The sequence below is a fragment of the Heterodontus francisci genome, chromosome 6 (assembly GCF_036365525.1).
Source record: "Heterodontus francisci isolate sHetFra1 chromosome 6, sHetFra1.hap1, whole genome shotgun sequence".
Taxonomy (NCBI): Eukaryota; Metazoa; Chordata; class Chondrichthyes; order Heterodontiformes; family Heterodontidae; genus Heterodontus; species Heterodontus francisci.
Genome location: NC_090376.1, coordinates 88,395,873 through 88,540,051, shown reverse-complemented (window position 1 = coordinate 88,540,051; position 144,179 = coordinate 88,395,873). Strand labels below are relative to the sequence as shown.

The 144,179-nt window shown below is 44.7% G+C and overlaps 1 protein-coding gene across 1 annotated transcript; it reads right to left on the bottom strand.

Moving 5' to 3' along the window:
• Positions 1-66,787: 66,787 nt before the first annotated feature.
• On the bottom strand, positions 66,788-137,328 carry panx1a (pannexin 1a). The gene is made up of 5 exons (XM_068034010.1): positions 136,893-137,328; positions 112,448-112,584; positions 93,285-93,502; positions 87,862-88,538; positions 66,788-81,203 (listed from the first exon to the last, which is right to left on the bottom strand). The coding sequence occupies exons 1-5, from the start codon at positions 137,071-137,073 to the stop codon at positions 81,085-81,087; spliced, it is 1,332 nt and encodes a 443-aa protein (XP_067890111.1). The 5' UTR covers positions 137,074-137,328; the 3' UTR covers positions 66,788-81,084.
• Positions 137,329-144,179: the final 6,851 nt, after the last annotated feature.

The window sequence follows — 144,179 nt, the reverse complement described above, 5'->3', positions numbered from 1 at the left end:
GCATATCAACATAGAGTCTGATGTCACCATTTGATTTAGACACTACCACAACAGGGCTTACCCATGGTGTTGGTCCTTCAAATGGTTCTTTGATGTCTTGGTCAATCACTTCCTTGATCTTTGCCTCAACTTTCCCTCTCAGACCAAAAGGTGTTCTGTGTACATGCTGAGCTACAGGCTTCACATTCTTGTCAATGGTTAATCTCACATCGTGGTTGTGCAATTTCCCAATTCCTTGAAACTCAGCATAGGATTTTGTAGAATTCACTTTCAATCCAGGTGTAACACCCCCAAGGTTTGGATAGTTTCTCAACTCAGAAAAGGCTCACTATCCTCTTCAATCACTAAGAATTCTGCCTCTACATCCCGATCCCCAGCACTCACACTCGCAATGAAGCATTCAACATTTTGAAGTGGGGTTTTAGATGTGTAAGATTAAAGCTTTTTGACACATTTTTGAGATGTGCAATTGATTCTTTGTCTTCAGTTCTGTCCACAGTGTTCAGCTGATGACATTCCAGTCACTGCCTGAATCTACAATAATGTTCACTTCAACACTCCCCCAGCAATTACTGGAACTTTCTCATGAGTGCTCCTGTTAACAGAAAACATGTATCCATGATTGCTATTCGTGTCCTCACTCTCTGCATCTTCTTCAACTCATCTCACAGTTGAACTACTTTCATCTCTTTCCTTTACCTGGTTCACTAGTCTTCCCACTCTATTCAGCTTTGCTTCTGCACTTCTTGGCAAAGTGGTCTTTGCACCCACATTTTCTGCATATCTTTCCCTTTGGCAATGCAGCAATCATCTCTTCCACAATGCCCCAAGTTGCCACATCTGAACCACTCTCTCTCAGACCTTTGCTGTTTACATTTACATGTACCTGGATTCCGTTGTGCCACTTGGTTAACCACAGATTTTGTTTTGCCGATGGTGGAAATGGAACCAAGTTTCTTGCTGTGACCTTATTCATCTGCTGCTTCCAATTCAGCTGCAATTTTCAAAGTATCATCCAACGTTAGAGCACCTCCTCTTTCCAGCAGCCTGCACCCCAACTTATCTGACTTACAATGTTGGACCACCTGATCCATTACCTGGTTATTTAGATCTGTCACAACATAATTACATCGATCTGATGCCTGCCTCAAATGAATCACAAATTGGGCTACTGTTTCTCCCTCTGTTGGATCCCATTAGTTACACAAAGAGAGATGAAGTCCGACTGTAGCTTTAAGAAACTTTATTGCAGTACTTCTTGGTTACATCATCAGCAAAGCAAACAACAACAACACCTGGGCTCGGCTCGGCTCGGCTCGGCTCGGCTCGGCTCGGCTCGGCTCTCCTCTCCTCTCCTCTCCTCTCCTCTCCTCCCCTCTCCTGCCTGAGCAGGGAAATCAAGCCTTTCTTATAGTTCTTCATACACATCAGTGACATGCCCTTTATGTTCCCAATTGGTTTACAAACTCTGCAGTTTCTTGGTGTCATGGCTTGATTGGGGTACTGCCTTGTCACCTTCCCCTCTAGCAGTTTCTCATCCCCCCTATCTCCTTGGACGGTTCGGCTGATTGCTATACAATGGGCTACAATTAGGCAGCTTGCAGCTGTCCTGTTAGTTTTTGCTTGTTAGCACTTCTGATAGGCTGTCTGTGCATCACTTGTAATTGATTAATTATTTCACCTTAAATGTCCCCATATTATTCTGTCCCCACAGTCCCCCCTTTGATTCTTCAAACACTTTTAAGAATCATTCCCTTGATCCCACCTCGGTGCCTTTAATGGTCTCTACTTGTCTAGAAACAGCCTTCAACACCCGGACGGGTCACACTCAATACGTTGCCTGCTTGTGCCACAAGAGGGGCCCGCGGGAGCTCTGTAAAAGCATAAGAACAAACAAAGAACAAAGAACAGTATAGCACAGGAACAGGCCATTCGGCCCTCCAAGCCTGCGCCGATCTTGATGCCTGCCTAAACTAACATCTGAAGCAGGGGCTTCAGTTACTTGTTTACAACAGCACTTAATAAGCAAAAACATCAAATACAGAATTACAACTATAACTAGAAATAAGACCAAACCCTATGCCACTGAAGTCCCTATCGAGCCCAGCCAACTGGTCGCCCAACCCCATAAGGTGGAAGCTGGGGGTTGTTTTAGCTTTTCCACCTCCTTTCGGATGTGTGCTGCCAGATCAGAAATTTCTTCGGAGCTATCTGGAATGTAAGTACAGCACTCGGGTCCTATCAGGGCACATGTCCCCCCTTTTCTGCTAGGACAAAATCTAAGGCTATTCGGTTCTGGAGTGCTACGGTGTGGATAGCTACCATTTCTGCATTTATTTTATCAAGGGGTTCGGCAGTGTCATTGGCCACTTTTTCTAGGACCGAAGCCATATTGATGGATTCCCTAGCTATTTTACCTGTCCCGTACCACGGGAACATGTTCGAGAAAAATCTCTCAGTCTCAGAGATAGCTCGTCTCCTTCTTCGTCCCTGAGGTGGCTTATACAGGGAGGTCAAATGATGGATATAAGGTGTAACATAACCTAAGCAAAATGATCCTGTCCAGAATTTCGGTAACCAGGGATAGGCTTTGTTGCCGCAAATAAAGTAAGTACCGTTGTAGGCAATGGGGTTTCTAGCTGTTTCAGGGTCCACCCGCCAAGTGCCGTCCCGATCCTTTAGTTCCTCAAGGTCCCGCAGGAGAATAGCTTTAGCGTCTGGAGTCACATATCTTCATCCCGGCTTCTATCCAGGTCCATTTTTCCTCTTTGGAACATTCACTCTGCATCACTTGTAGGTCTTGTGTCAGATGGGACGCATTCAGTTTACATATTTGTGTCCGTGCGTCCGGGGGATCACCTTGTGAGGCGGCTTCCTTGGCTGCCTTGTCGGCTAGGGCATTCCCCTTTGCCTCCATGGTGTTGTCTTTCGTATGGGCGTTACATTTCAAGATAGATACCTTTTGTGGCAATTGCATCGCCTCCAGTAAGTCTCGGACTTCTTTCCCATTTCGAATAGGTGTACCAGCCGCGGTGAGAAATCCTGTTTTGCGCCACAACTGACCAAAGTCGTGAGCGACTCCAAAAGCATACCGTGAATTTATGTAAACATTAGCTGTCTTCCCCTCTGCTACTCGACATGCTTCCGACAGGGCTCGCAGTTCGGTTTGTTGGGCCGATGTCCCTAAAGGCAGGCTTCCCGCTTCCACAACTTCATGTAGGGTTGTAACTGCCCATCCTGCTTTCCGTATACCGTTGTCAACAAAGGATGATCCGTCTGTGAATAGGATTAAATCTGGGTTGAGCAATGCTTCCTCTGCCGCTAGGGTTACCTCCTCTGTTTCTTCCATAAACTCCACACAATCATGTTCTTCTTCCTCCATCTCTCCAGGCCACGGGAGCATAGTCGCCGGATTTACCGGGCTGGCCCGGACGATATGGAGTTTGGGAGCCTCTAGGACTGTTGTCCATCTGGCTGCTGTCACTTGGGATACTCTGTTCATAGATAGCAATGTGTGGACTATGTGCGGACACTTAGCAGTTAATTTTTGATCTAACACCAGACCTGCAGTAGCCATTACTGCTTGGCATGTAGCTTCCATGGCTCTCAAACAACTGCCCCATCCTAGGGCGACGGTGTCCAGTCTTTTCGAACAGTATCCAATAGGTCTCTGTTTGTCCCCATGCTCCTGTATCAGTATGGCAGTCATATATCCCTCTTTTTCATGCACAAACAGGGTAAACGGTTTCCCGTTGTCGGGATTCCCAGGGCTGGCGCTGAGCACAAAGCCCTCTTTAAGTTTTCGAAAGCTTCGTGTTGTTCTTTGGTTAGGGTAACTGATTCTTTAGAGGCTCACTTTCCCTTCAAGAGATCAGTTGATGGTTGAGCCAGCTGTGTGTAGGAGTTGATCCAGTTTCTGTTGAAGTTACACAAACCCAAAAAGGACCTAAGCTCCTGGATAGTGGTGGGCAATTTGGCAGCTCGAATGGTGTCGGTCCTGTCCTAGGTGAGTTCCCTTTTTCCTTTCGAAATCTTTTGTCCCAGGTACACGACCTCTCATTCTGCTATCTGTGCTTTGTCGATACTGGCTTTGTGTCCTCTCTGATGAAGGTGGTCTAGCAGGGTACGCAGATCTTGTTCGTGCTGTTCTTCTGTCTCAGAGGCTAACAGGATGTCGTCCACGTACTGGATGACCGTGGAGTACATGGAAGGTAACTCCCTCAAATGGTTTTGTCGGGCCATATGAAATACTGTGGGGCTGTTGTGGAAACCCTGTGGCAGGCGAGTCCAGGTGTACTGTTGTTGTTGTACAGTAAAGGCGAACCACGGTTGGACTTCGGGTGCCAGTGGCACCGACCAAAATCCGTGGTCATATTGATAACAGAGAACCATTCGTGTTCCGGCTTCAGGGCATTAAATACTGTAGAGGGGTCAGCTACCAGAGGGGCCTTTTGATCAATACACTGGTTAGACTTTCTATCGTCGACAGTAAGCCGCCAGGTCCCGTTTGGCTTCCATACTGGCCACACAGGGCTGTTTGAGGTACTGTGTGTTTTAACCAGCACGTCTCGCTCCTCTAGCTGCCTAATTACGGGTAGGATTCCTGCAATAGATGTTTGACTGATGGGGTATTGCTTAGTACAGGGCGGAGCGGATCCCGTAAACGTTGCCGATTCCATTTGAATTCGCCCACAATCGTTCTTATCCTGGGCCCATATTGGGTGCTCCCTCAGCTGCTCTTTCTTCACACTTCTGATAGACCAAGTTACCTGGCCTCCTTCGAAATGCAGCGAGGAGTTCAGCTGAGTGAGAACGTCCACACCGAGAAGTGGTTGGTCCACCGGACCTACCCAGACCAGTGTTATCAATTCGTGCGGACCAAGACTGATGCGTACGGGCTGGGTCCTCTTAATTACCAACCCATTGCCCCCAGCTGCGTAAGCTCTTTTAGTCTTACCGTCCATCGGTAGGGAGTTTCCTTATTGTTGAGGTAGACACGTTAATTCGGCTCCGGTATCCAATAAGAAGTCTTGATCGCCCACCCTCACAGTTACATACAATCCATCTTTTCTATTTTCTACTAGCGCTAGGAAAGGCGCCGAAAAGGCGAGGGAGGACTCCTCTAGTTTTTTGTCGCATCGAGTAAGGAGGACATCTCCTTCTGTTGCTGGGGCGTCAACCGTTTGAACTTCTCAAAGAGGTCGTTGGCATCAGTGGAGGAAGCTGGTTTGGGTGCCGGGTTGCGTCCTTGGTGTCCTCTGCCTCGTCCTCTTGCTCTACACGCCTTAGCCCAATGACCTTCCTTCCCGCTGTAGTAACAGGGGCCGGGTCGCCCAACTTGCTCTTTGTCAGGCTCTTTCGGTACTGGATCCGTCTGCACGGCTCGAAGCTTGACTCCCATATGCCTGTCCAGCTGAGCGGATCTGTCAATTAACTCTGAGTATTTTACTCTTACCGCGTCCCACTCTGGTAGAGGAGCCTTCAGTATTTTAGACAGTTCTGGCTTTAGTCCATCAACAAAAGCGGATTTTAAGGGTCCAAAACTGGTGTCGTCCAGATCCCCTGGAGTAGGGTCTACTATCCCTGAGTATTCCACCCAGGTGGACCTAAACCTCTCTTCATACTCCCGCACATCCTCGGAGTTCTTCTGCTGACAGGCTGCAATTTTGCCCCAGTCCGTTTTTGCAGAACAAAACTCTCGCAACCACGTGTTAATTGCAATCCATCCGGCGTCTAGTAGCTGACCATCTTCACCCAAAGCAATTTGGCCCTCTCTCCTTAGCTTTCGGCTCGCTCGTCCGGGCACCATTACGGCTAGAATCTGTACCCCGTCCCATGGATGGAGATGGTAAATTCCCTTCAATCGTTCCAGCTGCTCCCACGTTTTCAGACCCCCTTTCTTCAGGTCGGGCAATCCTGTGGACCACTTGTCGATTTTCTCAGGGGAAGCCGGGACGTGTGCCCAGTATGCGTTGTGCTCGGCCGTGGTGACCTCGCTACCGTTTTCTTTTTGTCTTCTTTTCTGTCTTGACCTTAACGCGTTTCTATTTAAGGGGAGCTAGTCGCGGAAACGGTAACCCATCATCATTGTCACTTTCTTCACTGGAAGACTCGGCTAGACCTGCTTCACGCAGTTGCATCTTCCGTCGTTCCGTTTTTAATGACTTCAAACTCGGATACAAGTTAGTTGGAGGTGGTTGGCGGGGTTCGCAGAGCTGTCCCGGTTCCTTCGGTTGGGTCGTCTGCTGGTCTTGTAGTTGTTTTTTAAGCTCTTTAATTTCAATCTGTAGCCTTTCCTTTTCAGATTGTTTTTCAGCCTCTAACTGTTCCGATTTAAGTTTTTCCTTTTTCAGTTGTTCGCAGACCGCCTTCAGTTGATCCTTTGCACTCGTTAGGTCGCGATCACATTGGGCTTGTCGCATAATCTCATTGCGCTGCTGAATCTGGCCCATTACGGCTAGGGACCATTGGGTCCGTTCTTTATCCTTTAAACGGGTTGTTTATCCCCAGACTCTCTCTATATCTTCCAGGGACCACTGTCCTGTGGAGGTGCCATATTTTTGCCCAATTTCGGTGTACGTTTTAGCCAGATTAAACTGTTGCTCTATATATTCTTTCAACTGCCGAAGTATTTCATCTTTGGGAATGTCAGGTGGGGCCCGCCCACCTTTGACGGTAGTTGGTAACTGTCGGTTGCCTTCGTCTGTCATTTTATCCATTCAGGTAGGGAAGTAGGTCTCGAGCCGTCAGGCTTTTCGCCAAATAGGTATTTCGTCAAATACCGCCAAGTTAGACGTCTAGAAAGGGGGTCTTGAGCCTCACAAGAAAGGGTATTTCCGTCAAATGCCGCCAAGTTCGGGATCGCGTGGCAGGGAACCGAAATTTAGACAACGACCAAGGACTTTTAACATAAAGAGGAGTCCTTACCTCTGGGGGCGCCGATATTTGTCCGATGTCTGTGGCTTTGGTCTTAGTCCTCCAGCGATCCTGCCGACTACGCCACGTTGTTGGATCCGATTAGTTACACAAAGAGAGACGAAGTCCGACTGTAGCTTTAAGAAACTTTATTGCAGTACTTCTTGGTTACATCATCAGCAAAACAAACAACAACAACACCTGGGCTCTTCTCTCCTCTCCTCTCCTCCCCTCTCCTGCCTGAGCAGGGAAATCAAGCCTTTCTTATAGTTCTTCATACACATCAGTGACACCCCCTTTATGTTCCCAATTGGTTTACAAACTCTGCAGTTTCTTGGTGTCGTGGCCTGATTGGGGTACTGCCTTGTCACCTTCCCCTCTCGCAGTTTCTCATCCCCCCTATCTCCTTGGACCGTTCGGCTGATTGCTATACAATGGGCTACAATTAGGCAGCTTGCAGCTGTCCTGTTAGTTTTTGCTTGTTAGTAATTCTACTACTGATAAGCTGTCTGTGCAGCCCTGAAACTATGAAGTCAATTCTGATAAGCTGTCTCTGCAGCTCCGAGGTTAGTTTGTTAGTAATACATGATTGATTATTTCACCTTAAATGTCCCCATATTATTCTGTCCCCACACCCTCTTTCTGTCTCATCTGATGGAAACCATGCCTTTGGAATGTGGCATTTGGCATCACCACATAATGGTCCTTCAAAGCTTTCACTGCACATTCATAATCTGCCTTTTTTCCTGTGTCAGGAAACATCTTGAAAGTCTCCCTCACTGCATTGAACAGCAACAAGGCCCATCGCTGTATTTTCTTCACCTCCATCGCCCCGTCCAAACATAAACCACGACTGTCAGCATATGCTTCGAACTTCTCCAACCACGCTTTCCATTTCATGTTGATGGTATTGGCAACATCCATTGGATCAATTGGCTCAATTCCCTGGACTACAGACGTATCAGCTCCAGAAAATGCCCCGACACAATCACAAATATCTCCGAATATACCTCTGTATTTTTTAAAATTTCTTTATCTTCGTCACCAATGTCACATCGCAGGCTGAAAGAATCACACTTGAAGTCACAGATTTAACTTTAACAGAGAATGAACAAGCTTTTAATGAAGACTCCTTTTACTGCTGCGACATGTGCTGGCTGACCTTACAGGTCATCCCCATAGCTCCTTTCAGTTTCTCTTCCAAGTACAGTATAGTATTTAATACTCAACCCACACACACAAAATCAGCCATGATGACAGATGCCCTCTGGGGGGTGGCCCCCTTATCTGCCACTTCGACTGCCTCAACCCTTTCCTGGCACCCTTAGGTGCTGGATGAGGCCACCGACTCGGAATCAGCTGGCATCCACTCTAAGCATCTCAGCGTCATCAGCGACACTGAGCGGTCGATGCGACACAGAGTCTCACTCTTTCTGTGCATATCAGTGCCCTGCTCATATACCCACTCAGAGTGGTGCTGCATATGGCTCTTCATTCAATAAGTTCATGGCTGAACTGATTTCTCCACATTACCACCTACTCCCAATAATCGTTCACCCCTTGCTTATTAAGAATCTATCTACCTCTGCCTTAAACATATTCAAAGACTCTGCTTCCACTGCCTTTTGAGGAAGAGAGTTCCAAAGATTCATGACCCTCTGAGAGAAAAAAATTCTTCTCATCTCTGTCTTAAATGGGCGACCCCTTATTTTTAAACAGTGACCCCTGGTTCTAGATCCTCCCACAAGGGGAAACATACTTTCCACATCCACCCTGTCAAGACCCCTCAGGATCTTATATGTTTCAATCAAGTCGCCTCTTACTCTTCTAAATTCCATCGGATACAAGCCTGGCCTGTCCAATCTTTCCTCATAAGATAGCCCGCCCCATTCCAGGTATCAGTCCAGTAAACCTTCTTTGAACTGCTTCCAATGCATTTACATCCTTCCTTAAATAAGGACATCAATGCTGTACACAGTACTCCAGATGGCATCAGGTGGCAGGACCGTACTACCAACACAGAAGTCCTCGAGGCGGCCAACATCCCCAGCATATACACCCTACTAAGCCAGCGGTGCCTGAGATGGCTTGGCCATATGAGCCGCATGGAAGATGGCAGGATCCCCAAGGACACATTGTACAGCGAGCTCGTCACTGGTACCAGACCCACCGGCCGTCCATGGCTCCGCTTTAAAGACGTCTGCAAACGCGACATGAAGTCCTGTGACATTGATCACAAGTCGTGGAAGTCAGTTGCCAGCAATCGCCAGAGCTGGCAGGCAACCATAAAGGCGGGACTAAGGCGTGGCGAGTCGAAGAGACTTAGCAGTTGGCAGGAAAAGTTGGCAAGGAGAGAACCAACTGTGTAACAGCCCCGACAACCAATTTTATCTGCAGCACCTGTGGAAGAGTCTGTCACTCTAGAATTGGCCTTTATAGCCACTCCAGGCGCTGCTGCACAAACCACTGACCACCTCCAGGCGCTTACCCATTGTCTCTCGAGACAAGGAGGCCAAAGAAGAAGAAGAACTCCAGATGTGGTCTCACCAATACCCTGTATAGCTGAAGCATAACCTCCCCACTTTTTTATTCAGTTCCCCTCACGATAAACAATAACATTCGATTAGTTTTCCGAATTACATGCTGTACCTACATACTAACCTTTAGCGATTCATGCACTAGGACACCCAGATCCTTCTGCATCTCAGAGCTGTACAATCTCTCACTGTTTAGATAATATGCTTCTTTGTTATACTTCCTGCCAAAGTGGACAACTTTGCATTTTCCCATATTATACTCCATCAGCCAGATTTTTGCCCACTCCCTTAACCTATCTATATCCCTTTGTAGTCTCCTGATGTCCTCTTCACAACCTACTTTCCTACCTATCTTTGTGTCATCAGCAAATTTAGCAACCATACCTTTGGTCCCTTCATCTAAGTCATTTATATAAATTGTAAAAAGTTGAGACCCCAGCACAGATCCCTATGGCACACCACTCGTTACATCTTGCCAACCAGAAAATGACCCATTTATGCCTACTCTCTGTTTCCTATTAGCTAGCCAATCTTCTATCCATGCCAATATGTTATCTCCTATACCATGAGCTTTTATTTTCTGCAATAACCTGTGATGTGGCACCTTATCAAATGCCTTCTGGAAATCTAAGTACAATACATCCACCGGTTCCCCTCCATCCACAGCACATGTAACTCCCTCAAAGAACTCCAATAAATTGGTTAAACATGATTTCCCTTTCACAAAATCATGTTGACTGCCTAATTACCTTCAATTTTTTTTAAGTGCCTTACTATAACATCTTTAATAATAGCTTCTAACATTTTCCCTAAGACAGATGTTAAGCTAACTGGCCTGTAGTTTCCTGTTTTCTGTCTCCCTCCCTTTTTGAATAAGCAGTTACATTTGCTATTTTCCAGTCTAGCAAAACCTTCCCTGAATCTAGGGAATTTTGGAAAATTAAAACTAACGCATCAACTATCTCACTAGCCACTTCTTTTAAGACCCTAGGATGAAATCCATCAGGACCCGGGGACTTGTCAGCCCGCAGCTCCAACAATTTGTTCAGTACCATTTCTTTGGTGATTATAATTTTCTTGAGTTCCTCCTTCCCTTCGATTTCCTGACTTACAGCTAATTCGGGGATGTTATTTGTATCCTCTATAGTGAAGATCGATGCAAAATATCTGTTCAATTCATGTGACATCTCCTTATTATCCATCATTAATACCCCACACTCACTCTCTATAGGACCAATGTTCACTTTGTTGTTCTTCAGGAGGTTGCCCAATCTCTCGATGGAGGAGCTCATGCGATCAAATCCCTGAGTCATGACAGAGCACATGCACTGCATGGACTCCTCCCATGGCTCCTCAAGGCCTTAGGGAACTCTGAAAAATGGAAACTTAACAGCTTCTGGTTCTCAAGGAAGACCCTCCTTGTCTGCGACACCTGAGGTCCAGTATCTTTACCCAACAGAGCATCGCTGTGTCTGTCCTCCGTCCTTCAAGGGGCACTGCCCACAGCTGACTCCCCTCGCCCTCCCCCTCCTGCTCATGCGTGATGCGATGTTCACTCAGTAATCCCCGTTCTATACTACTCTGTGTCTGCGTTGGAGGAAGGTACCGAAGTATGATGTGATGGTTCTGGCTCTGTTAAGTCTCCCCCCAACCCCAAGGAGGGCGGTCGCAATTGTGCTTATGCACTTAGCTCCCCCTCTGCAACTGGCCCTGTGAAAAACACAAGAAAATGGAACTGAGAACTCATCCTACTCAACAAGTGCCCCAGCACAACCATCTCTTTTGATGACAGCGGTCAAAGATCCAAAGCATGTACTGGGCAGGAGTCTCCTCCATGCCCTTCACCTCAAGATAGAGCTATAAAATAACCCTGCTGTTTACATCTTCTCGTCTTATTATCACCCACAGACTGACTCGTTGGCGCCCTGATGATTTCCCGCGCCACCTCCTCCATCGGGTTCAGAGTCGGGAGGTTGGCCACACAACCACCCATTTGAGTCATTTTCCATGCGTTATGGACTCTCTTTTTCTGCAGGATGAGGAGAGAATGATTCATGAGTAGGCTGCCCTCCCTCACCTCTTCCAGCATGACATTCACATGAACTGCCATGCCCCTCAGTAATGTCCCCTACTGAATAGTGCCCATATATGAGGGTGGCTGGGACTGGATACTTAATCTAACAATGTTAGGGAGAACTATGGACATTCTGTGAGGTCAGCCCATCTGCATACCTTTCTTCCGGGTGCTGCTTGTCGCTCACCTTACCAGAACTTAGTTATCCGGTCATTGAATCGCTCTCTGCACTGGACCCATATCCTTTGTGTCACTGCTCGGCTGCTGAACTCTGTCACCACCTCTATTCAGGTCCTCTTTGTTTCTCTTAGTGGAATGCTTTTCCAGACTCTGGGAACAAAACATCTCTCCTGTCAGACATTGCATCCAATAAAGCCTCAAGGGAGGCATCTGAAAATCGTGGTGCCGCCTGGGGACACATGCCCATTCCAGCACTGGCCCTCTGAGGTACCTCCTGCTCCATTGCTTCAGATACTGGGTCCTGTCTCCAGGCCACTCCCAGTGTTGCTAATTGGGCACCAAGTTCGTCCCCAGGCCACTTCGGCCCTTTGCATTTGAAAATAGCGTCAGGCCGCAGATAACAGAACACAGACAAAAGAGAAATGTAGAAATTTTGACTTTTGTTTGGCTCAGTGTCAAATTAAGCAATACATTTGCCCACTGAGTTCCTGGCAGAGATAAAAAGCCTGGTCTATTAATCAAGTAATTTCCATTTTGCATATTAATTTTTTAAATGAAAACTTGACATGTATTCTTTAAGGCATTTTGGGAATTGACGGTGAGGAATTTTGAGGAGCTTCTTTTGGATTAATATTTTAATGTTTTTTTTCAAATCTGATGTGTCACGGTAATCAATAATATTACATTTGTTTATCCATTTTATCTCAGTTTTTCTTCATGTTACAAAGTAGGGTCAATATTCTGAGTCTGGTAGTTTATTCACTAGTATACAGTTGCAATATTTACCCATGTCTGGAGAAGATGTATAACAAGATAAATATTTCCTATTCATTAAATAGAAACACTGAATGATGGTCAGTCAGCATCTGAAGGCAAAAGAAAGGAAATCTTTTCATGAAACCCTTCATATGTTCAGATGAAAGAACCATCTAAATGTTGTTATTTATCTAGGATTTGCAGTTTGGATTGAGTTCTTATTTTTGTGCATTCCTTTATCACAGTTCATTGGCTGAATTTTAATGTCCTAGAGCACATAGGTTTGGGAAGGGATGGGGAGTTAAATCTGGGAAAATTAGCGGCACATCAGGAAGCTGGCTCCAACGTGCCAATGTGTGCATTTAACTGCAATGAGTTAGGTTGCGTGCGAGCAACCCCCTTGTGAGAGGCATGAGTCAGTTTCAATGTGTTAATCGCTTAATTATAGAGATACTGAAATCACTTTTGCAATTTAACTGTGGGTGTAAGGGTTTCTCAGGCATCCTGGAACTCACCAGTGAAAACAAGGCAAGAACATATCAACAACTGTGGGAACTGAATAAATGACAGGGAAATATACCAGTAGATAATTAAACCTCAGAGTTGCTTTCTTGCCTGTTTGTGTGAAAGATTTTGTTTGTGGTCCTTGTGCTGAGATGTTATTTTGATATATTTGGAGGTTTGTACTTCTGATCTTCACTTTGGAGCTCTGACCTAACAGATCAGCATGTTCCCGCTTATGCTGTTTTGCTTTGGACCTCAGTGGAGGACTAAAGTGACCAACAGCAGCACATTCCATACAGACATGCAGCTGTACACGAGAGAGAGGATGAACAGAGAGGTGCAACTCGCAGGAAGCCATACCCACAACATAGAGCAAACAGGCCAGGATTGACTTCCTTGACATGTTGGAACAATGGTGTCTCAGGAGGCTCAGAGACACATGTCAGGTGGTGACAGACATTTGCAGCCTGTTGGAACAAGACCTGCTGCAAAGTGGACGTGGTGGCCATGATTTACCAGTGGCTGTCAAAGTCATCACCATCCTCACCTTCATTGCCTATGGCACCTTCCAGAGACACTTGTAAGATCTCACAGTCAGCAGCCCATGAATGCACATAACAGGTGACTTTTTTTTTGTTCATGGGATATGGGTGTCACTGGCTAGGCCAGCATTTATTGCCCATCCCTAATTTCCCTTGAGCTGAGTGGCTTGTTAGGTCATTTCAGAGGGCATTTAAGAGTCAACTACATTGCTGTGGGCCTGCAGTCACATGTAGGCCAGACCAGGGAAGCAGAGCAGATTTCATTCCCTAAAGGAGATTAGTCCTTTCCTACCCTGTACTAATGTAGTGAACCAGATGAGTTTTTATAACAATTGACAAGAGGCAATATTAGACTAGCCTTTCTAATTCCAGATTTATTAATTGAATTCAAATTTCACCATCTGCCATGGTGGGATTCGAATCCATCTACCCAGAGCTTTAGCCTGGGCCTCTGAATTACTAGTACAGTGACATTACCACTACGCCACCACCTCCCCTTGTTTGCTAGAGGAGGCAATTATGTGAGCATTGCCACTGTTGATGCCAGTCAGAGTGAGCAAGCGCTTGTATTTGTGGCTCCAGCTAGCTCCCCACATGTGCAGGGAATTATGGACTGTATGCAAGTGGCAATTAAGGCAACCTCAGATCATCCAGGCAAAGGCTTCCACTCCATTAATCTACAAGTGGTGTCTAACCACAAAAAGATGTTTATGCAGGCTGCAAATAGCACTGAAGACCTGTGCTCCAGAACTTGCCGCATCCCTCGCCAAGCTGTTCTAGTACAGCTACAACACTGGAATCTACCCAGAAATGTGGAAAGCTGCCCAGGTATGTCCTCTACACAAAAAGTAGGACAAATCCTACACGGCCAATTACCACCCCATCAGTCTACTCTCAATCATCAGCAAAGTGACGGAAGGGGTCATCGACAGTGCTATCAAGCAGCACTTGCTCAGCAATAACCTGCTCACTGACTCTCAGTTTGGGTTCCACCAGAGCCACTCAGCTCCTAACTTCATTACAGCATTGGTCCAAACATGGACAAAAGAGTAGAACTCCAGAGGGTGAGGTGAGAACGATTGCCCTTGATATCGAGGCACATTTGACTGAGTATGGCATCAAGGAGCCCTAGCAAAACTGGAGTCAATGGAAATCAGAGGGAAAACTCTCCACTGGTTGGAGTCAGGCCTCGTACAAAGGAAGATGCTTGTGGTTGTTGGAGGTCAATCATCTCAGCTCCAGGACATCACTGCAGGAGTTCCTGAGGGTAGTGTCCTAGGCCTCACCATCTTCAGCTACTTCATCAATGACCTTCCTTCAATCATAAGGTTAGAAATGGGGATGTTCGCTGATGATTGCACAATGTTCAGCACCATTCGCGACTCCTCAAATACGGACGTGGCCAATGTCCATATGCAACAAGATCTGGACAACATCTAGGCTTGGGCTGATAAGAGGCAAGTAATAGTCACGCCACACAAGTGCCAAACAAGAGAGAATCTAACCATCTCCCCTTGACATTCAATGGCATTACCATGGCTGAATCCCCCACTATCAACATCCTGGTGGTCTCCATTGACCAGAAACTGAACTGGACCAGCCACATAAATATCGTGGCTACAAGAACAGGTTAGAGGCTGGGAATTCTGCGGCGAGTAACTCACCTTCTGACTCCTCAAAGCCTGTCCACCATCTACAAGGCATAAGTCAGGAGTGTGATAGAATACTCTCCACTTGCCTGGATGAGTACAGCTCCAACAACACTCAAGAAGTTCAACATCAACCAGGACAAAACGTCCCTTCCACCACCTTCAACATTCACTCCCTCCACCACCGACACACAGTGGCAGCACTGTGTACCATATACAAGATGCACTGCAGCAACTCACCAAAGCTCCTTCAGCACCAACTTGCAAACCCGCAACCTCTACCACCTAGAAGGACAAGGGCAGCAGGGAACACCACCACCTGCAAGTTCCCCTCCAAGTCACACATCATCCTGACTTGGAACTATATCGCCGTTCCCTCACTGTCGCTGGGTCAAAATCCTGGAACTCCCTTTCTAACAGCACTGTTAGTTTACCTACACCCCAAGGAGTGCAACAGTTCAAGAAGGCAGCTCACCACCACCTTCTCAAGGGCAATTAGGGATGGGCAATAGATGCTGGCCTAGCCAGTGACATCCACATTCCCTAACATATATAAAAAAATGTGTCAGCAAGATTCCTGGGCAGTTGCAATTATGCTTTCTTCCTTTTTTTTTTCCACTTGTAGCCATTTATTGTTCCATTTTGTCAAAAAATAGTTGTGTAATTGTCTGCAACCAGTTATTTAGATAGAGGCTTCAGTTAGCATCAGTTTTGTAGATCTGTTATCATAATCGTCTTGCTTCACGCTCAGACTCCAAAAGTGTGAGCACATCTCCCTCACGGACTGGTCCTTTCATGTTTCGAATGATGGAACGGTTGCTGTCATCCATGAACTCTACACAGACCTGAGTACACTGTCCCTGGGAACCAGTCCTTCCAAGAACTTTGGTAACCCTTCCCTAATCTCTTCACACCCTGAAGCAAGCTTACCTGTTGGCAGATGACACCCATCAGAACTAGTGAGGCCCAGAATGATATAATGAAAGCCATATAACAAGTAGATGTGTCATTGAGCAAGTCATCAGCACGCTGAAGATGCACTTCAATAAATCTGGTGGTGCCCTTCGTTACGCAGAGAATGTAGTGGACTCACCTCAGCTACCTTCAAATGCCCAATTGGTAGTGTTAGCAAAGACTGCAGCTCTCCAGGGAGGCTGTCACTGACTTATGTGTCATGCTGTTGGACGTGTTGTGGCCAATGGGCTTTGATTGACACCCAATGTCTGTGGCCCTGAAGATCACCCTAGCACTCAACCTTTATGCATCCAGCTCTTTCCAGGGATCCACCGAAGACATGCTTGGGATCTCACAGGCAGCAGTCCACTGCTGCATCAAGGAGGTGACTAATGCCCTGTTCAAGAGGACCAACGACTATGTGTGCTACCAGACCAACCCTGACAGTCAGGTGGAGAAGGCGATCGACTTCAGGGCCATCGCTGGATTCCCCCAGGTGCAAGGTGTGATAGATTGTATATGCCTTCATCACCAGGAAAGGGCTTCCATTCAATCAACATTCAACTGCTCTGTGACCACCAAAAGCATTTCCTGTAGGTGTGTGCTCGCTTCCCGGGAAGCAGGCACAATGCCTACATAGACAGTCCTAGGTGCCACAGCTTTTCAGGCCTCCCACTCGCCTTCAGGGATGGATTCTCAGGGACAATAGATACCCATTGAAGACATGACTACTGATGCCTGTGAGGAACCCTCGCACTGCAGCAGAGGACAGGTACGACACCTGCCACAACTCCACCGTAGTGCCATCGAGCAGGCAGCTGCTGAAGATGAGATTTCAGTGCCTCGATTGATCCAGTGGAGCCCTGCAGTCTGGCCCAGCACTGCAGAGGGAAGAGGCCTTACATGAAGAGGACATAATTGATCGCCAGTCCTCAACCGATGAGGAGGACATGGAGGAGGCTAATGAGCAGGCAGCACTGAATCCTGAACCCCTTGCACCAGAGACCAGGTACATTGATCGACAGGCAAGAGACAATCTCATACTTACCAACTTCCTGCCACCATGATGTCCTTTCAAAGTGAACTTAATAAAGACTCACCTCACTGTATTCCGCCTGTCGGCGCCTTTCTATCTTGATTCCGTGCCTAGCGCCCAGCTTTACCATGCACCCTGGAACATCTGAGATACTTACCAAAGGCGGCCTGTGCCAACAGTGGCAGCCCAATGAGGGAGCAAGGGTGAAGACAGCATCTCACAACTCAGGCATGAAAGAATGAGAATTTTACAACAATGGATGTGAACTGTAATAAAAACAAATCTTTATAAAACAACATAAATGTCAAACGTAAAACACCGTGAAACCCCAAGTGTGTATACGTGCTTTTCTTAATACGTTTCCGAGTGCTTCTATGCAGTGTGACCCCTGTTCTAGCAGCTGGACTGGAGTCAGGCTGTTGATCAGGCTACCCGTTGGCCTGGGATGACTTTGATGGCTGTCCTCTGGCTGCCTGAGGCTGGAGGGTCCCGGCTGGCTGAGGGTTTCCTGCACAGGTACAGTACTCTCCTCAGGCATTGTGGCTACTGGAGCTGGGCTCACTGACGGAGGGGCTGAGAAGCCACTGTCCACACTCAGGGCACTTCTTCTCTCTTTCAAGGCTGACTTGAACCTCCCTGATGACCAGAGAAGAACAAAGACCTGGAGAGGACATGCAGGTGTGCAGGTCTGCACACGTCTGTGGGATCTAGCTCTCTATGAGGGTCACCAACCTCTCGATGGAGGAAGCCATGTGCTCATACACCTGAAATATGGCAGTACTGATGGCATGAATAGACCTCTCCATCATCCGCTCATGGCTGCGCATTACCACTGGCAGCTCCGCTAGATGTTGCCTTACCTCCCTCCGGAACTCCAGCATACCCTGTGCTGTCAACACCAATGGGTCGTCATGAGCCTGATGCTCAGTATGGGCCAGGCCAACTACCGTCTTTTGACAGTCAGTGGCCTCGACTGTCACAGCCTCCATCAGCTGCTTGTGGTGCTCTCACCATTTTGTGACCCTGAATCTAAGGCTGAACACATATCCATCGAGGTGAATGTATCTGCGCTGGTGGAAGGCGCAGGAGAGTCATGTGATGGTCATCCTCTGACTGCTGCTCCTCATCAGAGGTTGACAGCTGTTTCCCCTTCAGCTGGAGCCTTTTGCAGATGACAACCTGCATGAGAGAAGACAAACAGCTGTGGTTTAGGCTGTACAGATCTTGTTAAGCCAGCCATGCGTGATGTGGATCTCCAGGACTGTGGTGGATGTCGAATGAAGACAATCCTCAGGCCAGCCTGGGTTCCAGCTAGCTCCAGCGCCTCCTCCTCAGCTGTGGAGAGGCCGGATATCTGCGATACCTCCGCCAGTCCACGACGTTTCCCTGGTGTTATGGGCCCGGACATCCTGCAAGTGGAAGTGCAAGTAAAACTTTGCAGGAAGAAAAAGAGAACAGTTCTGCTAGTGACAGCCCCTTGTCCCCTGCTGGGGTTTCCAACATGGATCCTCCCCACGTCAACTCTGAGAGGTGCTCATGGAGCTGAGCTGTGAAAGAAGGTGGCCTGTCACCGAGATGCAGCCATTGCACCTGACAGGATGTGACGATGCCTAACCCTCTTGCCATCGCTTTTCTGGTCATTCCCTCCCCATGTTGCGCTGCCTCCCGCATAGCCACATACAGGCCCAAAGAGGAGAGAGGTGTACAGCACTCACGGCAGAACGAAGGAGGTCGTTGACTCTCTTCCTGCACTGGATCCAGTTCCTTTGGGTGACCCCATGGCTGCTGACCACCTCAGCAATCTCCATCCAGGCTTGCTTGGTCAGGCAGGAGGACATCTTTTTGCCATCCCTTGGAAAGAGAATTTTCTGCCTTTCCCTTGCAGCCTGGAGGAGAATCTCCAGGGAGGCACTGTTAAACTGTGAGGCACCTGGTGTCTTGCATCGGACATGGTCCCAATTCAATCAGGTTCTGTTCTGACGATCGGCACTCCTGGTGCAGGAGGATCCAGGATTTGCAGTTCCACAAAATAGCAGCGACAGTAGTGTTGCAGTGGGCTCCTGTAGTCTCAGGAAACAGCAGCTACAATGATGTTGCAGGCAGGGCTGGTAGTTCAAAGTACCATCAAAGAGCTCCAGCAGAACTCCAGTTCACTGCCTCGCTGAAAGGCAGCAATACAAACAGGACTGGCAGCGCATTAAAAATGGTGCCAGCACCTGCGTTAGTGTCATCTGACACCACTACCACTGTCTCAGAGCCCACCCCCATCATGTAATGAGACAGGCCCCATGCCTCCGTTATGTATAGTAGCTGCCTGCCACGTAACCGTGGTCGGCTGGCCGCATGCATCACAGGTGGTGACAGCACCTGCTTCCTGGTCTACCGCCAGGATCTGTGACAGGATGACTAAATGCAGCCCGTAGTGTGCACACCATTGGTGCGAGTCTGCATACACTCGGTTGTTTGCTGTGTTTGTTGCTTCATGCACGTGGCCAGTCTTTCCAAGGACAAAGCTATCATTGCAAAGGCCAAGGACATCATGGCACTCATACTTGAGATGGACTCGCCCAATCTTCCTGCAAGCAAGCATGGAGTAGCTTGAATGCCTGCCGGTACATTGCACATTCTCTGCTGCTACTCCAGAAGTATCCTTCGCATCGACAGACTCTGAGGTTCAGCATCTGCATCCAGTTGAGCAAAGCTTGGTGCATCCTGCTGTCTCCAGTGTTGACTCTCCACTGCTATCCCTGTCTCCAACATCTGCTCTTGCTCACCTGTGATCATGTGTAGGTCACCAGGTGAAAACTAATTATCTGCCTTATGCAGAGCCTGCTCTGGTGTATTTAAATAAGATTGAGTGGGCATGGACAATGTTGCTGTTCTGTTTCCCCAATTTCTGCCTCACACCCAATTCTAATTACAGTACAGCGGTATTCCTGAGACAGACACTGCATCAACAAGGTCATTTTGTTTGCTGGAGCTTAAGGATTGTGTTACTTTGCCTGCACATCGATTCAGCTGTTTGATGCTGTCAACACATGTTGCCACATTTAGTTAGCTTTGCAGAAGGTATTGTTTTTCATGGGGGACACGGAATTCCTAATGGGAATCCCTCTATTCCTAACTTTTGAAGAGGAAGATAAAGCTATGGAAGATACTAGAATGGAAGCATTTATAATGTGGCATCACAGAAGACAATTGTTTTCAATTTAGATTTCTCCAGGTCTCATTACTTCAGGAGGCTGCCCTCTCCTCCCTGCCCCCATCCTCAGACGCTAAAGAGAAACTTCTGGCTGAAAACCTCCAGTCCATTTCCAGCAGGAGAACAGCATATTCTGTATCAGTCAAGATCAGCATTTTCTTAAATTTCTTTGTAACTGGATTCTTCCAGACAGCATCTCATGAACATTGTTACATTAGTCAGGTTACAGCTCACAATCAAGTAAAGATCAGCGATGCTCTCATCAGGCCAACCACACAATTCATATCCTTCTCAATGGAACCAGCTAAACAAAGAGAGCAAGCTATCCATGTTTTTTATTTGTTCAACTGCTTTCTTGTTCTAATTCATTTCATTACTTTAAACATGACAGCACACAGACATCAGTTGTAACAATCACAGAGTCAAATGCTTAGTGAGCTTATGTTACATGATCCAAAGTAAATACTCAGGCAAATCATACCCATGATTCCAGTATGATTATATGATTCTTTATTATTGCGTTCACGGTTCAATATAAAAACTCAGATGCCACACTTCACAATTGCAGTGTGACTACATTAAACAAAAACAAAATTTGGCAGATGCTGGAAATCTGAAATAAAAACAGAAAATGCTGGAAATACTCAGCAGGTTTGGCAGCATCTGTGGAGTGAGAAACAGAGTTAACGTTTCAGGTCTATGACCTTTCATCAGAACTACAGTATACAAAGTACAGTGTACAATGCTTGACTCAAAACACTGATACCAATTCTACCTTAGATCACATTTCATGCAGACTACCACTAAATCACAGTGCAACAAAAGACACACAATGCAGACATCAAATATACATGGTGCAAAGAAGATACACTTACATCCTCAATATCTCTCAATAATTCTGTTTTTTAAAAATTCATTCATGGGATGTGGGCATCGCTGGTTAGGCCAGCATTTATTGCCCATCCCTAATTGCCCTTGAGAAGGTGGTGGTGAGCTGCCTTCTTGAACAGCTGCAGTCCGTGTGAGGTAGGTACACCCACAGTGCTGTTAGGGAGTTCCAGGATTTTGACCCAGCGACAGTGAAGGAACGGTGATATTGTTCCAAGTCAGAATGGTGTGTGACTTGGAGGGGAACTTGCAGGTGGTGGTGTCCCCATGCATTTGCTGCCCTTGTCCTTCTATTTGGTAGAGGTTGCGGGTTTGAAAAATGCTGTCCAAGGAGACCTAGTGTGTTGCTGCAGTGCATCTTGTAGATGGTACACACTGCTGCCACTGTGCGTCGGTGGTAAAGGGAGTGAATGTTTATGAATGGGGTGCCAATCAAGCGGGCTGCTTTGTTCTGGATGGTGTCGAGCTTCTTGAATGTTGCTGGAGCTGCATCCATCCAGGCAAGTGGAGAGTGTTCCATCACACTCCTGACTTGTGCCTTGTAGATGGTGGATAGGCTTTGGGGAGTCAGGAGATGAGTTACTTGCCACAGGATTCCTAGCCTCTGACCTGCTCTTGTAGCCATGGTATTTAAATGGCTACTCCAGTTCAGTTTCTGGTCAATAGTAATCCCAGGATGTTGAGAGTGGGGGATTTAGCTATCGTAATGCCATTGAATGTTAAGGGGAGATGGTTAGATTCTCTCTTGTTGGAGATGCTCATTACCTGGCACCTGTGTGGCGCAAATGTTACTTGCCACTTATTAGCCCAAGCCTGGATATTGTCCAGGTCTTGCTGCATTTCTACATGGTCACATGGTCCACTTAGACTCTTCAATCACTTTATTACTATCACCAGTGACCAAACAACATGCCAGATCCTCAAGACATGAATGAATGACTTTCTTTCAACTGAATGACTTTCATTCAGCAAGCTGGCTTACCTTCTGGCAACAGTCCAGGCGCGCCGGAGTTTTGAAAAAAAAAGTCAACAGTGACATCATAGGAAAGCTGCAAGGTGATTGGTTGGTGAGTAACAGCTGTAAGTAACTAAAGTAAAGCGAAAGGTCTACAGTTCTTTTTAATTTAGTAGGTAGTGTTTTTTTAGGGGGGAACCAAGGTACCTAATGTAAATCTAATTTTTGGGTAATTTATGGGAGTAAAAACAGAGTGAAAAAAAACAAAGAGTGACATCACAGGAAAACCGTAAGTTCATTGGTTGGTAAGTAACTGCTAATTTGAATTATTCTAAATTGATTTCAGATTAAATGTGAATAGGAGGAATATTTTACAGATTAAAAACTAAAGACCAGTCAGAAATTTAAAAAAACAAATTAAAATCTAATTAAATAAAATAGAGATGCAGGGCCAGGCGTTGTGTTGTACCTGCATGATGTGGGAGCTAGTGGACCCCATTGTGGTTCCTGTTTAGAGATACAGCACTGAAACAGGCCCTTTGGCCCACCGAGTCTGTGCCGACCATCAACCACCCATTTTTTATACTAATCCTACGCTAATCCCAGATTCCTACTACATCCCCACCTGTCCCTCTATTTCCCTACCACCTACCTATACAAGGGGCAATTTTATAATGGCCAATTAACCTATCAACCTGCAAGTCTTTGGCATGTGGGAGGAAACCGGAGCACCCGGAGGAAACCCACGCAGACACAGGGAGAACTTGCAAACTCCACACAGGCAATACCCAGAATCGAACCCGGGTCCCTGGAGCTGTGAGGCTGCGGTGCTAACCACTGCGCCACTGTGCCGTCCTAGTGACCACATCTGTAGCAAGTGTTGGCTGCTCGAGGAAATCCAGCTCAGAGTTGATGAGCTGGAGTCTGAGCTTCGGACACTGCGATACATCAGGGAGGGGGAGAGTTACCTGGATGTTGTGTTTCAGGAGGCAGTCACATCCCTTAGATTAACTACCGTGAATTCGGCCAGTGGTCAGGGACAGGAGGGCATGACTATGAGTGAGGCAGGTAGAGGGATCCAGGAGGTTGTGCTGCAGGAGCCTCAGCCATTTTCCTTGTCCAACAGGTTCGAGATACTTGCTCCCTGTGTGGACGAGAGCAGAGACTGTATGGAGGATGAGCAAACTGACCACAGCACCATGGTACAGGGAGCCATTCAAGTGGGGGGAGAAAAGAGAAATGTAGTCGTAATGGGGGATAGTATAGCTAGGGGCATAGATACTGTTCTCTGTGGCCAAGATCGAGAGTACCGAAGGCTCTGTTGCCTACCTGGTGCCAGGGTTCGGGATATCTCATCTGGGCTGCAGAGGAACTTGGACTGGGAGGGGAAAGATCCAGTTGTCGTGGTTCACGTAGGTACCAACGAAATAGGTAGAACGAGGATAGAGGTTCTGCTGAGGTAATATGAGCAGCTAGTACTGGGGAAGGAGGGAACTGTTCCGATGGGACGGGCTCCACCTGAATCATGCTGGGACCAGAGTCCTGGCGAATCGCATAACTAGGGCTGTAGATAGGGCTTTAAACTAAATAGTGGGGGGGAGGGTTCAGTTGCATGGAAAAACAGGAAGTTAAAGGAGAAGGTAGGAGTGCAGGTTAGTGGTGAGGCTGATTGTTACCAAACTGCAAGAAGTATACTGGTTAAACCAGAAGAGAGAAATAATAAACAGGCGAATAAAGCATCAGAGCTGAGGGACAGGTTAGGGGGTATAGCCCAAATAAGAGTTCTATATATAAATGCACAGAGTGTAAGGAATAAACTAGATGAGCTGCAGGCGCAAATTCAAATGGAAGATTATGATGTGGCCATTGCGGAGACGTGGCTGCAGGATGGTCGGCACTAGGAACTAAATATACCTGGTTATAAATTTAACGGAAGGGACAGGGAAAATGGCAGAGGGGGTGGAGTAGCCTTACTGATTAGAAATAATATCACCTCATTGGTGAGGGAGGATATAATGAGGGGAAAGCATCCAGTGGAGACCTTATGGGTGGAATTGAGGAATAGAAAAGGATCTAAAACTGGAATAGGTGTTGTGTATAGAACCCCTGGTAGCAGTTCTGAGGTGTTAGATTGTATAAATGTACAAATTAGGCAAGTGTGTAACAAAGGCAGAGTAGTATTACTGGGGGATTTTAACTTACATATAGATTGGGAGAGGCAGACTAGCACCTGTCAAAAGGTAGTGAATTTCTGGAATAGATAGTCCGGGATAGTTTCCTACAGCAATATGTCCTAGATGTAACAAGGGGACAGGCAATATTAGATTTAGTTATGAGTAATGAGCCAAATTTAATTAGTAGCCTAACTGTGCGTGAACATTTATCAAATAGTGATCACAACATGATCGAATTCAAGGTAGCGTTTGAAAGTGAAAAGCATGGATCAGCTACTAGACTTTTAGACTTGGGTAAAGCTGACTTTACCGGGATGAGACAGAGACTGTCCACAGTAAACTGGGTAGATCTGTTCATGGGTCAAATGACTGAAGAACAGTGGAGAATATTTAAAGGAACATTTAATGAAATACAGAGCGAGTATATACCCCTGAGAGGAAAAAGCACCACTTCATAGAAAAAACAGCCATGGACAACTAAAGAGATTAGGGATAGCATAAAACAAAAAGAAATGGCTTACAAAAATGCAAAACGCAGCACAGATCCGGCTGAATGGGATCGATACAAAGACCAGCAAAGGGTCACAAAGCAGCTGATTAGGGCTACTAAAAGAGATTATGAAAGGAAACTTGCAAGGGACATCAAAATCAATAAGAAGAAATTTTATAGTTACATAAAGGGAAAATGGGTGGTCAAGAGCAACGTAGACCCACTAAAAGCTGAAACTGGAGATATTGTCATTGATAATGGGGAAATGGCAGACATGTTGAACAATTACTTTGCCTCAGTATTTACAGTTGAAAAGGAGGATAACTTGCCGGAAGTCCCGAAAAAATTAATAGCCGATAGGGGACAGGGACTTAATGCAATTAACGTAAGTAAATCATCAGTAACAAGAAAATTAATGTAACTAAAGAGTGAGAAATCCCCAGGACCTGACGGTTTCCATCCGAGGGTGTTAAAGGAAGTAGGGGAGCACATTGTAGATGCCCTAACTATAGTCTTTCAGAGTTCTCTAGATTCAGGAGTGGTCCCTCTGGATTGGAAAGTTGCACGTTACTCCACTTTTTAAGAAGGGTGAAAGGGGGAACCAAGGAAATTACAGACCAGTTAGCCTGACATCTATGGTCGGCAAGTTGCTGGAGTCTATAATCAAGGATAGGGTGACTGAACACCTAGAAAAATTTCAGTTAATCAGGGACAGCCAGCATGGATTCATGACAGGAAGGTCATGCCTGACAAATCTCATTGAATTTTTTGAAGAGGTGACTAAGGGAGTGGACAGGGGAGTGTCTATTGATGTTATTTATATGGACTTCCAGAAGGCATTTGATAAAGTCCCACATAAGAGACTGTTAACTAAGGTGGAAGCCCATGGAGTTGAGGGCAAATTATTGACATGGTTAGAAAGTTGGTTGAGTGGTAGGCGACAGAGAGTGGGGATAATGGGTAAGTGCTCCAATTGGCAGGATGTAACTAGTGGTGTCCTGCAGGGATCTGTGTTGGGGCCTCAATTATTCACATTATTCATTAACGACTTGGATGATGGCATAGTAAGTCATATATCCAAATTTTCTGATGATACAAAGTTAGGTGGCATTGTAGACAGTCTAGATGATAGCATAAAATTGCAAAGAGATATTGACAGACTAGGTGAGTGGGCAAAACTGTGGCAGATGGATTTCAATGCTGGCAAGAGTGAGGTTATCCATTTTGGACCAATAAAGGATAGAGCAGGGTACTTTCTAAATGGGAAGAGGTTAAGTACAGTGGATGTCCGAAGAGACTTGGGGTTCAGGTGCATAGATCTTTAAAATGCCACGATCAGGTGCAGAAAATAATCAAAAAGGCTAACGGATGCTAGCCTTTATATCTAGAGGATTGGAGTAAAAAGACACTGAGGTTATGCTGCAGCTGTACAAAATCCTGGTTAGACCCCACTTGGAGTACTGTGAGCAATTCTGGGCACCACACCTTAGGAAGGATATATTGGCCTTGGAGGGAGTGCAACGTAGGTTTACAAGAATGATACCTGGACTACAGGGGTTAAGTTACAAGGAGAGATTACACAAATTAGGCCTGTTTTCGCTAGAATTTAGAAGGTTAAGGGGTGATCTGATCGAAGTCTTCAAGATATTAACCGGAAAAGACAGGTTAGATAAAGATAAACTATTTCCACTGGTTGGAGATTCTAAAACTAGGGGGCATAGTCTAAAGATTAGGACCAGACCGTTCAGGTGAGATGTTAGGAAGCACTTCTTCACGCAAAGGGTGGTAGAGGTTTGGAACTCGCTCCCACAAATAGCAGTTGAAGCTAGAACAGTTTTTAATTTTAAATCTGAGATAGATTTTTGTTATCAAAGATATTAAGGGATATGGGCCAAAGGCAGGTATATGGAGTTAGGCCGCGGATGAGCCATGATCTTATTGAATGGCGGGACAGGCTCGAGGGGCTGAATGGCCTACACCTGTTCCTATGTTCCTATAACTAGGCCTGCTTCACAAAGCATCTCTGTTCAGCAAAACTGAAAATGTTTTTAACACAGCTGATCCTACAGCATTCTGCCATTCGCACTCTCTCTGGACAAATGTTTTGTCATTCACCACAACCATTAACACTCTCTTTGCTTTTGTCCCATGACATCTTTGTTATTTAATCTCTCCTGCCCTCTGCCCTATTACACACTTTTGTTCTCTTCCCCACCACCCACCCCACCCCCAGCCCCACCTTCACTCACTTAAAACCTATTACTTCTCTAAACTTCTGATCTGATACTAGAAAGCACAAAAAGCTTACAGCTGCTCGTAGAATTAACTTCTCTGCATTTCAAAAGAAGACAAACTGAGACATCATCAATCAACGTCGGCTTGTGTCAGCTTCTTACAGCTTTCAAGTAAACTTAAAGCTTTAAACTCTCTGTGAAACAATTCTGTCTAACAATTCAACTATGTGATTCCTTCAGATGATTATCATGCACACAGCAGCACATCCTCCTCCTCTTCTTTTCTCTGGTCATACATTCCAGGACCATCATGATAATTAAACAACCAGAGTCACCTCAAATCACTGACTCCTTCAAATTGATCAGAATTCAAAAATACCATTTATTTATTTGGGAGTAGAGATGCTCATATAATTCACAATAACCAGAATTTCAACATGGCCACAATGAAAGTCGTGCTTTCACAATTTAGTAAATTAATCAACCTCAATAATTCCAATTCAATTCGGACCAATATTTTAAACCAAACACAATACATCTTGAAAAAGCGGAAGCCACAGCCAGTGACACAGAAACATTCACACATGTTTTGCAAAAACAGCAAATTACTTCATCTTTTTTCTTTCCTTTGTTCAGGTGGCATTCCAAACTACTGCAAAAAAAAACTGAATAAAACTGAACAAAAGGTTAGCTTTCACAGCAAAATAAAAACTTCAACATTCCAACACAAAAAGGGTTAAAGAGGACACAGCTTCCCACAACTCATGGTCTCTAAAACATCCACACCAGCTTCTTTAACTTAAAATGAAATCCAATACTTTTTTTATCCCACTTCTGGGTGCACAATCTGAAATTGAAATGAGCACATTCAACAATCATATACAAAGCCTCATACTTCCATGCAACTTAGAAATATTGATCCCTGTAATGGGCTGTGAACTCAAATTGCCAAACTTTGTGCTATATTTCCAGGTCTCAAGTCTAAGAAAGACAGTTTTGACTAGTTCAAAACCAAAAACCTGATTCAAGTTCCAATTTTCTCAGAAACAACTCAAACAGCTCATGCAAGTAACTACAATCGGTTAAACAAAACATTGAGTGATGCTTACACTGAAAACAAACTGTATTTGTGATTATGAGAGTTTTTTCCCCCAAAGATTCAAAAACTGTGTTCAAACTGAAGTGTAACGTAAGTCACAGACTTTTTTAAGACCATCTTTCATTCGTAGGTCAGGAAGCTTCACCACACTCACATACACTCAGAAACGAAAAACAAATCCAGTTGCCTTTTCCTTAAAAACAGAAAATGCTCCTTATTCTCACAAGATTTAACATTTTTGTAGGTCTTTTTAAATTTTTTCTTTTCCTCCTAACCATTTTCCCTCACTCAGGGCTTTTGTTTATGTAATTATTTTATAACATTTGAATACTGTAACTCCACATTCTCCAGCACAATCTCTTTTCTTCCTCTCATGACCTGTAACTTCAGTCCTCGCGCATACCAGGAGCCCCCAAAACCAGTAAAGGTAGTGTTACTTTCACAACCTCTGTAGGGAATGCAAGATTCACCGTCAGACCCTCGCCTTGTCTGCCCGAATGTGCTTCTCCCTAAAGCCTGGCTCGGGTATAAAATTAAATCCGACCGGGGCCAACCCGGCAACAGCCAATCCGAACCCGACTCAAGCCTGAGCCCTTTAATTTTTTAAATGCCCGACCCGACCTGAACCGAACCCGACTCATGTATTTGGGTTTGATCGGGTAGCCAGGCTTTAATCAGAGGTGAGAAGAGTGGGGGGGAGGTGGGGGGGAAGGAGGGGAAAGAAACAGCTACAAGTTTCAACATAAAATTAGCCCAACCCCTTACACTCTGAAATCTATCAAGTCTGGGAGAAACTGACAAGCCCGGGGAAGATACCAGTAACTGCAGTAAGTACGGATACATCAACTGAGCTCTTGCTTTAATCTATACTTGGCCCAAGGATTTAAAATTATCTGGAAATAGGGAGATTAAACTTCCCAACCTGAGTTCTCCGCAGAGATTTTGTTTGTTAATGACATCGGAACTTGATATAGTTCAGAAGCTTGTTTGTTGCATTGCATGATTTCCTGAAGTGGATACTTTTTTTTCCCACAAGTGCTCAGGGTCGCGCGCCTTCGCCTGTTTGAAATAAGTAATGAACACGAGTACATCAACAACTGGCACCTGTATTTGATCACTGGTCAGTATAAAAACTCAGGTACTACACTTCACAATTCCGCATGACTATAGTGTACAGTGGTTTACTCAAAACGATTATACCAATTCTACCTTTGATCTCCATGTTCCATTCATACCACTGCTAAACCATAATACATCAAAAGACACACAAAGTGGCATCGAGAATAATAACATTGAGCCAGTAAGTTGCACTTATGCCCTCAATTTCTCCCAATGTTACCAGGGTTGTATGGTCCGTATAAGCTCTTACATCACATTATTACTATAAACAGTGCCCAAACAACTGGTCCCAAACCATCAAGTCATGAATGAATGACCTTCCTACAACTAGTATGGTGGCACAAAGCTATCTCTTGGTGATCAGGGCTATCTCCTGTAGTCATGACTTCCACACATAGTAGGGATCAGGCGATCAACTATAATGATTACAAGGGACAGAATTTTAACTGCCAAAGGGGGTGGGGGGGCGTGGTTCGGTTCAGGTTTGGATGCGGGTAGATGACAAAAGCTCAGGAAACGGTCATGGTCCTGTCCACTTCCAGGTTTCACCGGGCCACGTTTGGAGGTGAGTGGGAGACTCCCATGAAGCTGTTGGATAAGTAATTTAAATATTTAAATTGTCAATTATTTATGGATTAAACCAGGATTCTGGCTTTAACAGTCAGCAAATGGAGTTCCTGAACTGTGCGAAACTCATCAGGATCAACAAGGTCAACAGTGAGGAGCCATTGTTCAATGAAACTGACAGGCTGGAAAGCCTTTAAACAGTCAAAATGCATAGCTGCTAGGCTGCCTCTGTGAAAGGCTTGTGATCACAGCAGTTATTCAGAAAGCCAGATTTCACTGCTTCACAGGCGATTTCCAACTTTTTGAAAGTCATTACACCTATCTTGGATGTTACTCACTTTGATTTGATTTTCCCAGCTGTGAGCCTTCACTGCAGCATGGAAGCAACTTATGCAACTCTACCTTGGACCTCTGATGAGGAACAAGAGAAGAAGCAACACCCATACTAACAGCACCAGCAGCAGCAGCAGCTGTATTTTCCTCAGCCACATGCTGCTTCACAGGGCAGAGGGCATGGAAACAGAGCTCCAGCTCAAAGGAGACGAGGCAACCAACACAGGGTCTGCTGGCAGAGGATCAGCTTTCTCGACCTGTCTGAGTACCAGTGCCTCAGGAGGCTCAGCTGGTCATTGCTGACATCTGCAGCCTCTTGGAGCAAGACTTCTTTGCCAGTGGATCAGGTGCCAGTGGCCATCAAGGTGGTATAACTGGAGGGCCACCCCTGTTCTCTACCTCTCCCTGGAGTTGTGTGCTCTTTTCTCCCGCAAGGAGGGAAAGGAGAAATGGATTGTGCGGAGAGGATGCAATGCAGTATGTGGAAGCTCATGGACATCAGTGAAATCCATGGCAAACACGTCTGCAGTACGTATCTGCAGCTCGAGGAGCTTTGGTTCAGAGTCAGTGAGCTGGAGGCCAAGCTACAGACACTGTGATGCATCAGGGAGGGGGAAGGTTACCTGGACACTGTTCCAGAAGGCAGTCACACCCCATAGGATAGGGTCTTCTAATTTGGTCAGTGGTCAGGGACAGAAAGATGTGACTGTGAGTGAGGCAGGTAAGGGGATCAAAAAGGCAGAAGTGGAGGAGGCTCAGCCCTTGCAATTGTCCAACAGGTTTGAGGTTCTTTCAGCTTGTATGGATGAGAGTGAGGGCTGCAGGGTGGATGAGTAAACTGACCATGGAACTGTGGTACAGGAAGCCAGTCAAGCAGGGGGAGAGTAAATAGAAATGTAGTGGTCGTAGGGGACAGTATAGTCAGGGGAATAGACACCGTTCTCTGCAGCCAAGCACGAGAGTCCAGAAGGCTGTGTTGCCTGCTCAGTGCCAGGATTTGGGACATCTGCTCGGGGCTGGAGAGGAACTTGCAGTGGGAGGGGGAAGGATCCAGTTGGTACCACATAGGTACCAATAACATAGAAAGGACTAGGAAAGAGGTTCTGCATCGGGAGTATGAGAGCTCTGGCGAAACGTATAACTAGGGCAGTAGAGAGGGTTTTAAACTAAATCGTGGTGGGGCGAGGGATCAAGTGAGATAACATAACGAGAGAGGAGAAGGCAAGAGAGCAAGATAGCAATAAAGATAATGATAATCAGGGTGTGACAGGAAGGGCCAGTGCGTACAAACTCAAGAGTGAGCCAGCAGATAAGACTAGAGGTTGTGAGCTAACAGCACTGGGGGAGGGTTTGGGAGAGGTGAGATTTAGAAATCCAAAGAGAAAGGCCAAGGCATCGGAACTGTACAGTGTTTTTGGTAAAGACAAGCAGAATGGGACAGAAAGGGACAGAGAGTTTAACAGAAATTGTACATCAGCAAATAAGGTCATTGAAGGGAATTGAAGCAAAAAAAATGAAATTAAAGGTTCTATATCTGAATGCGCGAAACATCTGCAATAAGATAGATGAACTGGTGGCACAAACAGAGGTACATGATTTAGATCTAATCACCATTACAGAGTTACATGATTACTTGGTGATCTAGGTTGGGAAATAAATATTCCAGGATACACAATCTTTTGGGAAGATAGACAGAATACCAAAGGAGGAGGGGTAGCACTGATGGTAAAGGATGATAGAAGGGCATTAGTGACAAGGAATCTGGCCTCAGAAGATCATGAAGTAGAATCAGTATGGGTGAAAATAAGGAATAGCAAGAATCAGAAAACATTGGTGGGAGTAGTTTATAGGCCCCCTAACAGTAATTATACCATTGGACAGAGCATTAAACAAGAAATTATTGGAGCTTGTAACAAAGGCAATGTAATAATTATGGAGGACTTAAATCTTCATATAGACTGGGACAATGAAATTGGCAGGAGTGGTCTAGAAGATGAGTTTGTAGAAGATTTTTGGGACAGATTCTTGGAGCAAAATGTTGTGGACCCAACTAAGGATAAAGCTATCTTCAATTTAGCATTGTGTAATGAAGCAATGTCATAGTAAAAGATCCACTGGGAAACAATGATTATAATACCACTGAAATTTATGTTAAGTTTGAAAGTGACATGCCTCAATCACAATCAAGAATCTTAAACTGAAACAAAGCCAATTATGTAGGCATGAGGGGAGAACTGGCTCAGGTAAATTGGGGAAATAAACTAAAAGGTATGGTAGTAAATGAACAATGGGAAACCTTTAAAGAAACTATTCAAAATGTTCAACAAAAATACATTCCTTTGAAAAACAAAAGCTCAGCCAGAAAGACCCATCCGTGGCTCACTCAGGAAGTTAAGGATAGTATTAGATTAAAAGAAAAGGCTTACAATGTTGCAAAAAAAAGTAGCAAGTCTGAGGATTGGGAATATTTTAGAAAATAGCAAAGGGCCACCAAAAGTTGATAAAAAAGGAAAAGATAGAATGAGAGTAAAGTGGCCAGTAACATAAAAACAGATTGTAAGAGCTGTATAGGTATACCAAAAGGAAGAGAGTATCTAAAGTAAGTGTTGGTCCCTTGGAAGCAGAGACAGGAGAAATTAACATGGGGAATGAGGAAAGGACAGAGGCATTAAACAAATATTTTGTGTCTGTCTTCATAGTTGAAGACGCAAGTTTGATAGCAGAAATAGGCAGCAACCTAGGAGCTAAAAAGAGTGAGGAAATTAAGGAAATTCATATCAGCAGAGAAAAGTATTGGAGAAACTAAAGGGACTAAAATCTGACAAATTTTCAGGACCTGATGGCCTACATCCTAGGGTTCTGAAAGAAAAAGCTGCAGATATAGTAGATGAGCTAGCCATGATTTTCCAAACTTCCTTAGATTCGCGAATGGCCCCATCAGATTGGAAATTGCCAAATGTTACACTGCTTTTCAAGAAAGGAGGAAGAGAGAAAACAGGGAACTACAGGCCAGAGACAAGAGAAATTATCATGGGGAGTGAGGAAATGTCAGAGGCATTGAACAAATATTTTGTGTGTATCTTCAAAGTAGAAGACATAAGTTTCATACCAGTCATTGGGAAAGTGCTGGAATCTAGTATTAAGGAAGTCTTAACAATGCACTTAGAAAAGCACAGTATGATTAGAATAAATCAACATGGTTTTACTAATGGGAAATCCTATTTGACAAATTTATTTGAGTTTTTTGAGGATGTAACTAGTCGGGTAGATAAAGGCGAACCAGTAGATTTAATATACCTGGAATTCCAAATAGCATTCGATAAGGTACCACACAAAAGCTTAATTGGCAAGATCAGGGCTCATGGAGTTGGGGGTAATATATTAGCATGGATAGATGATTGGTTAACAGACAGGAAGCAATGAGTGGGCATGAATGGGGCATTTTCAAGTTGGCAGGCAATAAATAGTGGAGTTCCACAAGGATCAGTGCTAGGGCCTCACCTATTTACAATCTTAACTTAGGGATGAAGAGACAGAGAGTAGTGTATCTATGTTTGCTGATGATACAAAGGTAGGTGGAAAGGTAAGCAGTGGGGAAGACACAGAGAGGCTGCAAAGAAATACAGACAGGTTAAGTGAGTAGGCAACAAGATGGCAGATGGAGTATAATGTATGGAATTGTGAAGTTATACACTTTGGTCGTAAGAATTGTTATGAAAGTGACTCTGTTTTGTTAAAAATGATTTTCTAAAAGGAATTTATAGTTAAACTAAATAAATGTGGATCAGTTTTTTAATCAAGAGGACTGAGGAAGCCAGATTGGCAACAGTGTTGCTGTTTGTCACATGCTTAGGTTAGGCTTAGAGCAGAAGCCCTGGTAACAGGAGCAGAAAATTGACAAGCACTCCTTTGATAGGACAAGCCTAGTAGCAACAGAACACCGGGAATGGACAGAAAAAAACTGACAGGTTTTCTGGTTGTGAGTCAGTGTGTGTTTTACTTTCTGAAGGAAGATACCAGATGCTTGCTGAATGCTTTTAAAAAGTCAAGTGCTGTTGAAGTGTCAAAAAAGGACAAAAGAAAGAGAAAATTCCAAGGAAGGACAGAAGACTACAATCCATCTCGCTTTCTCGCAATTCCCTATAAAACTCTGTGAAATTCACTGTGAATTTGTCTTGTTTCCTGTATTTCAAGAAGGCATGCTAAATTACTTTTCAATGCTGCCTGAAGAGAGCTAATTCTGGAAGATTCTAAAGATTCTGTCTATGTGTGCTTGGAGGTTGGACTGTGTGCCAGTTTGGTGCAGCATGTCTCATCTGCTATTTTTCAGGGGTGGGATAGTGACCTGCCCGGGTGTGTGTTATTTTTGTCTGTAATAGAGCTGTGTTCTAAAAATCCTTTTTTACTTTTCAGTTAACCGGTATATATATATATGTGAGTGTGAAGGGACTAAGGTAAAAAGGGACTTCTTAAAATTTAATGTTGGATTTTTAAAAATTTGATTAATGTGATATTGTTTTACTTCTTCACTAGTTAAGATTTGTTTTATAATAAACTGTTAATCTTGTCAGTAAAGAAACCATGTTAGTGTGTTCTATTATTGGGAAAATAGTGTATCTGATTGTCTGTTTCAACAAGTGGGAAAACTTTAAGGAACACGTTGTGACCTGTGGAGAAGTGGGACTGAATTAACAATGCACTCCTCCCAGCTCGGTCGTAACAGAATAGAAACGCAGAATATTTTTTTAAAAGGTTTGAAACTTGTAAGTGTCAATGTTCAAAGAGACTTGGGTGTCCTTGTACAAGGAACTCAGAAAGTTAACATGTAGGTACAACAAGCAATTAGAAGGCAAATGGCATGTTGGCCTTTATTGCAAGGGGATTGGAATACAGGAATAAGGAAGTATTGCTACAATTGTACAGTGTTTTGGTGGGACTACATCTGGAATACTGTGTGCAGTCTTGGTCTCCACATTTAAGAAAGAAACTACTTGCATTGGAGGCAGTGCAGCGAAGGTTCACTAGATTGGTCCCCAGGATGAGGGGGTGGTCCTATGATGAGAGACTAAGTAAATTGGGCCTGTAGTCTCTGGAGTTCAGAAGAATGAGAGGTGATCTTATTGGAACATATAAGATTCTAAAGGGGCTGAATAGGGTAGACATTGAGAGATTATTTCCGCTGGTTGGGGAATCTAAAACACGGGGGCACAGTCTCAGGATGAGGGGCAGTTTTTGAGAATGGAAAGCGGTTTCCAGTGGTGTTCCACAGGGCTCAGTGTTGGGTCCCTTGCTGTTTATGGTGTATATTAATGATTTGGACTTAAATGTGGGAGGCATGATTGGGAAATTTGCTGATGACACAAAAATTGCCCGTGTAGTTGACAGTGAAGAGGATATCTGTAGACTCCAGAAAGATATCAATGGTTTGGTTGAGTGGGTGGAAAAGTGGCAAATGGAATTCAATCCAGATAAGTGTGAGGTAATGCATTTGGGGAAGGCAAATAAAGTGAGGGACTATACAATAAACAGGAGGATATTGAGAGGGGTAGAAGAAGTGAGAGACCTTGAAGTCCACAGGTCCCTGAAGGTGGCAGGTCAGGTAGATAGAGTGGTGAAGAAGGCATATGGATTGCTTTCCTTTATTGGCCGAGGTATAGAATTCAAAAGCAGGGAAGTAATGCTGGAACTGTATAAAACGATGGTTAGGCCACAGTTGGAGTATTGCGTACAGTTCTGGTCACCACATTACAGAAAGGACATAATTGCTCTGGAGAGAGTACAGAGGAGATTTACAAGGATGTTGCCAGGGCTCCAAAGTTGCAGCTATGAGGAAAGATTGAATAGGCTAGGGTTGTTTTCCTTAGAACAGAGGAGGCTGACGGGTGACTTAATTGAGGTGTACAAAATGATGATGGACCTAGATAGAGTAGACAGGAAGGACCAGTTTCCCCTAGCGGAGAAGTCAATTACGAGGAGACACAGATTTAAGGTGATTGGTAGAAGAAATAGAGGGGACATGAGGAAAGATTTTTTCACCCAGAGGGTGGTGGGTGTCGGGAATTCACTGCCAGGAATTGTGGTGGAGGCAGAAACCCTCAATTCTTTTAAAAGGTACCTGGACATGTACCTGAAGTGCTGTAACCTGCAAAGCTACGGAACAGGTGCCGGAAGGTGGGATTAGATTGGGTGGCTTTTTTTTCCGGCTGGCATGGACACGACAGGCTGAATGGCCTCCTTCTGTGCCGAAATGTTTCTATGGTTCTTTGGTTCTATGACACTGCACTGATTGCAGAGTCAGAAGAAGCACTACAGGAAATTGTAAACAAAGTAAATGCAAGGTGTGTGGAATATGGATTAAGAATGAATGTGAAGAAAACTAATACAATGGTGATAAGCAGAGACCTAACCCTGGAAGTGAAAATTGAAGTAAATGGACAAGTCACAGTGGCGCAGTGGTTAGCACCGCAGCCTCACAGCTCCAGGGACCCGGGTTCGATTCCGGGTACTGCCTGTGTGGAGTTTGCAAGTTCTCCCTGTGTCTGCGTGGGTTTTCTCCGGGTGCTCCGGTTTCCTCCCACAAGCCAAAAGACTTGCAGGTTGATAGGTAAATTGGCCATTATAAATTGTCACTCGTATAGGTAGGTGGTAGGGAAATATAGGGACAGGTGGGGATGTTTGGTAGGAATATGGGATTAGTGTAGGATTAGTATAAATGGGTGGTTGATGTTCGGCACAGACTCGGTGGGCCGAAGGGCCTGTTTCAGTGCTGTATCTCTAATCTAAAAAAAAAAAGTCCTGGATCAAGTGAAATGGTTCACTTACCTTGGGCAGATTATCACAGATGATGGCAGATATGATTGTGAGATCCGAAGGAGAATTGAGATAGCCAAAACCAGCTTTGTCAGAATGAAGGACTTGTTGACATCAAAGAAACTGAACCTGATTCAAAGGAAAAGAATGCTGAGATGCTACATTTTGTCATCTATGTTATATGCCTCGAAGACATGGACAACAAATAAAGAGATTATTGATAAACTGAATGCATTCGAGATGTAGACATATAGGAGGATGTTCCGCATATCCTACACAGAAAGACTAATGAGGAAGTGCTGGAAATGGCTGGAGAAGAAAGGAAATTAGTTCATAACATCAAAGAGAGAAAGATACAATATTTCGGTAACATCATTACATCAGAAGGTAGACAGAGAATTATTGGAAGGAATGATTGACAGAAAATGCAGGAGAGGGAAGCAGAGAAGAAAATGGACTGGATGCATTTGATCTATGCAGAATGTGTAGGGGCAGTAGAGGACAGGCAGTCAACCTTCTCGGAAAAGATGACACCAATGAACAAACAATTCCTTAGATCCTGCAGCTAGACCTCCAGGTAAGAGTTAGAGACCCGGGTAGGCCAGCCTTCCCATATCTTTCTGCCATCCTTCTTCTTCCTTCTGCCTTCAGCAGCAATATTGGCTGCAGTCATTCTGACCCCTGCCGGCGTCCCTTTGAATAGGCATCCTTTCTTTGTCAGTGTGCGGGTCATCATCACGCCCGCACTCTCTCATTGGCTGGGAAACCTGGAAGTGGAATGCTAATTCTGTGCTTGAGTTATAGAGCCACAGCTAGGCCAGCTGATAAAATAAACAGGTTCCCGGTGTGCTGCCGGACCCCCTCTCCCTCTGTGCTCGGGTCCATTTCGGTAAAATTGCACCCAAGGTATCATAAGAGCAAAACATGAGCATTCTGAAATCTTGTTTAAGTGCCTGAATAAATTTGGTTGAGCACTGTAAAACAACACAGCAAGGGTCTGAAGAAATATTGTAGCTTGCTGTATGCTACATAGTATTACTGCAAAGAAAAGCTTGCTGCTTCTGAAAGTTGATGCAGATGATGATGAAGATAATGGGAAAGAATATTCATCCCTACAGTGAGAGAAGGGTGCACAGGAAGGAGGGGATGTGGAACAGGACAGGCATAGGCCAGCAGTGGAGAATGGAGTGCTTTCAATTAATAAAAGTTGATACAACAATAAAATCACAACACACCTGCCTATTCTCTTCCCCATTCCCATAAAGTCCCTCACTGTCAAAAGTTTTTGTCTATTTCCTTCAATAGGCTGAAGTACATCTCTTACATCCCATTATCCAATTCCAAACATTGTAAGTGCACATGGAACTAAACTCTGAAGTCTATATGGTCGAGCCATGTTTACTTTCCTGGGGAATATTTATCAAATTGAGTTACAAATTCATACATCCTATCTATCATGTGTTAGCACCCTTGTGCCTGATAATTTATTTACACTGGCTGCTAATCCACTCCTCCTACAAGGTGCTTCCTAAGTGAGATGTGTTTGAATGGTGGATGACTAGGATGGTTCACCTAGAGCTTTAGAAGCCTGAGATGACTCTCACCTCAATGAATCTACTGCCTAAAGAGTCAAGCTTCCAGCAGCAATTCTACTGACATGGTAATGGATGCCAGGCCCTTGTCTAAAGCTCTCTCTTGTGCAGAGGAGGAGGAGGTTCCACAGATATCTCTATCCTCAACAATGGGGGAGCCCAGCACATCAGTGCAAAAGAAAACGCTGAAGCATTTGCGACCATCTTTAGCCAGAAGGGCCAAGTGGGGGATCCATCTCAGCCTCCTCGCGAGGTCCCTAGCATCACAGATGTCAGTCTTCAGCCAATTCGATTCACTTCACGTGATATCAAGAAACAGCTGAAGGCACTGGATACTGCAAAGAATATGGGGGGCACTTTATGCTCTCCCCCGCATCGGGTTTAGAGTCGGGGAGAGCATATGATCAGGCAGGATGGTGGCCTTCCCGACCTGCTGCCTATTGAAGTCCTTAGGTGGGCAATTAATGCTCAATTAAGGCCTCATCCTGCTGTCACCGCTGGATTAGCATAGCGGCAGGTCAGCCTGTCGTCGCACGGGGAGCATACCAAACAAACTCATGTGGGTTGCTTGTCAGCTCTGGGGGTGGTGGTGGGGTGGGGGGGGGGCGGGGTTCATCATTAAATGGCACTTAGTACCTGAACGAAGGACCCGCTAAGAGCCACCCCCCGGTCTTTTGTTTTTATTTGTTTGTGGGATATGGGCATCGCTGGCTAGGCCAGCATTTATTGCCCATCCCTAATTGCCCTTGAACTGAGTGCATTGCTAGGCCATTTCAGAGGGCATTTTAAGAGTCAACCACATTGCTGTGGGTCTGGAGTCACATGTAGGCCAGACCAGGTAAAGACAGCAGTTTTTCTTTCCTAAAGGACATTAGTGAACCAGATGTTTGTTTATGGCAATCGACAATGGTTTTATGGTCACCATTAGACTAGCTTTTTAATTCCCAGATTAACTGAATTCAAATTTCACCATCTGAGATGGTGGGATTCGAACCCATGTCGGCAGAACAGTAGCCTGGATCTCTGGGTTACTAATCTAGTGACATTAGCACTACACCACTGCCTTGCTGCTGACCCCCATACACCTTCCACTGCACGAAACCCCTCTCGCTGAGACTTACCTGTGGTCTAGGTCCAGGGTCTCGGATGGGTGCTCTACCGGCAGCACTGCCTCCATGGTGCTACTCCTCAGTTAAAGTGCTGCCAGCCTCTGATTGGTTAGCAACTCTCAGAAGGTGGGACTTCTGCCACTGGATCCTTGGTCCCAGGGAAGGCACGTCACTGTTCACACGAGTGCCTAATTAGCACTTGATACGGCCGGCCTTCCCCAAAGTAGGTGATGTGGGGCTCTCACGGCGATTTGGGTAAAAATATGCAGAGTGGGTCAGGAAGGGACAGAGTAACAAAGGTGATGGGTCATTAGGGTTGGCATCTGGAAAAAATAGAAAAAACACTAAAGGCACCTTATCTGAATGTGCAAAACATTCACAACAAAACACATAAACTAATAGCACAGATAGAAATCAATAGATTTGACCTAATAGCCATTATGGAGACATGGTTGCAGAGTGACCGAAGTTGGGAATAAATATTCCAGTATACTTGACTTTTTGAAGAGATAGGAAAAATGGAAAAGGAGGAAAAGTTGTCCTGATAATAAAGGATAGGATAAAGTCAGTAGAGCAAAAGAATTTTAGCTTGGAAAATCAAGATGCAAAATCAGTTTGGGTGCACCTAAGCAACAACAAGGGGTAGAAAACATTGGGGGAAGTAGTTTATAGGCCCTGAGGGATAATGTTGAGCAGAGTATAAATCACAAAATTAGAGGTGCATGCAACAATGGTAATACAGTAATCATGGGGTCTTTAATCTTTATGTAGACTGGGCAAACCTAATTTGCAGTAATAGAGTGGAGGCCCAGTTCAGAATTCATACAATATAATTTTCTAGATCAGTATGTCAATAAATCAACGAGAAAACAGGTTATTTTCAATCTAGTAATGTGCAATGACACAGAGCTAATTAATAACCTTATCATAAAGGAGCCTCTAGGGAAGAGTGATCACAATATGATAGAATTTTATATTGCATTTGAGAGTGATTTAGTTGAGACTGGCATCTTATACCTAAATAAAGAAAATTACATAGGTATGAGGGGCGAGTTAACTTAAGTAGATTGAGAACCAGGATTAAGTGATATGACGGTAGATAGGCAATTGCAAAAATTTGAAGAATTCTTTTCATATTTTTAAACGACTGTACATTCCCTTAAGGAATAAAGGGCAAAGATTGGTTGACACTTGTTTTCGGGTGTGGAGATCATGATTTGCCCATGGCACAAACTTCGTGCTGCCTCCTCATTTACATGATTTCAGCCTGCAGCCCTGTGCAACCTTCAATAGGAGGCCTAACATTGTGAGAGACTAGGACATGATCCAGCTAGCCTCCAGCTCTTAAAGGCATTCTGTCACTCTTAAAGGGAAACTGCATTGAATGAAAAGAGGCTACTGCTGACTGTCAGTGCTGCAATTGGAAAGAAGGGAAATGGGGCACTGTAGTTCATACAGTGATGGAGACCTTAGTCATGGAGGTGAACAGGAGGAGACATGCCATGTTTTCGCGGGGGGCTGGGTGACCCTCAATGATCACCCTCTGAAGGGACTGAGAGCAGGTGGTCATGGAGGTCAAGTCCTGAGTCACACCCCGAGGACTTAGCAATAATGCCAAAAGAAGTGTGATGACCTCATGCAGGTGGTCAAACTCAGTGAATGCATTTTCACAGAACATCTCATCTCAACTTCTCATGCTGCTCAATGCACCACTGGCCCCCTCCCCATCACTTACCCAACAGCAGTCCTTAGCACACAGGGCTCACGGGCACGCCTACCATGCAGATACTCCACCTCATCCTCACATACCTTCCAATGATGCCAGCCTCAGACCATCTCTCGTTGCTTCCACATACCTCCAGCTCTTCAGATGTGGAAAGCACATCACCCAAACACAGTGCAACACAAACAATGACATTCCACCATCTCTCTTGCAGGATAGGGTTGCCGATAATATAGTGGAACAAAGCCAAAACAGCAGGGACAGGCATACCTTCATGAGCCTGATGGAGGAGATCACATTGCACATCATGGGACTGGCTGCGACAGAATCCATTGTATCTGGCATCATCCAGAGCATTAAGGATGATGGTATGTTACTGTCTTTTGCCCCTTCTCAACTCTCACCTCAACCTCATCCTGTTATATAGCATGAAGTGCAAGCTGCAGATAGCGTGACCTTCGCCCTCTTGATTTCCACCCACCCCAACTTCCCTCATGCCAACTCTACTCTGATTTCCTGCTTTCAGACACCCAAGAACAACCACCTGGCCAGCCACAGCAGCTCCAGGAGGAAGAGAGAGAGAGCAACTCCAGAACTCTGAAGAAAAAACACCATCACTTGATCTCACACTCACAGCCACTGGCATTGCATGAATCTTAGAGGCTAGTACAGAGCCTGGATCAGTATGTGGTATGTCACTGGGCACAACTGGGCTATGGCCAGGCCAAGGGGAAGGATAGTTCACGCCAGCTCAACAAAGGGAAAGGTCGCAGACGGATTCTGTACAGGGGACTCAGATAAGGTCTTCGATGGGGTGGCATACAGGAGAACACTGATCAGGATGCACACCGAAATGCTTGGTGCATTGGCAGGCCTGCCAGAAAGCCTGCAGTCAATGTTAAGGAGCATGAAGAAATCTACCTCAAATATGGCACCGGGTTTTGCATTGAGCTTGGAGCCCATCCTTTTTTGATTGTAAGTGCTGGCCAGCTCCATTATAGCACTTGTGGATCCAGCTGTGATGGAGCGTCTGGTGGCTGCAGCCTCAGCTTCGACTGCAGCACAAGCAGAAGCCACCCAATGTCTCAGTGCTACAGTGGAAGCTCAGATTAAGGTCATGAGATCCATGCTTGCTGCCATGCAGGCTCAGACTGCTGCCAACATGGCTGCAGATCTCAGTGTTCAAAGGAGCATGCAGACTCCAAGGAACAGGAACCTGTTGCCCTTTCTCAGGATGACAACATTTGTGCACCCACCACTCTCACTCCACCAGTGCCTCTGCTGTTGGCTTTCAGCTGGCCAGGCCAGACTGCGGCCACCCATGACAATCTGATGCAGCCCGAAGATGGGTCCTCAAGGTCCAGAGCTACTCAAGGGCATCCTCCAAGGCCATCTACAGTCTCCTTCAATGAAAATCAGCAGCCTTCCACCAGTCATGTTGCAGCCAATGGGGTAGTACTGCATTGGAGCACTGGACCTGGCAAAGGCAACTACAAGACGGGCACTAATGGAGTGCATTAGAGTGAATAGTTCAATTTTGTTTGGATAATTTGATGTGTTGTTGGATAAAAATGTTAATGACAAGGGCCTTGTTGGTGACTTTTATTGTAGTGTGATGGAAATCCCACCTGCCAAGAATGAGGCATATTAATTTTATCATATGGAACATAAATTTTAATCTCTTACTGGACTAAAAACATGGCTGCACTTGCATTCTAAGAGACAGTTGCCTGGAGAATCCAATGGAACTGCTCCCTGATTCAATTTACCAAATGGATTTTGATCAAAAGACATTGAGGGTGTGAAAGTCAGCATTCCAGCCCCCTACTGAGGATGTCTGTTAAGATTGAACGAATCTAAAAAACTCGCCGGGCTGGCTGTTCGGGAAAAAAAAGCTAGCCATATGACTGGCCTGCTGGCCTATGTTTTGGTTTGAATTGTGTTCACAAAATAGTTTGGGTGAGACTGCAACTGAACTTGAATGACGACAGCATCTCCCTGTCTTGTTCTCGCTCTCTCTCTCATGAAAAGCAGAGATTGAAACTGGTTTTCAAGAAGACAGAAAACCACTGAAACAAGTTTGAAAGAGTGCACTGGGCCCCAACGAGACAGCAAGATTTAACTGCAACCAAAGACTTTACATCAAACTCAAAAGACAGTAAATGAACTCCAGCTATTGCTTCAAACCTTTCCCCTTGATTCTTTCTCCTTTTCTGTCTCTATTTGCGTGTGTGTTCATCATGTATGCATGCTAGTGTGGCCGTGTTGCGTATTTTTAGTAGTTTTAACCAAGTTAGAGTTTTAAGGTTAATAAACTTACACCTTTCTTGTTTAAATCTAAGAAAACTTGTCTGATTGATTTCTTTGCCATTACAATTGGAGAGCAGTGAACAAGGATTCACTGAGGGGAAGCTAAAAACACGGTGTTTTAAAAATTAAACCCTGTTAAGGTCAAACCAGGAAAAGGCCACTAGCAATCCTGTCCTTGCCCTGGTGTGAGGCTCCAGGTCATGTTAAAGGAGGTGGCACAATTCTCTGAGCACCTCCTTGTTGAAATTGAATCACTTCAGGCACTGCTGCTGGGTTAGGTGGAGGTAAGACAAGTACTCTCGAAAAATCTGCTGTGAGTTGGACCTTCTGTGGAGAGCCCTCCTTCTCATCCTCCTTCCTCTTCACAGAGCTTCCCCTGTCTGCAGCCTCTGCTCCATTTATTGGTCATTTTGCAGACCCAGAAGCACTGCAACCACAGCCCCCATCATTACTCATGCAGAATTGGGTCACACAATCCTCTGGCATCCCTGAATGTATGCAACAACTCACCAACAGACCTCCAAAATTAAGCCGCAACACTTCCACTAACCTTGCCAAAGCAGGAGTTAAGTCAAAAGCACTTCAGCTGCAAGTTGGATGAACAAAGAACAAAGAACAAAGATAATTACAGCACAGGAACAGGCCCTTCGGCCCTCCAAGCCTGCGCCGATCCAGATCCTCTCTCTAAACATGTCGCCTATTTTCTAAGGTTCTGTATCTCTTTTCTTCCTGCCCATTCATGTATCTGTCTAGATACATCTTAAAAGACGCCATCGTGCCCGCATCTACCACCTCCGCTGGCAATGCGTTCCAGGTGCCCACCACCCTCTGCGTAAAGAACTTTCCACGCATATCCCCCCTAAACATTTCCCCTTTCACTTTGAACTCGTGTCCTCTAGTAATTGAAACCCCCACTCTGGGAAAAAGCCTCTTGCTATCCACCCTGTCTATACCGCCAATGATTTTGTACACCTCAATCAGGTCCCCCCTCAACCTCCGTCTTTCTAATGAAAATAATCCTAATCTACTCAACCTCTCTTCATAGCTAGCGCCCTCCATACCAGGCAACATCCTGGTGAACCTCCACTGCACCCTCTCCAAAGCATCCACATCCTTTTGATAATGTGGCGACCAGAACTGTACGCAGTATTCCAAATGTGGCCGAACCAAAGTCCTATACAACTGTAACATGACCTGCCAACTCTTGTACTCAATGCCCCGTCCGATGAAGGAAAGCATGCCGTATGCCTTCTTGACCACTCTATTTACCTGCGTTGCCACCTTCAGGGAACAGTGGACCTGAACACCCAAATCTCTCTGGACATCAATTTTCCCCAGGACTTTTCCATTTACTGTATAGTTCACTCTTGAATTGGATCTTCCAAAATGCATCACCTCGCATTTGCCCTGATTGAACTCCATCTGCCATTTCTCTGCCCAACTCTCTAATCTATCTATATTCTGCTGTATTCTCTGACAGTCCCCTTCACTATCTGCTACTCCACCAATCTTAGTGTCGTCTGCAAACTTGCTAATCAGTCCACCTATACTTTCCTCCAAATCATTAATGTATATCACAAACAACAGTGGTCCCAGCACGGATCCCTGTGGAACACCACTGGTCACACGTCTCCATTTTGAGAAACTCCCTTCTACTGCTACTCTCTGTCTCCTGTTGCCCAGCCAGTTCTTTATCCATCTAGCTAGTACACCTTGGACCCCAAGCGCCTTCACTTTCTCCATCAGCCTGCCATGGGGAACCTTATCAAACGCCTTACTGAAGTCCATGTATATGACATCGACAGCCCTTCCCTCATCAATCAACTTTGTCACTTCCTCAAAGAATTCTATTAAGTTGGTAAGACATGACCTTCCCTGCACAAAACCACGTTGCCTATCACTGATGAGCCCATTTTCTTCCAAATGGGAATAGATCCTATCCCTCAGTATCTTCTCCAGCAGCTTCCCTACCACTGACGTCAGGCTCACCGGTCTATAATTACCTGGATTATCCCTGCTACCCTTCTTAAACAAGGGGACAACATTAGCAATTCTCCAGTCCTCCGGGACCTCACCCGTGTTTAAGGATGCTGCAAAGATATCTGTTAAGGCCCCAGCTATTTCCTCTCTCGCTTCCCTCAGTAACCTGGGATAGATCCCATCCGGACCTGGGGACTTGTCCACCTTAATGCCCTTTAGAATACCCAACACTTCCTCCCTCCTTATGCCGACTTGACCTAGAGTAATCAAACATCTGTTCCTAACCTCAACATCCGTCATGTCCCTCTCCTCGGTGAATACCGATGAGAAGTACTCGTTTAGAATCTCACCCATTTTCTCTGAGTCCAAGCATAACATTCCTCCTTTGTCCTTTAGTGGGCCAATCCTTTCTCTAGTTACCCTCTTTCTCCTTATATATGAATAAAAGGCTTTGGGATTTTCCTTAACCCTGTTTGCTAAAGATATTTCATGACCCCTTTTAGCCCTCTTAATTCCTCGTTTCAGATTGGTCCTACATTCCCGATATTCTTTCAAAGCTTCGTCTTTCATCAGCCGCCTAGACCTTATGTATGCTTCCTTTTTCCTCTTAGCTAGTCTCACAATTTCACCTGTCATCCATGGTTCCCTAATCTTGCCATGTCTATCCCTCATTTTCACAGGAACATGTCTCTCCTGCACGCTAATCAACCTCTCTTTAAAAGCCTCCCACATATCACATGTGGATTTACCTTCAAACAGCTGCTCCCAATCTACATTTCCCAGCTCCTGCCGAATTTTGGTATAGTTGGCCTTCCCCCAATTTAGCACTCTTCCTTTAGGACCACTCTCGTCTTTGTCCATGAGTATTTTAAAGCTTACGGAATTGTGATCACTATTCCCAAAGTAGTCCCCTACTGAAACTTCAACAACCTGGCCGGGCTCATTCCCCAACACCAGGTCCAGTATGGCCCCTTCTCGAGTTGGACTATTTACATACTGCTCTAGAAAACCTTCCTGGATGCTCCTTACAAATTCTGCTCCATCTGGACCTCTAACACTAAGCGAATCCCAGTCAATGTTGGGAAAATTAAAATCTCCTATCACCACCACCCTGTTGCTCCTACATCTTTCCATAATCTGTTTACATATTTGTACCTCTATCTCACGCTCGCTGTTGGGAGGCCTGTAGTACAGCCCCAACATTGTTACCGCACCCTTCCTATTTCTGAGTTCTGTCCATATTGCCTCACTGCTCGAGTCCTCCATAGTGCCCTCCTTCAGCACAGCTGTGATATCCTCTTTGACCAGTAATGCAACTCCTCCACCCCTTTTACCTCCCTCTCTATCCCGCCTGAAGCATCGATATCCTGGGATATTTAGTTGCCAATCATGCCCTTCCCTCAACCAAGTCTCAGTAATAGCAATAACATCATACTCCCAGGTACTAATCCAAGCCCTAAGTTCATCTGCCTTACCTACTACACTTCTTGCATTAAAACAAATGCACCTCAGACCACCAGTCCCTTTATATTCATCATCTGCTCCCTGCCTGCTCTTCCCCTTAGTCACACTGACTTCATTATCTAGTTCCTTACAGGCTTTTGTTACTACCTCCTCACTGTCAACTGACCTCAATTGGTTCCCATCCCCCTGCCACATTAGTTTAAACCCTCCCCAACAGCGTTAGCAAAAGCACCTCCAAGGACATTGGTTCCAGTCCGGCCCAGGTGTAGACCGTCCAATTTGTAATAGTCCCACCTCCCCCAGAACCGGTCCCAATGTCCCAAAAATCTGAACCCCTCCTTCCTGCACCATCTCTCAAGCCACGCATTCATCCTGACTATTCTTTCATTTTTACTCTGACTATCACGTGGCACTGGTAGTAATCCTGAGATTACTACCTCTGAGGTCCTACTTTTTAACTTGGCTCCTAACTCCCTAAACTCTGCTTGTAGGACCTCATCCCGTTTTTTACCTATATCATTAGTGCCTATGTGCACAATGACAACTGGCTGTTCACCCTCCCCCTTTAGAATGTTCTGCAGCCGATCTGAGACATCCCTGACCCGTGCACCTGGGAGGCAACATACCATTCGGGAGCCTCGTTTTCGACCACAGAACCGCCTATCTACTCCCCTTACAATCGAATCCCCTACGACTATAGCCCTTCCACTCTTTTTCCCGCCCTTCTGAACAGCAGAGCCAGCCACGGTGCCATGGACCTGGCTACTGCTGCCTTCCCCTGGTGAGCCATCTCCCTCAACAGTATCCAAAACGGTATACTTGTTTTGGAGGGAGATGACCGCAGGGGACTCCTGCGCTGCCTTCCTGCTCTTTCTCTGCCTTTTGGTCACCCATTCCCTTTCTCCCTCAGCAATCCTAATCTGCGGTGTGACCAATTCACTAAACGTGCTATCCACGACCTCCTCAGCATCGCGCATGCTCCAAAGTGAGTCCATCCGCAGCTCGAGAGCTGTCATGCGGTCTAACAAGAGCTGCAGTTGGACACACGTCCTGCACGTGAAGGAGTCAGGGACATCAGCCATGTCCCTGAGCTCCCACATTGAGCAAGAGGAGCATGACACGGGTCTGAGATCTCCTGCCATTTTTAATCTTAAGCTTAACTTAGTTAAATGAAAAAGGAACGAAAAGTTTTTACCAATCACAATTAAACCAGAGAAATCGAAAAAGCCTTACCTTCTAAACACCCCACCGAGTCCTTTTTTTTTGGTTAGAGGAGGAGGGCGGGTGGGAGACACGACAAGTGTGGTGTCTCGGGTTCAGAAACCGCCCAAATATATAGTGTTTTACTTACCCAGCAGCCCCCTGGCCTCCGCCGAAAAACAAAAGGAAATTAAATTTACTTTCAAACTGACCTTCCCAGCTGCTCACTCGCTCACACTCTGCTCCCGAAAAAGCTGCCTGGTCCTTTAAATAATGCTAGTCCTTGCGGAGGGGCGGTGGGGGGGGTGGGGTGTGGAGGTGGTGCTCAGGGGTCCCTTATGCTGAACACATGTTCGGCTGTGAGTGATAAGCACAGGTGCCTAATGGACCTCTGCGGTCCAAGTTTCTGAAACGTGTGTTAAATCAACTGGAAAGGCAGATGCCCTTCCTAGCATGGGGCACTGCACAGATCATGCCAGAAGTAGCCGGAAGTGTGGCCCACATCATTTACGGCCTTTGGGGCTTCCATACCGCTGACATCAGCGGTGCTACAGAGCCCAATTTTGCAGCCAAAAACCTCATGGGAAAAATGGCCCAACTATGGCGAACAAGTGAAGATGGTATAAAATTAAAGGCAGAAAGAGTATAAGATTTAAGGGAAAAGAGCAGCAAGCCTGAGGATTGGAAAGATTTAAAAATTCAGCAAAGGACGTCCAAGATATTAATAAAGGAAAAGAAAGATTGTAAAAGCTTCTATAAGTATATAAAAAGGAAGAAAAGTGTGAGATTAAATGTGGGTCCCTTAGAGCCAGAGACTGAAGAAATTAAAATGGGAAGGAAATGGCAGAGACATTATACAAATATTTTCTCGCTTGATGTTGGTAAGTGAGTGAGAGGGGTTGGTGAATGGAGCAGTGTGTGAAGATAATGTTTCATTTGCAAGGATATGGCATTTGAAAATTAATGTACTAACCTTGGACACTCGTGTGAAGTAATTGCACTTCTTCCTGCATGGCATCCAGATCCTTGGGACATCAGTGCTGGCACTGACAGTGACAGCTATCCACTCACTCTGCCTTCTCAATGTCTGTCTGGAAGGTCTCCTGACCTCCTGTTGGTAGCAGACCTCTCCTTGTCCACCTCTTGCAGCAAGTGCTGTGTCAGACAACCCTGGAGCACACAGTTGGAATTTACATACGAACATATGAATTAGGAGCAGAAGTAGGCCATTTGGCCCCTCAAACCTGCTCCGCCATTCAGTAAGATCATGGCTGATCCGTTTGTGTCTCGAATTGCACCCTCCCATCTACCCTGATAACCTTTGATTCCCTTGCCTAATAAGAATCTATCTACCTCCACCTTAAAAATATTCAATGACCCCGCCTCCACCACCTTCTGAGGCAGAGTTCCAAAGTCGCACAACCCTCTGAGAGAAAAGATTTCTCCTCATCTCTATCCTAAAAGGGCAACCCCTAATTTTAAAACAGTGCCCCTTGTTCTGGACTCACCCACAAGAGGAAACATCCTTTCCACATCCACCTTCTCAAGACCGTTCAGGATATTATATACTTCAATCAAGTCTCCCCTCACTCTTCTAAACTCCAGTGAAAATAAGCCCAGTTTGTCCAACCTTTCCTCATAAGACATCCCGCTCATTCCAGGTATCAACCTAGTAAACCTCCTCTGAACAGCCTCCAACGCATTCACATCTTCCTTAAATAAGGAGACCAAAACTGCGCACAGTATTCGAGATGTGGTCTCACCAATGCCCTGTATAACTGAAGCATAACATCGTTACTTTTATTTTCAATTCCTTTCCTAATAAGGGATAGCATTCCATTAGCCTTCTTTATTACCTGCTGTACCTGTATACTAACTTTTTGTGACTCATGCATTAGAACACCTAGATCCCTCTGCACCTTGGAGTTCTGCAGTCGTTCTCCGTTTAAGTAATACTCTGCTTTTTTATTCTGCCTGCCAAAGTTCACAACTTTACATTTTCCCACATTATACTCCATCTGCCAGATTTTTGCCCACTCACTCAACCTATCTATATCAGTCTGCAAGCTCCTTATGTCCTCTTCATGACACACCTTCCTACCTATCTTGGTGTCATCTGCAAATTTAGCTACCATGCCATCGCTCACCTCATCTAAGTCATTGATATAAATTGTAAAACGTTGAGGCCCCAGCACAGACCCCTGCAGGACTCCATTCGTCACATCCTACCAATTAGAAAATAACCCATTTATGTATACTCTTTGTTTTCTGACGGCTGGCCAATCTTCTGTCCTTGCTAATAGGTTACCCCCTACACTATGAGCTCCTACTTTGCGCAATAACCTTTCATGTGGCACCTTGTCAAATGCCTTCTGGAAATCCAAGTACAGTACGTCAACAGGCTCCCCTTTATCCACAGCACATGTTACTCCTTCAAAGAACTCCAATGAATTGGTTAAACACGATCTCCCTTTCACAAAGCTATGCTGACTATTCCAGATTACCTTGAGTTTTTCTAAGTGGCCAGCGATGGCCTCCTTAATGATCAATTCTAACTCCTTCCCTATGACAGACTACAAGCTAACTGGCCTATAGTTACCTGTTTTCTGCCTCCCCCATTTCTTGATTAGAGGGGTTATATTTGCTATTTTTCAGTCTGATGGAACCTCTCCAGAATCTAGCAAATTTTGAAAAATTAACACCAACACATCTACTACCTCATTAGTCACCTCTTTTAAGACCCTAGGATGAAGCCCATCAGGACCCAGGGACTTGTCAGCCCACAGCTCCAACAGTTTGGTCAGTACCGCTTCCCTGGTGATTGTAATTTCACCAGGTTCCTCTCTTCCTTCCACCTCCTGATTTACAGCTATTACTGGAATGTTTTTTGTATCCTCTCTAGTGAAGACAGAAGCAAAACATTTGTACATTTCATCCGCCATTTCCTTATTATCTACTATTCACTCCTCATTCTCATTGCCTAGAGGACCAACACTCACTTTACTTACTCTTTTCCTTTTTAAATACCTGTAGAAACTCTTGCTTTCCGTTTGTACATTTCTATCTAGCTTCCTGTCATACTCTAATTTCTTTCTCCTGATTAACCTTTTAGTCATTCTCTGCCGTTCTTTATATTCTGACCAATCATCTGAACTGCCACTCATCTATGTGCAATTATATGCCTTATCCTTAAGTTTGATGCTATCTTCAACTTCTTTAGTTAACCATGGATGGTGGGTCCTCCCCTTAGAATTTGTCGTCATAGTAGGAATATACTTATTCTGAGTATTCTGAAATATCCCCTTGAATGTCTGCCACTGCTTCTCTGTTGATCAATCTCCTAGCCCAGTAACCCAGTTCACCTCAGCTAGCTCATCTATACCCACATAGTTGCCCTGATTTAAGTTTAACAAACTAGTGTTATGACCAGATGAGAAAGAGGTCTAGGGGTTCCCTTTCATCCTTCACCTGGTCTTACCGTAACAGGGTTTAATTTTAAACACACCGTATTTTTAGCTTCCCCTTGGTGAATCCTTGTTCACCGCTTTCCAATTATAAGCCAAAGAAACCAGCACAAACAGGCTTTCTTAGGTTTAAAGAAGAAAAGTTGAAATTTATTAAACTTAAACTTTAACTTGGTCAACGCCTTCAGATAGACGATGCACCCACATTCGCATACATATGTGATACACACATACAAATAGAGATAGAAAAGAGAAGAAAAATAAAGTGGAAAAGTTTGAGGCAATATCTGAAGAGTTGTTGTTATGGTTCTTCGAGCCCACTGTCGAGTCCTTGATTGTAGATAGATCTTGCTTTTCATTGGGGTCCAGTATTCTTCTTAAACCTTGTTCACTGTAGGAGACTTTTCTCTCTTGGGGTTCATGTTTCTTCAGTGGATTCAGAGGCTTGTGAGAAAGAGATGGGAGCAGACAGGAGAGATCTTCTCAGTCCAGGAGCAAACAGACACTCTGCCAAAACTGTTCGTACAAAATCAAAAAACTCAGGTTGTCCAGCAGGTTAGTCATGTGACTAGTTGGTTTGACCATGTCCATTTGTGTATTCAGCCATCTTAGCAGTCAACACTTAGAATGTGTCAGGGAATGGCTGCTTTGTCCTTCCAAACACTGTCAGTTAATATGCAAATATCTTTTCCAGCCATGGCTGATCTGTTTCACAAGTTAATTCTTCACTCCAGTAACAGTTTAAAATCAATGTTCATGCCAAAATTAATGTACCTCATTCCAGGCAAGAGGGGGCCTTGCATGACACCTCCACACCCAGCAGAATGAAATGCGATTTGAGGAAAGCTCATTTCATTAAAAGGGTCAAGAGAAAAATGTAAGATACAGAAAAAAACATACACTTCTCTCATTCATTCCCATTCATTCATAAATCCTAAAACTTATTACAGCCTGTCTTCTCTTGGTGTCAGTGCTGCTTTAATTGCCCCCTTTTTGGTGTCCCAATAAACATGTGGTTTTTTGGGGGGGGACGTTTCTCTTCCCTTTGCCCATTTCCATGGCTCCCTAGGGTCTTTATTTATTTATTTTATTTATTTTGAGATACAGCACTGAAACAGGCCCTTCGGCCCACCGAGTCTGTGCCGACCATCAACCGCCCGTTTATACTAACCCTGCAGTAATCCCATATTTCCTACCACCTACCTACACTAGGAGCAATTTACAATGGCCAATTTACCTATCAACCTGCAAGTCATTGGCTGTGGGAGGAAACCGGAGCACCCGGCGAAAACCCACGCAGTCACAGGGAGAACTTGCAAACCCTGCACAGGCAGTACCCAGAATCGAACCTGGGTCCCTGGAGCTGTGAGGCTGCAGTGCTAACCACTGCGCCACAGGAACTTTGCTCCAGCTGAGGTAATTTCTTTTTTTTTAAAAGGGTCAGTCGTGGGCAGGTCTATCCTGAACTCTCTTTCAGTGCTTTGCTGAGTCATGCAAAGGCTTTTGACTTCAGGGGATGAGTGGTTTCGTTTTTTTCTGACTGTGGGGGAAGATTCTTTGCTAATCTCCCCTTTGACCCAGACGACACTCCTGCCTGCAGGTACTTGTGCAGACTCTACTGCACGCCCTTGTGGCACTTTGACTAGGTGAGGCATCACCCTCACGGTTTCTCTGCCCCTTGGAGGTCTTTTTTTGTCTCTGCAGGTTCCTGTAAATGCTGTTAGCAAATCTGGTGCGGTGCTTCTAGTGTCTGCATTTACGTAGGAGGATGTGGGGTCTAACTTTTCACATTTTTCGGGTTGGCTGACCAAACAGCAGGGATTTTCATCTGGGTTTCCTCCTGGGCTTCCTTTAACCTGCCCTCTTGGTTACTTTTTTCCCTTCTCTGTCGAACCTTTTGCAGCCTTGTGCCTGCCTGTCCCTTTTTGTTCTTGGCAGGTGTCCCTTACAGTTCACCAGCCCTCTGCTGGAGGGTCCTCCTAACACCTGTACAGGACTTATGGGTGCAGGTTTCACTGTAGGTTGGGGTTTCCCCTCAACCTGGCACATGTGGCAACTCCTGCACTAGTCCAACACATCTTTGTGGCGTTTTGGCCAGTCAAAATGCTGTCTTATGCAGGCTTTGGTCTTTTGTATACCAGCATGTACAGCCACTGTAGTCTCGTGGGCCCTTCTTAATATTTCTCTCCAGTACCTCTGCAGCACCACTAACTGGTGAACTACTGCCCACTCCTTGCTCTCAGGTCTGTGAGGGGAACTCCATTTCCTCATCAGTACCTCATTCTTTAAATAGTAGCAATCAGGGATTCCCTCTGCTTCACTTTCAGACTGGGCAGCCTGTGCTAACTCTTGCAATACTGGGTCAGCTCGCCAGGCCTCAGCTTGGGAAAATACATTGAATTCATTCCCTGGGTCTCCCAACTTTCCAAAGAAAGTCTCGGAAAGGCAGACCTCATGGTCACCTGTCTGCAATGCCAATGCAGTCTCCTCTGGGGGAGCTGGTTTGATCATGACCTGATCCACTACACATTCCAGGAAACTGCAGGAGTCTGTCTCCCACTACTGCCCTGTCTCTCTGACCTCCTGCAGTCTTTCTTTCACTACTGGGGGGGTGGGTGCTACCACCTTCACCCCAGCCAGATCATTACTTCAGAGCAGGTCAACCCCATCCACAGGCAAACTAGGGACAATCCCTATGGACACCGGTCCCGAAACTAGGCCGCACTCCAGGTGCACCCGGTGTACAGGTACAGGCATATACTGCCCCCCATACCATTCACCATCATTCTGGTGTTCACTGCACTCTCTGGGGGAAAGGTCAGGCCTTTTCTCAGTAAAAGGGATCTAGTGGCCCCTGTGTCCCTGAGAATTAATATGGGCTTGCTTGCCCCACTCGAGGGGTATGGGGTTACTTTCCTTTCAGACTCAAAACACTGATAACCTCAGGAACCCTATTAAATTTTCCTCCACTTGCAGCGGTAGACTTCCTGGGTCTCACTCTTACTGCAGTTAAAGCCACAGCTTGTTCTGCTGTGCTTTCCATCAAGTTCCTTTCTTCACTGAACGGGTGTGCCCTTATTAACTCTAAAGGTTTTCCCTTTTGTTTCCAGCAGTCAGCTGTTAAATGCCCTGCTTTATTACAATGGACGCACACATGTCTCTGGGTCTCACTCTTACTCACAGCACCTTCCTTTTTGGCTAGAGGAGGGCCCCCTGTGTCTCCTGCTTTCCTTTCTCTCCCAGGACTGCTTGGGCTCCTATCACCTTCCCACCCTTTGTCCCTTTCAGATTTGTGGGAGTGACTAGGAAAGGTTCTTCCCTGGGAAACTGACTTATAAATTAAAGCAAACTCATTGGCCAGGACGGCTGCTTGCCAGGCTCTCTGGACACGCTGCTCCTCTACTTGGGTCTTTATGGAGAGTTGGAGAGAGTGTTTAAATTGCTCTAACAGAATTACTTCTCTGAGATTCTCATTGCTGAGCTGTACTTTAAGAGCCCTCAGCGACTGGTCAAAAGCCAGCCGTTTACTTCTTTCAAACTCCAGATAAGTTTGATTAGCTTGCTTCTTGAGGGTTCTAATCTTTTGGCGATAGGCTTTGGGTACTCATTCATATGCCCCGAGGATAGCATTTTTGGTCAGTTCATAATTTGATGAACTCTCATCTGGCAACAAGGAATAAACTTCATGGGCTTTTCCAGTTAGCTTGCTTTGTAGTAAAAGAGGCCAAGTCTCGGCTTGCCAGTTTCTCAAAGGACACAAAAAAATTTCTGCATCCTCCTCATTGAATCTTAGAATTAGTTGAGCTAGTTTTAACAATTTTGTACCCAGCCCTGAATTATGCTCCTCCATATTGGCCATGCTTTCACTGGGGTTACTCTGTCACCCCCATTCTCTCTCGCTCTCCTCCAATTCAAGCTTCCTCTGTTCCAATTGTATCTTTGCTAACAATACCCTGTCAGAGTCTGCTTCTAACCTTGTTTCTGCTTCTTCAGATTCAAAGGAAAAATGGTTGGCCACTAGCCTTAGGAGTTCAGACTTCCTAGCCTTGCCACGTACAGTGATCCCACACTGCTCAGCCACTTTCCTCAACTCCTCCATAGACTTAGCCTAAGTTACATCACCCTGGCTTGGCGAGCTACTAGTTTCAGTTGCAGACATGTTAGTATTCAATCACACACAATCACAGGAAAACCTGTATTGAAATCTTGCTCTTTTTTGCTTGGAAACAATTTGGCTTCCCACTTCCAATTTCTCTTCTTTGTCTGTGGGTAAAAGCCCAGATGGTAGCACCCAAATTTCTGTTACCACCAGGCAAGAAAGATGTCTAGGGGTTCCCTTTCAGCCTTCACCTGGTCTTACCATAACAGGGTTTAATTCTTAACACACCGTGTTTTGAGCTCCCCCTTGGTGAATCCTTGTTCACGGTTTTCCAAGTATAAGGCAAAGAAAACAGCACAAACAGGTTTTCTTAGGTTTAAAGAAGAAAAGTTGAAATTTATTAAACTTAAACTTTAATTCGGTTAACGCCTACAGATATATGACATTCCCATGGTAGCATGCATACGTGATACACACATGCAAATGGATTCAGAAAAGAGCAGAAGAAAAATAAAGCGGAACACTTTGAGTCAATATCTGAGGAGTTGTTGTTACGGTTCTTCGAGCTCACTGTAGAGTCCCTGATTGTAGGTAGATCTTGCTTTTCGTTGGGGCCCAGTATTCTTCTTAAACCTTGTTCGCTGTAGGAGACTTTTCTATCTTGGGGTTCATGTGTCTTCAGTGGATTGTGAGAAAGAGATGGGGCAGACTCCTTCTCAGTTCAGGAGCAAACAGAAACTCTGCCCAAACTGTTTGTAGAAATTTTAAAAATACTCAGGTTGTCAAGCAGGTTAGTCATGTGATTAGCTGGTTTGACCATGTTCATTTGTGTATTCGGCCATCTTAGCAGTCAACCTGGAATGCAAGCTCCCCCACCTTCAACATCTAGTGATCAAAAGTCCATTGTTGGTTGAATGTGTCAGGGAATGGCAGCTTTGTCCTTCCAAACACTGTCTGTTAATATGCAAATGTCTTTTCCAGCCACAGCTGATCTGTTTAACAAGTCCTTTCTTCACTCCAGTAACTGTTTAAAATTAATGTTCATGCCAAAATTAATGTGCCTCATTCTTGGCAGGTGGAGGCCTGGCATGACACTAGTCTTAGACTCGCTCTTCTCTCTTCCAAACTAGATGTAACAGTCAACCATATTGTGGTTGCGACTACCTGGAGGTGTCTTTACTCTGAGATCATTAATTAATCCTGTCACATTACACAATACCAAGTCTAATATAACCTGCTCTCTGGTTGGTTCCAGAATGTGCTGCTCTATGGAACTATCTCAAAAGCATCCTATGAACTCCTCATCCAGGCTACTATTGCCAATCTGATTTTTCCAGTTTATATGTAGACTAAAATGGGTAGTTTTGGGGCATCAGAGTCAAGTAACTCATTGGGCTGGGTTTTAACAACCCTTTGGGGACAGGTTGGGAGGCAGAAAGCCTGGCAAAATGGCATGGGAAGGTGGCGGGCGGTGTCCCCATTGTTTTTCTGCCACCATAACAACTTGCCAGTGTAAGGCAAGGTTGCAGACAACCCGCCCGCCCGGAGCCCATTTGAGCCACATAAGCTGCCAATTAAGGGCCTTTTCCCACCTCCGCTAGCATTTTACCAGTGTTTGGGGAGCCCTCTACTGCATGGGGAGACTGCCTTTTCGGGCACTCTTTGGCCCGCAGAGGGAGCGCCTGGCAGCGATGGCTGCCCCTGCAGCAATGGCACTGCCTGTCCTCAGCAATAGGGACGCCAGCCCCTGCGGCAGCCACTTAATTGGCTGCCGCTGAGAAGATGCGGCCCTGGGTCCTATTAACTGCTGAAGTGGGGTTGCCCCTCGCTTTCTGCCCCAGTGGTGAAAACCCGGCTGCCTCCATAGAATCCAGCCCTTTAATCCCTTCTTCTCAAATTCTGAAATTATTCGAAGTAATGTCCCTCATTGGTGACAGTGATTATGTTTTAGTTAGTATAATTAAGTCACATGTCAATGTCTAAGCCGTAATATCAAAGTGCAACAACATTACTATTAGGCCTTAGGTAGAAGCACAATCTCCATGTAATTACTCCCTGGCCGTGCTGCAGGTACCGTTGCATCAGTCAATGCAACGCATAGTACCTCTACAATTTCTGTGCTTGGGAATTTCCTCTTATACTTTCTTTATGCAGCAAAGCCGAAGGAGACCGATTTAAACCAATCATTACCCCAACCCTGTCCACCACCTTCAACGTTCACTCCCTTCACCACCGATGCACAGTGGCAGCAGTATGTACCATCTACAAGATGCACTGCAGCAACTCAGCACGCCTCCTTTGACAGCACCTTGCAAACCCACAACCTCTTCCGCCTAGAAGGACGAGGGCAGCAGATGCATGGGAACACCTCCAGCTGCAAGTTTCTCTCCAAGTCACACACCATCCTGACTAGGAAATATATTGCTGTTCCTCCACTGTCACTGGGTCAAAATCCTGGAACTCCCTTCCAAACAGCACTGTGGGTGTACCTACACCACAAGGACTGCAGCGTTTCAAGAAGGCAGCTCGCAACCACCTTCTCAAGGGCAATTAGGAATGGGCAAGAAATGCTGGCCTAGCCAGTGATGCCCACATTCCATGAAAGAATTTTTTAAAAATTACCTCGCTGTTATTTGAAGGACCCAATTACGAAAGATGCCATTTATCCATCTGCCCACCCAAGCCAGGTCAAACCCTTAAGATCTCTGGCTTCCCACACTCAGACTCCTATCAGCTCATAAACATTCTATAGTCCTCTGAGTCTGAATTGTACTCCCTCAGACCATTACCAATGTGTTGAATTCTATTCTGATTATTTTAAAGTCAGTTTCTCTATGGAGTATGTGTCAATGCCTTAATGTTTTAAAAAAATTGCCTCACTCTACTGGCCCCATTAACCATTTCATGTTGTGCTAGTTGTTCAGTACCCGAGCATGTCTGAGACCCGTTCTTCAGTGCAAAAGCACCATGTATTTCCACATGTTAGTTGCTTCACGTGAGGAAAAACATATTTGCACACTCATACTGGTATCCCAATATAATGCAAGGGGTGGGGGGGGGGGGGGTGGGGGGGGTGGAGATCAAGGAGACCGATTTAACCCAATCATTATCTCATCATTATTTAAACGACCCAATTACAAAAGATGTTATTTATCCATCTGCCCAGCCAAGCCAGGTCAAACTCTCAAGATCTCTGGTTTCCCACACTCAGACTCCTATCAGCTCATAAACATTCCAATGTAATGCCTGACCAAAGCAAAGAAATCATTGTGGCCTTGGCACCCAGGTGTCTTGTCTAGGATCCAAGGCACCGTTGTTTTCTCTGCCCTCTACCTGGACCTCTGCAATTCTGCTGAGGTGTTAATCTTTTAGTTCTCACGCAGCAGGTGCTGCTTGCGCACGCTACTAGATTTTTGCTGAGGTTTACCTTTTTTACGATTTGGTCACTTTCCAAACCTTCAGGGTCAAAAACACTTGATCAATGAAGGCCCAAACACAATTCTCCATCAAGTCACCTCTCAGCTGCTTTTACCTAGGGTGTATCACAAACAAGATTAAAAATATAGCTCAGTATAAGATTCAGCATAACAATGATGTTAAAGATCTGTACAGTCAGTCGTAGTAGAGTCATAGAGTCATAGAAATAGGCCCTTCGGCCCACCGCATCCATGCCGACCATAATGCCTATCTATTCTAATCCCACCTGCCTGCATTAATTCCATATCCCTCTATGCCTTGCTCATTCAAGTACCAGTCCAGATACCTCTTAAATGTTGCTACTGTTCCTGCCTCCACCACCTCCTCTGGCAGCGCATTCCAGATACCCACTATTCTTTGTGTGAAAAATTTACCCCTTTGATCCCCTTTAAACCTCCTCCCTCTCACCTTAAATCTATGCCCTCTAGTTTTAGTCACCCCTACCATGGGAAACAGACTCTGGCTATCTACCCTATCTATGCCTCTCATAATTTTATATACCTCTATCATGTCCCCTCTCAGCCTCCTCCACTCCAGGGAAAACAGACCCAGCCTATCCAATCTCTCTTTATAGCTCAAGCCCTCCAAACCAGGCAACATCCTTGTAAATCTTTTCTGCACCCTCTCTAGCTTAATCACGTCTTTCCCATAGTGCGGCGACCACAGCTGCACACAATACTCCAAATGCGGCCTAACCAACGCTATGTACAACTGCAACATGACGTCCCAACTCTTGTACTCATGCCTCGGCCGATGAAGGCAAGCATGCCATACGCCTTCTTCACCACCCTGTCTACCTGTGTTGCCACTTTCAGGGAACTATGTACTTGCACCCCAAGGTCTCTCTGCTCAACAACATTCCCCAGGGCCCTGCCATTCACTGTATATGTCCTGCCCTGGTTTAACTTCCCAAAATGCATCACTTCACACTTGTCTGCATTAAATTCCATTTGCCACTCCCTTGCCCACTTTCCCAGTTGATCTATATCCTGTTGTAACCTTAGACAACCTTATTCACTGTCCACTATACCACCAATTTTGGTGTCATCTGCAAACTTACTAACCATGCTCCCTACATTCATATCCAAGTCATTAATATATATGACAAACAACAGAGGGCCCAGCACTGATCCCTGCGGCACACCACTGGTCACCGGCCTCCAATCTGAAAAACAACCCTCCACTACCACCCTCTGCCTCCTATCACCAAGCCAATTTTGTATCCAATTTGCTAGCTCACCCTGGATCCCATGTGTTCGAACCTTGTGGACCAGCCTACCATGCGGGACCTTGTCAAAGGCCTTGCTTAAGTCCATGTAGACAACGTCCATCGCTCTGCCTGCGTCAATCCTCTTGGTCACCTCCTCAAAAAACTCAATCAAATTCGTGAGACATGATTTCCCACGCACAAAGCCATGCTGATTATCCCTAATCAGACCATGCCTTTCCAGATGCATATAAATCCTGTCTCTCAGACTCCCTTCCAATAACTTTCCCACCACTGATGTAAGGCTCACCAGCCTGTAGTTCCCTGGCTTATCCCTGCTGCCCTTCTTAAATAAGGCACAACATTAGCTATCCTCCAGTCTTCTGGTATCTCACCCATGGCTAACGATGATACAAAAGTCTTTGCCAGGGCCCCAGTAATCTCCTCCCTTGCTTCCCATAGCATCCTAGGGTACACCTGGTCAGGCTCTGGGGATTTATCCACCTTAATGTGCTTCAAAACCTCCAACACATCCTCCTTTGTAATGTTGATATGCTCCAGGATATCAGTGTTCCGTTCCTTGAACTCACTAGCTTCCATGACCTTCTCCACGGTAAATACGGACGAGAAATATTCATTTAAGACCTCGCCCATCTCCCGTGGCTCCACACATAGATTGCCACACTGATCCTTAAGGGGACCTACTCTCTCCCTAGCTACCCTTTTACTCTTAATATACTTATAGAATCTTTTAAGATTCTCCTTTATCTTATCTGCCAGGGAAATCTCATGGCCCCTTTTTGCCCACCTAATTTCCTTCTTAAGTGTAGTCCTATATCCCCTCTACTCCTGAAGGGACGCGCTTGCTCCCAGCTGCCTATACCTGACATATGCCTCCTTCTTTGTCCTGATCAGACCCTCAATATCCCTCGTCAACCAAGGTTCCCTAAACTTGCCAGCCTTGCCCTTCCATCTAACAGGAACATGCCGGCCCTGAACTCTTCCTATCTCACTTTTAAAAGCCTCCCACTTGCCAGACGTCCCTTTACCTGTAAACAGCCTCTCCCATTCAACTTTTGAGAGTTCCTGTCTGATGCCATCGAAATTAGCCTTCCCCAATTTAGGACTTCAACCCGAGGACCAGTCCTATCCTTTTCCATAACTATCTTGAAGCTAATAGAGTTATGGTCACTGGTCCCAAAGTGCTCCCCCACTGACACATCAACCACCTGCCCATCCTCATTTCCTAAGAGGAAGTCGAGTGTAGCCCCTTCTCTAGTAGGGCCATCCACATACTGCTTCAGAAAACTATTCTGGACACACTTAATAAATTCTTCCCATCTGATCCCTTAGCACTAAGACAGTCCCAGTCAATATTAGGGAAGTTAAAATCACCTACTATTACAACCCTATAATTCCTACACCTGTCTGTGATTTCTCTACATATATGTTCAACCACTTCCCTCTGACTATTGGGGGGCCTATAGTATAATCCCATCAAAGTGATCACCCCTTTCTTATTTCTAAGTTCTACCCATATGGCCTCACTGGACATTCCCCCTGGGATATTCTCTCTAAGTATTATCGTGATATCCTCCCTAATCAATAGTGCAACTCCCCCATCTCTCTCACCTCCACCTCTGTCACGCTGGAAGGATTGGTACTCCGGAACATTGAGTTGCCAGTCCTGCCCATCCTTCAACCACGTTTCCGTAATAGCTATAATATCACAATCCCATGTACTGATCCATGCTCTGAGTTCATCTGCCTTACCTGTAAGGATTCTTGCATTAAAGTAAATGCAGTTTAGCCTACCAGACCTTCCATGCTCCCTGTCCTGCCCCTGCCCGGCCTGCCTACTGGACTTGCTTACTTTAACCCCTACATTTGCCTCAACTAACTCATCTGAGAGACTACTACTTTGGGTCCCACCCCCCTGCAAGACTAGTTTAAACCCTCCTGAGTAGTACTAGCAAACCTCCCCGCAAGGATATTGGTCCCCCTCCAGTTTAGATGCAACCCGTCCTTCTTGTACAGGTCACCTCTGCACCAGAAGAGATCCCAATGATCCAAGTAGCTGAAGCCCTCCCGCCTACACCTGCTCTTCAGCCACGCATTCATTTGTCTAATTCTCCTATTCCTGCCCTCACTAGTACGTGGCACAGGGAGTAATCCTGAGATTACAACCCTAGATGTCCTGCTTTTTAACCTTCTGCCTAACTCCCTATATTCACTTTGCAGGACCTCATCTGTCTTCCTGCCAATGCCGTTAGTACCAATACGGACTACGACCTCTGGCTGTTCACCCTCCCCTTTCAGAATGTCCTGCAGCCGCTCCGAGACATTCTTGACCCGAGCACTAGGGAGGCAACATACCATCCTGGAGACTCATTTGTGGCCCTCTGTGGTGCCACGAGCTTGGCTATTGCTGCTTTCCCTGGGAGGTCATTCCCCCCAACAGTATCAAAAGCGGTATATCTGTTTGAGAGGGGGATGGCCACAGGGGACTCCTACACTACCTGCCTGCACCTACTACTCCGTCTGGTGGTCACCCATCTCTTTTCTGCCTGTGCAGCCATTACCTGCGGTGTGACCACCTCACTAAACGTGCTATCCACGACTTCCTCAGCATCGCGGATGCTCCACAGTGAATCCACCTGCAGCCCCAGCTCCGTAATGCGGGTAGCCAGTAGCTGCAGATGGATACACTTCCTGCATACATGGTCATCAGGACACTGGAAGCATCCCTGATTTCCTACATAGCGCAGGAGGAGCATATCACAGGGCTGAGCTCTCCTGCCATGACTTACCGTTAGATTAATTAGTTACTCCCTTAATTAAAAAATACTAATTATACTAGGGGCCTTGTTCTACCCACTCCAATCTAGAGTCCTTAAAAAACAAACACTTTAGTAGTACTTACCTTACCTTATCACCAGAGACTTTTTTTCCAACAAAAAGAAACAACTTTCCCCTTATTTTTTTTCAGATATTCTAACAGCTGCTATTCACCAACGAATCACCTTGCAGCTCTCCTCTGACGTCACTGTTTGTCTTTTTTTTCAAAACTCCGGCGCGCTGGAAGAGATTCGACTCCTCTCCGCTCCCGGAAGGTAAGAGATTGGGCCTCGATCCTCCGGGTCGATTTATAGGCTCCGCTCTCGGCATTCTCCCCATAGGTCCGCTCTGCTCCGCTCCCGGAAGGTAAGAGTATTTAAGCTAGTTTTTGTCAATTGGCAAGAAAACCTGATGTAGGGATTTCTCAGGATTCTTACAATGCTCTCTACCTTGCTGCACCATTTTCACTCTTCTTCCTGCTCAGGATGTCCTCAACAACCAATTACAGCACCTGCTGCAGCCAGAATGCACCTCCCCTTTAAGAGGTATAGGCTGGCTTTAAGTAGTGCAAGTGTCGCACAAACTTGGGCCTTTTTCCTTCCAGATACCCAAGAACTGCCATCTGGCCAGGCAATGACACATGAATGTGAAGTGCAAGAGGAGACTGATGATGAAGAAACACTGTCCCTTGATCTCAAACTTGCAACCATCAGCTCAGATACTGGCACTGCACGTTGTTGAGAGAGTAGCGTAGAGGTGGGATCTGCACTTGAGTCATCAGGCACAAGTGGCATGTGGCCACTCAGCAGCATGTTTATCATTGGGCTGCACGCTACCATCATTTACATTAGCAGGCAGCACAAAATTGCAATCTCCGCACTTGTTATTATGCCTTATCTAAATTTTCCCCCAGGCTTATAGACCATATAGGAGGAGGTGATCGCATCGTAACGCATAAAGTTTTTAATTGACTTGACCGGGTGGATGCCGGGAGGATATTTTCCCTGGCTGGGGAGTCTAGAACTAGGGATGACAGACTCAGAATAAGAAGTCAGCCATTTAGGACTGGGATGGGGAGAAATGTTTTCACCCAAAGTTTGTGCATCGTATCCCAGAGAGCTGTGGATGCCCAATTGTTGAGTATATTTATGCCAGAGATTGATAAGATTGTTGGATACTAAGGGAATCAAGGGATATGAGGATAATGCAGGAAGGTATAGCTGAGGTAGAATGCTCAGCCATGATTTGTTGAAATGGCGGAGCAGGTTCGAAGGGGCGAATGATCTACTCCTGCTCATATTTCTACTGTTCATATGTCATATATATTACCCATGGCAGAATCATAGGGTTGGGGGAGGAATGCAGTAAAATGTGGTGCTGTAACATAAAGTAAAGACAAACGGCCTATTTTATTCTCCCCTACCCTTCCCACTCATCCAGTGAGAAACAGGGTGGGTGGGTGTGTTAAAGTAACACCTGTGGCTTTTCTGTAACATTCCCAACCTCACCATTTCAACCTACCTATTTGTGGTTGCATGTCAGGCACCTGCCCCAGGCAAATGAGGTTGTATTGAAAGTCATGCTTTGATGATATTATACCCACCCCACTGCATTTTAACTCCAGTCAGTCTCAGCCCTGCCAGATAAACCTAGTGGGATTGAAGCAATATAAAAGGAGGCTATCAGCTGCAGCTTACTGAATCTCAAAAGTGGCATCAAGTGATCCCGGTGAAAACCAAGGCCTGAATTTTATGGCTCCCCCACAGGAGCGGGCTGGTGGTGGGGGTGGGGGTGGGGGGCCATAGAATTGAGTGGGAAGCGGAGGATGCTGTTCCCAACTCCTTCCTGCCTCTGCTGCAATTTTACACGGGGCGGTAGCAGCAAGAAATGGCCCGCCTTCCCCAGGCCAATCAAGGCCCTGAAGTGACCAATTGACTCCCACTTTAGGGCGTCCTCCCCCCACCACTGGTGGCAGCAAATTACTACTTACAGAACTGAAACACTGATAGCAAATTCTTCAAACTGTACTTAGAATTTCTTGAAACTGAAACTTAATTCTAGCTTTACAACTCACTGCAAAATTACATTGGTAATTTTATTTTGAGTGCAGACAGAACATTCGTTTTTTTCTCCTTATCAAGGGGATTTTCAAGATGTCAGCTAAGAATTTCAAATGGGAGGCAATGAGAAGAGCAATGTAAGTATTTGACATAACAAAGTCAGAAAGTTGCTGCCCATAGGAATAGTAGAAACTACATAGACACAAAAATATGATTTCAAGCCAAAATGAGGATTTAATGCATTTACTGAATTAAATCAGTAATAATACATGTACAAATAGAAAGTTGTCACCACACTCCAGAGTGTCTAATGGAATGGAGAGGGCTATCAATCCTGGCAGTGGGAATTGATTTGCTGCTGATGATCTACGATGGTGACTCCAACAGAGCATGCAGAATTGGCAGAGGTTAGCTAATTTAAGTAATGCCAGAGGTACCTGCACCAATGGGGGCACATCACGGGTGTCCACCAGAAGGGAACAGCATCTCCAAGGCATAGTGAAGGATGCTATAGATTTGTGATAGCAGTGCAAGTGCTGATTGATTCATTTATTCATTTGTGCACGAAGGAGTTACAGGTAACAGCACAATCTTTGGGTGCAGAGGCAATGTACAAATCACTCCAATTTCCTTCTTGCTTTACAATAGCAATTGAACCTTGAAATTGTGCACTGTTTTGGCAACTTCTTTCTACTTTTCCATTTTTGATGCATCTTTTGCAATTATTGGGGTGAAGGACATCGTTACTGAAGAATCATGTTGAACATCCATCAACAGCATCATATGCTCCCAAAGCAAATGAAATTGCTACATCAGTGCAAAAGTATGGGCAACTTTCTGCTACAGAACTAGATACTGGCCAAACCCATTTCAGAGGAGAACTTAGGTTGATCAATCTGGTCTGAATCAAATATAACCCCAGGAAGATATAAAATTCTGGGACTGATGTAATAGAGTGGGGTCAGGAGCACAAACAATGGATGGGCAGCAGTCTTACAATAAACCTGTCAGAATTCATGTGACACAACCCTCGACAAATACGAGTATAACAAAAGAGATTTCAACTTTATTTTGAAAAATGTTTAAATCCATCAGAAAACAAAGTATTAAATCAATTCACTGCAAAAGTTTGAACATAAATTAAATGGAAATGAATTCAATTAAAAAGTGCAAGGTAAAATTATTTCAACATTTATACATCATTATGTACAAATGAATTAAAAATTGTTTCAATAGAATGCCTCAATAATAGTTAAGCTTATATACAGCAGAATGTTGTCAATGTACAAGAATTTTACATTTACATAACTATTCTGTAATAAAAATATGGTTCAAATATGTAAAGCACTTTCTAAAATTCTTTAACATAAAACAAATAAATAACAGTTTGATGGTTTGAAAAGCTCGAACTTCCTGTGATTGTCAAAATACCTTTTGTAAGCTATTTTACTCCAATAGAATTCTCTCCCATCACTATTCTTAATTGCAAAGAACTGGTCAGAACTCTTATTGTTCCTTCTGGATGGTTAACTTTTAATATTATCATCGCCATCTCGCCTGACAGTGCAAGTTAACATACTTTCAAGTTTTGAGATTAATACTGTTCTGCTAAATATAATTCAAGACATCACCAAATGGTCCAGTGATAGTGGCAGTGTGACTGCACTTTCAACAACATTGCATGCTTGCTATACTGTCCTGCAACACAGTTTCCTATAAACTATCACCAACACAGGAACATCTGTATATTAGAAATAGAACTTTAGATGCTATTAGGTCAACAGACTCTATCTTTAATTGTGGGCCAATAGCTGCAATTTCGGGATTTTTTATTTATACTGTTTCTTTGCAATAGTCTTTGACTGCACAATTTGGCTCCATGGTGCCGCTAGTGCCAGCGCCACAGAAGCCCCAAACTCAAAAAAAAGTGGCCGGAACGCTTCGGGTACAACCCATGCACACGCCCTGATTGACAGAGTGTTAGCTCAGGAATGCCATGCGTGCACCAGAAGCATGCAGATTGGGCGGATCATGGAGCCAAACAGACTGTAATGCTGATTTGGTGCCCATTTTGGATTGTGCAAGTCCAGTTAACACCCTCTCTTAATATTCCCACCTAAACATGTGTTCAACTACACGAATGATGCCCCCCCTCCCTCCACCCTACCACTAACTCTATTTATAGGCTGAACCATTGACCTTTCAAGTGAAGTGCTTTTGATTTTTGCTGGTACAGAGTTGGTGCAAGTACCGTCTTCTGTGTTATTCGAAGAGTTTTGCTGGATGGTGCTGGATCCTGACAAGGTGGTCAGAGGAATTGGTTGGCCTGTCAGGAGAAAGTCTGCTTCAGTAATGAGGGCTATACTTGCAGTATATCTTGGGCTGCAGCATAATTTAGAAATGGAGCACAGGCAGAAGAGAAGGAAAGCTATGTGCAGTGGAGGAGGTGGAGGCTCCCAATAGTAAGTCTTACCCAGCAAGGGTCTTCAGGAGCACTTCTTCTACCTTCACCTCAGCCAGGATCAGCAAGTGAGGTGTCTGCATTTTACCAAGGAGGTGGTTACTGAATTATGCGAGCTCCTACAGCCCGACATATAGCTAGCTGAACCAACTGCCAGTGGCCATCAAGATCACCATGGCCCTCAGTCTCTACATTAATGGATCCTTCAAGATGGCAGCAGGTGACATTAGCAACATCTCACACTTTGTTGTCCATCACTGCATCAGGAGGTGACAGAGACTCCATATGGAAGGAGAGGAGACTTCATCATCATCTCACTGACCAGAGAGAAGCAGGAGAAAAGAGCAAGTAGATTTGCCAGGCTGGTGGAATTCCCTGTGGTACAGGGTACAATCGACTACATGCATGTAGCTCTGCCATAAGTTAACAGAAAAATGTCCAATAACTGCAAGGGCTACCGCTCTAATGACATCCAGTTGGTGTGCAACCATGCCCAGAAGCTCCTCTTGGTGAATGCCCACTATCCTGCTGATAGTCAGAACACATTCGTCCTGCACCAGTCAGCTGCACTCGCTATCACCACAAAGAACCAGAGGCTAGCTGCTGGGTGGTAAGGGATACATGGGCTACACCTGACTAATGACTCCAAGGACATTGTGCCTACACAGCGAGCCATGCAGCAACCAGGAATGTCTTGGAGAAAACCATCAGCATCCTAAAACAATGGATTCGCTGCCTGGGCTGCTCAGGGGAACCCTCCAGTAGTCACCGGAATGTGTTGCCAAGGTGGTCTGCTGCATTCTCCAGAACCTTGCTGTCATGAGGGTGCAGCTCTTGCCACCAGGTGTTTGGAGGCCATCTTGGGAGAAAGAGAAAGAGGTGGAAGGGAGGAATCATCCAGGATCCCTACACACCAGGTGGGCTGTCCGGGAGCGGATACTCAGACTCTTGTTCCCCTAAGACGTCATCCTCACATCACAGTTGCTGCACATCCCAATCTTTCAATCCAACTGCTACTTACCATCACAGCAACCACTTGGCCAAAATCCTGAAATAAAAGCCACCAACAAAAAAACCATTCCATGACAACTTTATCCAACAATATGTATAAAGCTGAACTATTCACCCTTCTGCATTCCCTTAGTGCCTGTCTTAGAGATGCCTTTGCCTGGCCTAGCACTCATACACACTGCTATGCCAGTGACAGCAGCAAGGCTGGTGGAAGGCTGCTGATTTTCCACAGGGAAAAATCTGCAGATGGCCCTGCAGGACAACCTCGAGCAGTTCTGGGCCTTGTGGGCCTGACTTTGGATTCCAACACATTAGCATGGACGGCAGCAGTTTGGAGTGGCTGGCTGAGAGGCAACAGCAAGGGCATTGGTGGGGTTGCAATGGTGGGAGGATGAATGCTGTCATCCTGACAGAGGACAGCAAGTTCACACACCACAGTGCCACTCGCAGCACCTCAGCAATCCTAATAATCTGTTGGAGGACAGATTGCTGGACTGCTTCGAAAGCCTGTATGCTCCTTTGAGCACTGGTATCCACAGTATTGATGGCAGCAGTCTGAGCCTGCATGGCACCAAGCATGGCTCTCATGACCTCAGTCTGAGTTTCCACTGAAGGACAGAGATATTGAGTGGCTTCTGCCTGTACAGCAATGGAAGCCGAGACATCAGCCATCAGATGCTGCATTACAGTTGGATCCGCAAGTGCTGTCATGGAGTTGGCCACCACTTCCAAGCTGTTAAGGATGGGCAAAGTCCTGTGCCATGTTGGAGCCAGACTCCTCCATGTTCCTTGGCAGCGACAGGAGGCTCAGTGGCAGGCCTGCCAATGCATCAAGCATCTTGGTGTGCATGCCCATCAGCGTTCTCCTGTATGCCGCCCGATCAATATCCTCATCTAAGTCCTCTGCAGCAGAACTCGTCTGTGACTTCACCCTCCAGTGAGCTGGCACATCAACTATCCCTTGCCCTGGGCCTGGCTGCAGCCCACTCATGCCCAGTGACTCTATACGTGCTGATTCCCGACTCTATGCTACACTCGAAGTTCATGCAGTGCCAGTACCTGAGCTGGTGGCTGTGAGTGTCAGATCAACTAACAGAGTGTCCTCATCAGCAGTCTGCAGTAGCTCTCATCCTTCATGAGGCGGCGGCACTGGCTAGTCAGGTGACAGTTCTTGGGTATCTAAAAAGCAGAAATGCAGAACGGAAAGGTTGGGGGTGACAGAAGGGGGTTGGGGTGGAAAGCAAGAGGTCCATGGTCACATCATCTGTAGCTTGCGCTTGATGTCAATACCAGGATGACGGTGAGGTGGGATTTGAGAAGGGGCATAAGGCAGGAACATACCGTCATCCTCAATTTTCTCAGCAATGTAACAGCCTCAGTAACAGCCGGCCCCATGATGTGGAGGACTATCTCTTCCAGAAGGCTCTGGAGATGCAGGTGTGCCTGTCCCCTGTTGGTTCTCTGATGCTCCCTGTGATTTTGTGCCACTTTTTCTAGCAAGAGAGGGGGAAGAATATCAGTGAGTTTGTTACAGTATATTTGGGTGATGTGCCTGCCATGGCTGAATAGTATGTGAAATCTGAGAGAGGTGGATATGAGGCTGGCAGCATTGTTGCATGTGTGATTACATGGCCTGGCCAGTGGGAAGGGAATGTCTGTATTGTAATGCATAGGGCATCATTGCTATATGGAACAGGCTAGACGGACCAGCTGATCAGTTTTTTTTATATAACAGTATGTATTTTGGGAAAAGCAGTTTTTGAAATCTGGAGCAGGATTTTCATGGCATGCTTCAGGACTGTGCTGTCAGGCTGAAATAGGGGTCAGAAGCAGGCACTGTGTGGGGAACACTCACTCAGCTGTGATTTCCCCTGAATCTAGAGGGCAGGCTCAACGTCCAATTAAGGATGGCAGGTAAGCTCTCGATGCTGGAAGGCCAACAGGAGACCCTCCAACTTGGAAGGAGTAAATGCTGGCCTTTCAAGGTAAATGAGAAAGAGGGCAGCCCCAGATGGGGGAGCCCTCTCTCCAACTTTTTAAAATAAAAAATAGACTATGCAGCTGGACCACCCTAGTGGAGGGGGAGCCCCTTCGCAGGGCAGCCTGTGGCTGCAGCTGGTGCCAGGCAGGCAGGGAGCACCTCTAAGCCTGGCTGAGTGCGACTTCCACGCCCCCCCCCCCCCACCACCACCTGCCACCAGGAGAAGGATACACTGTACCCCAACCAGGAGCCTGGAGAGGTTGACTCAAAAATTTCAGTCTCTGACAATTGGCCTTAACAAGGTCAGTTAGCTATTTGGGGGCGGGATGGAGATGGGGGTGTCGGGCAGTGGCGCAAAATTCCATGCTCACCCACCTCCGTACCCCCATCAGGGCCTAAAATTTCATCCCATGGTGGCTTTTTGAAAGTAACATGGCCCAAGAAGATTAATTGTGCTAAAATAGCAGTCACTGGAGCTAAATCTGTGCAAGTGAATTTGGTGATGAGTTAGTCAAACACAAGCATGGACACAACAATATTTCCAGACAACACAGAGAAAACGGGGGAGGTGGGCCTAAACTGGTTAGCCCCCGAAAACAGGTAAGAGCACAATGTGTGATTATCTCAAGCCTGTTCATTGACATGCAGGCAACATGCCAACTTCATGTTGCCTGCTGATTTGAATGATTTCAGCATACTGTCAGTGCTAACGATTAGCTGGATGCATCAGCCGGAGGCCAATAGCCTGAGTGGCTAGCACTTAAAAACTAGCTTCCACTGCTTAAAGCTGGCTTCCACCTCTTAAAGAGGAGATGCAATGTGGCTGGAGCAGGTGCTGGGAGTCTTGCAGGAAGTGAATCTGAACTGGGAAACGTTGAAGAATGGTGCAATATGGGCTCCAATGCTGTGCTGGAGGCCTTGACGGAGGAGGCAGAAAGTAGGAGAGATGTCCTGTATCCACAGGGGGCCGGTAGGCCCTCTAAACACACAATTAGGAGGCAGTGGGAGTAGATAGCTGTGTTGGTCAATACCAGGAGACAAGCCCTGAGGACTTGGATGTAGTGTGGTAAGAAGGTCAATTACCTCACATTAGTGGTCAAGGTCAATGAATATATCTTCTAATGTCATATCCCAATAACTAACTGCACTATGAGCCTCACAAACTGCTCAAATTACCACAACGCATCACTCCCCGACCAAAAATCTGTAGGACTCTACCTAACGTTCATTAGCACTGCTACAAGCCTCACACCCACATCTCACAGCTTTCACACATTGATAGCTATCTCGCCATGACAGCTACATCATCGAAACACTGCACGATACTGGCTGACACACTTCCCTCTGTCTTGGAGGAGAAGATGGCACACAACCGGAGGCAGCAGGAGCTGACCAGGAGGGAACAGCCAAGCCTGCATGTCCTAACCCCAAATGAGGAAATGGTACTAATGATTATTGGCATGATTGTTGTTGAGGCGTGGCCACCTGTGGGGCTGAAAATATTGAAGAGAACAGCATCCCTCATACCTGATCCTCCTCAAATACCACCTCCCCTTTGACCCACACTCTCATCTGATTTACAAGCTGCAGATGATGTAAGCATGCACCTCTTAATTTCTGCCCTCCTCACACTACAACCCTACCCTTGTGCCTTTCTCCTTTCAGATATGCAACCTGGTTAGGCAGTGGAGGAACAGCAAGAACAGTGAAGAAGACACACCATCATTTGATTTTGCACTCCTAGTCACCACCTCAGATACTGACAATGCGCATAATTTAGAGGACACCATTGAGGCAGCATCTGTACATGGTAAGATATCGGGCATAAGTGGCCTGCAGCCAGGGCAGGGGACAAGGATAGCGCAGGTGTCAGCTCACTTGAGTTCTGCTGTAAAGGCAGCCAGATGAGTATGCACAATGGAATGGTTGGTACATTGGGAAGCCTGCCAGAAAGTCTGTATTCAATGTCAAAAAGCATGGAGGAATCCAGCACCAACTTGGCACAGGGCTTTGCACAGAGCTTGGAGCGTATCCTTTCCATCATGGAAGTGGTGGCTAACTCTGTTTGCATGCTTGTGGACAGAACCATGATACAGCACCTGACAACTGATGCCTCAGCTTCCATTGCAACAGCCAGCCAACGTCAGTGCTGCAGTAGAATCTCAGACTGAGTTTGTGCAAACTCAGCCTGCTAACATGTAAGAGCAGACTACTGCCCTCATAGCTGCGGGTGCCTCCCCAAGGGAGTGGCAGTGGCTCTACAGAGCAGAAACCTGCTATCCTGTCTCAGATAGGCAGTATTCATCCTCCCACCCTTGCCACTCAGCCAATGCCCCTACTGTTGCCTGTCAGCCAGCCAGCCCAGACTCCTGCCAAGAGGGTTCACATTCTAAGCTCAGAGCTGCTCAAAGTCACCCTCTAAGGTCATGTGCAGTCTCCTCCAATGAAAGTCTGCAACCTTCCACCAGTCATGCTGCAGCCACTGGAGTAGCACAGTGCAGGATCACTAGGCCAGGCAAAGGCTCACAAAAGACAGACATTAAGGGAATGCACAAGAGTGATTAGTTCATTTGTATGCAATATAGCATGATTACATTTGTAAATTTGGTTTGGAATGTTTGTTTTGTAGTTACTTTTATTTTGCATTGTGGCCAAGCGGATGTTGTGATGGTCAGTGAAAGAGGGAAGTTAACGTGTGGGATTGTTGGTGAATGGGGAATTGGGGTCATGGTTCCTTGTATAACAGTCGGATGAGTTCTTCACTAACAGCTCAGGCAGAAAGGGGCTGTTTAGGTTGCCTCCACTTCGTGTTCCTCAACTGCTCACCGTATAGCTGTGACCGCATGATGGTGAAGTTGTGTAAGACACAGCAGACCACCATGAATCTTGACACCCACTCTAGCGAGCAGGGCTCCTCCAGAGGGGTCCAGCCAGCGGAAGTACAGTTTCAACATGCCAATGGTCTGCTCTATTGCATTTCGTGTGGCAGCATGGCTCTCATTGTATGCATGTTGCATGCATGAGTGGGTTGTGCACAACAGTCATCAATCACATCATCAATGGATAGACCTCGTCGCCCAGTAGCCACCCTTCGTTTGCTGTGGTAGCTCAACTGCAGCTGACACAGCAGACTGCCGCAGAATGAAGGCATCATGACTGCTGCCAAGATAATGAGCATTAACCTGCACGTTTCACTATGGTCACAAACCACAATAACAGAGTGGAATCTCTTTCGGTTCCGGTACACGGCAGAGTTCACATGCAGGGCTTGCAAAATGATGTGCGTACAGTCAATGGCACCTTGCAACTTGGGGAGACCTGCAATCCTAGAGAAGCTGTGAGCTTGTTCCACCTGTCTGCCTCTAGTGAGGGAATGAAATGCTGTTAGTTCTCATTGAATAGAGAGCTTCAGTGACCTCCCTTTTGCAACAGTGTGGATAGCAAACTACGCAATATTACAAATATCTCCAGCCTGGAAGAAGCTACAGCTACAGCCTGGAAGAAGCCAGGCATATAAACATTCATTGCACTGTCACCTTCACAGCCACTGGCAATGTAGTCCTTACCCTGCTCTCAGATTGCAACTGGAGCTGCAGAAGGTGACTGATTTAAGTGAGGACATCCTTTCTGAAGCGCAGATGTCTCACACATTGTTCATCGCTGAAATTCGCATGGCCTCTGGTCCACGTCATGTTGTATTCCAAGGGGAAAGCCTGTTAATGCACCCATAGCTGGGAGCAACTGGTTTATGTAGAAACCTTGAAGTCAGCAAAAGGTCCTTCAGCACCTGCAACACCATTCCCTGTAGACTGTTGCAACTTGAAATAACTATAGAAAGCACCAAAACACTTGTAGAAATGTAGCAACATCCAAAAGAAATCAACTTGTAAGTATTTGATGATCCCTTTAAATAGTGCTTGTGCAGGGTGGGGGAGGATCCTTCCTGCTGTTGAATACATTTTCAGCTGTGCAAGGTTAAGAGAGAGCACTAGCTGGAGTTCTGAGCTCCAAACTGCCTCACCAATAACACTCTACGCATAATCATTGAATCATACAGTAGGAACAATGAGGAGAGGCAATATAAAATAAAGAATACAATTCCAAAGGGAGTGCAGGAGCAGAGGGTGCTGGGGGTATATATTCACAAATTGCTTAAGATGACCGGGCAGGTTGAGAAACTGTTTAATAAAGCATACAGGATCCTGGGCTTTATAAATAGAGGCATAGAGTACAAAAGCAAGGAAGTTATGATGAGCCTTTATAAAACACAGGCGCAGCCTCAACTGGAGTATTACATTCAAATCTGGACACCATATTTTAGGAAGGATGTGAAGACACTGCAGAGGGTGCAGAAAAAAATTCATAAGAATGGTTCCAGGGATGACAGACTTCAGTTACGTGGATAGATTAACGAAGCGGTTCTCCTTAGAGAAAAGGTTGAGAGGAGATTTGATCGAGGTGTTGAAAATCAGAGGGGGCTGGACAGAACAGATAGAAAGAAACTGTTCCCATTGGCGAAAGGGCTGAGAACCAGAGGACACTGATTTAAGGTAAATGGTAAAAGATGCAATGGCAATATGAGGAAAAACCTTGTTACGCAGCAAGTGGTTAGGATCTGGAATGCTCATCCTGAGAGTGTGGTGGAGGCAGACTCAATTGTGGCTTTCAAAAGAGAATTGTTTAATTACCTGAAGAGAAAGTTTTGCAGGGTTAAGAGGAAGTGGGACTAGCTGAATACTAGAAAGCTGGCATGGACACAATGGGCCTAAAGGCCTCCTTCTGTGCTGTAACCATTTATAGAACAGACGGCAACCATTCGGCCCATCATGTTCATGCCATCTTTCTGCAAGAGCAACTCAGCTAGTCTCATTTCCCTACCTTTTCCCCATAGACCTGCTACACTTATGCTGGCTATTACTTAGAAAAAAAAACAAGTGGCTGTGATGTTTTTCATGTGAGCATCGGGATGAGGGGATGGCATAGACACGATTACATTTCTCTTTCAGTAGCAGATTTCAGCCAATCCAGGTGCAACTCATACTGAAATGGTAAAGGCAGCTGATGATATAAGTGATGTCATGTAGCATAAATAGAAGATAACGTACAGAAACATTTTACAATTACCTTCAAACTGGACAAATTCTTCGAAAATATTCATTTGCTTGCAATGAAGTAAACATTTGATACAAGGGCTGAGATTACAAGCATATTAAATAGTCTTGGATGGCGAACCAGAATTAACATACAGCAATGCAGTATTAGGCAACAATATAAATTCTGCGAAGTCAGTGGTTCTCAAACTTTTACAGTTGTAGCACCTTTCCAATAGATTAGCAATCATGGAAACTTCCCCCTTCCATCTAAATTACAACACTACATAAAACTCAAAATCTGAGATTGTTGCATGAGCGTTTTAATAATGCTTTTAAGAAAACAGGTATTTATTTAGAGATTATTTCCAGACATAGAGATCTTCATGCTGCTCTCAGCATTCCTCCATGTGCATCTCCTCCTATGTGAGGCACTTAGCCTACTCTGTGCTGCACATATGGTGGTCGCACTCCATTCCTACCGCCGGGCCAGCGCCAGGCTGTGCTAGCCGCACACCATTCCTACCACAGGGCCAGCGCCAGGCTGTGCTAGCCGCACTCCATTCTTACCACTGGGCTCATGCCAGGCCTGTCTCCAGCTGCCCACATTGCCCAACTGTAATATTGGCCCTGCTCAGTAAGCACTTACACATTATTTTGCTAACCCACTGGGAAGTCTCTATGGACTCCCAGGGATCAGCGGACCCCAGGTTGAGAACCACGTTGCTACGTTACTAAACTACATTCATTTACTTTTTACAAACAATTATAATGTAGAAATGTCTTGTTTAACAAATTTTTATGTGAACTAGAATCCACAGTTAAGATTTGGAGGGGTGGGGTACATTGTTAAAAATTGACTTCTGTGCTGATCTAAGTTGTGTGACGCACTGGTTGGGACCTTCAGCACTGACCCTATCATGTTTGATAGTGTTAAAGGGTGGTCCCTTCATTGGAATAGCTCTGTCAAACATTTTTTTTCTTATTCTTTCGCAGGATGTGGGCGTCACTGGCCAGGCCAGCGTTTATTGCCCATCATTAATTGCCCTTGAGAAGGTGGTGATGAGCCGCCTTCTTGAACCGCTGCAGTCCATGTGGTGTAGGTACAGCAACAGTGCTGTTAGGAAGGGAGTTCCAGGTTTTTGACCCAGCGAAAGTGAAGGAACAGCGATATAGTTCTAAGTCAGGATGGTGTATGGCTTGGAGGTGAATTTGCAGGTGGTAGTGTTCCCATGCATCTGCTGCCATTGTCCTTCTAGGTGGTAGAAGTCAGGGGTTTGGAAGGTGCTGTCTAAGGAGCCTTGCTGAGTTTCTGCAGTGCATCTTGTAGATGGTACACACTGCTGCCACTGTGGAGGGAGTGAATGTTTGTAGATGGGGTGCCAATCAAGCGGGCTGCTTTGACCTGGATGGTGTCAAGCTTCTTGAGTGTTGTTGGAGCTGAACCCATCCAGGCAAGTGGAGAGTATTCCATCACGCTCCTGACTTGTGCCTTGTAGATGGTGGACAGGCTTTGGGGAGTCAGGAGGTGAGTTATTTGCTGCGGAATTCCCAGCCTCTGACCAGCTCTTGTAGTCACAGTATTTATATGGCTGGTCCAGTTCACTTTATGGTCAATGGTCACCCCAGATGTTGATAGTGTGGGATTCAGCGATTGTAATGCTACTGAATGTCAAGGGGCAGTGATTGGATTCTTTCTTGTTGGAGATGGTCACTGCCTGGCACTAATGTAACTTGTCACTTATCAGCCTGAAGGTTGTCCAGGTATTGCTGCATATGGACACGGACTGCTTCAGTATCTGAGAAGTTGTGGTTCGTACGGAACATCATACAATCATCAGCGAACATCCCCACTTCTGACCTTATGATGGAGGGAAGGTCATTGATGAAGCATCTGAAGACTGTCAGGCCTCGGACAATACCCTGAGGAAATCCTGCAGTGATGTTATGGGACTGAGATGATTGACTTCCATCAGCCACAACCATCTTCCTTTGTGCTAGTTATGATTCCAACCAGTGGAGAGTTTTCCCTCTGGATTCCCATTGACTCCAGTTTTGCTAGGGCTCTTTAGCGCCATACTCAATCAAAGGCTGCCTTGATGTCAAGAGCAGTGACTCGAACCTCACCTCTGGACTTTAGCTCTTTTGTCCATGTTTGGACCGAGGCAGTAATGAGGTCAGGAGCTGAGTGGCCCTGACGGAACCCAAACTGAGCATCAGTGAGTAGTTTATTGCTGAGTAAGTGGCGCTTGACAGCACTGTAGACAACACCTTTCATCACTTTGCTGATGATCGAGAGTAGACTGACGGGGCAGTAATTGGTCGGGTTGGATTTGTCTTGCTTTTTGCATACAGGGCAATTTTCCACATTGCCAGGTAGATGCCAGTGTTATAGCTGTACTGGAGCAGCTTGGCTTGGGGCACAGTTAGTTCTGGAGCACAAGTCTTCAGTACTATTGTCAGAGCCCACAGCCTTTGAAGTATCCAGTGCTTTCAGCCCATTTCTTGACATCACATGGAGCGAAGAAAATTGGCTGAAGACTGACATTTGAGATGCTAGGGACCTCAGGAGGAAGCAGAGATGGATCATCCACTCGGTGCTTCCAGCTGAAGACGGTTCCAAATGCTTCTGCCTTGTCTTTTGCACAGATGTGCTGGTCTTCCCCATCGTTGAGGATGGGGATATTTGTGGAGCCTCCTCCTCCTATTAGCATCATGCCATTAGGGCAGCATCTGAGCACTTGCCCAAAGTAGGATATATACTGTGGGCCAGGGAGCATCTTGGGGCCTCGTCCCTGGAAAGAAACCAAAAATGCCTCGGCCTCCTTTGTAAGGTGAGTGAAGAAAAGTTTTTCTGTTCACAGCGCTAGGCCACAATCCAGGCTCTCTTCCCCTAGGTAGTCCACACTTACACCATAGTTCGGCAGCTACCAGTGATCCACTTGCTGACTGAGAGGATGGGAATGTACTAACTCCCAGGTTTAGCAGTTGCTGCCTCTTCCTAGCTCAATTGTCTTGTTTAGGTGCACTAAGGCTTCACCCGTTTCAAGGCCATCAGGAAACTCCCATGCAAATCTGGGTCCTCGATACTGCTTCATTTGTGGCTGTTCCACCATACTCGCACCAATGCCATGGCAGGATATGCAGGGACAGTCACAAATTATCAGATAAGAATACTTTAGGTGTATAATATGACTATTTCCACGTTTATTCTGGAGTGGGATCAGCGAGCACTTTTTCCACATAAAAAGTAGCAGAAATCTGGAATCCTCTGCCTTAAAATGCTGTGAATACTGGGTGAATAGAAATTGTCAAGACCAAGATCAACAGATTTTTTTTTATTAGATAGGGGTATCAAAGGATATGGTTGAAAGACAGGCAAATGGAAACAACCCACACCTGTTACCACATAACAGGGATCTTGTCCCATTTGTTTTAAGCAGGATAAGGCATGTTGAAATAGCAAAAGAATAAATTGATATCTCTGCATGCTTGTGTCCCAGAGCCAAACAGTATATTGCCTTAGACTACCTAATAAATTTGGGTACCTGTTTTTTCCAATGCAGGGTACTTTGAACGTTCAGAACCGGCTTAATCTCTTCAGGTGCTGACTGACCTGTTGTGCTTATTCTGCATTTTCTGTTTTTAATCCTAAATGTGAGTCAGTCAGTGGGGAAATTCCTAGTTTTCTAGCTTCTTTGAAAACCATTACAATAATGGTTCCAGTTTTTGGCTCCAATAAACTGTAAAATTACAAAACCTGAATAGAGACATTAGAAATTCACTATTCTTCTGGGTGCATTCCATGGGGAATTCCCACTCCTGCTAGAATAGCAGCCAGGGTTTTCCACCTCTGCACTCACCAGCTGCAATGTTCCTATTGTTCACTGTAATGGACAAAAAATTATGAGCTGCCAAGCACAACAGTGGAAAACTCTGGCCAATGTATGCTTGTACAATCTCAAAAAATCTGACATCTTGAGTGGTGAAAGTGGTGAGACTGACTGAAAGACATAGAAAAGATTCTATATATGCCATAATTGGACAAATGATCATTTTAATAAACTTGACATTGAGAGCAATTTCTCTCAAATCCTTCTAGTGTCAACAATGTTGTTATACAGCATCTATATTTAACTAATCGTAAATAAATATGTTTTGGTTTCAATATCAATACTGTCCATTTGTTGTGTTCTTCCCTAGACCAGATCCTAACTCAAGTCTCATACATGAGATTCGTAAGCCACTTACTATAAAAGAGTAGCTGAGGTGGTTTCCCATTGCCTTCCTCATGGTGTTTATCTTTGAAGAACGTTCTCCTCGAATGCAAACAAGGCTAAACAGCCCCACCTACTCATTAGTATTTAGTGTGGCGGTTGATGGGGGGCGGGCGAGGTTGTGGGGGGGAGACAGGATGGTGGAATCCAGATGGGAGGACCCCGCTGAATGTCATCCCATTATTTAGAGACGATATTCTAGTATCTGCTCGTCAAGGCCATCTGAAGTGAGACTTCAACACTACAGCTTCTGACTCAGAGGTGGGAATTCTACCACTAAGCCAAAGGCTTGCTACAACACAGTATCCCCAATTATATCTCCAATTAAGAGATAATAAAGATGACTTTATTCAGTCTTTTTAGTATAAATACAAAATATTATTTAAATGAGACATCAACTCTACTGAATTAATTTCTGCTTTACCTGATTAATTTTAACCAGGTCTATCAATGTACATTCTATTTTTGAGCCTACTCAACATTCTTGCTAAAACACTGATATTTACTTAGAAAAATGTGTGAAATACAAATTAAAAGGAAAGTACTGCTTAAAGAATGAGCACTCTTCCAGGTAACCTACACAATTTAAATTTTAAAAAAGACACAATGTGATAAATGTATAGCCCATTGGCTAGAACAAATATACAGCTTGCTAATACTGTTGTAAATCAATGTCTAATATTTGTCTTTGGGAACAGAATGCACATTATTAAATTCCATGTTTTAACAGTTTGAACTGCAAGTTTGAGATTCCAGAAGTCTTTGTCGTAGAGCCATGGACTCATCTCTTTCTTCATCAGTGGATCTGATCCCATCTTCTACAGAAACTGATTTAGTTATAACTGAAAACAATTTTAAAAAGATCTTGTTTACTTATCTCTATAACAAACCAAATTAAGATTATGTTCTTCAATAATTAAGCATGATTACATTTTTTGGAGTTTCATTTACCCTGTTTCACTCTAGAGGTTTTTGGTTTCTGTGTTTCAAGCGATGTTTGGATGTAACTCTTCATTATGCTTCAAAATGTTTTCACTTGACAAGATAACTAGGTAAATTTGTAATGTACCCAGGAAACCAGCAGAGGACCCTCTTCAGCTTATTTAGGTTTTTGGTTTTTAACAGTTATGGGAAAACTTTTAGAATCCATCACCTTCAAAGATCAAATTAGTAAGCATTTAGAAATATGAGAGATAATAAAGGTCAGTGAGCACAGATTTTTTTAAAAGGCAAGTTGTGCTGCAAAAAAATTTTTAAGAGTTTTTTTTCAAGAAGTCACTCATTATACAGGTAAGAATAGATGTACTGCATATGCATTTTTAAGCAGATGTTCAATAAGGTGTCTCATAAGAAGCTTGTTAGAAAAATTCAGATACATGGTAGAAGAAAAATGTGCCTAGAAAACATGGATGGTAAGTTTGTCGGACAAGGCGCAAAAGGTTAGGGTTTGAAGTGGTGTATTCCAGGGATCACTGCTTGATCAGTTTGTTATAGACAGGCTCGGGCAAAAGAGGCACGAGAGCTGGGATGAGTTCCGCCTGAAGTTTACTAGATGTGCTAAGATCAATTACCTTTCAAATAATAATCGTGAACTCCATTAGAAACTGAAGAACACAGTGCTCTCTCAGGCCACACAGTCCCTCTAGTGCAGCAGCTATGTGCCACTCTGATTTACCTGAGTGCAACCGGGTGGGCACCTCTGAAGCACTATTACTGGGGCCGATTAGGGATCAAAAGGGGATCTATGCATGAAGGCAGAGGTACTAAATGAATACTTTGCATCTGTTTTTAATCAAGGAAGAAGATGCTGCCCAAGTCATCGTGAAAGAGGAGGTAGTTGAGACACTGGATAAGTTAAAAATTGATAAAGAGCAAGTATTAGAAAGACTGGCTGTACTTAAAGTTGGTAAGTCACCTGGACCGGATGGAATACATCTGAGGATGCTGAGGGAAGTAAGGTATTAAAAATATGGGGAGGTACTGGCCATAATCTACCAATCCTCTTCAGATCTCGGGGTGGTGCCAGAGGGCTGGAAAATTGCAAATGTTATACCCTTGTTCAAAAAGGGTATAAGGACAAGCCCAACAAATACAGGCCAGTCAGTTTAACCTCGGTGATGGGAAAGATTTTAGACACGATTAGCTGGGACAAAACTGTCACTTAGACAAATGTGGATTATTTAAAGGAAAGCCAGCATGGGTTTGTTAAAGGCAAATCATGTTTAATTAACTTAATTGAGTTTTTTGATGAGGTAACAGAGAGGGTTGATGACAGTAATGTGGTTGATATGGTGTATACGGACTACCAAAAGATGTCTGATTAACTGCCACAAAATAAACCTGCCAACAAAGTTGAAGCTCATAGAATAAAAGGGTAAGTGGCATTGTGAATATGAAGTTGGCTGAGTGACAGAAAATAGAGAGTAATGGTGAACAGTTGTTGTTCAGACTGCAGGATGATATGCAGTGGGGTTCCCCAGAGTCGATACTAGGACCACTGCTTTCTTGATATATATTAATCACCTAGACTTGGGTTTGCAGGGCACAATTTCAAACTTTGCAGATGACACAAAACTTGGAAGTATTGTGAACTGTGAGGAGGATAGCAATAGACATCAAGAGAACATAGACAGGCTGGTGGAATAAGTGGGCATGTGGCAGACTAAGTTTAACGCAGAGAAATGTGAAATGGTGCATTCTGGTAGAAAGAATGAAGAGAGACAGTACAAAATAAAGAATACAATTCTGGATACAATTCTAAAAGGGTGCAGGAACAGAGAGACCTGGGGGTATATGTGCACAAATCATTGAAGGTGGCAGGACAGGTTGAGAAAGTGGTTTATAAGGCATACAGGATCCTGCACTTTACAAATAGAGGTATAGAGTACAAAAGCAAGGAATTTATGATGAACCTTTATAAAACTCTGGTTTGGCCTCAACTGGAGAATTGTGTCCAATTTTCTTTTATTCTTTCATGGGATGTGGGCGTGGTTTACAAGGCCAGAATTTGCTGCCCATCCTTAATTGCCCTCGAGAAGATTGTGGTGGGCCTTACATTATGAAGGATGTCAAGCATTTAGAGAGGGTGCAGAAAAGATTTAAGTCAATAATTGCAGGGATGAAGGTTTCAGTTAGATGGATAGATTGGAACAGCTGGGGTTGTTCTCCTTATATAAAAAAAAGGTTGAGAATAGATTGAGAATCATAGAAAGTTTACAACACAGAAAGAGGCCACTTCACCCATCATGTCTGTGCCGGCTGAAAAATTATCCACCCGTTCTAATCCCACCTTCCAGCATTTGGTCTGTAGCCCTGCAGATTATGGCATTTGAGGTGCATATCCAGACTTCTTTTGAATGAGTTGAGGGTTTCTGCCTCAACTACCCCTTTCAGGCAGTGCGTTCCAGACCCCCACCACCCTCTGAGTGAATTTGTCTTTCCTCATCTCCTCTCTAATCTTTCTACCAATCACTTTAAATCTATGCCCCCTTGTCACTGACCTCTTAGCTAAGGTAAATAGGCCCTTCACCGCCACTCTATCCAGGCCCCTCAAAATTTTGTACATTTCAATCAGATCTCCTCTCAGCCTTCTCTGTTCAAGGAGAACAACCCCAGCCTAACCAATCTTTCCTCACAGCTGCATTTTTCCAATCCCTGCAACATCCTCGTAAATCTCCTCTTTACTCTCTCTAGTGTAATTACATCCTTTCTGTAATGAGGTGACCAGAACTGCACACAGTACTCAAGTTGTGGCCTAACCAATGATCTATACAGTTCCAGCATAACCTCCCTGCTCTTATATTCTACACCTCGGCTAATAAAGGAAAGGATTCCATATGCCTTCTTAACCACCTTATCGACCTGTCCTGCTACCTTCAGGGATCTGTGGACATTTATTTCAAGGTCCCTCATTTCCTCTAAACCTCTCAGTATTTTCCCATTAATTGTGTATTCCTTTGCCTTGTTTGACCTTCCCCAATGCATCACCTCACACTTCTCCAGGTTGAATTCCATTTGCCACTTTTCTTGCCATTTGGCCAGACCATCAATATCTTCCTGCAGTCTGCAGCTATCCTCCTTGCTATCTACCACACGGCCAATCTTTGTGTCATCTGCAAACTTCTTGATCATGCCCCCCACATTTACGTCCAAATTGTTAACATATACCACACAAAGCAGGGGACCCAGTACTGAGCCCTGCGGAATGCCACTGAAAACAGCCCTCCAGTCGCAAAAACACCCGTCAACAATTAACCTATATTTCTTGCCATTGAACCAATTTTCTATCCACCTTGCTGCATTTCCCTGGATCCCATGGGATTTTTTTTAACCAGTCTGCCATGTGGGACCTTGTCAAAAGTCTTGCTAAAATCCATGTTAGACCACATCAACTGCACTACCCTCATCTATCTTCCTTGTTACTTCTTCAAACAATTTGATCAAGTTGGTCAGACAAGATCTTTCCTCAACAAATCCATGCTGACAATGCTTGACTAATCTGTGCCTTTCTAAGTGACAGTTTATCCTGTCTCTCAGAATAGATTCCAATAATTTGCCCACTACTGAGGTTAGACTGACTGGCCTGTAATTATTCAGTCTATCCTTCGCTCCCTTTTGAAACAGAGGTACAACGTTAGCAGTCCTCCAATCCTCTGGTACCACACTTATATCCAGTGAGGACTGGAAAATGATGGTCAGACCTTCCACTATTTCCTCTCTTGCTTCTTTTAACAGCGTGGGGTGCATTTCATCCAGTCCTGGTGATTTATCAACTTTCAATGATGCTAATCCCATTAATACTTCCTCTTTTCCTATGTTGATCACATCCAATACTTTACACCCCTCTTCCTTAACTATATTATTTGCATCGTCCCCCTCTTTTGTGAAGACAGATGCAAAGTATTCATTAAGAACAATACCAACATCTTCTGCCCCTACACATAGGTTACCTTTTTGGTCTTTTATGGGTCCTATGCTTTCCCTAGTTATCCTCTTACTCTTAATGTACTGATAAAACATCTTTAGGTTCAGCTTGATTTTGCTTGCCAATATTCTCTCATGCCCTCTGTTTGCTGTCCTAATTTCCTAATTTTGATAGAAGCGTTCAAAGTCATGAGGGATCTAGACAAAGTAGACAGGGATAAACTGTTCCCAGTGACAGAAGAGTCAAGAACCAGAGGACACCAATGTAAGGTGATTGGCTAAAGAATCAATGGTAACATGAGGAAAAATGTTTTAATGCAGCAAGTGGTTATGATCTGGAATGCATTGCCTGAGAGTGTGATGGAGGCAGATTCAATTGTGGGTTTCAAAAGGGAATTGGATAAGCACCTGAAGAGAAAAAAATTTGCAGGGCTACAGGGATAGGGCATGGGAGTGGGACTAGGTGAGTTGCTCTTGCAGAGAGCCAACCTGAACACGACGGGCCAAATGGCCTGCTTCTGCATAACCATTCTATGATTCTACTGGCATGGGTCAATTACATTAATGAACTGTGATTTGGGAGGGGATCTATGGGAATCTCCGAGCAGATGCAAGTTTCGCTGACAGAGCAAGACTCTCAGAATTTCACATTCATGGCTGTGATCAAGATCCAAGTATAAGTCCTTTACAGTACTTACTATACTCCTACCATCACAGCATTGGTTGAGTAAATTCTTTAACAATTTAAAGCTTTGTTGGGTATGGATTCATTAGGAGAATAGGGGTGGAAGAATCAAGTAGGAATAAGATGGAGCACGGAGGGAAAAGCATCCACACTTGGACAGGTGGGAATGTCAGCGGAAGTGGGGGTGGGACTGAAGGAATGATTTTGTTAGAACAGTCGAGACTGTAGAATAATTTAAATGTACTATTGGAGTTAGTGATTGAAGCAGAGACCATGCAGTAGATTTTCAACTTGCTTCCCAGGCATAAAACAGGGGTTGTGAATCAGTTACCTGCTACATAAGTCATTCAATCTTTATCAGCAATGACAGCTATCGACAAATCCATAATAGGGAACAAAGATTTCTGCTTTGGGGTTGGGGAGGTGGATTGCACTTCCATGAATGGGACAAGTCCCCACAACTTTAGCTTTGTCGAAATGTCCTATGCAGTTTCTGGGGACATATTCAGCTAACTGACAGAACATGCCGACAGAAAGGAACAGGCGGCTGCAGAGCCACAGGGGGGCCAAAGTATGGAATTTAAGGTTCATGCAAAAAAATTAGTTTGCAATGTTTATAAATATCAACTACTATTTTGCAATGATTTTTTGTCCATAAAGCCTGACACACTTTAATACATTTTGAAATTGAATCTTTAAATCCCACTCAACAATTCTAATATAGATGTTGTTAGATATTTCTGGTGCCATATTCTCCATCAATGTTGCCACAAAATCTACTCTTTTTAATTCAAAGTTCCTTAATTTGAAATATGTTTTTTTTAGCAATAAATTCCCACTTTGCTGTATTATTTCTGTCATTTAATTCATTTTAGTGCAAAAGTTACTGATTTATTTGGAGTAGACTCTATGTGAATTTATATCTGCTGAATATGATAGGGTGGATCTACTTTCCTTTCAGCTCTGGTGTCACACAGAAGTAGTGCGCACAAAATGTGCTGCTCCTATCCTGCCCCCAGACCACAGGGATTTACTACCCTGGGCCATTTACAGGCCCGAATTCCACTAGAAGGGCAGGAAATTAAGGTTCTGCAGGATTGCTTATACATTGGCCCTATCTGAAAGGCTTTGGCCTGCCTCAGAATTCCTGCAGACTTTCCAATCAGTGGAAGTTGGGGGCAGGCCAGGGTGTCTTGTACTTCGGGAACCTCTGCCCCAGGGTACCCAGTAAGTAGACAAACAGGAAAATGAGGTGAGAGGCCAGGAACACCCCCTCCTGCCTCATTAGTATGTCTCAGAATGACTTGTGTCTCCTACAAGTACAAGCTCAGCCTCCACCCAGGAAATCCCATGACAAGGTTAAAGGGACAGAGACCAGTTGATCTGGGTGCCCATCCCCTTTCCTGACCTTTGTGCTTGGAAATCAGACTGTGCTCTGGGAACATAGCTCAGGAAAATCCATCCTAATTATCTTAGAAGATACTTAAAATTTGAAAATAATCATGAGCCTACACCATGGAGAAATCCTTGCAACAAAAACTGTAATGTAAAATACAAGTTTTCTCTCATTTTTTCTTCTTTTTCCTTGCTATTTCAGCACATCAGGTTTTGAGACTATTCAATCCAGGCTGATTGAAATAGGTTTCTGTTTATGAGAACTGCTATCAAAACAATCCAAACAGTAATAATGATTAAAAAGTTTGTTACTACCCTCACAGCTTGAGAAAGATATGAGTATATAATCTGCACTGTTTACCGACATATAATATGCTAGTACAAAATTCCTATCTGCACTATTTTAACCAGGCATTTAATCCCTGTGTTCTGTGTAAAAAGTGAGAGAAAAGTGCAGGAAATTTATTTTGATGGTTATTTTCAACTAAAAGTCTTACCTTTCAGTTGTGTTGCATTCAGGTCCATGTTGGGGTTAGATTTCTGCTCAGCTTTCTTGGTTTTGGCCAAACTATCTACCACATCTGACTTGACTTGTCCAAGGGCTATTAAAGGCATCATTGCATCCATCACCGATGGTTCTGGTAATCCCTTTCCTTTTATGTGTTCTAGCACTTTAAGACACTTATGTGATTTTATTTCACTGATATTTTCTTCCAAAAATAACAGATACAGGTTCAAGTCATTCGCATAGGCTTTGGTAATGTTCATCACTTCAAACTGTGGCAAAAATTCATACACTTTAAGAAAAGTGAAGTTCTTTCTTAAAGGAAAAATCATACTGTACACTGCGACTGGTATAAGAAGGATATATACGACAATGTTGACAATACTTAGAAGTTGAAAAATTCCAACAGAAATGAGTTTGCACTGAAAAAATTCTGGTATGCTTGTTTCGTTCCCCAAAATGCCTGTTTTGACTGAGCATTTGAATTCATCTGTGAGAGAGGTCAGAGAGATGTAATATCCCAAGTAGATGCAGGCAAGTATTAGAAAAGTGAGAGCAAGGCCTTTGCGAATAAGATACATTGTCAACATCCTGCAAGAGTCTTCTTTCGATTTCAAATAACGCTCCACTATTGGGAACTGGAAAAAATTCTCTCTTTTCTCCTTGGAACTAAAATTAAAAAAAATATATTAAATGAAGAGAACCTAAATTGTTTCATACCATTCCTTACAAGTTACTACTACTTACTACTTTAGACATTTACTACCTCCTTTAGGAATCCACGCAGCATACCCAAGTCAATAAGGCATCCAGTGGCATGCTCCTGAAAATTATAACAACTTATATTTATATAGTGCCTTTAACGTAATAAAATGACCCAAGGCATTTCATACGAGCATTATAAAACAAAATATGACACCGAGCCAAAAAAGGAGCTATTAGGTCAAAAGCTAGGTCAAAGAAATAGATTTTAAGTTGTGTCTTAACGGAGGAAAGGTGAGGTAGAGAGGCGGAGAGGTGTAAGGAGGGTATTCCAGAGCTTAGGGCCTAGGCAACTGAAGGCACAGCCACTAATGGTGGATCGAGTAAAATCGTGGATGCTCAAAAGGCCAGAATTAGAGGAGCGCAGATGTCTAAGGAGGATTGTGGGGCTGGAGGAGATTACAATGTTAGGGAAGGGTGAAGCCATGGAAGAATTTGAAAACAAGGATGAGAATTTTAAAATCAAGACATTGCTTGACTGGGAACCAACGTAGGTGAGCAAGCACAGGGGTGACAGGTGAATGGGACTTGGTGCAAGTTAAGACACAGACAGCATAGTTTTGGATGACCTCAAGTTTATGGAGGGTAGAATGTGGGAGACCAGCCAGGATTGCATTGGAATAGTCATGTCTAGAGGTAACTAAGGCAAACTGAGGGTTTCAGGAGCAGATGAGCTGAGATAGGGCGAAGACAGGCGATGTTATGAAGATAGAAATAGGCAGTCTTAGTGATGGTGCGAGTATGTGCTTGGAAACTCATCTCAGGATTAAATGTGACACCAAAGTTGCAAACAGACTAGCTTAATCTCAGACTGTTGCCAGATCAATAGCCAGGGAACAGAGTTTATAACATGAAACAAGAGAAATATATAATTTTCTTTCCCTCTCTCCCTCCAGGGAAACACCAGCATTCAACTTGGCACATCTTACTGTCAACACAAGTGTGATTGGAACTCTTTTGGGTCAATCTTAAACTTTACCACATGGGCAGTAATCTGGAGAAGGAGCAGATTTTTAAAAATTCATTCATGGGATGTGGGCGTAGCTGGCTAGGACAACATTTATTACCCATCCCTAATTGCCCTTGAGAAGGTGGTGGTGAGCTGCCTTCTTGAACCGCTGCTGTCCATGTGGGGTAGGGACACCCACAGTGCTGTTAGGAAGGGAGTTCCAGGATTTTGACCCAGCCACAGTGAAGGAATGGTGACATAGTTCCAAGTCAGGATGGTGTGTGACTTGGAGGGGAACTTGCAGGTGATGGTATTCCCATGCATTTGCTGCCCTTGTCCTTCTAGGTGGTAGAGGTTGTGGGTTTCGAAGGTGCTGTCGAAGGAGCCTTGGTGCATTGCTGCAGTGCATCGTAGATAGTACACACTGCTGCCACTGTGCGTCGGTGGTGGAGCGAGTGAATGTTTCTGAATGGGGTGCCAATCAAGCGGGATGCTTTGTCCTGGATGGTCATAGAGTCATAGAGAGATACAACACCGAAACAGGCCATTCAGCCCACCGAGTCCGCGCTGACCATCAGCCACCTATTTATACTAATCCTACATTAATCCCACTTTTCCCTCTCACATTCCCACCTTCCCTCAATTCTCCTACCACCTACCTACACTCGGGGCAATATTTACAATGGCCAATGTACCCTATCAACCTGCAAGTCTTTGGCATGTGGGAGGAAACCGGATGCACCCGGAGGAAACCCACGCGGTCACAGGGAGAACTTGCAAACTCCGCACAGGCAGTACCCAGAACGGGTTGCTGGACCTGTGAGGCTGCGGTGCTAACCACTGCCATGTCAAGCTTCTTGAGTGTTGTTGGAGCTGCACCCATCCAGGCAAGTGGAGAGTATTCCATTACACTCTTGACTTGTGCCTTGTAGATGGCAGACATGCTTTGGGGGGGTTAGGAGGTGAGTTACTCACTGCAAGATTCCTAGCCTCTGACCTGCTCTTGTAGCCACGGTATTTATATGGCTACTCCAGTTCAGTTTCTGGTCAATGGTAACCCCCAGGATGTTGATACTGGGGGATTCAGTGATCGTAATGCCATTGAATATCAAAGGGAGATGGTTAGATTCTCACTTGTTGGAGATGGTCATTGCATGGCACTTAAGTGGCAAGTAACTTTCGTGTCACACATCAGCCCAAGCCTGGATATTGTCCAGGTGATGCTGCATTTCTACACGGACTGCTTCAGTATCTGAGGAGTTGCAAATGGTGATGAACATTGTGCAATCATCAGCGAACATCCCCACTTCTGGCCTTATGATTGAAGAAAGGTCATTGATGAAGCAGCTGAAGATGGTTGTGCCTCGGACACTACCCTGAAGAACTCCTGCTGTGATATCCTGGAGCTGAGATGATTGACCTCCAACAACCACAACCATCTTCCTTTGCACTAGGTACAACTCCAACCAGCAGAGAGGTTCCCCCGATTCCCGTTGAGTTTCGTTTTGCTAGGGCTCCTTGATGCCATACTCGGTCAAATGCTGCCTTGATGTCAAGTGCAGTCACTCTAACCTCATTTCTTAAGTTCAGCTCTTTTGTCCATGTTTGAACCATGGCTGTAATGAGGTCAGGAACTGAGTGGCTATGGCGGAACCCAAACTGAACGTCACTGAGCAGGTTATTGCTAAGCAAGTGCCTATTATAAAACCCAACAGATTTTCATTCTGGTGAAATCAATGAAATGAAGATTGGGCATATATGTAATGGGTGGGTTACCCTTTTCACCAGACTAACACTCATGCAATGAAGACAAAAGTTTACCCCACTATGTTAAGAATTGTACTTGTATGTTAACAAGTTTTCAAATTGGTGCTTAATTAAAAATAATTATATCAAACAGAATACATCTGACCTGTAAATAACATCTGATTTCCAATAATAAAACCTTTCTTGCACAAATTCAATGAGTGGTACAATCTAAAATTTAGGTTAGATTCCCAGTGTGTGCTGAGTCATCTGATTTCAGCCAGGGCAGAATTTGAGGTTCTACAGTTGCTCTCAGTGCCTCTGGGCTAGGAAGGAGGAAGGTTAAATGTTGCAGTCAAACAAAATCAGGTGGTGAGGCCTACCACTGCCTCACCAACATTAAATGTGTTGAAGGCTTACAAAAGTTTCTGCTGAATTCTTCTTCAGGACTCTTTTGCCTCTTTAAATCTGGTCAGCCTGGATTTTATAATCTTGCCGCCGGATGCCATAGAACTGCCGCAATCTTCCGTGCAGCGGCTCATTTAAATAGCCAGGACAGGTCGCACCACCCCCCAATCACGTGGAGGGGGTGGGCTGTCCATCCACAGCAATGGCATCAGCTGCCTGTGCACAAGCGATGTCGCCATTTTCAAAGGGCTGTCAGCCCTACCAGCTGATTTAAATATTTAAAGGTAAATTGAATTAAAATAAATAAATACATCTCTTTTGCCCCTCTCCCACATCCCCAATAATTAAATTATTTGCCCTTCCTCCCCAAAACACTTAAGCTTTACCATCTGACCTTCCCCTCACCCCAAAACTGAACAAACTTTCAACTACAACCCTTCCCACCATCTCCTACAGCTATGACGCTAATTTGACCCCATTTCCACCACCTGCCATCCCCCCCCCACCCCACACTGCACTGATAAACTTACCCCCCACCCGTGTTGAGCCTCCTTTCCCTAGACGGGGATCTGAAGGTGTGGGAGTGCTGGCCGCCAGACCGAAGATGGCAGCAGGACATGAGGCAACGACTTGAGCTTTGTTAAAGAAATCATTTTAATTTATTTAAATATTCAAATTGGGATCCCATTGCCGAGCAGCAGGGGGCCTACACGAAGCCTCACCGCTGCCGGTATTTTGAGCTGGGCCCTCCCGGCATCATGGTGCATGGCAGCTCTCTCCCAGAGGCACTTGCCGACCTGCCCTGCCATGAAAGCCCATGTCAGGGGTGGGTGTTTGGGGTAAAATCCAGTCCCTCATTACTTCTGGCAGTCCCATTGCAACATGACCACAATTTTCCTCTTTGGTAGTGGTAGGTTCCACCTTGGTGATGGGAACCTACTGGGAGACCACACTGCATACTAAACAGACCTGAGCCAGGAAAATGGATCAGCACCACGACAGATTCTGAACACTTGTGCTACCGCTGCCCTCCAGAAAGACAAGAACCCAGTCCATGGTGTTCTTGAATTTGCCATTCAGCACTTTTATATAAATATGGCGTGCTTCAAGTGAATTACTTGCTTTTTTTCCTAATTTATTCTTGTTAAATGGCTTGTTAGAATTTTGAGAAGTGTTAAAGGATTTTTACCACTGTGCCATGATTGGCTGCTTCTTTTTTGTTTCTGCCAACAAAATTGCACATTTAAAGATCCCCATTCCCCTCGTTTTGTTAATGCGTTGGAAGTAACTATTAAAGGAGCAAGCAAGCCTTCTTTTAAAAGAAAGCAAAGGAAGTCGGGGAACAAGCTAATTTTCCACTCATATACAATCTGACATGAAATAAATGATAATTGCAATAACCATACAGAAAATATGAGCTTATCCGACCACCATTCTGCACGACTTATTCAACATAACAAAAAATCTGGTGCAGAATCCACAGGCATAGGATAGCTGCAACATTTACCAACCATACAAATGTACAACCAATAATCAGCTTATCTACATACCCACTTTGTTCCCCATAGGATTGGAAACAGCTGTTAGCATCAAATCCACTGGTGCTGACAATGTGCTGTGCTAATCTGATTCCACGGTTGTAGGCCTTATCAAGCTCTTCTATTATAAAATTCAAATCTCCATAAAGCTGAGGTGCTGCAGTAAACTGCCAAAACAAGGCTGGAACATACATAAGGATTGCCACTAGTAGTAGAACATATGGAAAAACCTGCATGAAAAATATAAATCAAAAACAGCACGGCTTTATGTTAAAACAGAAAAATTCAGCTTCCCTCTCCGTGCAACTGAAATATATTAAACTCAACCTGTTTGTGAGCTGGTTATTGCTTACAGCAATGTCTTACTTTACAGCTGTATAACTTATCCAGCAGATAAGGTCAGAAAACTCAAGTAAAGAAGAGAATGAGAAAATCACTTCAACACACCAAGAGTTACCTTCTCCTTTGTGACCTTTAACCCACTCAAGTAAACAGTTTTTATATGATGTAAATAAAAACTAACAGAGTGGCCAGGGTTAAAGTTGTCAATGTAAGGGATGAAGGCAGGGGGTGGACAGGGGAAAGGATCAAATTCTGGTCGGGAACTCAAAACATCAGAGTTGCCGGAGCTCAGGCATTCCTAGGGTGCCAGTGTATATGTTTGGCACAAGTATAATTGGTAAGACTGGACATACAGGCAAACCAAGGGGTGGATATAGGCCCAACTGGAAGTCCAGGCCAGGATTGTGTCCTTGACTCCCATAAATTAGGCCTGCCAAGTCTCTTTGTTTTACAGTGCCCACACGCCCCTTCCCACCCACCACCACCCCCCACCCCTCACCCAGGGGGCCATGAGAGGATCTACATGTTTCTTCCCCTTAGCCGGATCACTGGCAGAGATCTTTGACAGGCACATCTCAGTACGAATGCCAGCATGTGCCACCACACAGGTTTTTGGGGCCTACATTTTTTATTGCAAAGCTTAATGTAGGTCAAATGGCTCTTCAAAGATGGGATAGCTTCAAGAAGGAATCGCTCTAGTAGTATCTGATTTGAAACATTGCACAACATAAGTAGCAAAATATCCCCAAAACAATTAATCACACACACAATGAAACTCTCCCACCAATTACAACATCTCAGACAATAAATAACAATGTTGCATCTGAACAATTACACTAAGAGCTAGAGTTTTGCACAAATGGATATGGGAAATGGACCTCATATAGAATAATTCTTAAACCATAATCTGGATTATGTGTGTTGTACAGTACTTTTCAAGTAGGTGCCAATTAGTGGCTGTATGGCCAATACATGCAGTATCTGGGAAAATCATTGGATAAATATATACTTCTGAGAAAAGAGGTTCATATAAATGATTCTGCCAGAAGAAACAACTTTGAATGAAAATGAGAAAGATATCTGAGATCCACAACCTAATTAATTCCAAAGTAACAAATTTCTTAGGGCAAAAAAATGCTCTATCAATCATGGAAGAATAGGGACAAGAAGTCATTCACATTTATTATTTAAGATAGGAACAATGTAGTAAATGATATTCAATACAAGTATTGAAAAGTCCATGAGATATGCTTTGAGACAGTTTTAAAACAAATGAGTTAGATCATGGTTGTATAATGGCTTCAGACTAGAGTTTCCATTGCAGTAATATTTATTTAATTTACAGCTAAAGACATTAATTTTTAAAATATATTCACGTATGGCTGGCGACATCTGCTGATTCTTACCCTGTGTAACCAATTGCACCAGTCAGAGATTCACACAAGCAAAGACAGTGTTCAAAATAACACTTTGTTCTTTAAAATATGTAATGCCTAAAATGGATTCGCCTAAGGGGAATATGCATGAAACCTGGATGTTCTCGTACACCAGTCACTGAAGGTAAGCATGCAGGTGTAACAGGCAGTAAAAAAGGCAAATGATATGTTGGCCTTCATAGCGAGAGGATTCAAGTACAGGAGCAGGGATGTCTTGCTGCAATTATATAGGGCCTTGGTGAAGCCACACCTGGAATATTGTGTGCAGTTTTGGTCTCCTTATCTGAGGAAGGATGTTCTTGCTATAGAGGGAGTGCAGTGAAGGTTTACCAGACTGATTCCTGGGATGGTGGTACTGACGTATGAGGAGAGATTGAGTCGGTTAGGATTATAATCGCTGGAGTTCAGAAGAGTGAGGGGGGATCTCATAGAAACCTATAAAATTCTAACAGGATTTGACAAGGTAGATGCAGGAAGGATGTTCCCAATGGTGGGGGAGTCCAGAACCAGGGGTCATAGTCCAGGGATACGGGGTAAACCTTTCAGGACTGAGATGAGGAGAAATTACTTCACCCAGAGAGTAGTGAGCCTGTGGAATTCGCTACCACAGAAAACAGTTGAGGCCAAAACATTGTATGTTTTCAAGAAGGAGTTAGATATAGCTCTTGGGGTGAAAAGGATCAAAGGAAATGGGGGAAAAGCGGGAACAGATTGCTGAGTTGGATGGTCAGCCATGATCATAATGAATGGAGGAGCAGGCTCGAAGGGCTGAATGGCCAACTCCTGCTCCTATTTTCTATGTTTCTATCCCAAGGTTCTTCTGTCTGTTCAAGCAATGATTTCCACAATTTTAAAAAGCTGCTAAAAACAAGAAAGTCAGAGCTATTTATGTATTCTGACCCAGCTGATATTTTAATTGCAACTTTATTAAATATATTTTGATTCCAATTACAAAATAACTCCAAATTCCATGGTAACTTAATGTTCAAATTGTTTAACAAGGCTGCTTGCTCATTTTGTGAGCAGAGGACATATTGCAGATAATTACAAATTTAGTTTTGTATATGGATCAGGATGATGGAGCACTATTCAAAAGTAGGATACACAGGTACAACAAGCTTTAAAGGAATAACCAAACAATTTCAAAGAATCAATGTATGACTACATAGTGCATTGCAGCAATAAAATCAGAGACCCCGATGCTGACTGGGATGGGTTGTGTAAGCAGTGGGGAGAATTTCTGGTTGCTGCTTTCTGTGGAGGCTTTGAGTCTTTTATTTTCAAAACAGGGTCCCCAGCTGGAAAGCAATGTGATTGACAGGCTGTTGGCTTCGTGTTGGGTGGGGAACACTCTGGAGGAGGGTGCAGGAATAGGTAGGGAGCCTGCAGCTGGGGTAGTGGGAGCTTGGTGATGGTGGTTCCAATCCCTAATAGGGCAGTGAGCGTGCGGCCTTTGGATTGGAGGAGGTGGTGTCTGATGGTGGCGGGGTTCCAATGGCAGATAAGCTTGGGGCTGGGGGAGGGGAGAGGGGCAGTTGCAGGAGGAGGCATGCCTGCTCCTCTTGGCCCATGAAGTAGTTCTCGCCAGTTTATCTGTTGGGTTTACCAAGGCCTAGGGAAAGCAGCCAAAACCTGGAAGACAGGTTAAATCTCAGGCAGTTTATTATACTTAAAGGGCCAACCCACCTCCTGGGAACAACTGGATCGCCCACCCCCTTCCGCCTCTTAAACCCAGAAGCAGGCAGATTGGAGGTAGTTTGGGGTAAGCTTTGAGATTAAAATTTTTACATCTCACCCAACACTAACCCACCTGTTTTTGGGGGTTAAAATTACCCCCACGGTGTCTGTATGCCCTCAACTACAATACTAACCACTTGTCATCAGCTTTGCTCAGTTGGTAACATCCTTGCATCTGGGCCAGAAGCAATGTTTCCTGCAAGCTGCACAGCAACCTGAGAGTTCCCAAGCAGATCATGCACAGGACGGCCCCTTTAAGTTGCTGCGCAAAAAAAAAATTACAAAGGGTCTTGCACTTCATTCCCCCAAAAATGTAGAGGTAACGTTGAAGGTCTGAAGGTTTTGGGTTGGAGCTCAACACCAGGACTTGAATTCACAATCCAAATGGATATTCTGGTGTCCTAGTGAGGAGCTCACAATCTAGACCAGAGGTCAGCAACCTGTTTGCCTGAAGAGCCTTTTAAAAAAAAATTGTCTAAAATAAAATCTATTTGGAGCCGCAAGATGAAATGTCGGCTTTTCTAAACCAAATACTTTGCAAATTGCCACGTGTCTCTGGTAGAATGCATAACCTACATACATAAATTCAATACATGTACTTTGTTTATTATATATCAATAGAAAAAAAACAAAATTAAAATAGACCCAACTCTGAATCATTGCGTTTTTTTACTTTTATTTAACTTTAATTTTGTCAGTAAAGTCATCTTTAAAACAAACTAAAACTCAAGATGCGTAGAATTAAGACAATTTTTTTGGCCACCGATTCCGGTGATAAAAAAAGGCTTCTAATAGCACATTCAGAATAATTTACCCTCTCAACTATATTAGAAACAATAATGGTCACAACCATAAAACCTGTTCTTTGAATCTAAAACCATGGTGTAGCTATACCACTTAAACAGGTTTATTTAGGGCACGATGATGTTTCTCGTTAAAATAATCACTTGAAAGCATGAAGTGCAGCATAATGAATAGTCTTTTATTCCTACAATAAAAACACAGCTCTTACATTTCTTGACTTAATTTTTTGTCAGGCTCTTTTCATGTTAATGCGATCAAACTGAAAAGGTTGGCAGCCACAAATGAGATGTTAAAGAGCCACATCTGACTCTGGAGTCGCAGGTTGCAGACCCTTGATCTAGCCGGATCAGCGTCCTAGTGAGAGAGTTCACAATCTACATGGTTACTCCAGTGTCCTAGTAAAGGAGTGCTATGCTGTTGGAGATGCCAACTTTTGGATGAAATGTTAAATCAAAGTCCCATCTGCCTATTCTGGTTGTTGAAGTGGACAGTTAAAGCCACAACACACTATTGGAAGAAGAGCAGCGAATGCTCCCAGTCGCTTGGCCAAGATTCATTCTTCAGTCACTATCAAACACATTAACTGATTTTCTAGCTCATTGTTTTTTGTGGCATACTGATGATACAGTATGACTGCTGTATTTGCCTATATAGCCACACTTCAAAAGTAATTTATTGCACGTTTTGAAATGTTGCAACATGATAACTTGATAGATAAATGCAAATTTTTTCTTGAATAAACTTATATTGCATTGAGTATAGAATATAAAGGGTAATCTAATTTAGGCGTTTAAGATGATTGAGATTTGGTAGAGTAGTTGGAGGAACTATTTCATCTGGTGGAGTCCAGAACAGGGGGCGTCATCTTAAAATTAGAGTTGGGTCATTCAGAAGTGATATCAGGAAGCACTTCTTCACATAAATGGGAGTAGAATATGGAACCCTTCTCCCCAAAAAAGCTGTTGAGGCTAGGTCAACTGAAAAAAGAGAGTTGAGGGTTGTGCTGGAGAGGTATACCTGGATGTTGTCCCTGTGCTTTTTTTTTATTCTTTCACGGATGTGGGCATTGCTGGCTAGGCCAGCATTTATTGCCCATCCCTAACTGCCCTTGAGAAGGTGGTGGTGAACCGCCTTCCGGAATTGCTGCAGTCCATGTGGTGTGGGTACACCTACAGTGCTGTTAGGAATGGAGTGCCAGGATTTTGATCCAGCAACAGTGAAAGAACGGCGATATAGTTCCAAGTCAGGATGGTGTGGGGCTTGGAGGGGAACTTGCAGGTGGTGGCATTCCCATGCATCTGCTGCCTTTGTCCTTCGAAGTGGTAGCGGATGTGGGTTTGGAAGGTGCTGTTGAAGGAACCTTGGTGAGTTGCTGCAGTGCATCGTGTAGATGGTACACACTGCTGCCAATGTGTGTCGGTGGTGGAGGGAGTGAGTGTTGAAGGTGGTGGATGGGGTGCCAATCAAGTGGGCTGCTTTATCCTGGATGGTGTCAAGCTTCTTGGGTGTTGTTGGAGCTGCATTTATCCAGGCAAGTGGAGAGCTTTTCATCACACTCCTGACTTGTGCCTTGTAGATGGTGGACAGGCTTTGGGGAGTCAGAAGATGAGTTACTCAACGCGGAATTCCCAGCCTTTGACCTACTCTTATAGCTACAGTACTTATATGGCTGATCCAGTTCAGTTTCTGGTCAAATGGTAACAGATATTGATAGTAATGTTTCTGATTTGAATCCAAAGTATCAACTAAATGTATAAGGACATTTCAGAGAGGCAAGGGTTTTAAGGGAAATAGAAGTAAGGCAGGTAAATGGAGTTAACATGCTGATCAGCTATTATCTAATTGAATGGCGATACAGGCTTGAGAGGCAGAATGGCCTACTTCTGCTCCTATGTAATCTTAACATTTATGCAATATTCTTTTGAAATTAATCATGAGTTACACTCGAAGTACCAGGGCTCCCAGTGTTAAGATGTATTTGGTTAAATCACTACAAATGCCAATGTTAATATTTCTAATACAAAATGCATATAGCCACGATACTGAAGTCTTCACATACTGAACAAACTTGGGCAGATCTCATAATATAGTTAAGCCTGCACCCTCCTCATGGAAATAATAATTCCCACAATTTACAACATTCTGCAGGTCCATCTTACTTCCCTCTAACAGATATGAAAAAGACTCTTTTTTGCTGCAAACAAGGAATGCCCCAATGCCAACATGTGAGGGAGTTGCCTGGAGTAATCTCAGAAGTCCGACACTCAGTCCACATAGCCATTCATGCAAATTAAAATGTCATGAAGAAGCACTTGCAAATCAGAGTTCCACCATTAATACTCGGTGCTCAAAAAAGGTTGACTTATTACCACAACCACTCTCCTGCGCACTGCAACCTCCACATGTACAAGTATTGGTAGGAGTGACCACCGCACAGTCCTTGTGGAGACCAAGTCCTGCCTTCACATTGAGGATACCCTCCATCGTGTTGTGTATCGCTACCACCATGTTAAATGGGATAGATTTAGATTTTAGACAGATCGAACAATTCAAAACTGGCATCCATGAGGTGCTGTGGGCCATCAGCAGCAGCAGAATTGTACTCAACCACAATCTCTGACCTCATGGCCCGGCATATTCCCCACTCTACCATTACCATCAAGCCAGGAGACCAACGCTGGTTCAATAAAGAGTGCAGGAGGGCATGCCAGGAGCAGCACCAGGCATACCTCAAAATGAGCTGTCAACCTGGTGAAGCTCCAACACAGGACTACTTGCGTGCCAAACTGCGTAAGCAGCATGCGATAGACAGAGCGAAGCGATCACATAACCATCGGATCAGATCTAAGCTCTGCAGTCCTGCCACATCCAGCCATGAATGGTGGTGGACAATGAAACAACTAACTGGAGGAGGTGGCTCCACAAATATCCCCATCCTTAAGGATGGGGGAGCCCAGCACATCAGTGCAAAAGATAAGGCTGAAGCATTTGCAACAATCTTCAGCCAGAAGTGCCGAGTTGATGATCCATCTCAGCCTCCTCCTGAGGTCCCTAGCATCACAGATGCCAGACTTCAGCCAATTCGATTCACTCCGCGTGATATCAAGAAACGACTGAAGTCACTGGATACTGCAAAGGCTATGGGCCCTGACAATATTCCGGCAATAGTACTGATGACCTGTGCTCCAGAACTTGCTGCGCCCCTAGCCAAATTGTTCCAGTACAGCTACAATACTGGCATCTACCTGGCAATGTGGAAAATTGCCCAGGTATGTCCTGTACACAAAAAGCAGGATAATTACCATCCCATCAGTCTACTCTCAATCATCAGTAAAGTGATGGAAGGTGTCATCAACAGTGCCATCAAGCGACACTTGCTTAGCAATAACCTGCTCAGTGACACTCAGTTTGGGTTCCGCCAGGGCCACTCAGCTCCTGACCTCATTACAGCCTTGGTTCAAACATGGCCAAAAGATCTGAACTCAAGAGGTGAGGTGAGAGTGACTGCCCTTGACATCAAGGCAGCATTTGACCGAGTATGGCACCAAGGAGCCTTAGCAAAACTGATGTCAATGGGAATCAGGGGGAAAACCTTCTACTGGTTGGAGTCGTACCTAGCGCAAAGGAAGATGGTTGTGGTTGTTGGAGGTCAATCATCTCAGCTTCAGGACATCACTGCAGGAGTTCCTCAGGGGAGTGTCCTAGGCCAAACCATCTTCAGTTGCTTCATCAATGACCCTCCTTTAATCATAAGGTCAGAAGTGAGGATGTTCGCTGATGATTGCACAATGTTCAGCACCATTCGTGACTCCTCAGATACTGAAGCAGTCTGTGTAGAAATGCAGCAAGACCTGGACAATATCCAGGCTTGGGCTGACATGTGGCAAGTAACATTCGCGCCACACAAGTGCCAGGCAATGGCCATCTCCAACAGGAGAGAATGTAACTATCGCCCCTTGACATTCAATGGCATTACGATCACTGAATCCCCCACTCTCAATATCCTGGGGTTACCATTGACCAGAAACTGAACTGGAGTAGCCATATAAATACCGTGGCTACAAGAGCAGGTCAGCGGCTAGAATTCCTGCGGAAAGTAACTCACCTCCTGACTCCCCAAAGCCTGTCCCCCATCTACAACACACAAGTCAGGAGTGTGATGGAATACTCTCCACTTGCCTGGATGGGTGCAGCTCCAACAACACTGAAGAAGCTCGACACCATCCAGAACAAAGCAGCCCGCTTGATTGGCATCCCATCTACAAACATTCACTCCCTCCACCACTGACGCACAGTGTCAGCAGTGTGTACCATCTAAAAGATGCACTGCAGCAATGCACCAAGGCTCCTTAGACAGCACTTCCAAACCCGCAACCTCTACCAACTAGAAGGACAAGGGCAGCAAAAGCATGGGAACGCCACCACCTGCAAGTTCCCCTCCAAGTCACACACCATCCTGACTTGGAACGATATCACCGTTCCTTCACTGTCACTGGGTCAAAATCCTGGAACTCCCTTTCAAACAGCACATGGGTGTACCTACTCTACATGGACTGCAGCGGTTCAAGAAAGCAGCTCACCACCACCTTCTCAAGGGCAATTAGGGATGGGCAATAAATGCTGGCCTGGCCAGCGATGCCCCCATCCCATGAATGAATAATAAAAAAAATGCATCAGGAAAATAACCCATGTTAGCATGGTTAAACAAGAAATGTGTATTTTTTGATTGACAGTTCATAATTGAAATATTTTTGGGACATTAAATAAAATATAACTGGTACATGCAGTTATAATGTAGAAATTCATCTCTTAATGCGTTGACATATCTAATCATACAGCACAGAAAGAAGCCTTTCAGCACATCAGGCCAGTGCCAGCTGTTTGAGAAGAGTTATCTATTAGTCCCACAGCCCTGCTCTATCCCCATAGCCCTGCAAATGTTTCCTTTTCATGTAAATATCAGATTCCCTTTTGAAAAGTTACTACTGAATCTGTTACCACCACCCTTTAAGACTGTGCATTTCAGATCGATATAACTCACTGTGTAAAAAATATTTTCTTCCTCTTGTTTCTGGTTCTTTTGCCAATTATCTTTAAAATGTTAGTTACATCATGTTCTTTACTGTGGCCAAATTCAACTTAACAGACATGATGTAACTTATGATCATCAGTAGTTCTTAAAATGGCCTGTTTTTACCAATGACTAACATTGGTAGCTCACATGGTGATGATGAATGAAAGTACAATGGGATGATGACAGTTAATTTAAAAGTATGACAAGTGAAACTTCAAAGCAATAAAGAGATTAGAATCTTCCTAAAGCAGACAGCTCGCTAGATGAAAAGGTACAATTTTTGCTCTTTTGTGTATTACTAGGAAGGGACAACTTTACCAGTTCAATGTGTTTGGTCAGGTGTAGCAAAGAGAACAGATAACCATGTGACCAATCTGAAAGCACCAGCAGGAATGCTGCTAATCAGGTGTTCAACGTGCACACGTTTCTGAAAGAAGTAAAAAGACAATGCTTGTAGAGGAAGCCACGGCCAACAATTACCCCGGAGCTGGGCTGCAGTTTTGCCAGTAACATGGCGGAGACAGAATTAGAGAGAGAGAGTGAGACATGATTTTTATGGGTAGTGGAGTGGGGGGGGGGGGGGTGTGGGGAAGGTGGGGTGTGGCCCAGCCCTAAGTGGGCAGCGAATCCAGAGACATGGAATCACAGCTGATCTTAACAGCTGAACCTGATTACATAAATTTCCTCACTGGTCTGCCCGAACCCAGTCCATTCCTACTCCCATTGGGCAACAAGGGAGCCTAAAATTGAACTTAATTACTTGCCTGCCTCAGCCTCTTCTGACCTACGATCCATTTCACAGCAGGATTGGTGTGACAGGGAAGCCGTCACTGTTCCCTGCTTGGGCAGCCAAATAAACTTGCAAATTGGCTCCTGATTACATCAGTCCCCAGTCTACATATTTTTTTAAAAACTCAGCTGGTTTCCTACAGGTACCCAGCTCGCCTGCTCAAAACGGGAGATTAACATGAAGATATGGATTGAAGGTAACAGGATCACTGGGTAAGTAACTGCCCCCATTTCCAGTACAGCCATGATGAGCTGAATGGCCTCTTTCAGTGCCATAAATTTCTGATTTCAACTGTCTTCCTGTCTGGCAGAAACTAGGCATCATAATGTGATATGCACCACATGGTAGCATTGACAAATGTGAATAATCTACAACGACTGCTTAACAAACCATTAATATGGCAAAAAATCATTGATGTCCCAGTTGCCAGATTTCGTATGAATATTTTCTGTTTGCTTTTATTCAAAAAAAGCAAAGGACTTGCCCAATTCAACAAATGACTTCAGAATACTGCATGAAAAATGACACTACAAAGCAAGCATATAATTAACACAGGCAGGAGTGGCTTTTATTCCCCAGTACAGAGGTTACCACCCAGGCTTACTCATGTTTTGCTACAATCCTTGTAATTACATTAGAAGATAAAGGAGGTGAAATTGGACTTTGACACTGGGCAAAAATCATCACTAGCAAACTGGCAACCTGTTTTCACAACTGCCAAATTTTCTTTCCATGAACTTCAATGAAAAAGCAAAATTGTGCAGGATATGATGATGGCTGCCGACTTGCTATCACACATTTTTATGATACCACCGACGTTCAGCTTCACCTGCAAAGTGTCATTCTGGACCATGCTGTATTTAAATATCCAAGCAAATTAAAAAAGATGTAGGAATTATTATAAATAAAAACAAAGTGCTGTAAATACACAGCAGGTCTAGCAGCATCTGTGGAGAGAGAAACAGAGTTAATGTTGTAACTATACTGGAACAGTGTAGCTGGAGGTGTGGCTAGTTTTGGAGCACAAGTCTTCAACAACTCATCTGGGATGTTGTCGGGGCTCATAGCTTTTGCTGTATCCATGCACTCAGCCATTTCCTGATGTCACGTGGAGTGAATCTAATAAACTGATATCTGGCTTATGTGATGGAGAAGGCCAAGATGGATCATCCGCTCAACACTTCTGGCTTCAGCCTTTTGCACTGACATACTGGGCTCTGCCATCATTAAGGATGGGGATGTTCGTGGAGCCTCCTCTTCCTGTTAGTTGTTTAATTGTCCGCGACCATTCATGACTGGATGCACCAGGACTGCAGAGCTTAGATCTGATCGGTTGGTTGTGGGATTGCTTAGCATGCTGCTTCTGTTGTCTAGCATGCATGCAGGCCTGTGTTGTAGCTTCACCAGGTTGGACATCATTTTTAGCTACACCTGGTGCTGCTCCTGTCATGCTCTCCTACATTGATCATTGAATCAGGGTTTATCCCCTGGCTTGATGGTAAGGTAGAATGAGGGATATGTCAGTCCATGAGGTTACAGATTGTGGTGGAATATAATTCTGCTGCTGTTGGTCCACAGCACCTCAAAAATGCCAAGTTTTGAGCTACTTGATCTGTTCTGAATCCATCCCATTTAGCATGGTGGTAGTGTCACACAACATGATGAAGGAGGTCCTCAGCGTGACGATGGGACTTCATCTCCACAAGAACTGTGAGGGGTCATTCCAACAAATACCATCATGGATAGATGATCTGTGACAGGTAGGTTGATGAAGCTGAGGTCAAATAGTTTTTTTCCCCTCATGTTGGTTCTCTCACCACCTGCTGCCGGCCCAGTCTAGCAGCTATGCCCTTCAGGAGTTAGCCAGCTCAGTCAGTAGTGGTGCTACCGCGCCACTCTTTGTGATGGACATTGAAGTCCCCCAATCAGAGTACATTCTGCACACTTGCTACACTCAGTGCTACTTCCAGATGGTGTTCAAGATGGAGGAATACTTATTAATCAGCTGAGGGAGGACTTCCTTACCCATGCTTGACCTAATGCCATGAGGCTTCATGGGGTCCAGAGTCAAGGTTGAGGACTCCCAGTGCCATTCCCACCTGACTGTATACCACTGTTCCAGCACCACCAACTTTCAGTTGGACAGGATATACCCAAGGATAGAGGAATCTGGGACATTGTCTGAAAGATATGTTTCTGTGAGTATGACTATGTCAGGATGCAGTTTGTCTAGTCTGGCACTATTTTGGCATGAGTTCCCAGATGTCAATGAGGAGGATTTTGAAGGATCGACTGGGCTTGCATATGCTTTTGTCATGTCTGGTACCTAGGTCAATGCTGGGTGATCCATTCGGTTTCTAATTAGACTTTCTTGTAGCACTTTTGATACAACTGAGAGGCTTGCTAGACCATTTCAGAGGGCAGTTAAGAGTCAATCACATTGCTGTGGGTCTGGAGTCACGTATAGGCTAGACTGGATAAGGACAGCAGATTTTCTTCTCTACAGGACATTAGTGAACTTGATGGGTTTGTACAACAATCAGATACTATAATGGCTATCATTACTAAGAGTAGCTGTTTATTCCACATTTTATTTAATTAACTGAATTTCAATTCCCCAGCTGCCGTGGTGGGATTTGAACTAATATCTCTAGATCATTAGTGCAGGCTGTACATATAATTAAAAATATATACAAATAGGAAAAATGCAAAGCATAAAATTCACCTTTAAGATTTAAAATATACCCACTAATTCACACCAATGCCATAAAATAATTACAGACAAATAGAAGATTAGTGATATTACGCTAGTAGGATTGGATTAGAACCAATGTGCACTCTAAATATTTTGTGTTGTGGGGCAGATTCATTTAAGTGCACGTGGCCCCTTAAACATTTTGTGTGGCTGCACATGCACAGTCACTTAAAGGGGCTGGCCCGCACACAGTTTGCGCAGGAACCTTCAGGTTGCTGCACAGTCGCACAGCTTAGAAGAGAACATTGGCTAGAACACAACCTTTCAATCTCTAGAACCCAAGTTTGAATGCAATCAAACTTAATGGGATAAAATTCTGTTGGCCACAGAATCCCAATGAAAATAACATTGTCACAAGAGTTTTTTTTTATTTGAAAGCTTAGAATTCTGTGTATTTAAAAAAAAACTGAGAAAAAGGATTTTTCTATGAACATTGAATGCTGAAACTTGGTGTTTGAACTGAGTGGGACAGACTGCAAGACATCTATTCCAAACAACAGCAAGGGAAATGACAGGTCACATGACTTGATTGTCAGAGTTTCAGTTTCATTTTTGCATTGTGGAGACCAGTAAGCTGGACAGGCAGGAGGCAGAACAAACAGGCTGGGACCTGTTTTTTGTAGCCCAGAGAAAAAAGACCTCTCCCTGAAAAATAAGGCTTGCCTCTCTTGTAAAAAGAAATTATACATTTAAGGTGGTGGCTGTGGTCAGCCTGGAGAGGGAAAAAGACCGTGGAGAGGAAAACACCCAGGAAAAGAGGAGTTGCTGCTCTCTGTGGAGGCAGGCTGCTTTGCTGAGAGGAAGCCCTGCAATTTTAAAGGTAGCAGATACCTATTACCTCCAGTCTTTGAAAAATCTCTGTCTCAGGAGTGATTCCTGTTACCTCTTGTGTTTTGGGGGATCCTGAAAGCTCAAGAAAGCTTCTCTTGCTGGACTGCTATTTCAAAACCCAAGTAGACCTGTTGCTACACCCTTTGCTGAAAGATCTGTGTGACGCTTGCTGCAGATGAAGTACCATGAACGCCCACCCATCACAGACTGTTCATCAACTTCGCCTGGAGAGACCTCGAGTGGCATCTGGCTATTCAACTCTGGAACACTTCACTAACCTGGAAATATCCTACCAGAACTTCACAACCCAGTTATTTTAGTATTCCTAAGAAACAGTTGTAAACCAATACATCTTTTTAAAACCGGTTAACTGCTTTTTTTAATGTATGTGTGTGTGCGCATGAGGGTTAGGAAGAATAAGCAGTTTTAAAAGAATCCTTCCACATATAGAGTTATCTCATTATTGTTTAAGACTTAGCTTATTAATAAATAGTTAATTCTGTTGTTGTTTAAAGAAACCTGGTTTGGTGTGCTTTACTCTGGGGGACAAATACAGTGTTTAATTTGGTTACTTTCCGGTAGGTGGGAAACTTTACTAATATGCTATGGCCTGTGGAGTAGTGGGACTGAATTAACAGTGCATTACTCCCGCCTTGGTTACAACAACATATGCAGCCTTAAATTGAAATTAAGCTGTAGGTTATTGATGAGTGAACATAATGCACTCCAAATAGAATAGGGGAGGTACTAACCCACTGGTTCTAAGCAAATAAATGTCTCAATTAAAATAGAAGAGAGACAAATTTCAGACAAATGCATAAAGTGTTCATACACCAGAATCCAACAGCATTATTTCACACCCCAATGGGACATAGTCCAATGGTTCTTGTGACATTTACGTGAAGCAATATGCTGTATTAGTTAGCTCAGTAACACAAGTTAGATGAAATATTTAAGAAATGTAATCTAACCATTTAAGTATATGTAGGGTGTTAGCTACAACAGGGAAAAACTGATGAAACAGGAGAGATGACTCCAGACAACTCACTAAAGCTGAACTCAAAGGACACAATCAACATGTTTTGGTCAAATCCAATGTGTTATATACAGCAGTTAAATAATTACTTGGTCAAAGAATGTTGTATGTTTTTACATGGTCATCACAATACAGATTTAAAACAGGAACAATACAATTGCTACTTGTTATTTTGCAATATAAACTGAAAGGGCTAATTTTGCCAATCACATATTATGATCCTAAGAACTAAATAATATAGATATGCTAAGTTGAAGCCAGTTGAAGCTCCACATTTGTAAACAAAAGAGTTATTCAAAGCATTGGTATCATGGAGGGGCACAGTTTCTAGAGCACTGAAAACTCCATTGCAAGTCCATAATGTCAGCTGCAGATGAACACTCGTGTTACAATATAAATGAAATAACTATTTTAAGATGTCCAAATCTTGTTCATTCCTGATTAGTAATGTTACTTACTTTAGTGAGCACCATCACTTTCAACCAAAAAAATGATTGAGGTGTGTTTTTTGTTATTTTCACTGAGCTTTGTTATAGTGAATTAAAAATGAAATATTTAAAGATCTCAATTCTCCACTGTGATGGCCTCTGCTGTTAAACCAGATAATGCTGTATTGTTGGTGCAGTTTTAGAGCTTTCCAATTAATTTCCTTACTCATTGAGTAGCCCTCACAAAATGTCATTTTAAAGCTGAACTTGAAACAGATATGTATTGGAGGACTGTCAGAATAAAATGAACAATTTAGGTCCTTTATCTGTTCAGGCTCCCAAATGAAGATGCTTTGTCCAATACAACCATATCAGCTGTTTCCTCAAAGGGAAGCTGGAGGAGGAGATGGAGGCATCACTTCCAGTGGCTGTGTTTCTTTTACATTTCTGGGTCAGCCCATTTCTGGTGCAGATAAAATCCTATGACAGTAAGAGCATCTGCCAACAGTACACAATGCTTCTGACACAAGAATGAGACAGGGAGGGATTCCACTCTACTCAAAAGCCACTTGTAAAAACCTTATCCAGAAATTCGGGTGCCCAAGACTCCAGCCATTATGCTGAGGCTTTACAATACACAGACTGTACTGCATTCAATTCTGGTCACCACACCAGAAAAACATACAGATATTGGAGATGGCATAGAGAAGAACAAAAATCAGCTCAAATTTAAACGGAAAAGCCATGAGAAAATCAGACTTCTCAGGCTGAATGTTTCCAGACCCGCGGAGCAAAGCTGCAAAATAACGCATCGGGTAGCTGACCTGATGGGTTCCCGTCTCGGAGTGATTTTGTCAGAGGTGGGGTCAATGTGACAGAGGCTATTCGACAATTATGCCCATTAATGGGCCAATTGGGGAACGATGGCGGATCGGCCCCCCACTCCCCGCTAAGGCAGGAGCCCAGCAGGTAACTGGAGGTGGCCTCCCGGCAGCAGGCCAGGGCGTCATCGACGCCTCTCTCAATCATCCCAGCACGGACCCACTGGGATCAGATGGTCACAGACAGAGCCACAAGCCAGCCTGGGGAAGGGAATCCCCTCCACATGATGGCCTGCCAGCTGTGGCCATGTGCAATTTTTAATTTTTCCCAATGCTGCAGAGAACAGCTCCATTTTGAGGTGCCCTTGTGGTCTTCTGCCTCACTCAGTAGCGCCCACCTCTCCTCACTGCAGGCCCTCCCACTTCCCTGAACTGCCCACTGTCTAATTGAATGGGGTTCCCAGGGCTTCTTAATTGGCTGCCTCCAGGAAAATCGCAACAGATGCCCCGCTATGGCGACTTTCGAGTTCCCAACCCAGAATTAATGTTGATCTCGGGTTTGAGACCCAATTGGGAAAATTCAATCCTACAGTTAAGAAAGATAATTAAAGTTTGCAAAATAATAAATGGTATGCGCAAGGTAATTACAGAATATAACTGCAAATTAGGCAAGAAATGGACTAAAATACATAAAAATGAAACGGTAAAACCTAAGAGATTCTTTATCTTATATTAGAATGATAAATATGTGGAATAATCTTTTAGACAAAGTAGTAGAGAAAAAAAAGGGAGAATTTTCCTGCTCCATCCTGTCCTGATGTTGGACAGGAGCAACAAACACAAGTGTGCTGAATTTATCCAAGTCTAGGAGTACCAGGATTTCCTGTCCTGGGTCATTATCAGGACTCAGGGAATCCCTGTGCGCCCCAGCAGTGCTTTGTAGTGAAGGAAACAGCAGGAAATTGAAGCACAGTTATAGGTCTCTCAGTCTTGCAGCCAGAAGATCCCAATTACTTGTTAGTATTGGTGGAGAGAGAAACAGAGTTAACATTTTAACAGAGTTAACATGACAGAACTGGGGTTCCAATAAAAGGTCAACCTGAAACATTGGGCAGAATTTTTACTGATGTGACCTGCAGGGAACGGGTCAGTCAGAAAGTCGTGGGTAATCCCCAAAATGTGATTCCCCATTCGCTGTACAGCTTTAACCACAGCGTGTCAGGAAGGTCACCAATTGGTACCCCGCCCTGAGGCCCAGCCTGGTTGATAGCTGGGTCTCCAGTCAGGTGGGGAGCTGGTAATTGACAGCCGCAGCAGAAATTAAGTGTGTGCCAGTAATGGGGGTGGTCGTCAGGTGAAGTTGGAAGGTCTTGTGATGGGGGTGTATGGAGGCCTGGGAAGGGTGGGGGAGAGTGGGGAGAGGGAGAGGTCAGAGGCCTCATGGTGAAATCAAAGCCTCAAGGGAAAGGTCGCTGTGGAGGGAGCAGGGGACCAATCACGGAGGCTTCTCAGACAGGCACTGTATTCAGGAGATAGGTGTGAAGGTAATTACCTCCTGAATCCACCAAGTCCTCACCTTGCTGAAGCTGCCTGGTTACTCGATGCTCGGGATTCCAGGCCAACAGCAATTAAAGTTTAAAATCTGTATGACAATGAGGTTCACAGCCTCATTAACATTTCAAGTTCCAGCACACCTCCTTCGATCGGTTTGGCTGCCCACCCAACGCCTGCCTCATTTAAAGCCGGAAATCAGCGGGTTTGGGTTGGGAAACAGATTTTTGAGGACTTAACTCTGCCCCAAACTCAAACCCTTCCTTTTTCTTCAGTAGTTCCCGCATCATCTGTTTTTTATTTCAGCTTTCCAGCAGCTATAGTATTTTTCTATTGTAGTTGTCAACATCCTAGCGGAAGGAACAGTGGTTAAAAATGCTAAATAACCACTTATCTCTGACCTTCAGCCTGTCCTCAGTACCTCCTAGATCCCTCTGACCAGTGAGTGTTAGGTACTGGTAGTACATTAAGGGATTTACAGCAGAAAAATAAAGTGGAAGCCTGGAATACCCTTTCTGTCTCATTCAAATGCGATTGTTGGGCCTGCATCTACTACAGGTGCAAGCCTGACTACAAGCCCGAGCAATGTCCCTGAAATCCCAAGACAATGTTAAATGAAGCAGAGACTTAGCAAAAAAGGGCACTGTCTGGTTTTCTAACATTTGCATTCACAGAAATGGGTATTCTCTAGAACAAAGGTCAGGAATATAAAAGCTAAGGTCATGAGCAGTGTTCAAAATGTAACTGGATGCTAGAATAGAACAGTTACAGTAATAGACAGATCAGCTTTGATGGGCCAAATGGCCTTTACACCCTTGATTTTCCTATGCACCCACTCAATACCAGAGGTTTTGACCTTCAACTCTTGAACTCAATCTCCAGTTTAACATTAAGTCAGAGACCCCTTTGAGAATAAAATACAGCAACCCAACATAAAGGCCTGCTCAAGTGACAAAAAAAAAGACCCTACCTGAGCCTGACAGAACCACAGGGGACCCGAGCCAACCCGTTCCGAGTCCCTCCATTTTACCCCCCCCGAACCCAATCCGCCCCGACCCGACCACCAGAATGTTCCCTTTACCTATCTCCCGAATCCCAATCTGCCGGAAGCTGCAGCATGAGCATGATGTCGTCATAGAGACGCTCACTCACTTACTACGCAGACTCAAAGTTTCCTTCTTTGACGTCCCGGACTCCCAGCTCAGGTAAGTTTTTAAACTTTTAATACTTACCTTGCTGTGTGTGTCCGACTCAGACCCGACCCGGCCCAACCTGAGCCCGAAGGCCGGACCCGGAAGAGCAGCCCGACCTGAACCCAACACACGTCGTTGGGTCCCGTCGGGTAGCAGGCCTTTAATCCAACATATAATAAAGTGCTACTTTGATGTCCTATTGCATTTCTTAGAAATTTTTAGAGGGTGTTTTTCATTTACTAAATGAAAGTGCCTTTTCCACATTTCTCATTACGGTTTCTAGTCATGATGTTTATAGTCTGTTTGTAATAGTTATTATAAAATAATAGAAAAGTAAAATTAAAATAAAAAGGAAAGCTTTGTGAAACTGTTTGTACCTTATGAAGCCACAATGGTATTCTCTCTGCGTCATGCTTTGGTAAAGGTCGATGAAGCGAGGCCCAGCAGTAGGCATCTACATAAGCTGCTTGTCGCCAAGAAAAAGAACTTGGGGAAAAGCAACTAATTTGGGTACCTGTTACAGAAGAACAGAAAAGAAGATGTAAGTTCATCAAAAATTATAACTAAGACATGTGGTTTGATGCAAAAAACAACAAAACCATGGGCAGTTGTTCGAAATTAGAAATATGCTTTGAACAAACATATTTAATAGTCATCTTGGAATAGGTAGAGGATTAGGTTAGTGCTGTAAGTTTCATCTCCCTAGAAAGAAACCAGTGGAATGATTATTCTTGGGTAATGATAGCCAGCCTGGAAAGGGGCCATGATCAGATGAGGCCCCTGCAATAGTGGAAGAGCAACTAGATAGATACTTAAAACAAAATAACCATACTTCAAAGCTGTGTTAGGATTTTCAGTTAATCTTGCCTAATGAAGATGCTTGCTGGAACGTGGAAGTTAATTAGTGTGTAGAAATAGGAGTTACCTTAATGAATCATCCCATGATTCAACCGTCTGATAAGAAATTAGAACTGTTAGACTGGATAGCCATTATGAACAGCTTATTAACAGGCCTTAAGAGCAGCATTAAGCATAGATAACAGGTAAATACAAACAATGAGGCCCTTGACCGAAAGCAAGCTTGAAGGTCAAAGATGGTATACCATAAGGGATTTTTGAAAATAGCTTTGGGGAACAGGACAGGAAGAGATAAAGGAAGCAGTCCTGAAGATGATACAAGAATAGAAGGTATGTGCAAAGGCTATAGAAGCTCGTGGAAGGTGAAAAATAACATAAGGGTATACTTTTACTCAATGGTATAGACAAAGAACTTGACATACCATTGAACAATTGGTATCAAGGGAACTTTTATAGAACAATGAGATCTTGTCAATAACGAACACTAGATCCACCCATAAAAAAGGTTATAAAGGAAGAGATTTTGGAAGACCCCAGTACAGTAGGCGGTGAGAAGCAAAACTCTTGAGAGTGGATAAATGCTTACTTCAGTCTAACACTCTTGGGTCGTTCAAGAAGTCGTGAAGACATGAGGCACCAAGAATAAAAGAGGAAAAAGATGAATAAAGCTGTTCACGCATGCCAGCACTCCTGCCCAACTTGGATCTGTGCTTACTACTTGTCACAGTCATATCTTTTTGCTGTCTAACTTAGTGTGTTTATAAACAGAGGCATAGAGTACAAAAGTAAGGAAGCTATATTAAACTTTTGTAAAATGCTAGTTAGACCTCAGGTGGTGTAGTGTGTCCAATTCTGGACATCACACTTTAGGAAGGTTGTCAAAGCCTTAGCGAGGGTGCAAAGAAAATCTACGAGGATGCAGAACTTCAGTTACGTGAAGAAACGGGAGAAATCAGGGTTATTCTTCTTAGAACAGAGAAGGTTAATAGGAGACTTGATAGAGGTGTTCAAAATTATGAAGTGTTTTGATAGAGTTGATAAGGAGAAAATGTTTCCAATGGCCAAAGGGTCAGTAAGCAGAGGACACAGATTTCAATTAACTGTCAAAAGAACCAGAGGTGACATGAGGAGACTTTTCTTTAATGAGAGTTGTTATGATCTGGAATGAACTGATGAAAGGGAGTGGAAGCTGATTCAAAATAAGGGAATTGGATAAATACTTGAAGGGGAAAAATGTGCAGAGCGATGGGGAAAGGGTAGGGGAATAAGACGAATTGGATAGCTCTTTCAAAGAGCTGGCACAGGCATGATGGGCTGACTAGCCTCCTTCCATGCTATATCATTCTATGATTCTATGATTTCATATCTATTTGAAAACAAAACCAATACTCATGCTTCCTTAACAGAACAGTAAACCAAAATAAACTGCAATGCAGGAAAAATATGAATAGTTTGTGAACATTATTTTTGAACTGTTAATTTAAAGAAATAACTATAAGTAACTCTGTGCAGAGGGTCACTCAGAAATATATACAGTAAATAGTAGTATCCCTCAAAATTACACTTCCTTTTTTTTTTGATCAGACTCCACCATCTCCTACAATCACAACTCCACAATCAACTGGGAAGACACAATTGTCCCTGGTTACCCTTCATGCCATTGTGTGACTGGGTTAACTGAAGTACTCTTCAGTGCAACTAGTCCAGCTTGTTTCTAGTTTCAACTTGTTCTCTTCACATCATATTAGAGTAGCATATCAGCATGCATTAAGACAGTTCATGTGACTCTTTCTTACAGACTATTTATAAATCATAAGAGACAATGCATTTCAGCAAGAAAAATTCATCCAGTTGATTTATTCTGAAATATTGCATCAGGTTGTAATTTTAACATATCCCAAATTGATAATATGGAATCAAATTGGTGCCAGTGTGATAAGAACATTGTTCTGATAGTGGAGTAGTTTTAATATACCAACTTTCAAATTGCTTGTACATTTTGCTGACCTTCTGTGCACACAAAGAAGATTAAAGTGAAGCAGTCTAATACCCTATTTATATTAGAGCCGTGGTTTCATAGGCAGGACTACAATACAGTATTTTTAAAACCTTAAGCCAATGGAGTTTTTTTTTTAAACAAGGTTATTGCTAGTGCTCCAAATCTGCCTCACTCTGCAAATGGGCTGAATTAATCCAGTCATATTGCAGATCCATTAGCAGCAAATCCACACTATAAATGAGATGTAGAGATAGAAGGGAGAGCAAATTTATATTAAAATTGTCTGCTGAAAAGAATTGTATGCGAACTATTTACTGTGAAGCAATCATGAAGAGGGTGAAGCTATCGACTTGGTGTCGTACCTTCCTTTGATATGCAAATTGCTAGCAGCTGAAGGAAAGTCAAAGCCAGTTCCTGGAAACAAGGTGTTCAAAAAAGCTGGGAAGGAAAGCAAGAAGGCCTGGTAGCAGTAGTGATTAAAGAGAAATATAAATCAGAAAATGCTGGAAACACTCAGCAGATCAGGCAGCATTTGTGGAGAGAAAAACAGAGTTAATGAACCACGTCTGTGGCCTTTCATCAGAACCGTCAAAGTTAGAAACGTAATAGGTTTTGAGCAAGTGAAAGGGGGGCAGGGAAGAAGGACAAAAGGGAAGGTTTGTGATAGGGTGGAGGGCAGGACAGATGGGGGCCAGTTAGCTCAGTTGGCTAGATGGTTCAGAATAACGGCAACATCACGGGTTCAATTCCTGTTCCGGTTGAGGTAAACTTGGAGACCTGCCTCTTCGCCCTGTCCCTATTGGCAGAATACAGAAGGCTGTCTGTGATGCCGACAACCAAAGCAGAAGATTAATTGACAGAAGGTTTCATGGTACAAAGCCAAAGGGTGTGATAATGGGACAAGTAAAGAAATAAAAGATGTGCCTGGATGAGATGTGACTGGCAGATAGCAGCCATCCAAACACAAAGTGGAGGGATTAAGAAAGTAACAAGAGGGGGAATAAAAACAAACCAGAAAAAAAAAATGGGGGCAGAGGTTATGATCTAAAATTATACAACTCAATATTGAGTCCAAAAGGCTCTAAAATGTCCAGTCGAAAGATGAGGTGCTGTTCCTCAAGCTTGCGTTGAGCTCATTGGAACATTGCATCATGCCAAGGACAGAAAGGGAAGAGTGGGAGCAAGGTAAAGGATTGAAATGACAAGCGACAGGAAGCTCAGGGTCATGCTCGCAAATCGAATGGAGGTGTTCCGCAAAGCGGTCACCTAGTCTGCGTTTTGGTCTCCCCAATTTAGAGGAGACCACATAATTAGCAGCAAATACAGTATACTAAATTGAAAGAAATACAAGTAAATTGCTGTTTCACTTCACTGCCACTCCCTTTGGCTTTGTACCATGAAACCTTTTGTCATTTAATCTCTCCTGCCCTTCACATTATCCTAGAACTTCCCTTTTGTTCTTCCTTCTCCCCACCCCCCCCTTTCACTTGCTCAAAACCTAAAACATATATAACTTTTCCCAGTTCTGATGAAAGGTCACAAACCTGAGTACTAACTCTGTTTCTCTCTCCAAAGATGCTGCCTGACCTGCTGAGTATTTCCAGCATTTTCTGTTGTTATTTCAGATTTCCAGTATCTACAATATTTTGCTTTTGATTAAAGAGAACATTACAGTGTTGCAGAGAGAGGATGTCCTAGAGGAGTCAAGGACAGAATCTATTTGATTAGAGCTAGGAAACAATAGAGGTACCATTGCATTGCAGGGTGTATTCTATAGGGCACCAACTAGTGGGAAAAATATAGAGGAACAAATTTGCAAGGAAATTACAAAGGAGTGCAAGAACTATAGTTATAATGGGAGATTTAACTATCCTAATATAGACTGGGGTAGTAATAACAAAGGGCAGAGAGGGGCAAGAGTTTCACGAGTATGTTCAGGAGAATTTTCTACATTGGTATGTTTCTAATCCAATGAGGAAAGAGGCATTGCTGAATTGGGTTCTCAGGAATGAGATGGGTCAAGTGAATCAAGTGTCAGTAGGGGAACATTTTGGGGACAGTGATCGTAGCATCAGAAGCTTTAGGTTGGGTATGGAAAAGGACAAGAAGCAATCCAGAGTAAAAATAATGAGGGGAGGGCCAACATCAATGGGGTGAGAATGGATTTGACCCAGGTAAATTGGAATCAAAGATTGGCAGGCAAAATTGTAAAGGAACAATGGACTGCCTTTAAAAAGGAGCTAGCTCAGGTACATTTCTACGAGGGAAAAAGGTAGAGCAACAAAACCAGAGCTCCCTGGAAAACAAAAGAGATTAGAGAAAGATGAAGCAGAAAAAGGGTGCATATGACAGATGTCAGGTGGATAATACAAGGTGAGAACCAGGCTGAATATAGAAGGTTCAGAGGGGAAGTGAAAAAACAAATGAGAAAAGCAAAGAGTTTCAGAAGAGACTGGCAGCTAACATAAAAGGGAATCAGGAATCCAAAAGTCTTCTATAGGCATATAAATAGTAAAACGATGGTAAAAGGAGGAGTGGGGCCACTTAGGGACCTAAAAGGGGATTTAAGCATGGAGGCAGGGGGCATGGCTGAGGTACTAAATGAGTACTTTGCATCTCTCTTTACCAAGGAAGAAGACGCTGCCAAAGTCACAGTCAAAAAGGAGGCAGTTCAGGGACTGGTTGGGCTAAAAATTGCTTAAGAGGAGGTATTGTATAGGCTGGCTGTACTTAAAGTTGATAAGTCAACAGGACTAGATGAGATGCATCCAAGGATACTGAGGGAAGTAAGGGTGGAAATTGTAGAAGCACTGACCATAATTTCCAATCCTGCTTAGATACAGGGCTGGTGGCAGAGGACTGGGGAATTGCAAATATCACACCCTTGCACAAAAAAGGGTGTAAGGCCAAGTCCAGCAAATACAAGCCAGTCAGTTTAACCTGGATGGTGGGAAAACTTTTAGAAAATGATAATTTGGAGCAAAATTAATAGTCATTTGGACAAATGTGGATGAATTAAGGAATGCCAGTATGTATTTGTTAAGGGCAAACCACGTTTAACTAACTTGTTTGAGTTTTTTGATGAGGCAACGGAGAGGATTGATGAGGGTAATACAGTTGATGTGACCTCGTCAGCAGACGTGGTCTCTTCAGACTACTAGAAAAGATTGGATGTCCACCAAAGCTACTAAGTATCATCACCTCATTCCATGACAATATGAAAGGCACAATTCAACATGGTGGCTCCTCATCAGACCCCTTTCATATCCTGAGTGGCGTGAAACAGGGCTGTGTTCTCACACCCACACGTTTTGGGATTTTCTTCTCCCTGCTGCTTTCACATGCGTTCAAGTCTTCTGAAGAAGGAATTTTCCTCCACACAAGATCAGGGGGCAGGTTGTTCAACCTTGCCCGTCTAAGAGCGAAGTCCAAAGTACGGAAAGTCCTCATCAGGGAACTCCTCTTTGCTGACGATACTGCTTTAACACCTCACACTGAAGAGTGCCTGCAGAGTCTCATCGACAGGTTTGCGGCTGCCTCCAATGAATTTGGCCTAACCATCAGCCTCAAGAAAATGAACATCATGGGGCAGGACGTCAGAAATGCTCCATCCATCAATATTGGCGACCACGCTCTGGAAGTGGTTCAAGAGTTCACCTACCTAGGCTCAACTATCACCAGTAACCTGTCTCTGGATGCAGAAATCAACAAGCGCATGGGAAAGGCTTCCACTGCTATGTCCAGACTGGCCAAGAGAGTGTGGGAAAATGGCGCACTGACACGGAACACAAAAGTCCGAGTGTACCAAGCCTGTGTCGTCAGTACCTTGCTCTATGGCAGCGAGGCCTGGACAACGTATGTCAGCCAAGAGTGACGTCTCAATTCATTCCATCTTCGCTGCCTCCGGAGAATACTTGGCATCAGGTGGCAGGACTGTATCTCCAACACAGAAGTCCTCGAGGCGGCCAACATCCCCAGCTTATACACACTACTGAGTCAGCGGCGCTTGAGATGGCTTGGCCATGTGAGCCGCATGGAAGATGGCAGGATCCCCAAAGACACATTGTACAGCGAGCTCGCCACTGGTATCAGACCCACCGGCCGTCCATGTCTTCGCTTTAAAGACGTCTGCAAATGCGACATGAAGTCCTGTGACATTGATCACAAGTCGTGGGAGTTAGTTGCCAGCGTTCGCCAGAGCTGGCGGGCAGCCATAAAGGCGGGGCTAAAATGTGGCGAGTCGAAGAGACTTAGCAGTTGGCAGGAAAAAAGAGAGGCGCAAGGAGAGAGCCAACTGTGTAACAGCCCCGACAAACAAATTTTTCTGCAACACCTGTGGAAGAGCCTGTCACTCTAGAATTGGCTTTTATAGCCACTCCAGGCGCTGCTCCACACACCACTGACCATCTCCAGGCGCTTACCCATTATCTCTCGAGATAAGGAGGCCAAAGAATCCGATGTACATTAACTTCCAAAAGGCATCTGATAACGTGCCACATAACAGGCTTGTCAGCAACGTTCGGGCTCATGGAATAAAAGGGCAGTAACAACAGGGATACAAAATTGGCTGAGTGACAGGAAGCAGACAGTAGTAGTGAATGGTTGCTTCTCGGACTGGAGGAAGGTGTATAGTGGGGTTCAGCAGGGGTTGGTGTTTGGGCCCCTGTTTTGCTTGATGTTTATTAATGTCCCAGGCTTGGGTGTACAGGGCACAATTTCAAAATTTGTGGATTACACCAAACTTAGAAGTATTGTGAACTGTGAGAAGGATAATGATAGACTTCAAGAGGACACAGACATAGGCATGGTAGAATGGGTGGACAAGTGGCAGATGAAATTTAATGCAGAGAAGGGTGAAGTGATACATTTTTGTAGGAGGAACTAGGAGAGGCAATATAAAATAAAGGGCACAATTCAAAAGGGGTACAGGAGCAGAGGGACTCGGGGGTATAGGTGCAAAATCCTTGAAGGTGGCAGGGTAGGTTGAGAAAGTATAGGGGATCCTAGGCTTTATAAATAGGGGCATAGAGCATAAAAGCTAGGAAATTATAATAAACTTGTATACAACACAGGCTCAGCCTCAACTGAAGAATTGTGTCCAGTTCTGGACACCACAGGTTAAGAAAGGTGGACGGCATTAGAGAGGGTACAGAAAAGATTCATAAGAATGGTTCCAGGGATGAGGAACTTCAGTTACGTGGATAGATAGAAGTTGGCACTGTTCTCCTTGGAGCAGAGAAGTTTAAGAGAAAATTCAATAGAGGTATTCAAAATCATGAGTGGTCTGGACAGGATAGATAGGGAGAAACTATTCCCGTTGGCAGAAGGATCGAGAACTAGAGGACACCAATTTACGGTGAATGGCAAAAAAAAAAGAGGCAACATTAGGATTTTTTATTAATGCAGCAAGTGATTAGGATCCGGAAAGCACTGCCTGAGAGTATGGTGAAGACAGACTCATTCGAGGCCTTCAAGAGAATTGGATGATTATCTGAAGAGAAAAGATTTGCAGGGCTAGGGTGGTGGTGGGGGGGGAGGGGTGCAGTGGGACTAGGTGAGTCGCTCTTGCAAAGGGCTGGCATGGATACGACGCACTGAATGGCCTCCTTTTGTGCTGTAACCATTCTATTAATAGATGATATCATGAAAGGCTAATAAAATAGGGCAAGAAGGCTGGAGGAAAAAAGCATTATCAGACGAGCACTAAAGTGGGGAATAGTAGGGAATATTTTATGATTTTGAACTTTCATCATGGAGCACATAAAAAATGGTGCAATGATCAGCAACCCCATTGAATTTTCCATTCATTATTCAATCATCGAGCTTTTCCATTGGCTATCTTCTGAAACCTCCAGCCACCTACAATATAGGCAGAGCATCACCGCACTCAACCCTTGAAGAGCTGCTGGCTCACCAGATATTCTTCCCACATATGAAATGCATTTTCAGCACCTGAATCAATATGCACAGGGAGCATGTACAAATTAATGTATTAAGTTGACAGTGTGGAATCACGTGAGGTCAGTTGTGCTGGCAAAATGCCATGATGTGCACACGAGAATACACTCCTTCAGGTGCTTTGCTGAGACAGCCAATCAACCCAATTGTTCACATTTTAAAATTATTTGTTGAGGATGGCTTAGAAATAAACGTTTGTGTAGTCCCTGATGTTAAAAGCACCACTTTGTCAATGTTCAGATAGTTTGTGACCACTGGAAGATTATCATGCATGGCCATGTAAGATATCCTGGAAGCTGCCATGATTCATTCATTCTGTGACAGTCATATCTCCCACAGGTTTTTGCACCTCCAAGCACAATAAGCAGGTGGCTCCTTGGAGACAACAAAAGACAACATTTGTGGTGGGGAACTGGGAAGGATGGGTGCAAAATGGCAAATGATTGAGGGTGAATGAGAGTGTCGGCTGTTCAGATGGAGACTTCAGGAGGTGCCTCGAGAGAAAGAAATGAGCGGAGCTGCAAGATGTCTTGTTCTGAGAAGTGCTGTGTAGGAGAATAAAAACAAGAAATGCTGGAAATACTCAGCAGGTCTGGCAGCATCTGTGGAGACAGAAGCAGAGTTAATGTTTCAGGTCAGTGACCCTTCATCAGAACTGACAAAGGTTAGAAATGTAATAGGTTTTAAGCAAATAAAGCGGGCGTGGGGCAAGAGATAACAAAAGGCAAGGTGTTGATAGGACAGGGTCACAGAGAATAACTGACCAGAAGGTCATGCAGCAAAGACAAATGGTATGTTAATGGTGTGTTGAAAGACAAAGCATAAGTGCAGAGAGGGTGTTAATGGACAGAAAAATGAACAGTCCTGGCCCAAAGCACAAACGTGAAAAAAACAGCAGGCAGGCAAGTGGTAAGAAAAATGAATGATGAAACAAACTAAAATAAAATCAAATAAAAAGAAAAAAGAAAAAAAAACTGAAAATATAAAGGGGGGGCCCATCATGCTCTGAAATTATTGAATTCAATGTTCAGTCCAGCAGGCTGTAGTGTGACTAATCAGTAAATGAGATGCTGTTCCTTGAGCTTGTGTTGATGTTCACTGGAACAATGCAGCAAGCCCAGGACAGATATGTGGGCATGAGAGCAGGGGGTGGGGGGGGAGGGGGGGGGTGTTGAAATGGCAAGCAACCGGAAGCCCGGAGTCATGCTTTCAGACTGAGCGGAGGTGTTCCATAAAGCGGTCACCCAATCTGCATTTGGTCTCCCCAATGTACAGGAGATCACATTGTCAGCAGCGAATACAGTATACTAAATTGGAAGAAGTAAAAGTAAATTGCAGTTTCACCTGAAAGGAGTGTTTGGGGCCTTGGATAGTGAGGAGAGAGGAGGTAAAAGTGCAGGCATTACACCTCCTGCGATTGTATGGGAAGGTGCCGTGAGAAGGGGACAAGGTGTTGGCAGTAATGGAGGAGTGGACCAGGGTGTCGCGTAGGAGATTGCTTGGGAAGTCAAAAAGTGGTGGTTGGCACCTGAAAGTCGTACACTAGTCACCTTTCCTGACCTAATGAGGTCATTAAACCATTTTCAACACTGGATCCATGCCCATGGGACCACACTCCTACTGATAACAGCTTCTGAAACTTCCATCCAGGCCTGTTTAGTCTCCATGGCTGGCCTCTTCCTCCTGACCACAGGAAATAGCATGCCCCTTCTGGCCCTCACCACCTCCAGTATCACCACTAGGGGAAGCGTCAGAGAACCAGGAGGCAGCCTTACCACGTCTTCCCTCCATTCATTGCCTTCCTTCAGCAACAATGTTGCATGCAGCCATTCTGCCTGGGTCCTGTTAAATAGAAAGCCTTCCACTGACAGGTGCAGATTGTCATCACTCCCATAGTCTGTGATTGGCCTGGAAACTCGGAAGCGGGATGCTCATGTAGTGGCTGAGTAAAATAACCATGTTAAAGCCCACTCCTAATACAAACTGGTTTCCAACCTGCTTCTGGCCTCCCTGCTGACAGCTGCTTAGTTTCAATAAAGCTCTGCCTGCATAATCGATGATTGGCAAGATACATGTTAGCAGAGCCTCAAGTGTAGGCACAATCACACAGCAGTGATATATTCCAAAGCAGCATATGTCAACATTGCTACTTGAAGCAAGCACTGGTCTTTAGATACAGACAATTGATAAGTTAATAAGAATGAGATAGAATCATTCACCATTTAGGTAAAACTGTTGCTGTGTATGCTGCTATTGATGTGGGGCATACCTGAAGTGACTGTGGTGGTATGGAGGACTTTATTTACTCCTTCAATGGACCAGTACATGGAAAACTTGCTTACTCTTGTGGATGTCTGAAATGCCAAGGAGAGGGCAGTCATGACCTTCACTGCCACTAATTCAATGCTGATGTTAGACCATGCCTGCAAGTTTTCTTCCACCAGCTAACATAGGTTTGTGATATCTTCCTGCGGAATCTAAAGATCTCAAGGCATAGCTTCCCTGCCATGTTCAGGCAGATCAACTGGATAAATATTTTAGAAAGAAACAAAACCTAAAAGGGTATAAAGAAAGAGGAGATTGGCACGAAGTGAGTATCTCTTTCAGGGAGCCCAGAGAGGTGCCAAATGGCCTCCTTTTGTACTTTTACATTCTACAAATCTATAATCTAGAGGTTGAGGTTATGCCTGGTATGAATATATACGTTACATGCCCTCTGCGGTCCCAGTCAGCACTCTACTTTTTATTAATGTTTTTCTGCATATTACAGTAGGGTTTATAGCCATACAGTGGTATAACAATGGAAACAATTGCAACCCCAACTGGGTTTAGATGAATATCACTTTTTTTTTCAGAGGAGGGATATTGGGCAGAATTGGCAGAATGTTACTAGCAGTGTCCCGCAAGGATTTGTGTTGGACCCATATTTATTAACGACTTAGATGATGGAATAGAAAGCCACATATACAAATTTGCAGATGACAAAGATGGGCGGTATTGTAAACAGTGTAGATGGAAGCATAACATTTCAAAGAAATATTGATAGATTAAGTGATTGAAATCTATTTGCCACACTTGCCCAATGTAGGCAATTGAACCTAAAAAGGATAGAACAGTTTACTTCCTATATGGTGAAAAGCTAGAAGGAATGGAGGTCGAGAGAGGCTTGGGGGTCCAGATACACAGATTAAAATGTCATGAACAGGAACATAAAATAATCAAAAAGGCTAATGCAATACTGGCCTTTTTTTTAATTCATTCATAGGATGTGGGCATCGCTGGCCAGGCCAGCATTTATTGCCCATCCCTAATTGCCCCTGAGAAGGTGGTGGGTGTCTTCTTGAACCGCTGCAGTACATGTGGGGTAGGTACACCCACAGTGCTGTTAGGAAAGGAGTTTCAGGATTTTGACCCAGCGACAGTGAAGGAACCACGATATAGTTCCAAGTCAGGATGGTGTGTGACTTGGAGGGGAACTTTCAGGTGGTGGTGTTCCCATGCATTTGCTGCACTTGTCCTGCTAGTTGGTCGAGGGCGCGGGTTTGGAAGGTGCTGTCTAAGGAGCCTTAGTGTGTTGCTGCAATGCATCTTGTAGATGGTACACACTGCTGCCACTGTGCGTCGATGGTGGAAGGACCGAATGTTTGTGGATGGGGTGCCAATCAAGCGGGCTGCTTTGTCCTGGATGGTGTCAATCTTCTTGAGTGTCGTTGGAGCTGCACACATCCAGGCAAGTGGAGAGTATTCCATCACACTCCTGACTTGTGCCTTGTAGATGGCTTTGGGGAGTCAGGAGGTGAGTTACTCGCTGTAGGATTCCTAGCCTCGGACCTGCTCTTGTAGCCACAGTATTTATATGGCTACTCCAGTTCAGTTTCTGGTTAATGGTAGCCCCTAGAATGTTGATAGTGGGGGACCAGCAATGGTAATGCCATTGAACGTCAAGGGGAGATGGTTAGATTCCCTCTTGTTGGAGATGGTTATTGCCTGGCACTTGTGTGGCGCGAATGTTACTTGCCACTTATCAGCCCAAGCCTGGATATTGTCCAACTCTTGTTGCATTTCTACTTCAGTATCTGAGGAGTTGCGAATGGCGCTGAACATTGTCCAATCATCAGTGAACATCTCCACTTCTGACCTTATGATTGAAGGAAGGTCATTGATGAAGCAGCTGAAGATGGTTGGCCCTAGGACACTACCCTGAGGAGCTCCTGCAGTGATGTCCTGGAGCTCAGATGATTGACCACCAACACCCACAACCATCTTCCTTTGCACTGGGTATGACTCCAACCAGCGGTGACTTTTCCCCGATTCCCATTGACTTCAGTTTTGCTAGGACTCCTTGATGCTATACTCGGTCAAATGCTGCCTTGATGTCAAGGGCAGTCACTCCCACCTCGATTCTTGAGTTCAGCTCTTTTGTCCATGTTTGAACCAAAGCTGTAATGAGGTCAGGAGCTGAGTGGCCCGAGGGAACCCAAACTGAGCGCCACTGAGCAGGTGATTGCTAAGCAAGTGTTGCTTGATAGCATTGTCGACGACACCTTCCATCACTTTACTGATCATTGAGAGGAGGCTAATGGGGCAGTAATTGACCGGGTTGGACATGTCCTGCTTTTTGTGTACAGGACATACCTGGGCAATTTTCCACATTGCAGGGTAGATGCCAGTGTTGTAGCTACACTGAAACAACTTGGCTAAGGGCGCAGCAAGTTCTGGAGCACAGGTCTTCAGTACTATTGCTGGGATATTGTCAGGGCCCATAGCCTTTGTAGTATCCAGTGCCTTCAGTCGTTTCTTGATATCTCATGGAGTGAATCAAATTGGCTGAAGTCTGGCATCTGTGATGCTAGGGACTTCAGGAGGAGGCCGAGATGGATCATTAACTCGGCACTTCTGGCTAAAGATTGTTGCAAATGCTTCAGCCTTATCTTTCGCACTGATGTGTTGGACTCCCCCATCATTGAGGATGGGGATATTTGTGGAGCCACCTCCTTCAGTTAGTTGTTTAATTGTGCACCGCCATTCACGGCTGGATGTGGCAGGACTGCAGAGCTTATATCTGATCCGTTGGTTATGGGATCGCTTAGCTCTGTCTATCGCATGCTGCTTACACAGTTTGGCACGCAGATAGTCCTGTGTTGTAGCTTCACCAGGTTGACACCTCATTTTGAGGTATGTCTGGTGCTGCTCCTAGCATGCCCTCCTGCACTCTTCATTAAACCATGGCTGGTCTCCTGGCTTGATGGTAATGGTGGAGTGGGGGATATGCCGGGCCATGAGGTTACAGATTGTGGTTGAATACAATTCTGCTGCTGCTGATGGCCCACAGCACCGCATTGATGCCCAGTTTAGCATTGCTAGATCTGTTCGAAATCTATCCCATTTAGCACGGTGGTAGTGCCACACAACACGATGGACAGTATCCTCAATGTGAAGGTGGGACTTCGTCTCCACAAGGACTGTGTGGTGGTCACTCCTACCAATACTGTCATGGACAGATGCATCTGCGGCAGGCAGATTAAAGATGACGAGGTCAAGTATGTTTTTCCCTCTTGTTGGTTCCCTCACCACCTGCCGCATACCCAGTCTAGCAGCGATGTCCTTTAGGACTCGACCAGCAGTGGTGCTACCAAGCCACTCTTGATGATGGACACTGAAGTCCCCCACCCAGAGTACATTCTGTGCCCTTGACACCCTCTGTGCTTCCTCCAAGTGCTGTTCAACATGGAGGAGTACTGATTCATCAGCTGAGGGAGGGCGGTAGGTGGTAATCAGCAGGAGGTTTCCTTGTCCATGTTTGACCTGATGCCATGAAACTTCATGGGGTCGAGAGTCAATGTTGAGGACTCCCAGGGCAACTCCCTCCCGACTGTGTATCACTGTGCCACCACCTCTGCTGGGTCTGTCCTGCCAGTGGGACAGAACATACCCGGGGATGGTGATGGCAGTGTCTGAGACATTGTCAGGTACGATTCCATGAGTATGACTATGTCAGGCTGTTGCTTGACTAGTCTGTGGGACAACTCTCCCAACTTTGGCACCAGCCCCCAGATGTTAGTAAGGAGGACTTTGCAGGGTCAACAGGACTGGGTTTGCCGTCGTCGTTTCCGGTGCCTGGTCAATGCCGGGTGGTTTCATTCTTTTTTTTAATTGACGTCATGGCAGTTAGATACAATTGAGTGGCTTGCTAGGCCATTTCAGAGGGCATGTAAGAGTCAACCACATTGCTGTGGGTCTGGAGTCACATGTAGGCCAGCAGATTTCCTTCCCTAAAGGGCATTAGTGAACCAGATGGGTTTTTACAATAATCGACAATGATTTCATGGCCATCATTAGACTAGCTTTTAATTCCAGATTTATTAATTGAATTCAAATTCCACCTTCTGCTGTGGTGGGATTTGAACCCATGTCCCCGGAGCAATACTCTGGGTCTCTGGGTTACTAGTCCAGTGGCAATACCACTACGCCACCGCCTCCCTGTCCTATCTAGAGGAATAAAACACAAGGGTATCGAAGTCATGCTTCAGCTACATAAAGCCCTGGTTAGAACACACCTGGAGTACTGAGAGCAGTTCTGGGCACTACACCTTAGGAATGATATATTGGCCTCGGAGGGAGTACAGGGTCGGTTTACCAGGATGATATCTGGACTCTAGAGATTAAATTACGAGGAGAGATTTGAATACAAAATCGGGTTGTATTCCCTGGAATTTTGGAGGTTAAGGGGTGATTTGATTGAAGTTTAAAATATTAACGGGGAACAGATAGGATAGACAGAGGCAAACTATTTCTGCTGCTTGGGCAGCCTAGGACTAGGGGTCATAGTTTAAAAAAACTAGAACCGGACCTTTCAGGGGTGAAATTAGGGAACACTTCTACAAACAAAAAGTGGTAGAAGTTTGGAGCTCCTTTCCACAAATGACAAGTGATGCCAAATAAATTGTTAATTTTAAATCTGAGTTTGATAGATTTTTGTTAACCAAATATATTGTAGGATAAGGAGCAAAGGTGGGTATATGGAGTTAGGTCACAGATCAGCCATCTCATTGCATGGTAGAACAGGCTTGAGGGGCTAAATGGCCTACTCCTGTTCCTCTGTTTAGGTCTGATCACAGTTTTTCACTATTTGTTGCACTTGAATATGTAGTGTTACGATCAGGTTAGAAATGTGTCTCGGGGTCTTTGGCTGTCTTTACCTGGTCTTATTGTAACACGGTTTAATTTTAAACACACTGTGTTCTGAGATCCCCTTTTGTGAATCCTTGTTTACAGCTTTCCAATTGTAAGACAAAGAAATGAGCTTTCTTTGATCTAAAGCAGAAAGATGAAATTTATTAAACCTTAAACTTAAACTCTGATACGGTTAACGCCTACAGATATTTGACGCGCCCATGCTAGCATGCACACATGATACACACATACAAATAGGGACAGAAAAGAGCAGAAGATAAGTAGAACAGTTTGAGGCAATATCTTGTTACTGTTTCTCGAGCCCGCTGTAGTCCTTGATTGAAGATATGGTCTTGCATTTTGTTGGGGCCCAGTATTCTTCGTAAACCTTGTTCACGTAGGAAATTTTTCTCTTTCTGAGTTTACATGTCTTCACAAGATTCAGTTCCGTGGGAAAGAGATGGAGCAGGCAGAGAGGAGAGGAGTTGTTCTCAGTCCATGAGCACATGGCGTTGATTTCAAAATCTGCTTTTCCAGAGTTGGCCAGCAGGTGGTCATGTGACCGACTGGTTTGACCAGGTTCCTTCTGTGTATTGGGGTAGGGACTGGTTCCCTTTGTTTCCACATTGTCTGGTACTATCCAAAAATGTCTTTCCAGTCATGGGCTTGCAACTTTTAAGTTTTAATGTTCATGTGGCATAATAATGTGTGCCTCAGTCTTGGCAGGTGAGATTTGCCTGACAGTAGCTCAATGAAATTGATCGCAGTCCGGATGAAACTGAAAAGTACAGCTGGTGATACTTTGATCTCCGATCCTGCTGTCTTCACCGTCCAGAGTGTCCGTGGCCACGGCGTGCGGTAAGTCCATTGAAGAGAAGAAGGAGTAGCGGGACCCTACGTAAGCCTTGCGAAAAGGTGCCCCGAACACCCAAAAATCCACGAACAGCTCCTCGGCTGCAACTTCAAAACGCCCGCGGGAGATGGCTCGGAGAGCATCTGCAGCGCACTGTCGGCAATGCTGGTACCGGCGCACGAGGATGTCGCTCACCTCCCGAAGGATGCGGAGGAAATTTCCAGGCGTCGATGGTGGGAACTGAGGAAATGGCTTATTACCTGCACCCCCTCTCCCCCCCTTCCCCTTCCCCCCCCTTCCCCTTCCCAGCTCCACTCTCTCAGCTCACCCATCCCCCCACACCCCCTCCCCCCTCACAACCCCTTCCCAGCACCCCCCTCCCTCCACCCCTCTCCCTCGCACCCCCTCCTCCTCCTACACCTGTGTAGGGACCCTAACAACCCCACTGCCTTGTGGGCGTCTCGGGAGAGACCAAGGCTAAGGGAGTAAACCCTAACAGAAAATCCGGAGCGGAACCCCATAGGCGGTCATGTGTCACCTTTGGCATGTTTCCGGCAGTTCCTGCAGCCATACCGGTGCCAAACGTCATGCTCTGCACTCCTTTGGACACCTCCAGAAAGGCCGAGAGGGGGATTTTGATGATTGGGCAACTCTCAACCTCCATACATTCGCCCAGGCATGCACCATGGAGAGGTCACTCCATAGTTGCCTCACAGCAACTGAAACAACACGGAAGTCAGCAGTTACGGGTTATAAGTCCAGCTAAATTGGCGTAGAGATTGGGCGCCACGGGTTGCCTTTGTCGGTGGGAGAGGTCATCGCACCTCACTGGACAGCTACCGCCCGCCTCAAACCGGGCAGCCCCCAGTCAATAAGGTTCTGTCCCGCCGCAGTGCACCTGCTTCAATGGGTGCTTGGAGCTCAGGGTCATTGCCCGAAAGGTGGACTGCAACACCGCACCAAACAACATGAAAAAAGGAAAGAAGGTACCAGCCCTTCGCTTTGCAAGCTGGAACATCAGAACTATGTGTCCTGGCCTGTCGGAAGATCTTACACAAATCAACGATTCTCGGAAGACCACCATCATTAACAACGAGCTCAGTAGACTCAATATAGACATTGCAGCACTTCAGGAGACACGCCTCCCCGCGAGTGGATCTCTAGCAGAGCAAGACTATACCTTCTTCTGGCAGGGCAGGGATCCTGAAGAACCAAGACAGCATGGAGTGGGCTTCGCCATCAGAAACTCCTTGCTCAGCATGATAGAGCCTCCCTCAAATGGCTTGGAACGCATACTGTCCATCTGACTGCTCACCGCCTCTGGTCCAGTACACCTACTCAGCATCTATGCTCCAACACTCTGCTCCCCACCTGAAGCTAAAGACCAGTTCTGCGAGGAACTCCATAACATCATTAGCAGCATCCCCAACACCGAACACCTGAGCTGGGGGACTTTAATGCCAGGGTTGGAGCCGACAATGACTCATGGCCCTCCTGCCTTGGGCGTTATGGCGTTGGAAGGATGAATGAGAACGGGCAGAGACTGCTTGAGTTGTATACCTATCATAACCTCTGCATCACCAAATCGTTCTTTCACACTAAACCCTGTCAACCAGGTTTCATGGAGGCACCCAAGATCGCGTCGTTGGCACCAGCTAGACCTCATCGTAACAAGGCGAACCTCCTTAAACAGTGTTCAAATCACACGCAGCTTCCACAGTGCGGACTGCGACACCGACCACTCCCTGGTGTGCAGCAAGGTTAGACTCAGACCAAAGAAGTGGCATCATTCCAAGCAGAAGGGCCACCCGCGCATCAACATGAGCAGAATTTCTCATCCACAGCTGTTACAAAAATTTCTAAATTCACTTGTAACAGCCCTTCAAAACACTCCCACAGGGGATGCTGAGACCAAGTGGGCCCATATCAGAGACGCCATCTATGAGTCAGCTTTGACCACCTACGGCAAACGTGCGAAGAGAAATGCAGACTGGTTTCAATCTCATAATGAAGAGCTGGAACCTGTTATAGCCGCTAAGCGCACTGCACTGTTGAACTACAAGAAAGCCCCCAGCGAGTTAACATCCGTAGCACTTAAAGCAGCCAGAAGCACTGCACAAAGAACAGCCAGGCGCTGCGCAAATGACTACTGGCAACACCTATGCAGTCATATTCAGCTGGCCTCAGACACCGGAAAGATCAGAGGAATGTATGATGGCATTAAGAGAGCTTTTGGGCCAACCATCAAGAAGATCGCCCCCCTCAATTCTAAATCAGGGGACATAATCACTGACCAATGCAAACAAATGGACCGCTGGGTTGAGCACTACCTAGAACTGTACTCCAGGGAGAATGTTGTCACTGAGACAGCCCTCAATGCATCCCAGCCTCTACCAGTCATGGATGAGCTGGACAAACAGCCAACAAAATTGGAACTCAGTGATGCCATTGATTCTCTAGCCAGCGGAAAAGCCCCTGGGAAGGACAGCATTACCCCTGAAATAATCAAGAATGCCAAGCCTGCTATACTCTCAGCACTACATGAACTGCTTTGCCTGTGCTGGGACGAGGGAGCAGTACCTCAGGACATGCGCGATGCCAATATCATCACCCTCTATAAAAACAAAGGTGACCGCAGTGACTGCAACAACTACCGCGGAATCTCCCTGCTCAGCATAGTGGGAAAGGTCTTTGCTCGAGTCGCTCTAAACAGGCTCCAGAAGCTAGCTGAGCGCGTCTACCCTGAGGCACAGTGTGGCTTTCGTGCAGAGAGATCGACCGTTGACATGCTGTTCTCCCTTCGTCAGATACAGGAGAAATGCCACGAACAACAGATGCCCCTCTACATTGCTTTCATTGATCTCACCAAAGCCTATGACCTCGTCAGCAGACGTGGTCTCTTCAGAATACTAGAAAAGATTGGATGTCCACCAAAGCTACTAAGTATCATCACCTCATTCCATGACAATATGAAAGGCACAATTCAACATAGCGGCACCTCATCAGACCCCTTTCCTATCCTGAGTGGCATGAAACAGGGCTGTGTTCTCGCACCCACACGTTTTGGGATTTTCTTCTCCCTGTTGCTGCTCTCATGCGTTAAAGTCCTCAGAAGAAGGAATTTTCCTCCACACAAGATCAGGGGGCAGGTTGTTCAACCTTGCCCGTCTAAGAGCGAAGTCCAAAATACGGAAAGTCCTCATCAGGGAACTCCTCTTTGCTGACGATACTGCTTTAACACCTCACACTGAAGAGTGCCTGCAGAGTCTCATCGACAGGTTTGCGGCTGCCTCCAATGAATTTGGCCTAACCATCAGCCTCAAGAAAACGAACATCATGGGGCAGGACGTCAGAAATGCTCCATCCATCAATATTGGCGACCACGCTCTGGAAGTGGTTCAAGAGTTCACCTACCTAGGCTCAACTATCACCAGTAACCTGTCTCTGGATGCAGAAATCAACAAGCGCATGGGAAAGGCTTCCACTGCTTTGTCCAGACTGGCCAAGAGAGTGTGGGAAAATGGCGCACTGACACGGAACACAAAAGTCCAAGTGTATCAAGCCTGTGTCCTCAGTAGATTGCTCTATGGCAGCGCGGCCTGGACAACGTATGTCAGCCTACAGCGACGTCTCAATTCATTCCATCTTCGCTGCCTCCGGAGAATACTTGGCATCAGGTGGCAGGACCGTATCTCCAACACAGAAGTCCTCGAGGCGGCCAACATCCCCAGCTTATACACACTACTGAGTCAGCGGCGCTTGAGATGGCTTGGCCATGTGAGCCGCATGGAAGATGGCAGGATCCCCAAAGACACATTGTACAGCGAGCTCGCCACTGGTATCAGACCCACTGACCGTCCATGTCTCCACTTCAAAGACGTCTGCAAACGCTACATGAAGTCCTGTGGCATTGATCACAAGTCGTGGGAGTCAGTTGCCAGCGTTCGCCAGAGCTGGCGGGCAGCCATAAAGGCGGGGCTAAAATGTGGCGAGTTGAAAAGACTTAGCAGTTGGCAGGAAAAAAGACAGAAGCGCAAGGGGAGAGCCAACTGTGTAACAGCCCCGACAAACAAATTTTTCTGCAGCACCTGTGGAAGAGCCTGTCACTCTAGAATTGGCCTTCATAGCCACTCCAGGCGCTGCTCCACACACCACTGACCACCTCCAGGCGCTTACCCATTGTCTCTCAAAATAAGGAGGCCAAAGAGCTTTGTGTTACAAATCTATGATTTCTACATTAGCTATGGAATTCTGCAATTTCAATTTAGGTCAACACGAAACTAAGCAGTTCAAAACCCCATGCTCAATTATACTGAAGTTACTTTAACTGAAATTATGGCAGTGAATTGTTAAGACAGACAAATAAATATATAATAAAAGGATATAAACATATTCTGCAATGCATGCTAAGAAAGTAACAAAATGAGAGGTTCATATAATGATGTAATAAATGGAAAGATCAATTCATTGATATCTTAACCTCAATATATCACATCTTTCCAATCGAACAGCAGCAATGTGCTACAATATAATAATGTATATTAAACTTCAGACTTCCTCACCATATTTCATTATCCAAATAGGCGTGTCATGACAGGCAGTGGTGGATGAAAGTCTCCACCAAATTATTCAATTTGAAAGGCAAATATATACAATCACACTATTTAATGCGCACTGACAACAGTGTCAGATTTATGCTCAACAATGAGATGACTATCTCTTTCTACTTAATGACCATAAAGCGAATTGAATTCTCATTTATAAAATGCAGCATCACTTGTATCTTCTCTGTCAATGACAGACAACCAGTTTATGTTTTTAAAAAAGTAGCACCACCATTGAATAAATAAAGACAACAGCAACAAACTCTCCTTCACTCAGTTATTTTAAGCTTTTAATGGCCACTGACTGGGCTTTGCAGATTAAACAACTTTTGCAGCCATGGAGGTGCCGAGAGTGGCGCACTGCCCAGTGACCTCTCCTTGTCCAAACCAACCAGCGCCTGACTTCCCCGCACTTGTGCGCATTTTGCAAACTGGGCCAAAACATAAACAAAGAAATAAACACGATAACATTTCAGTTAATTTGAACAACAAAGGAAAAAACATTTTAAAAAATTGCATCTACTTTTTTCTCTCCTCAATTTTAAAACAAGACAAAACTAAAACCATGAACATCGGACCTGGGCTCAACTTTTTGTTAGCTCAGTACCCACCGTTTCCTAAAACAGGTACAAGACTGGCAGTGACCAAGTGAAACTTCTTCCGCTGTTCACTTAACCCTTCAGCCAAAGAGGAGGGTCAATTCCTCGAATTAAGGCTTCTTTCTAACAGATATCGTCTCCCACATCTACATTCAGTGAACATTTTGCTATTGACTTTGTTCTCTCACGCAGCCTCACTACTCCCATTGTGTTAATCACAGATAAAGCCAACTCTAATCACTTGCTTGTATTTGTTCCCATCCATATCCCACTTCCCCCTCCCAACCCTACTTCCTTCTGTTTGCCCTGGAAAAAACTCTCACCCAGTTCACTTCCAACTGCACTTTCAAAATTCCAGCTGTCTAGCCTTTGGCTCTCCATTCACGATGGCAATTCTGCAGTGGCATTTCTGCAGCTACCTTTCTGCTCAACCACACCCTCGCCTCCACCTTTAATGCCCTAGTCACCATGAAAACCATTATGCTCTCTCAACCTGGCCATTCCCCCCGTACAACCCTCCCTTCCGCTCCCTTACGTCCAAGGGATGCAAATTGAAATGAATATGGTGGACAATTGGTTTAGTCATTCACTGTCAGATCTGGCTGGACCACACAAAACACTATTGGGTGCTGCTCTCATCTGCCATAACTACTCACTCTTTCAGGACCATCCTAGAATGCAAAGATAACCCCCAGCTTATTTTCTCTACTGCAAACCATCTTCTTAAACCCCTCCCCACTGCCTCCTCCACCCTCACCTCCAACAAGTGTGAAGAGCTCATGGATTTCTTTGCCAATAAGATCGAAACGATCCGATCAGCTGCCTCTGCCACTTCCCTCCCTTTACTTAACCCACCGAGCCAAACCAGAACTAAGGATTCCCCTGCCCTAGCCCTGAACGCCCTCTCTTTCTCTAGTTACTCTCCTCTCGCTCTTGATGCACTCTCTGAGCTCATCTTGTCCATGAGATCCAACTCCTGCTCCTTCAACCCTATACCCACTAAGCTGCTGACCACCCAACTTCTCTTCCTGGCTACCATATTAGCTAAAATTCTTAATGATACTCTTTCAACTACTGTCCCCCTTTCCTTCAAATTTGCTGTCATTACTCCTCTCCACAAAACAACAACTTTTCCCCCCTCTGTCCTTGCAAACTACTGTCCTATTTCCAACCTAATATCCTCTCCAAAGTCCTTGATGGTGCTGTTGCCTCTCAAATCCATGCCCATCTTTCCCAGAATTTCAATTAGGTTTCTGCCCCTGCAACAATGCTGAAACAGCACTTATCAAAATCACAAATGACATCCTATGAGACAATGACAAAGGTAAACTATCCCTTCATATTCTTCTTGACCTGTCTGCAGCCTTTGACACAGTTAACCACATTTTCCTCCTCCAACGCCAACCAGCTGTGTGGAACTGCCTGCTTCCATTCTTATCTGTCTAGTCATAACAAGAGAATTATCTGTAATGGTTTCTCTTCCTGCTTCTGCACCATTAACCTTTGGTGTCCCCCAAAGATCTACCCTTAGCCCCCTCATATTTCTCATCTACATCTCCTTGGCGATATCATTCGAAAACCCATCAGTTTCCAAATGCATGCTGATGACACCCAGCTGTAATTCACCAGCAACTCCTTCTCTCAACCCTTCCACTCTCTCAAAATTGTCAAATTGCTTTACCAACATTCAGCACTGGGTGAGCAGAAACTTCCTCCAACTAAATATTGAGAATACCGAAGCCATTGTGATCACTTCCCGACACAAACTCCATCCCTCTCCAGGGCTACCGTCTGAGGCTGAACCAGGTTGTTTGCAACCTTGGTGTTCTGTTTCACACGGAGATAAACTTCCGATCACATGTCTGTGCCATCACTAAAACCGCCCATTTCCACTTCCGTAACATTACCCTTCTTTGTCCCTTCTCAGCACATCTACTGTTGAAGCCCTCATTCATGCCTTTGCCACTTCCAGGCGTGCCTCCCACATCCTACTCCCTGTAAACTTGAGGTCATCCAAAATTCTACTGCCTGTGACATAACTCGCACCAACTCCCGTTCACCCATCACACCTGTGCTCGCTGACCTGCACTGGCTCCCAGTTAAGCAACTCAATTTTAAAATTCTCATCCTTGTTTTCAAATCCCTCCAGGGCTTTGGTTCTCCCTATCTCTAATCTTCACCAGCTCTACAACCCTCTGAGATAGCGCACTTCTCTAACTCTGGCCTTTGGAGGAACCCCGATTTTAATTGTTCCACTGTCTTCAGCTGCCTAGGCCCTAAGCTGTGGAATACCCTCCCTAAGCCTCTCTATCTCTTTCTCCTCGTTTAACACATTCCTTAAAAGCTACCACTTTGACCAAGCTTTTGATCATCGGCCCCAATATCTGGCGAGATGTCAAATTTTGCTGGATAACGCTCCTGTGAAGCGCCTTCGGTCGTTTTACTATGTTAAGGGTGCTATATCAAAACAAGTTGCTGCTACTGAAGCGGTGTCACCTCCTGAGTGAGTTCATTGTACACTCGGCTGCCGCCTTGCTCATTTCTACACAGCCAGTCTGCCGGCTGAAGTCAGCAACGAGAATTCGCCACAAGCAGAGCGATTGTACAGGTATCTTTTACACAGGAGAAAAGTAAAACAACCCAACGCCCAAAAAAACCCTTCCCCCAAGATCAAAGTTGTAGAAAAGACAAAAAATATATTTTTTAACTATCTGGACAAGTAACCAGCCCGCTGAGGGCACACGCGTGGCGTGTCGCTTATAACGATGTCTGCCTTACCTACTGAGATTTCTTGAGCAAAGGCCAGAGAGATGAGGAGCAGAGGCAAGCCAGCCGACACCAGGGTGATCATCTTATCCACGGCCAGCTCCAGCCTCACTCCTCGGAGTCTGCAGCCGGCCGGCTCCTTCAGCAGAAAGTCCGAGAACACATACTCGGCTGCAGCGTGAGTTATGGCCATCGCCCGCAGTCACTCAAAAGCGGCGGTGCCCAGATGTTATCAAATAAATAAGGGCGATGCTTTCGCAGCTAAAGAACGAAGTTCATCCCCGCAATCCAGACTGTCCAAAGGGCACTCTTTGATTTCCTGGGTAGATAATGGGTGTGGGAAAAGGGGCAGCTTCCCCTCCACTGCTTCCTGCTGCTGAATGGCTCCAAGCTGATGTTCCCTCAGTTTTCCCACCCTGACTTTCTCTTTCACGTGTGCCGGCTTGAGTGTTGTTTCTATGAGCTGCACTTCCGGATGTCACGCTGCTGTCGGCTCCCCCGCTCGGAGAAGGTGGAGATTTCAGCCACACACTCACATACAGCAACATGGAATAGTGTCCCACTGCATTGTGAAGAAAGCCTCATTCACAATGGAAAGGATGCTCCACTCTGAACCATGACGTGCAGAGTACAAAGCTGCAATTCAACCAGCAGCTCCAACCATATGACTGTCAATTTAACAACTTATATTTTAAGAAAGTCTTGGATTTATATAGCACAGGACATCCCAAGTCACTTAGAATCAATCTTTCCAACTACGAAAGATGATGGACATGCAGCAAACAATCCATTTAGGTGGGATGCCTTCTCTTGGTGCACCATTTCTGATGGCTGTGAAGGCCAATTCTTGAGAGGCAGGTTCTGCCACAAGTGTTGCACATGAAGCTGCCAAGTGATGCTGTGAGTTGTTGTTTTTGACATTGGCGCCTGTTGCCAAGCTGCTGTAGCAGCTGGTCATCGTGGTAGTGCACACCAGTTCACAGGATGTATCGCCAGGTGACTCCCAGGTGCGATAGTCAACATTTAGGGCCTTCATGTCACACTTGCAAGCATCCTTGAAGTGGAGCTTTGGGTGCCCCATTGGTCATTTGGCCCCGGCTACCTCACCACACAGAAGGTCCTTGGGTACGTGACCACCTTCCATCCTGCAGACGTGTCCGATCCACCGAAGCTGCCTCTGTTTGATTAGTGCCAACTCACTTGGGAGCCCTTCCTTTGAGAGGACTACCACATTTGTGATTTTGCCCTGCAAGGATATACCCATAATGCTCCGCAGACAGTGAAGGTGGAAATTATTGAGCTTCTTTTCCTGGTAGCTGTCAGTCTCCCATGTTTTACAGCCATACAGCAAGGTGCTGAGAAAACAGGCCTTATAAACTCATCAGTTTGGTCCTCAGGGTCAGCTTGGTGTTATCCCATGCGCATTTCATGAGTTGGCCAAAGGTGGTAGCTGCTTTCCTTATGCGTGTATTAGGTTCTGCATCAAGGGACAGGTTGTCTGTCACTGTGGACCCGAGGTAGCAGAATTTGCTAACCACTTCCAGTGGGGTGTTATTTAATGTGATCGGGGCGGAGAGGCAACACTTTGTCACATGACCACAGTTTTCTTGACGCTTATTGTCAGGGAGAACAAGTTACAGGCACGGAAGAGACAGTCCATGAGTCTTTGTAACTGAGTTTCCATGTGAACGAATAGCGCAGCGTCATCAGCGTAGAGAAATTCTTTGATCAGGGTGCGACCTTCCATATCTGCAGGGAAGGTGAAGGTCCGGAGCATGGAGAAGAAGATGCCAAACAGAGTGGGGGCTAGGACACAGCCCTGTTTCACTCCATTCTTCACTCTGAAACTATCAGAAGTGGAGCCATCAATCTGTACAGTGTTGTCATGCTGTCATGGAAGGTGTGGATGAGACTGAGAAGCTTCAGTGGACAACCAATTTTTCCCAAAACCTTTTGGAGCACTGCTCTGCTGGTGGTGTTGAATACTTTAGTGTGATCTACGAAAGTAAGGTAAAGGGGTATACTCTGTTCCCTACACTTCTCTTGTAGTTGGCATATGCAGAAGATCATGTCCACAGTAGATCTGCCGGCACAGAAACCGCACTGTGCTTCTGGGTACACTCAGTCTGCAAGTAAAGGCCTTATTCATGATGTCAAGGAATAAGATGCCCCTGTAGTTCTTGCCTTTGTTTTTGTGTAGTGTGTTGATTTTGGCATCTCCTGTGGGCCAGAGCCTACTTTCCAGCAGAGAAGGAGGTCATAAAGGCATGGCAATGGATGGGATTTTTCCATGCCTGAGCAGTTTGTCTGGGATTCCATCCTTGCCGGGTGCCCTTCTGTTCACTAGGCAGTCTATGGCCTTCTCGAGCTCCAGTGATGAGAGTTCTTCATCTAACTCATCCATGACAGGAAGTTGTGGGAGAACGCTAAGCACAGACTGGGAGATGTCTGACTCACAGGAGTACAGCTCACAGTACTGTTCAGCCCAGCGGGACATCTGTCTATTTCTGTCGGTGAGCACTTCACCATCTGCCGACTTCAGGGGAGCAACTTTGGTGACAGCAGGGTCAAGCGCCCTCATGATCCCTTTGTACATAGCTTGTAGATTTCCTAAATTGCTTACAATCAATGAAGGACTTTTAAAGTGTAAGTCACATTCAAAATGTAGGAAATGTGGCATACACAGAATTCAATTTGCATACAGTAAGCTCCCACAAACAGCAATGCAATAATGACCACATAATCTGTGATATTGATCAAGGGTCCCCTGCTCTTCTTCAAAATAGTGCAATGGGATCTTTTATATTCATCTTAGAGGGCAAACAGGGCTTCTGTATAAGGTCTGATGATAAAGCCCAATTATATTTACACTGAAGAAATAAGTGTATATGAAATAATGGATTTTTTGAAGATGAGGTATACATAGAACATAGGAAATTCATGGCACAGAAGGAGGCCATTCAGCCCATTGTGTCTGTGTTGGCCAAGTCAGAACTATTCAACCTAATCCCATTTTCCAGCTCTTGGTCCATAGCCATGTAGGTCATGACACTTCAAGTGCACATCCAAGCAGTTTTTTAAATGTGATGAGGGTTTCTGCCTCTACCATCCTTTTATCATTCCAGACGTCCACTCTGAGTGAAAAAAATTCTCCTCAACTCCTCCCGAGTCCTCCTACCAATTACTTTAAATCGATCCCGCTATGTTTTTGACATCTCTGCTAAGGGAAATAGGTCCTTCGTATCCACTCTATCTTGGCCCCTCATAATTTTTTACACCTCAATTAAATCTCCCCTCAACTTCCTCTGTTCTAAGGAAAACAAACCCAGCCTATCCACCCCTTCCTCATAGCTAAAATTCTCCACTCCTGACAACATCCTTATAAACCTCCTTGTACCCTCTCTAATTTGGGTATTCAACATTCACAATGCAGAAAAAAAATTATTTTATGATGCAGGTATTTAGATAAATATATAGTGAATTATATAGAATCACAAAATTTTACATCATAGAAATAGGCCTTTCAGCCCATCATGATTATGCCGACTCTGAAAAAAACTATCCACTTAGTCCCATTCCTCTGTTCCATTCATCCAGAGAGGATGTTACATGAAAATAAACTGCTTGGCCCATATTTTGCATTGAGAATTATGATGAGGCTAATAGCACTCACCATTATTATGGAGTAAGTTAAGCAGAAACTTTCACTGTATACAAACTTACAGTTAAACACTATAGAAACACTACAGAAATCCGGAATTTGCGGTTTGAGTTATCCGGCTCCTCCCGAGGCTGTGCTATAACTGTACCCCACCAATAAACTCAGGATTTAAATCAATGTAAGGGTGTGAAGTTGCACTGTTTACCCGCTAGTTACAGGTAAAGTTGGGCTTGTGAATTTTTAACAATGTAATTAATCATTATTACCACCAAACAGCCTTTCTGGCCCTGAAAATTTATCTTTAGAAGTGTGAAGCCTTATTCCATCAGAATGTGATGGAATGTGTGGGTGACACAGTGGCGCAGTGGTTAGCACTGCAGCCTCACAGCTCCAGCGACCCGGGTTCAGTTCTGGGTACTGCCTGTGCAAAGTTTGCAAGTTCTCCCTGTGACCGTGTGGGTTTCCGCCGGGTGCTCCGGTTTCCTCCCACAGCCAAAGACTTGCAGGTTGATAGGTAAATTGGCCATTGTAAATTGCCCCTAGTGTAGGTAGGTGGCAGGAGAATGGTGGGGATGTGGTAGGGAATATGGGATTAATGTAGGATTAGTATAAATGGGTGGTTGTTGGTCAGCACAGACTCGGTGGGCTGAAGGGCCTGTTTCAGTGCTGTAACTCCAAATAAAAATGTAATTACTGTTGGGGATTTAAAAAAAGATTTTTTTTATTTTTGTCTTTTTTATCTCTCTTAACCTCATCATTCTTTCCCAATATTTATTTTACTTTCTGTATAGATCATAGAACAAAATACAGCACAGGAGGCCATTCGGCCCATCATGTCCATGCCGGCCAAATATGCTATCCACCCAAACTAATCCCACTTTCCAGCACCTGGTCCATAGCCTCGCAGGTTACAGCACCTTAGGTACATGTCCAGGTACCTTTTAAAAGAATTGACGGTCTCTGCCTCCACCACTGTTCCTGGCAGTGAATCCAGACACCCACCACCCTCTGGGTGAAAAAGTTTCTCCTCATGTCCCCTCTAATCCTTCTACCAATCACCTTAAATCTGTGTCTCCTGGTAACCAACCTCCCCGCCAGGGGAAACAGGTCTTACTCTATCTAGGTCCCTCATAATTTTGTACACCTCTATCAAGTCAACCCTCAGCCTCTTCAATTCCAGGGAAAACAACCCCAACCTATCCAATCTTTCCTCATAGCTGCAACCCTCGAGCCCTGGCAACGTTCTTGTAAATCTCCTCTGCACTCTCTCCAGAGCAATTATGTCCTTTCTGTAATGTGGTGACCAGAACCGTACGCAATACTCCAACTGCAGCCTAACCAGTGCTCTATACAGCTCCAGCATCCCATCCCTGATTTTGTATACTATACCTCGGCCAATAAAGGAAAGCAATCCATATGCCTTCTTCACCACTCTATCTACCTGTCCTGCCACCTTCAAGAACCTGTAGACATGCAGTCCAAGGTCTCTCACTTCTTCTACCCCTCTCACTATCCTCTTGTTTATTGTATATTCCCTTGCTTTATTTGCCCTTCCCAAATACACTTCTCAGGACTGAATTTCATTTGCCACTTTTCCAAACCATTGATATCATTCTGGAGTCCACGACTCTCCTCCTCACTATCAACTATGCGGCCAATTTCTGTGTCATCAGCAAATTTCCCAAACATGCTTCCCACATTTATGTCCAAATCATTAATATATACCACAAGCAGCAAGGGACCCAACACTGAGCCCTGCGGAATGTCACTGGAAACCGTTTTCCAATCACAAAAACATTCATCGACTACTACCCTTTGTTTCCTGTCACTGAGTCAATTCTGCATCCAACCTGCCACATTTCCCTCTATCCCATGGGCTTTCATTTTTCGGACCAGTCTGCCATGTGGGACCTTGTCAAATGCCTTACTAAAATCCATGTAGACCACATTCACTGCATTACCCTCATCAATCCTCCTTGTTACTTCCTCAAAAAACTCACTCAAGTTAGTAAGACATGACCTTCCCTTAACAAATCCATGCTGACTATCCCCGATTAATCCGTGCCTTTCTAAGTGACAGTTTATCCTGTCCCTCAGAATAGACTCTAACAATTTACCCACCACCGAGGTCAGACTGATTAGTCTACAATTACCTGGCTTATCCCTCGCACCCTTTTTAAATAATGGTACGACATTTGCAGACCTCTAATCATCTGGTACCTCACCTGTATCTAGTGAGGATTTGAAGATGATCCTTGGCGCATCTGCTATTTCCTCCTTGGCATCCTTTAACAGCCTGGGATGCAAAACATCTGGCCCTGGCGATTTATCCACTTTCAGGGATGTCAGACCCTCAAGCACTTCCTCTCTCATTATGCTTATCTTATCTAATATTTCACACTCCTCTTTAACTACAATGTCTGCATCAAGCCTCTCCTTTGTAAAGATAGAGACAAAAAACTCATTAAGAATCCTGCCCACATCTTCTGCATCCACGCATAAGTTCCCTTGTACATCTCTGATAGGTCGTACCCTTTCCTTAGTTATCCTCTTGCTCTTAATGTACTGATAAAACATCTTTGGGTTTTCCTTGATTTTCCTGCCAATAATTTTTCATGCCCTCTCTTTGCTTTTCTAATTTCCTTTTTTGCTTCACCCCTGCACTTTCTATACTCCTCTAGGCTTTCTAAATTATTAAGACATTTGTGATCATCATAAGCTTTCTTTTTTTGCTTTACCTTACCCTGTAAGCTTCTAGATAACCAGGGAGCTCTAGATTTGGCCGTACCACCCTTTATCTTTGTGGGGACATGCCTACACTGTGCCTGTAATATCTTGCTCTTGAATGCCTCCCACAGGTGTGCCACTGATTTTCCTTTAAGAATCCAGTCCATCTTCGCCAGGTCATCTCTCAGTTTCATAAAATTTGCCTTCCCCCAATTTAGAACCTTTGCTATTTTATCTTTGTCCTTTTCCATGATTATGCTAAAACCGTATTCTGGTCACTATCTCCAAAATGATCACCCACTGTTACTTCATCCATTTGCCCAGCTTCATTACCTAAAACTAAATCTAGAATTGTGCCCCTTCTCGTTGGGCTTGTTACGTGCTGGCTAAAAAAGTTCTCTTGAATGCAGTTCAGGAATTTTGACCCCTCTGTGCCCCTTCACACTATTTATATCTCAGTTGATATTGGGGTAGTTGAAATCCCCAACCATTACCGCCCTAAAGTTATTGCACTCAGAAATGTGCCTACATATTTGTTTCTCTATCTCCCTCTCACTATTTGGGGCTCTATAATACACTCCCAGTAATGTGGCTGCCCCCTTTTTATTTCTGAGCTCCACTCATATGGCCTCGTTTGATGATTCAATATAGCATATCATCCCTCCTCAAAGCTGTTATTGATTCTATGACTTATAATGCTACACCACCCCCCCCCCCACCCCCCACACACACACTTTTTTATCTCCCTCTCTATCACACCTAAATACTCTAAATCCTGGGATGTTGAACTGCTATTCTTGCCCTTCTTAAGCCAAGTTTCTGTTATAGCAACAATATTGTGTTGCCATGTGTCTATCTGTGATCTCAACTCATTTGCTTTATTTACTATACTCCTTGCATTTAAAGAAATA

Excerpts from the sequence above, each read along its gene's own strand:
- panx1a (XM_068034010.1), bottom strand. The coding sequence starts at position 137,073 with ATGGCCATAACTCACGCTGCAGCCGAGTATGTGTTCTCGGACTTTCTG. Across the intron at positions 93,503-112,447 it reads TACCATTGTGGCTTCATAAG|GTTTTTCCATATGTTCTACT; the intron begins GTACAAACAGTT and ends TTTTTCATGCAG. Across the intron at positions 88,539-93,284 it reads TCCTATGGGGAACAAAGTGG|TTCCAAGGAGAAAAGAGAGA; the intron begins GTATGTAGATAA and ends TTTTAATTTTAG.